The 144,179-nt window shown below is 37.9% G+C and overlaps 2 protein-coding genes and 3 long non-coding RNA genes across 13 annotated transcripts; 3 read left to right on the plus strand and 2 right to left on the minus strand.

The window, feature by feature from the left end:
* Positions 1–2,541: 2,541 nt before the first annotated feature.
* Positions 2,542–3,454, plus strand: LOC148692976 (uncharacterized). The gene is made up of 4 exons (XR_015953680.1): positions 2,542–2,708; positions 3,007–3,156; positions 3,243–3,298; positions 3,387–3,454. It is a non-coding gene; the product is annotated as an uncharacterized LOC148692976 (long non-coding RNA).
* An 80-nt stretch (positions 3,455–3,534) lies between these two features.
* On the plus strand, positions 3,535–4,536 carry LOC148692977 (uncharacterized). Its single transcript, XR_015953744.1, has 3 exons — positions 3,535–3,743; positions 3,839–3,891; positions 4,115–4,536. It is a non-coding gene; the product is annotated as an uncharacterized LOC148692977 (long non-coding RNA).
* Positions 4,537–35,155: 30,619 nt separating this feature from the next.
* Positions 35,156–48,674, plus strand: LOC148692978 (Leucine-rich repeat protein kinase family protein). 8 transcript variants are annotated; one of them, XM_088679658.1, is made up of 7 exons: positions 35,156–36,045; positions 41,298–41,367; positions 41,592–41,688; positions 43,694–43,958; positions 44,314–45,268; positions 45,839–47,413; positions 47,928–48,674. In XM_088679658.1, the coding sequence occupies exons 5-7, from the start codon at positions 44,326–44,328 to the stop codon at positions 48,515–48,517; spliced, it is 3,108 nt and encodes a 1,035-aa protein (XP_088535784.1). In that variant the 5' UTR covers positions 35,156–36,045; positions 41,298–41,367; positions 41,592–41,688; positions 43,694–43,958; positions 44,314–44,325; the 3' UTR covers positions 48,518–48,674. The 8 variants fall into 8 exon arrangements, with proteins under 8 accessions (XP_088535784.1, XP_088535781.1, XP_088535782.1 ...); XM_088679655.1 differs by having other exon boundaries at positions 43,694–43,887; XM_088679656.1 differs by lacking the exon at positions 41,298–41,367 and having other exon boundaries at positions 35,165–35,592; positions 35,685–36,045; positions 43,694–43,887.
* Positions 48,675–48,987: 313 nt separating this feature from the next.
* LOC148692979 (uncharacterized) lies at positions 48,988–50,565 on the minus strand. Of its 2 annotated transcripts, XR_015953309.1 has the most exons (5): positions 50,373–50,565; positions 49,909–50,044; positions 49,607–49,748; positions 49,285–49,515; positions 48,988–49,117 (listed from the first exon to the last, which is right to left on the minus strand). It is a non-coding gene; the product is annotated as an uncharacterized LOC148692979 (long non-coding RNA). The 2 variants fall into 2 exon arrangements; XR_015953308.1 differs by having other exon boundaries at positions 49,909–50,565.
* Positions 50,566–65,688: 15,123 nt separating this feature from the next.
* LOC148692980 (uncharacterized) lies at positions 65,689–68,457 on the minus strand. The gene has a single exon (XM_088680278.1). It carries the CDS (start codon positions 68,455–68,457, stop codon positions 65,689–65,691), a length of 2,769 nt encoding a protein of 922 aa, XP_088536404.1.
* Positions 68,458–144,179: the final 75,722 nt, after the last annotated feature.

A 144,179-nucleotide genomic window follows, 5' to 3' on the forward strand; every position in this document is an offset into this window, starting at 1 on the left:
GCTAATTAATCCTATTTTGAAAAGAATAAATGGGGATTACCTCATGGGGAGGATTTGATGAGGATTGATGAAATAGGTTTTGAATAAATACCTATTTTGATCACCTTTGACCTTGATTAGGCCATTATTGTCCACTGCTTGCGTGTGGGAGTTCTGGAGTTCCTCGAAGGTAATTTTGTCTTTTTCACCCAAGAATCCACGTGTCGCCTCCATATTTTTCTTGATTATTTTTGGCTCCATAAATGCCCCTACACTTGTTGGGCTGCTCGCAAGAAAGGGCAGCAGGTGTAGAGATCTTCTTGCATTAGGAAACATATGATTGTTTCCCATTTTGATGTAGATTCCCTCTTTACTTGGAAATTAGATCGTTCTAGGAAAAGGAAATAAATTACTTCTAAAGTTTATTTAAGTATACCTTAAGTAGATTGTTAAATCAACTTTAGAAGGCAATTTATCATTCCCTAAAAGAAAGAGAAAGCTAGAGGATATTTGTTCCCCTTCCGCTAGCAATCTTCTACACTTGCCTATGCAAAGGACCATTTTTCGTTGCTTTCTTTGTCTTCTCCGTGCCGCACCGAGGTATGAAAAATTTAATTTTCCTTGTCTTATTCTTGGATACTATTGTAGCGGCGTGGCCGTCGAGGTGGTGTGGCACGTTGACTGGCAGGGGCCAGAAGTCTGCTCAGCATGGGCCTATGAGTGTTGTGGCAAGGACCAGTGCTTTGGCTGCTCAGCTTGGCTAAAGCCCAGGGTAGCTATGCGGTTGGGGTCACGGATTGTGACGTTGGGGCGCAGTGCTAGGTGAGTCGCACGACTCATGTCTTTTGGGCTATTGGACCTAACGCGAGGTAGGCTGGCGATTGAAAGAAATGAGAAGGTCGTGGGCCTCATAGATGATGTGATAAATAATAGCACTCAAATTAAACCCTCTTTTTGACAATTGTAGTATAGATATAAGTAGGGATCGTTCTAGGCCGGGAATTAGGAGGGATTGCTAATCTAATGAAAATTGACTCAAAGATACAAAAATATGCTTAAAAACACTTAAACAAACTCAAAGACTCTTAACTAAACTTATATGACTCAAAACAAACTTAAAAGATTCAAAACAACACAAAACAATAAAAAAGACTCAATCTAGACTCTAGGACTCAATTTGGACGAACATAGAATTGGTTTTGACTCAAAATACTCTAAAACACACTTAAGGACAGATTTGAAACAAGTAAGTAAAGGGGATTGGGTTTTTGAAGAAATTAGAGTAAAAACAAGTAACTAAAAGACTTAAATGAGATTAGGACGAATTTGGGAAAAACTATGGATGATTAGATAGCTAGAGGATTCTTTTCCACACATGATACATTCAAACACAAATTGATTTCCAATCGCTTTTTCGATAAACCATGAACCTCAACACCCCAGATTAACCGTGACATCACTAACTAACCCTCAGATTTTCCTTTAGTTATTGGATTGGATGACATCATACGACAACCCAAAGCATTCTTCAAAAGCTCCCTACATGACATGATAATAGAGATACAATCAAATATCATTACGTTCAATGAAAATCATAAGTATTGACAAAGCACTTGTAACTATGACATCACGATACTCATGCTAGGAACTTACTTAACATGATTGTGAAAACAACCTTAACTACTTGTGAATATAAGTTTGTGACGATTATGTGAAACTCCCTTATACTCTAGCACCAAATTCAAGCATGCAAATTAAGTAGTAGGGGTGGGTTCAAAAAACCGAAAACCGAAAAAAACCGACAACTGAACCGGACCGAGGCCGAAAAAAACCGAACAGCAAAAAAACCGAACCGAAATTGTCAAACCGAACCGAACCGAATCTGACCAGTTTGGTTTCGGTTTTTGAGGCTCGGAAACCGAACCGAACCGATATATATATATATAATTTTTTTGAATATTTATAAATAGTTTAGTCATACAATCATAACAAAACAGAACCTGTTGCCAAGTTGGTTTCAGGGAAACTTTACAAGCTGGAGGCATGGGTTCGAACCCTCATGCCTCCAGGATTTGTGAGATTATTTTTAATTTTTTTAATCTTTTTAACAAAACCCTTAACTGTAACCCTAACCCTCCTCCTCCTTATTTTTCATTCCGCCTGGCCTCTTCTCTCTAGACTCTCGTTCCCTCCCTTCCCTGCCTTCAGTTCAGAGTTCGTTCGCAGTCTCGCGCAGCCTGAGGCCCTGAGCCTCGTCTCTCTCTCGCTCTGTCTCTCAGGCGACTCGCGTCGTCAGTCTCTCTCTCTCATCTCGCCGTCAGATTTTTCTTGCCGTTTTCAAGTCTCGACAGTCGACAGCAAAAGGTTAGCCTCGTCTCTCTCTCTCTCTCGGTCTTCAAGACTTCAACTTCAATCACTCTCTGTCTCTCTCAAACTCTCTGTCTCTCTCAGTCTTGAATAGTTGAATCCCAGGCGAGAGAGACTGGCTATCTTCCATTCATTACATAGACTAATTGTAGCTCATTATAGCTCCGATTGGGGAGATGGAGACACCAAGATGCTGACATGATTCTCCCTTGTTTGTCAGGGATAGAAGAGCAGAATTGCTTGCAAAGTGGAGAAGGAAGGGTGGTGTTTTTTTAATTGGCTACTCGGCTTTTAGAAACTTATCCTTTGGAAAGAATGTGAAGGATAGGCAGATAGCTACAGAAATTTGTCATGCCTTGCAGGTTGGTTGACGTTAATTGTTAACCTCTATATTTGTCTTTAATGTTATGCTTTTCAACTATGCATTACAATGTGAATTATTTCTTCTTCAATTTGTTGGTCTTAAACCAAACGTTTAGGATTAATCTTATTCTTGTCTAGTTGTTACATAGGTGCTCTGGTGTAAGTTATGAAATCACTTACTTCGTAAGCTGTTAAACAAATAATGTCATATTGTCATTAGCACACATCGATACTTTAGCACGATCCAATTGAATTTTTTTAAAGCTTCTTTCCTATTGTTACATTTCCAACTGTCAGGATGGAACGGATATACTTGTTTGTGATGAGGCCCATGTTATTAAGAATACCAGGGCTGATGTAACCCATGCCTTAAAACAAGTGAAATGCCAGAGAAGGATAGCATTAACTGGATCACCACTTCAGAACAATCTCATGGAATATTACTGTGTGAGTTACTCGAAAGCTATTCATTTTGCTGTTTCTTACGCACCTACCTACTGCCTTGATTCATTTGAAATTTTAATCTTTTACAGATGGTTGATTTTGTAAGGGAAGGTTTTCTTGGAAGCAGCCATGAGTTTCGGAATCGGTAAAACTTCATCATTTAAACCCCGTTTTCTGTCTAATTTCTTTTTGTTGTTTTCATGTATCTTAAAATTGCCTCCTGTTGCATGCAGATTTCAAAATCCCATAGAGTATGGTCAACATACTAATTCAACTGTGGATGATGTGAAAATCATGAACCTTTATTGAACCTACACAAAAGGATCCACTCCTAAGCGTTTCATTAACCTTTATTGACATTATATTTAGTGACAAGGATCGTCTTCTAGTCTATTGTGCGTCTATCTCTGTCTTTCGTGATAGTTGTAATAGATGAGCTTTTTGTTGGTAGTAGATATGGAACCATCCTGGGATCTTGCAACTAAGAAAAGATGACAACGACTATGAGAGACGTGGAGATGCCATTGAGAATTTTCTTGCAGATGACAGCTCTAGTGACGAAAACATTGATTATAATTTGGGTTTTGGAGGTATTATATACAATGTCAATTTGGGTGTGTATATTCACGTGTTTGGCAGCAGTTCTTATAAGTATCTAACAAGGGTAACATATCGTGCTTTGCAGAGAAAAATGTGAATGAAATTTTGCCAGGAAAAAAAGATGACATTTTTCGAAAGGTATGGATATGAACAAACTATAATGTTGGTTTGTAACCTTGTATTCATTTTTCACTTCTTTACTAATTCTTTTACGGTCTATTTGGCTTAATTTGAAATGCTCCATTTTTTTGTATTTTAGTAGGAAAACTAATAAGAATAAAGGCTTTACTTTGTAGTTTGTGTTACTATTGTTGTTTTCGTGGAGCGTAATGCTGACTAGTGACCATTTATCACTTTTCAGGATTGGTGGAATGATCTTCTCCATGAAAATGGCTATAAAGAGCTTGATTACAGTGGTAAAATGGTACTCCTGCTTGACATTCTAGCTATGAGTTCTGATGTGGGGGATAAGGCATTGGTATTTAGCCAGAGCATACCAACCCTTGACCTCATCGAACTTTATCTTTCAAGGCTACCTCGACATGGGAACAAAGGGAAGTTTTGGAAGAAGGGAAAAGATTGGTACAGGTTGGTACATATTACCGAGAACAATTTACAGTTTGACAGACAGCTTAGCTTTTCTTCTCAGCTTCGGTGTTGCCCCAAACCATATATCTTTCCTTTTATGTCAAATGTAGATGTGTAAAATTGATTTCATACTTGTAGGTTTTCATGTGGATGACTTTGAAGAAGTGGCTTTGAATGTGAACTTTCATATTTCCATTTTTTTTTTTTAATAATTTTGGAGGGAGAAAAAAAAAAAAAAAAAAAAAAAAACCGAAACCGAACCGAAAAAAAAACCGAACCGAAAAAAAACCGAAATAAAATTGAACCGAACCGATTAGAACCGAACCCAGCCCTATTAAGTAGGCCTCCCTAATCAACATACAAGAATAAGTTATCCATCAAAAGGTTAAGTCAATTGCATTCACAATTTATGAAATCACAACTGGAATTAATCAATTCATATCATAAACATAATCATGGTTTCAAAGCCTCCCCTAGCTAAAACGAGTTTAGCCTCTCATGTTCACAACAAAACAAAAGAAAATTGATTTAAACATTGAAAACAAAAGATAGATTACACCTAAAAATGTTCCAACACTCCAACTTGAATGCACAAACGTCCAAGGCTTCTTTTTTGCAAAGCTGCAGCACAAGAGTCTAGGGTTGATTTTGGATGGATTTCTGGGTTATGAATGGATTTAGGTTGGTAGGGTGGTGCGGCAGAGGTTGGGGATGGTGTATGGGTGTTTGGGTGAAGGTATGAAAGTAGGAGAATGGTGGAAAGATGGATGAAGGCTGCGACAAAGGATTAAGTGTTTGTGAATGATGGCAGATTGTATAGATGAGTGATTAGGGTTGAATAAGGGTGCGGCTTTAGGTATTTATTTGAAGGAAGGAATCCTAACTTTGTTACATAGTTTAGGAAAGGATTAGACCCCAAATCCACAAGGAAAATGAGACATAAAATCAGAAATCCTAAGGGAAAAGGAAAAACACTTGAGGCATTAAATTATAAGAAAGGGAATGTGATTTAAGGCTGAAATTAGGCAAGGATTTAGGATAGAAAAGGTATGCAAGGTGCGGCTGAGAATGGGGTGAAAGAAGAATGTGATTTTGTGACACAAATTAAGGAATAACCCCTCCCCTTGCACGGCAAGGAAAGGGCAAGTATAGGCAATGCACGACAAGGACAATAAGGGTGCAAGGAAGGCTTATTTTGTGTCCTAAAATGCATAGGAGTCTTCAATTTTGCTAGAACATAAGGTCTTTTAGGATTAGGAAAGATCAAACCAAAATAGGAAACATTGGCTTAACTTTCCTACTTCAAGTAGGAAACCTTTTTTGACTAGGATTCCTCTTTTAATTAGGAATTTGATTAGGAATCTTGCTTTGATTAGGAATCCTAACATCTTTAGGTCTTCAATTTCGTCCATTCCTTTTGCTCCAAGCATATGCTATCCATTCCAAGTCCAATTTTGCTCCAAAAGGCTCCAAAATGCACCTTCTTGCTTCCTTAGCCAAATGAACCTATAAACACACGAAAATAGCTTAAAATACTAAAATAACTATGAACTAACAACATAAATGTAAGAAAACAAGCTAACTAAGTCGCCTAAATATGCTCCTATCAATAGGCTATTAGAATGCTGGATATGCAGGCCTCCTACTTGATGAGGGAAATGAAGGAAGATTTGTGAAAAACAAGTTCATTTGAGCAACATCAACAACATGCAATTAACAATTAAAAGGCGGAATCATGTTTATATGCACTCAAAAAACAAAACTTAACCCATGAACTTCAAAGCCTAGTAGATAGGTGAACCAAGACTCAACTCAAAACAAAGTGAGTTGAGAAATCAATACCTTTGTAGATTCCTCTTTGCATAAGCAAAGGCTAATCACCCAAAGAGAGGGCCTTCATTCCTTGCATCTTAGATCCATGGATTTGGATGGATGAAAAGGTTTCTCCAAGTTCCCAAAATTGAGAACCTCTAAGTCTCCACACCAAGGTAAGATTGGAGAAGAAATGAGTGACCTTGAGGAAGTAAGATTGCTAGATGTTTTCCTCAAGGGTGGCCGGCCATTTCTAGAGAGAAAGGAGAGTTTGTATTTCTCCAATTTCCCCAAAAACAATCCTAAATGAATTTTGGCTATAAAGTCACACTTATACCTTAATTCATTTGAGTGGCAAACTTGTAAATAAGTCCAAAACCCACTCTTTCTCTAAATGGTCGGCCTTAGGGTATTCATTGGGCTATTTGGGCCTTTGTGAATCATTATTCATTAAGTTGTCACACAACTTAAGTCAATGGACTTGACGTTCGAAGCCCATTGGGCCTTAAGGTCCAAAACTATCCCGAGGTCTTTTAACGAACTTATTCGTTTGATTAATAATCATATTAATTAATCCTTGCCATAAATAATTAAACCATTTAATTATTCTTACTCATCTCCGTTGAATCTTCAATCTCTACCTTACACGGTGTACGATCCATTAGGTTCCTTTTAGCGAGGCAGTGGGCGATTCAAACTCTTTCAAATCGATTGTGAATTGAAACTTACTTTCAATTCTCCCGTTAGTGATAATACACTTTTAGGGCTTCCACAAACCATGGTTGACGCCTAGCAGCATGTCATGGTTACCCAAGCTAATCAGAAGAGGTGGAGAACCTATTCAGTTTTAGGATTACAAATGCAATACGGTCTTTCTCTAATACAATACTCTTGACCACATTGTTTGGTTTGATAGTTTATTCATGTCTACTATCCAATGTGAGTCTTGTGCTTATATGATTACCTTGAATGTGATTTGGAACACATTCCTAAATCTCATTCATACTTTGGCCAAAGATTCTTAATCATATCATAGAGTATTCTCCCTCAAACAGTTTGAAGGTTAGAGATCCCTTGTTGCGCATTCACTTGCCTCCATGGCTAAGTGGCTTAACCCCAACGATGCCGTGGACACCCTCCTGATGGAGTGACTTTGACATAATCAAAGATTAAGGACCTAACCACAAGACAACTGTGATGCCTCAGGTCAAAAGACTAATTTGCATTATCCCAACCATGAGTTCTCATGTGACATGAATATGAGAACTCTTCGTTGATCGTGTTCAGTGAACTCATTCTCTATTGAGCACCTACGTACTTGTCTTGATGTCACACATACCAATGACTCGAGACTAGTCACTTTCCCTGAGAGAAGACATAGCACGTACTGATCTTAACGGACTGTCAATGCCCAATTGACAATCCTATGATCAGGAACGTTTAGGATGTGTCAACGAAAGAATGGTCTCATGAATCTAACTTCTTTAGATCGCATTCTTCCAATCATATATTCCTTGGACTTATTGTTTAAGCATATAACATTTATATGGGACGGCTCAAACAATAATCTTTGCCCTTTACATTTAAACTACATTAGTTTAACTTTGTGAAATGTCCGTAAAGTATCATCATATGATTGGTTTTAGGGCACATTTCCAACAGGAAAAGCCAGCTTAAGTTGAGCTCCCTTACTGAGTATCGTGAATGGCATTGACTGCTTAGTCTTCTTCGCCCGGAGAAAAGTGAGCTGCTTCTGAGAGAGGAGATAAGGAGGATAAAGGCGGATGCATTGGATCGTTCGATTGTTGTCGTGGAGCCTACTATGAATGAAGGTGGAAAGAAGAGATCTTCCCCGCCTGCCAAAGAGATGCTGATTGAGAAAAAATTGAAGACTTCTTACGCTGCTCTTAAGGGTCCGCCAGCTGCCCCAGGCTTATGATTAACTTGACTTCTTCCAAGGGGACGAAAGATGAAAATGCTAATTCTGAGCTATTGACGTTTGCCATGCCAATGATGACTAGTTCAATTATCAATAGGATTGCTCAGCATAGAGATTCCATCTTGCCCCCAGTGTCGAAATCAGTGCCAAGGCGTCCGTTGGGAGCTAAGTCTAGTTCATATTTGGAGAGGCTTGCTACTATGAAGAGTGTTAAGGTGGACTTTGCTGCTAAAGTGGCGCCAAGGCCTACTTCCTTTGCTGCTAAGATTTGTGCGATCTTGAAACTAGATCTGCTTGAAGGCATGGGTGTGTGTGCCAAGTTTATTGATGGCATTAAAGATGTTGTTGGTCCAAGGTCTTTTCCGAAACATATGACTGAGTATAGGAGGACTGCTCTGTTGGCTATGATGCAGAAAACAACGATTCTAGCAGTTGAGTTTATGCTTATTAATTAAGAAGACACCACGGCTGCTAAAGGGATGACAATGATTGTCGTAGCCGAAGCGTACTCATTGGTCGAGAAAGAAAGAAGTTGGAATCTGAGCTTACCGCTTTGAAGGGCTCTAATATCTTTGCCCTTACTTCTCTGCAGCTTTAGACCTTGATGCGATCCAAGTTAAGTATGAAAATGTAGAGAATGACTGATCACACCGTCTTTGAGCTCTGCTCTGCTGCTTACGCAAAGGATGAAGAACTGATCGCTGCTTATAACAAAGTGATCCATTTTAAGAAGGTCATTGATAGGCTTGAACCTCAAGTGTTGGAACTCCAGGGTGCTTTGAAGATCAAAGATAGTCTAAAGAACCAAGTGGATGAGTTGTAGCGCGTCAACGCTAGTTTACTCGATGATAATGAGCAGTTGAAGGGTGACAAGGCTAGGTTTGAGGCTTCACTTACTTAGAGTCAAGCCGATTTCTACAAGCTGAGTTATGTAGGCCATTTCTTTGGGCAGCCATCTGACTTTGAGTTTTCTGGTAAAGAATTCGAGACCTTTTTTATTTCTCAGGAAGACTTGCTCATCTTTACTTTTAAGGCTACCATTGGTGAAGTAGTCGGAGAAGTTGATGCCTAGGTTGAAGCAGCTAGGGATGAAGCGCTGGACGGTGCCGCTGCAGAATGTCGCAGCTACTAAAGGTGTGGCGACCGTGTAATTGTGAAATGTCCAAGCTGTTGAAGTGTAGTCTTCTAAGTAGCCTTTAGGATTTTCTTTGTTATCCTTGTTGTTTTTTTGCTTCGTTTGAACCCCTTCGGTCTTTGCTAGTTGTCTATCAATTTTGCTTAGAAAATTTAATAAACTTGTTTCCTTGCTTTTCTTCATCTTCGCTTCTTTAGTCTGTGCCTTAACCTTAGACTTTATAGACCAGTGGCAGGCGTGCTACTTTTCTATAAGTAGACAAGCCCACGTAGCCTATGCAACCGTAGGTGTTAGCGTAGAACTTTGCAAAGTTGTTAGCCATAGGATCAGCAGCCAGATGTCTTACCTACAGAACCAGACAAATCCGCAGGGCCATTAGGCTGTTAACTTTGGCTTTCTCCAATTCCGTAGGTTGTGTAGCAAATATCACAACATTTTAGGACTTGGTGTAGGTCATTTCACGCTATAGGAATAGTGAACCTTATGGATTGCGTAACATGTCGGCAATGGATGAAGCTCCATATATGCACACTAACTTGTTTAACCTTTCACAGAAACATATGGTTGTATAAGTTTAACGCAGTTTACTGCTCGACCTTATGGCTAACAACTTTGTAAAGTTCTACGCCAACACCTACGGTAGCATAGATTTGTGCGCTCTTGAAACCAGATCTGCTTAAAGACATGGGTGTGTGTGCCAAGTTTGTTGATGGCGTTAAAGGGGTTGTTGGCCCAAGTTCCTTTGCGAAGCATAAGACTAAGTATAAGAAGATTACTTTGATAGCTATGATGCAGAAAACGATGATCAAGAGGACACCACGGCTGCTAAGGAGGTGGCAATGATTGTGGTAGCCAAAGCTTACTCATTGGTCAAGAAAGCAAGAAGTTGGAATCTGAGCTTGGCGCTTTAAAGGGCTCTAATATCTTTGCCCCTACTTCTCTGCAGCTTGAGACCGCTCACCAAGGGATCGTAGATTTGAAGACTAAGCTTGATGTGATCCAAGTTAAGTATGAAAGTGCAGAGAAGGAGATCGGGTGTTACATACCATATATTCAAGACTTGAGCATGCCATCTCCGAGCTCTGCTCTGTTGCTTATGCAAAGGATGAAGAACTGATCGCTGCTTATAACCAAGTGATCCATTTCAAGAAAGTCATTGATAGCTTGAACCTCAAGTGTTGGAACTCCAGGGTGTTTTGAAGATCAAAGATAGTCTAAAGAACCAAGTGGATGAGTTGTAGCGCATCCACGCTAGTCTGCTCAAGGAGAATGAGCAGTTGAAGGGTTCGAGGCTAGGTTCGAGGCTTCACTTACTCAAAGTCAAGCCGATTTCTACAAGCTGAGTTATGTAAACCATTTCTTTGGGCGGCTAACTGACTTTAAGTTTTCTGGTAAAGAATTCAAAACCTTCTCTATTTCTTTGGAAGACTTGCTCGTCTTTACTTTCAAGGCTACCATTAGTGAATTAGTCGAAGAAGTTGATGCCTAGGCTGGAGCAACCAGGGATGAAGCGCTGGATGGTGCCGTAGCTGTTGAAGGTGTGGCGACCGGGTAGTCATGGAATGTCTAAGCTGTTGAAGTGTAGTCTTCTAGGTAGCCTTTAGGATTTTCTTTGTTTTCCTTGTTGCTTTTTTGCTTTACTTGAACCCCTTCGGTCTTTGCTAGTTGTCTATCAATTTTGCTTAGAAAATTTAATAAACTTGTTTCCTTCACTTTTCTTCATCTTTGCTTCTTTAGTCTGTGCCTTAACCTTAGACTTTATAGACCAGCGGCAGGCGTGCTACTTTTCTATAAGTAGATAGGCCCACGTAGCCTATGCAACCGTAGGTGTTGGCGTAGAATTTTGCAAAGTTGTTAGCCATAGGGTCGGCAGCTGGACGTTTTACTTACAGAAGCAGACAAGTTCGCGCAACCACTAAGCTATTAGCTTTGGCTTTCTCCAATTCCATAGGTTGTGTAGCAAATATCATAACACTTTAGAACTTGGTGTAGGTCATTTCACGCTTTGGAAGAAGTGAAGCTCATCGATTGTGTAAGATGTCGGCAATGGATGAAGCTTCATATATGCGCGCTAACTTGTTTAACCTTTCATAGAAACATGCGATTGTATAAGTTTAACACGGCTTACTACTCGAAAGGTAAGCCATAGGCAGTCTTTTGGTAACCGTAGGTTACCTTAGTGCACTCGGTAGTAGCTTTAGGGTTCCAGGGCAGCTGTCAGTAGGGCGTCCTGCGTAATGTGGCCCCTCCGTCTCTGGGGCCCGGTTCCCCATGGATTACGCCAAGAGACCAAAATTCTTCAGCTAGCTAAGTGATAGGAGCATATTTATGCGACTTTGGTATCTTATTTCTTTGCATTTACTTAGTTAATTTCCATTTATTATCGTAGTTTAAGTTATTTTCGTATTATTGTAGGTCCAATTGGTAAAGATGACAATAAATGGCTAAATGGAGCAATTTGGAGCAGTTTTGGACTTGGATTGGATAGCATGCGTGTGGAGTAGTGGGGCTAGACGTTTTTGGTGTTTAACATGTGCTAAATATGTGCTAAAATATGGAGGAATCAAATTTGGAAGCTTGGAAGACAAGGAAAGACATAATCTTATCCAACCTTATCCAAACTTATCTTCTCTTATCCAAACATTATTGCACTTTATCCAACATTATCTCATATTATCTTCAGCTGCAAAAGGAGTCCTTATCCTATTCTAAATACTTCCCATATGATTCTAGGAGTCATAATCCATTCAAATACCCTAATCCTTTTCCTCCTTGGTTTCTGCCGAACCCTACCCTATATATATATATATTTTTGCCGCAACAATTGTGGGGGAGAAAACTTGGTGCCGCATGTTCTATTCCAAATTGGTGCCGTAACTTGCAAGAGCCAAAGGAGGGAGAGATTGTGCCGCAACCTGCCATTCAACCATTGGAGTTTTTAGAGTTCTTTCTATCCTTGTTTAGTTTTAATGTTTATTTTAGATTGTTTTTCAGTTATGTTGAACATGTGTAACAAAATTTCATTTTAGCTAGGGGTGAATTCAAAGCCATGATCATATGTTTTATATAAATTGATTACCTCCAGTTATTGTTTCATAAAACATGAATGCGATTTACTTATCTGCTTTATAGAAAACTTATTCTTGTATGTTTGTTAAGGATGTATACTTAGTTTGCATGCAGGGATTTGATGCTAGAATATAAGGGAATTTCACCTAATCCTTATGAACTTATACTTGCAAGTAGTAAAAATCACTAGTCATGATTGAGTTAAGTAAATTCTTGGTAGAAGTATCATGTTTTTCATAGTTACGAATGCTTTGTCAATGCTTATGATTTTCATAGAACTTAATGATCTTTGAGATGTATCTCTATATGCTTTTCATAGTTAGGGAACTTAAGAAGAATAATTTGGTTGCGTTGCTGAGTCCAATTCATTGAACTTAGGAAAATTTGAAATTAATTAGTGTTGTTCACAGTTAATTTGGGGCATTGTCATTCATGGTTTATAGAAATAATAATGGAAATCGATTTGTATGCATATGTTTCACGTGTGGAGAACAATCATCTAGCTAGCCTTTCAACTATATCTCGTACAAGACCTAATTTGTTTGCTGCAGTTTACTTTATTTTTGTTAAAATTCGTCCAAAAATCCGCTCAGTTCTTATTTTGTGTTAGTCTAGCTTAGTTTTTGGTTTTTAAGTTTAATTTGTGTTGATTAATCCTCGGCCTAGAACGATCCCTACTTGCTCATACTACAATTGTCTAAATGATAGGGTTTAATTTCTGTGCTAGTTTCTACCACATTACCTTAGTGCACTCGGTAGCAGCTTTAGGGTTCCAAGGTAGCTGTTAGTAGGGCGTACTGCGTAATGTTCCCCCTCCGTCTCTAGGGCTCAGTTCCCTATGGATTAGGCCAAGAGACCAAAATTCTTCAGCTAGCTAAGCCTTGAAAAAGACCATTATGGCTACTTCTAGGAATCTCGGCGCAAGCCATTGTGCACCTAGTTATACTAGGGCAACCCGGTTGATCCACGTCTGGATATTCGGAGTGTAAATTTTACCTCCCGCCTTGGAGAGCAAACCCATATGGGTGTTGGGGAATTGGTTTACCTTATCACACTGGAGAGCAATGATAACTCATATATTTCATGCATTTATACCATCCATTTCTAGTCTCTTTATGATGTTTTTAAGTTAAACTGGTTGCATTTTACCTTATTTTGTGTTAATGTGTAGTTACATGTACTTTAGGATCAATTTGAAGACAAAAGAAGTGAAAACATGTCGTTTTGGGGTTGATTGATAGGAGCATATTTAGGCGACTTAGTTTGCTTGTTTTCGTACATTTATATTGTTAGTTTATAGTTATTTTAGTAGTTTAAGCTATTTTCGTGTGTTTTTAGGTTCATATGACTAAGGAAGCAAAAAGGTGCATTTTGGAGCATTTTAGAGCAAAATTGGACTTGGAATGAATAGCATATGCTTGGAGCAAAAGGATTGGACGAAATTGAAGACCTAAAGGTGTTAGGATTCCTAATCATAAGAGGATTCCTAATCACAAGAGGAATCCTAGTCAAAGAAGGTTTCCTACTTGAAGTGGGAAAGTTAAGCCAAGGTTTCCTATTTTGGTTTAACCTTTCCTAATCCCAAAAGACCTTATGTTTCAGCAACATTGAAGACTCCTATGCCTTTTAGGACACAAACCAAGCCTTCCTTGCAACCTAACAATCCTTGCCGTGCACCGCATTAACTTTTTTTCCCTTGCCGTGCAAGGGAGGTCCTTGTTTCCTATTCTATGTCATAAAACCACATTCCTTTTCACCCCAATCTCAGCCACACCTCACATACCTTTTCCATCCCAAATCCTTGCCAGCATTAAATCACATTCTTTTTCATTCAAACCTTTGCCGCAAGTAACCTTTCCTTTCTTCCCTTTTATTTCTGATTTCATATCTCCTTTTCCTTATGGATTTGGGGTTAAATCCTTTCCTAAACTATGTAATAAACCTTAGGATTCTTTCTCTCAAATAAATACCAAAGCCGCACCTCTCATTCAACCCTAATCACTCACCCACACAATCTGCCATCATTCACACAAACAAAGTTCTTTGCCACAGCCTTCCAACCCTTCTTCCACCATTCATACACTTCCATACCTTCACCCAAACATCCTAGCAACCTAAATCCATTCACAGCCCAGAAATTCATCCAAAATCACCCTAGACTTCTTGTGCCGCAACCTTGTAAGGAAGAATAGAAGAAGAAGAGAAGAAGAAGAAGCCTTGGACGTTTGTGCATTCAAGTTGGAGTGTTGAAGCATTGTTAGGTGTAATCTATCTTTTGTTTTCAATGTTTAATTCAATTTTCCTTTGGTTTGTTGTGAACATGAGAGGCTAAACTCGTTTTAGCTAGGGGAGGCTTTGAAACCATGATTACGTTTATGATATGAGTTGATTAATTCCAGTTGTGATTTCATAAATTGTGAATGCAATTTACTTAACCGTTTGATGGATAACTTATTTTTGTATGTTGATTAGGGAGGCCTACTTAATTTGCATGCTTGAATTTGGTGCTAGAATATAAGGGAGTTTCACATAATCGTCACAAACTTATATTCACAAGTAGTTAAGGTTGTTTTCACAATCATATTAAGTAAACTCCTAGCATGAGTATCATGATGTCATAGTTACGAGTGTTTTGTCAATACTTATGATTTTCATTGAACGTAATGATCTTTGATTGTATCTCTATTATGATGTCATGTAGGGAACTTTTGAAGAATGCTTTGGGTTGTCGTATGATGTCATCCAATCCAATAACTTAAGGAAAATCTGAGGGTTAATTAGTGATGCCACGGTTAATCTGGGGTGTTGAGGTTCATGGTTTATTGGAAAAGCAACTGGAAATCAACTTGTGTTTGAATGTATCATGTGTGGAAAAGTATCCTCTAGCTATCTAATCATCCATTGGTTTTCTCAAATTCGTCCAAATCTCTTCTAAGTTTTTTAGTTACTTGTTTTTCTCTTAAATTCGTCCAAAACCCAATACCCTTTACTTACTTGTTTCAAATATGTCCAAAAGTGTGTTTTTGAGTCTTTTGAGTCAAAACTAATTCTTTTTTCGTCCAAATTAAGTCCTAGAGTTCAAATTGAGTCTTTTTGATTGTTTTGAGTTGTTTTGAGTCTTTTAAGTTTGTTTTGAGTCATATAAGTTTAGTTAAGAGTCTTTGAGTTTGTTTAAGTGTTTTTAAGCATATTTTTGTATCTTTGAGTCAGTTTCCATTAGATTAGTAATCCCTCCTAATCCCCGGCCTAGAACGATCCCTACTTATATCTATACTACAATTGTCAAAAAAGAGGGTTTAATTTGAGTGCTATTATTTATCACATCAAATTTTTGGCGCCGTTGCCGGGGATTTGCAACTTTGCTAATCCCCCGTTGTTTCTTTTCGTTTCTTTTTCATATATCTTTGTTTTAGCTACTGACCTTATTTCTATTCTTGTTTGTAGGTATTAGTTTATGACTTGTAGTTCTCAACCTATTCGTGCAAACATCTTGGATTTTGACGACGATTTTGGGCGCACTTTGAGAAGAAAGAAGAAGGACCAAGAACTTCACCCATCAGGTTCTAGTTCGGCGTCTAATTTTGAGGAGGAAGAGGAGCTCACGGCAAGGGAGGAAAAAGAGGTCCAAGTCATGGCAGCGGACAACCGTACAATCAAGGAGCTTTCTGCCTCGGGAATGGACAATGCCGCACCATTATGCATCCAATACTTAAGGGCAGCTTAAGATAAAACTGATGAATTTAAATTGAAGTCAAGTTTATTGCACCACATTCCAAAGTTCCATGGACTGTCCATGGAGGATCCCAACAAACATTTAAAGGAGTTTGAGATGATGTGTTCAAGCATGACTCCAATCAATGTTGATAGCAATATTTTGAAGATGCAGGCCTTTCCATTCTCACTATTGGAAAAAGCCAAGGATTGGTTATACGAGCTAGCACCCGGAATGGTCACTTGTTGGGAGAGCATGAAGAGGGCGTTTCTTGAGAAGTTCTTTCCTACTTCAAGAGTCATTCTCTTGAGGAAGAAAATTAGCGGAATCCAACAAAGTCAAGGGGAGTCTTTTCCGACGTACTATGAGCGTTTTAAAGCCCTTGTTGCATCATATCCTCAACATCAAATGAAGGAGGAGCTTCTACTTCAATACTTCTATGAAGGCCTTCTTCCCATTGAAAGGCAAATGCTCGATGCCTCGGCGGGAGGTGCGTTGGTGGACAAAACTCCCATGGCAGCCAAGAACCTAATTGCGAACCGTGCTCTCAATGCACAACAATATGAAGGAATTGGGCAAAAGGACACCCCACGGCAACAAGTGCATGAGGTAAGTTCTCAATCCGACATTTAAACTCAATTAGCTAATCTTACTTCTATTGTGTCTCAGATGGCCGAAGGAATGAAGATACAAGGACCAATTGTATGTGGTGTATGTTCGATCCAAGGACACCCTTCGGAAAAGTGCCCTCAATTGATTGAGAATGGGGGATGGGAGAGTGCAAATGCCATTGGATTTCCAAGCCAAAATCAGCCAAGGAATGATCCCTTTTCTAACACATACAACCCGGGTTAGAGAGACTATCCAAACTTTAAGTGGAGGGAGCCCCAACAACCTCAACAACAAGGAGGCTTTAGGCAACAACCCCCGAGGTTTTACACCAAACCCAACCGCACTAATCCAAACCAATCCCAATCTGCCCAAAACAATCAAGGTACGTCTTTGGACAATGCTACACTTCTTAAGTTACTTACCAATTTGTTTCAGGTGCAAGAGAATCAAAACAAAGCATTGCAAAATCAAGAAAAAGCAATGCAAAACCAAGACAAAAGGGTGGACCACTTGGAGAAGCAAATTGGGCAGATTGCGGAGTTTGTAGGGCAATTCCGAGACCAAGGCAAGCTCCCAAGCTCAACCATTATCAATCCGAATGGAGGGTTTAAATCTGCCAAAGCAATCACCTTGAGAAGTGGAAAAGAAGTTGGCACTACATCCACACCATCCAAAACAGGTCCTAATGAAGAGGGGCAGCTGCAATTGGAGGAGGATGAGTCAAGCAAGGCCATGGCAAGGGTAGAAACACCCTTGCCGCAACTACCTAGGGACCCTAATGCATCCAATTCATCCAATTCGGCCACTAAAGGTAAGTTGAGTTCAAATTCGATTAGTTTTAACCCCGTTCCACCCAATGTTCCTTTTCCTCACAGATTTTTGCAAACAAAGAAGGAGGAGCATGAGAAAGACATTCTTGAGACGTTTAGGAAAGTTCAAGTCAATATCCCGCTCTTAGATGCCATCAGGCAAGTGCCCAAATATGCCAAATTCTTGAAGGAACTTTGCACCACAAGGAAGAGGGCTTCAAATAAAGAGGTGGCTAGGGTAAGTGAAAACGTTTCTGCTGTTTTACAAAGAAAGTTACCACCAAAGTGCAAAGATCCAGGTAGCTTTACAATTCCTTGTATTATTGGCCAAACTAAGTTCGAACATGCTATGTTAGACTTAGGAGCTTCAATTAACGTCATGCCATACTCTATTTATGCATCCATGAACCTTGGTGAATTGAAAAATGATGGTGTGATTATTCAATTGGCCGATAGATCTAATACCTATCCAAAGGGAGTAGTGGAAGATGTCTTAGTGCAGGTGAATAATTTGATCTTTCCGGCGGATTTCTATGTTCTTGATATGGAAGAAACCACCCATGCTCCATCCTTGCCGCTCTGTCTTGGGAGGCCATTCATGAAGACAGCCCGAATTAAGATCGACGTGTTTAAAGGCACTTTAACAATGGAATTTGATGGGGAAGTGATTGATTTTAATATTTCTCAAACCATGAGATTTCCTAATGATGATCACTCATGTTTCTCTATTGATATTCTTGATTCTTTGGCTCAGGCACACCTTGATCAATTACATAAAGATGCACTTGAAACGGTCCTTACAAGTGGCATAGAAGTGATGGATCAAGTGGCAGCACCCACGGCACCCCACGACACCAATATGCAATACCATGTCGTGCCCTTTGATGATGAGGTGATTGAGACCGTGGCTGCCCTAGAGTCCTTGCCATGGCTCAATGGTAAGTCCCCTATTCCAATGTCAATTCCAATTTCAACTAACAAGTTGCGTCATTCTATAGAACAACCACCTACCCTTGAGCTTAAATCGTTGCCAAACCACTTGAAGTATGTGTTCTTGGGCGAGCAAGACACATTGCCCGTCATTGTGGCATCCTCACTCACGGCACAAGAAGAGGAGAAATTGGTGCGGGTTCTCAAAGAGCACAAAACGGCCATTGGGTGGACTTTGGCCGATATCAAAGGCATAAGCCTTACCACATGCATGCACCGAATTCTTATCGAAGAAGGAGCCAAACCATCATGGGAAGCACAACGCCGACTCAACCCGCCAATGATGGAAGTCGTGAAGAAAAAAATCATCAAACTACTTGATTGTGGCGTCATCTATCCTATCTCGGATAGTTGTTGGGTTTCACCGGTCCAAGTAGTTCCAACGAAGTCCAGAGTCACGGTGGTGAAGAATGAAGAGAATGAACTTGTGCCCACATGCATTCAAACCGGTTGGCGAGTTTGCATTGACTATAGGAAGCTAAATGCCGTAACAAGGAAAGATCACTTTCCTTTGCCATTCATTGATCAAATGCCTGAAAGGTTAGCCGGTCATTCTTTTTATTGCTTTCTTGATGGTTATTCAGGTTATAATCAAATTGTCATAGCGCCGGATGATCGAGAAAAGACCACTTTTACTTGTCTATTTGGTACTTTTGCTTATCGTCGTATGCCATTTGGTTTATGCAATGCACCGGCCATTTTCCAACGATGCATGGTAAGTATATTCTCGGATTATGTTGAAAAAATTATTGAGGTGTTTATGGACGATTTTAGTGTGTTTGGGGACTCATTTGATGATTGTTTGCATAATCTCACTTTAATCTTGAAAAGATGCATGGAAACTAACCTTGTTTTAAATTGGGAAAAATGTCATTTTATGGTGAAATAAGGCATAGTTTTGGGTCATATCATCTCTGAGAAAGGAATTGAAGTGGATAAGTCTAAAATAGATCTTGTACGTTACTTACCCTCTCCTACTTCGGTTAGAGAGGTTCGTTCTTTTCTTTGGCATATAGGATTCTATAGGCGATTTATCAAGGATTTTTCCCAAGATTGCACAACCCCTATGCCGTCTCTTACAAAAAGAAGTGGCTTTTGAGTTCAACGAGTATGAGAAGGCATTCAAGCATCTCAAGGACATGCTTACCACGGCACCAATTATCATCCCACCAGATTGGACTTTGCCTTTTGAGCTAATGTGTGATGCATCCGATTATGCAATAGGGGCTGTTTTGGGCCAAAGGAAGAACAAGCAACCACATGTCATATATTATGCATCCCGGACATTGAATGATGCTTAATTAAACTACTCTACCACTGAAAAAGAACTTCTTGCCGTTGTGTTTGCTTTAGATAAGTTTCGTTCATATTTACTTGGTACTAAAGTGATTGTATATTCTGACCATGAAGCTTTGAAGTACTTATTCACTAAAAAGGAGGCCAAACCAAGGCTAATTCGATGGATGCTTCTTCTCAAGGAGTTTGACATTGAAATTAGAGACAAGAAAGAAAGTGAAAATGTGGTTGCTGACCATCTAAGTCGTTTGGTATGCAATCAGGACTCCTTACCCATCCAAGAGACATTCCCTGATGAGCAATTGTTGTCCATTAAGGTAAGTGAACCTTGGTATGCCGATTTGGTGAACTTTTTGGTGTCAAAACGTGTTCCAAACACCATAACCAAGCACCAACGTGATAAACTTAAGAAAGAGGCACGATTTTATGTATGGGATGACCCATATTTGTGGAAATTTTGTGTGGATCAGATTGTTCATCGTTGTGTGCATGATTGTGAATTTAATTTAATTCTAACCTTTTGTCACACTTATGCATGTTGAGGGCACTTTGGCACACAACGCACTGCCCTTAAGGTGTTAGAATGTGGTTTTTATTGGCCTACAATCTTTAAAGATGCTAGAACTTTTTGTTTAACTTGTGATCGTTGTCAACGCATGGGAAATATAGGTGCAAGGGACCAAATGCCGCAAACACCCATCTTTAATGTTGAAATTTTTGATGTTTGGGGCATTGATTTCATGGGTCCTTTCCCTTCTTCATTTGGTTTCACTATTATTTTGCTTGCGGTTGATTATGTCTCCAAATGGGTGGAAGCCAAGGCCACCCGTACTAATGATTCAAAAGTTGTTGCAAATTTTATCAAAACTAACATCTTTGCTAGATTTGGGATGCCTAGAGTGCTTATTAGTGATGGAGGGTCTCATTTTTGCAATCGTACCATCGAGGCATTGCTCAAGAAGTATCAAGTCACACATAAGGTTTCAACACCTTATCATCCTCAAACCAATGGCCAAGCCGAGGTATCTAATAGAGAAATCAACCAAATCTTGGAGAAAACCGTTGGGCCATCAAGAAAAGATTGGAGCTTGCGTTTGGAGAATGCATTGTGGGCTTATCGAACGGCTTACAAAACACCCATAGGGATGTCACCTTTTCGGCTAGTCTATGGCAAGCCATGCCATCTCCCCGTGGAGTTAGAACACAAGGCTCATTGGGCGATCAAGACATTCAACATGGACATAGATGCGACTGGAATTCATAGGAAGTTGCAGTTGAATGAACTTGAGGAGATTAGGCTTGAAGCATATGAGAATGCTTGCATTTACAAGGAAAAGACCAAGGTTTTCCATGACAAGATGATTCGAAGAAAAACATTCTCCATAGGGCAAACAGTTTTACTTTTTAATCTCACCTTCGTTTATTTCTTGATAAGTTACGTTCTAAGTGGATTGGGCCATTTGTTGTTACTCATATTTTTCCATATGGTGCAGTTCAAATCCAAAGCTTGAGGAATGGCCAAGACTTCAAGGTGAATGGGCATCGTTTGAAGCCATATTATGCAAGTGTAGAAGGGTAGGTTGTGGAGGATGTCACCCTCCATGCCGTGGGGTCCAATTGATGCTAAGAAGAATGTTCGTCCGGCTGCACGACGTTAAAGCACACGCTTCTTGGGAGGCAACCCATGCATTCAACTAGAGAGGATTTGGGCAATTCAACAATTCATTCCAAACAATCAGATTTGCGTTCCTAACTCTCTCTTTCTCTTTAATGCTTTTATTTCGTCATGCTAGTTAGTTTATGTTGTTTGAATGTGAGTCTTTGTTTGAAACATTGAGGACAATGTTGGATTTAAGTGTGGGGGGGGGGGGGTAAACAAGTTGTTTTTGCATGATTTTCGTGGGATTTTATCACCTATCACTTCTAATGTTGTTTCTCACTGTTTTTAAGTGTTTCTAGAGTGTTTTGAAGTGTTTTCATGTCTTTTGATCAGAAAATCCGAAAATTTACAAAAAGATTGCAACATAGTTTTGAAAAGCCCAAAAAGAGTTGTTTTAAAGTTGTTTTTGTGTGTTTGTTTGTGTCTTAGGGTACCTTCCAACATAATGATGAGGATTTGGTTTTTAATTGCATGACTATTAAAGAATGTTGTAAACATGGATGGAAGTTTGATTTACACTTTGGTTTATGCTTGGTTATGGTTATAGTTTACGAATTCACATGTAATCACAAAGAGAAAATCAGTTTTTGTAACATGCTTGAAGGAAGGAACTCAAACTAACGCTACATCCTTGAGAGACTTGAGCCTATAACGTTCTTTGAAGAGTATAAATCTGTGATTTCTTGTTTTCTAAAGTCGTTGCATGATCTCATCATTCTTTGCTTGGTTGCTACTTGGAATGCATTTCATTATAGTTCCAATTACTAGAACTCATGCCCATTTCATTCAAAGCATGATATTGATTGCATAACACACAATAAGGTGAAGTTGTTAGTTAAGCCAAAGCCAAAAAGCCTAACCCTTTTTGCATATGTATTGTAGGATTACCCCTTTTGAGCCTTTTCAAGCCTATTTTCTTTGTTAACCACATCATCCTTACCTAGCCTAGATTAGGACTTTCCATACCCTTGTTCTTAAAGGATAGTGAAGCATGACTTAGAATGAATTCCTTTTGATCAACATATTGCAGAAAACAAGTGTGGGGGAAGATAATAGGGCACGGCAAGGAAGAAAATAAAAAAAAAAAAATTCGTGGAAAAATAAAAAGAAAATAGAAAAGTGGTGAAAAGAAAGAAAAAGAGTTGAAAAATAAGTGAGAATGATCTCACAAGTGTTGGGTATTGAAGGAAGGGTCCAAAAGTTTGAATTTGACCCTAAATGTTGCATGAATCTTCCCTTGTGTTTAAAAGTTAATTTCTGCCATCAAAAGTGAGTTTAAGTGTCAATTTCATTACTTTGCTTCCTATTGCTTTAAGAACCTTTGTTTATCCTTTACCTTTCTTTGTTAGCCAATACCCTTAGCCCCGTTGCAATCCCTTAACTTCTATCTTGATGTTATGTGTTCAATATGTGGAGTTTGAATTTGGTATGAGCATATGGTGAAGGATTATTTTGGAAGATGACATGTTCATTTAAGCAACATCATTAGCATGCAATTAACAAATTAAAGGCGGAATCATGCTAGCATGCCCTTAAAAACAAAACATTACCCATGAATGTTCAAAGCCTAGTAAAATGGTGAACCAATAATCAACTCAAAACAAAGTGAGTTGAAATATATATACCTTTGTAGATTCCTCTTTGTATTTAAACAAAGGCTAATCACCCAAAGAGAGGGCCTTCATTCCTTGCATCTTAGATCTATGGATTTGGATGGATGAAAAAGGTTTCTCCAAAGTTCCCAATATTAAGAACCTCTAATGATTCATCACCAAGGCATAATGAAGAAGAAATGAGTGACCTTGGAGGAGTTTGATTGCTAGATGATCCCTCCAAGGTGGCCGAAATTTTAGAGAGAAAGGAGAGCTTGTGTTCTCATCCTTTCCCCAAAAACAACCCTTAATGAATTTTAGGCTATAAAGTCCTTTATATAGTCCCTTCAAATAAGTGACCTAATGGACCAAAAGCCCTATTCTTCTAACATGGCCGGCCTATAGGGTTTATTGGGCTTTCAAGCCCTTTGTTTATTCAAGTTGTCATACAACTTGAGTTAATGGGTTTGACATTCAAATCCCATTGGGCCTTGCGGCCCAAAACTAACCCGAGGTCTTTAACGAACTTATTCGTTTGATTAATTAACATATTAATTAATGCTAGCCTTAGATAAATAATTAAACCATTTAATTATTCTTACTCATCTCCGTTGTTTCTTCAAACTCTACCTTACTCGGTGAACGATCCATTAGGTTCCTTTTAGCGAGGCAGTGGGCGATTAAAACTCTTTCTAATCGATTGTGAATTGAAACTTACTTTCAATTCTCCCGTTAGTGATAATACACTTTTAGGGCTTCCACAAACTATGGTTGACGCCTAGCAGCATGTCATGGTTACCCAAGCTAATCAGAAGAGGTGGAGAACCTATTCAGTTTTAGGATTACAAATGCAATACGGTCTTTCTCTAATACAATACTCTTGACCACATTGTTTGGTTTGATAGTTTATTCATGTCTACTATCCAATGTGAGTCTTGTGCTTATATGATTACCTTGAATGTGATTTGGAACACATTCCTAAATCTCATTCATACTTTGGCCAAAGATTCTTAATCATATCATAGAGTATTCTCCCTCAAACAGTTTGAAGGTTAGAGATCCCTTGTTGCGCATTCACTTGCCTCCATGGCTAAGTGGCTTAACCCCAACGATGTCGTGGACGCCCTCCTGATGGAGTGACTTTGACATAATCAAAGATTAAGGACCTAACCACAAGACAACTGTGATGCCTCAGGTCAAAAGACTAATTTGCATTATCCCAACCATGAGTTCTCATGTGACATGAATATGAGAACTCTTCGTTGATCGTGTTCAGTGAACTCATTCTCTATTAAGCACCTACGTACTTGTCTTGATGTCACACACACCAATGACTCGAGACTAGTCACTCTCCCTGAGAGAAGACATAGCACGTACTGATCTTAACGGACTGTCAATGCCCAATTGACAATCCTATGATCAGGAACGTTTTGGATGTGTCAACGAAAGAATGGTCTCATGAATCTAACTTCTTTAGATTGCATTCTTCCAATCACATATTCCTTGGACTTATCGTTTAAACATATAACATTTATATGAGACGGCTCAAATAATAATCTTTGCCCTTTACATTTAAACTACATTAGTTTAACTTTGTGAAATGTCCGTAAAGTATCATCATATGATTGGTTTTAGGGCACATTTCCAACATATGGAATCATTGGTTCTCGTTCTAAGTAGAAGCATTCCATTCATGAGATCATATCCATGTCATTGTCATAAATCCAGAAAATCCTTTCTTTGTTATAACATATATGAGTGTTAGTCTTCATGTTTAAATCAATCTTCTCACATATACCAAGTGTAGGATGTGTAGTTAGAAAATCTGTGTGAAAATAGAGAGTATTCTAGTGAGGACTTGAGGGAATTCTCTAAGGCATGTTACTACATTCAAAACGTTGTTTTAATTGATTAAATGTGAACTAGTAAGTGGTAACTATGGTTAAGTGTTTGCTAAAGTGTAAAGAAAGCCAAAAACCGTGGGAATGATGTTCTTTAATGGGTCATGTTCATTGGAAATCCCTGAGGTACATGTTGGAAGGTTTAGAATGTGTTTGGTTTTGGTTGTTGTTTCTTTTATGTTGTTTTGCTCGAGGACTAGCAAAAGCTAAGTGTGGGGGAATTTGATAGGAGCATATTTTGGCGACTTAGTTAGCTTGTTTTCGTACATTTATGTTGTTAGTTCATTGTTAATTTTAGTAGTTTAAGCTATTTTCGTGTGTTTTTAGGTTCATATGACTAAGGAAGCAAAAAGGTGCATTTTGGAGCATTTTAGAGCAAAATTGGACTTGGAATGAATAACATATGCTTGGAGCAAAAGGAATGGACAAAATTGAAGACCTAAAGGTGTTAGGATTCCTAATCACAAGAGGATTCCTAATCAAAAGAGGAATCCTAGTCAAAGAAGGTTTCCTACTTGAAGTGGGAAAGTTAAGCCAAGGTTTCCTATTTTGGTTTAACCTTTCCTAATCCTAAAAGACCTCATGTTTCAGCAACATTGAAGACTCCTATGCCTTTTAGGACACAAACCAAGCCTTCCTTGCAACCTAACAATCCTTGTCGTGCACCCCATTGACTTTCCATCCCTTGCCGTGCAAGGGAGGTCCTTGTTTCCTATTCTATGTCATAAAACAACATTCCTTTTCACCCCAATCTCAGCCACACCTCACATACCTTTTCCATCCCAAATCCTTGCCTAAATTCAGCATTAAATCACATTCTTTTTCATTCAAACCTTTGCCGCAAGTAACCTTTCCTTTCTTCCCTTTTATTTCTGATTTCATATCTCCTTTTCCTTATGGATTTGGGGTTAAATCCTTTCCTAAACTATGTAATAAACCTTAGGATTCTTTCTCTCAAATAAATACCAAAGCCGCACCCTTCATTCAACCCTAATCACTCACCCACACAATCTGCCATCATTCACACAAACAAAGTTCTTTGCCGCAGCCTTCCAACCCTTCTTCCACCATTCATACACTTCCATACCTTCACCCAAACATCCATACACCATCCCCAACCTTTGCCGCACCACCCTACCAACCTAAATCCATTCACAACCCAGAAATTCATCCAAAATCACCCTAGACCTCTTGTGCCACAACCTTGCAAGGAAGAAGAGAAGAAGAAGAAGCCTTGGACGTTTGCGCATTCAAGTTGGAGTGTTGAAGCGTTTTTAGGTGTAATCTATCTTTTGTTTTCAATGTTTAATTCAATTTTCCTTTGTTTTGTTGTGAACATGAGAGGCTGGGAGGCTTTGAAACCATGATTACGTTTATGATATGGGTTGATTAATTCCAGTTGTGATTTCATAAATTGTGAATGCAATTTACTTAACCGTTTGATGGATAACTTATTCTTGTATGTTGATTAGGGAGGCCTACTTAATTTGCATGCTTGAATTTGGTGCTAGAATATAAGGGAGTTTCACATAATCGTCACAAACTTATATTCACAAGTAGTTAAGGTTGTTTTCACAATCATGTTAAGTAAATTCCTAGCATGAGTATCATAATGTCATAGTTACGAGTGCTTTGTCAATACTTATGATTTTCATTGAACGTAATGATCTTTGATTGTTTCTCTATTATGATGTCATGTAGGGAACTTTTGAAGAATGCTTTGGGTTGTCGTATGATGTCATCCAATCCAATAACTTAAGGAAAATCTGAGGGTTAATTAGTGATGTCACGGTTAATCTAGGGTGTTGAGGTTCATGGTTTATCAGAAAAGCAACTGGAAATCAACTTGTGTTTGAATGTATCATGTGTGGAAAAGTATCCTCTAGCTATCTAATCATCCATTGGTTTTCTCAAATTCGTCCAAATCTCTTTTAAGTCTTTTAGTTACTTGTTGTTCTCTTAAATTCGTCCAAAACCCAATCCCCTTTACTTACTTGTTTCAAATCTGTCCAAAAGTGTGTTTTTAAGTCTTTTGAGTCAAAACTAATTCTATTTTCGTCCAAATTAAGTCCTAGAGTTCAAATTGAGTTTTTTTTTTTTTTATTGTTTTGAGTCTTTTAAGTTTGTTTTGAGTCATATAAGTTTAGTTAAGAGTCTTTGAGTTTGTTTAAGTGTTTTTAAGCATATTTTTGTATCTTTGAGTCAGTTTCCATTAGATTAGCAATCCATCCTAATCCCCCGCCTAGAACGATCCCTACTTATATCTATACTACAATTGTCAAAAAGGGGGTTTAATTTGAGTGCTATTATTTATCACATCATTGACCCTTATTCAAACGTGAAAAGAAGTTTAACGACCTGTTTCGAAGCCTAAATAAAGAATCCAAGATGAATCTGGCTTGTTAGAAGACCAAGAGCAGAATGGGAAAGGAATTGGAATATCTAGCCTGATTTGGAGGAGCCGAATAAGGAAAACATTTAAAACTTTGGCTTTGCAATTAGCTACAGCCCCATTTAGCATATAAATACTAGGGTTGCAGATCACTTTTACACAAGTTCCCCCTTGGGGTCTCCCATAACCTCTCTCTCTTCTCTTTCTTTGACCTTTCTTCGAGAAACAAAATCCTTTCTCCATTCACCATCTATAGCCACCAAAGAAACCACGCAGCCGCGCTGTTCTTGGAGAAGTTCAACATCAGAGTTGCTTCAAGGGGGTTTCTTCTAGGAACTTTAATTTCACTTAGGTTGTTCTTGATATTTATATATTATGTAATCATGTTGTGTAATTAAGTTCATAGCTGGGGATTTCGATGTAGCCTTGCAAACGTACTATGTGTTATTAAGTTAAAGTATTTAAATTACCAATCTGTTTTCTTGTTTCATTCACTAATTTTATAGTATAATTTATTTGTTAATCTTAATGTTTGATCACCATTAGGGCTGCTTATGAATTATTTGATCAAGGTTATAGTACACATCATGCTTAATCTTGGTGGACATTTGAATGAATGAAGAAACTGCTATGCATACATCCTGCCATGTGATTTCTTTGGTTTTTTGAAGTTTTCTTGTTCTTAATGGATTCTTAATTGGTAATGTAAGTTGAACATCACAACTAGGTTGCAGATTAGGAGTACTTGATCATAACCACACATCAAATGGATGATCATAAATAAGTGAAACAAGTCCTAGTTGTAGATTGGAGAGTTGAATGCGTTTTTACTTAAATTTCATGGAATTAGCTTGTAATGGTGAAATCGGTATCCCTAGTTCCATTCCCAATGTTTCTGAATCAATCTATCATTCAACTTTATCTTGTCTTGCATTTTAAGTTACTTTAGCTTCCAAAACAAAAATCTAAATTTAGTTTTCATTTTCATTGTTAGTGAGGGTTCACATAAAGCTAGTAATTTGTAGAGTTTTAATTAGTCCCTGTGGTTCGACACCCTTACTTGTGCCATTATACTATCTTTATATTCACACTTGAAAGAAACACAACAAGCAATTAGTTTATCCTCTCGCACTCGAGAGCAGACCCAGTTGGGTGTTGAGGAATTGGTTTACCCTCTCGAATTAGAGAGTAAGGTTGGTCCCTCTGGGGGTATAATTCCTGCGATGAGTCCCTAAGTAGGACGTTGTCTTCATTTGAAGTGCAGGAGTGATCAATTGTTGTAAGCATGCAGTCGAGCCAAGTTATAGATTACTTTTGAATTCCTTATTGAAAAACAAGTGAAATGAACAAGAACTTAGTTGTAAGGTAGGAATTGCATAACAACTGGATAGTCCTTGGTTTATGAGGTGGTTCTCGTCGAGCTGCTTGAGTTTTCAGGCCTTAATGTAGTGGGAGGTCACACATGGTACTTCCTCATATTGTAGGCGTTCCACCGTTTTTTCATCTCTTTGTCGTTCATGATGGCGATGGTGTAATTACCCTGCCGCCTACTCTGTTGATCTTATACGGACCTTCCAGATGGGATCCATCTTTTTGGAGCATTATCTGTGAGTAGTGATGAAGGTTTTTCTTAGGACTATATCTTCGGGCTGGAACTGTTGGATCTTGCCCCTTTTGTTGTAGTTGGAGAGGAGCTGCTGTTGGTAAGCTGAGATGCAGGTGATGGTCTGTTCGCGCTTCTCCTCTGCCAGACCTAAGCTTGTGATCATCTCTTTACTGTTCTGCTTAATGCTTAGCAATAGAGTGTGAATACTTGGTCGACTGGGGTCGTGTGACGCATAGTAAGAGATGGCGTTCAACTGCCGGTACATGTTGCTCATATGTAGAATCTTTTAGGGTGACGAGGACAAAACTTGTTTCCAAGTGTGTCATTCTAGTGTTCGTCTGCCCTTGGCACGCCTTTTGGACTGAGTTGTTGCATTCGTCAGATAACTTTGCATCCGCCAGTGTCTATGCCTTTATCATCGTGCGTTTGGATTATGCGGAATAATGCGTCATAAGGATGACTGCGTGCGTCTGAAGGTATAACTTGAGCTTCGAGGTTATAACAACTATTGCCAAAGTTAGCCTTTGAATTTCTGGTAGCTGGTTTTCGTATCGATGAAAGCTTTTAAACTGTGGAATACAGGTAGTCAGGCCTCTAACTCTTCTTGTATAATGGTAGAGCTTATTGCTACTTCAGATATTGTCAAACATGCAAATAGGTCCTCTGCTGCTTCCGGTTTGGGTAGTAGGGATGTGATGTTAGGTTTTCTTTCAAGTCCTTGCATTTTGATCGGCGAGCCTTGTCCCAAAGTGCATGTTTCTTTGTAAGAGCGAAAGAGTCTGCTAGAGTTAGATCTTCTTTCATGATCAATTTTTCGAACAGCGGGTAGTCTGCTGTAAGTCATTTTTGGAAGGCTGCTTTAGCTATTGAGTCGTTGCATCTAATTGTTTTTACCTTCTCTGCTTTGAACCTCTTCGCATAGTTGCGAAGTAACTCATTTGGGTTCTTCTTGACTTTGAACAAGTGGTCGGACTTCTTCTTGATCGAGCAATAAGATGAATAATCTTTGGTGAAAACCAAAGAAAGTTCATTGAAACTCCAGATAGATTGTGGTAGCAGGGTGTATAACCAATTTTGTGCCTAACCTTGTAGAATGGTAGTGAATATCTTCCATATGAGATCGCCGTTGTTTCGATAGAGGATCATTGCACTTTAGTAGTGCTTCAAGTGCCTTTCCTTTGAAGGATGTGAAATGTGGCATGGGAAACTCGCTTAGAGGCTCTGCCTGCTTGATCTCGTCAGTGAAGGGTGACCTACTTATGTTGGTCATGTCTCGTAGTAGTGCCTCGTCGATGACCTCGTTGCATTAGAAATCACACAATTGCTCGGTCAAGAGTCACTTTATGCTACCCGCAGTCATGACCTGCTAGTCTAGGCTGTTCTTCCATGTGTTTGACTTATCTATTACCGTGGCTGCAGTCCATATGGTACGTTCCTAGCGGGCGAGCGAGTTCTTCACAAACTGCCGGTTGAACTTGAGCTGGATTGAGTGACTACTTCTCTTCATTCGTTGTGCTGCCTACTGTGATGTGAGGTAGATGATGCTCTTTGCAAGCCTAGCCACGAATGAACACTTCACCTGGAAGGTTACTCATGTTGATTATCGGAGTGTGACCCCAACTGTGAGTGTATGCTCGTCTGTGGCCCTAACTGAGAAAGCACGTTCCTCTGTGTGCTAAGACGATAATATAAGCTATTTCGGAGGCCTAGTCGGGAATGTACACCGACGTAACGGTCGATTCGTGGCTGCAATAGTTGATTCACCAAGATCGTTTACTGTGCAAGGGCGTTCGTCAACTCTATGACTTGTCAGGACAAATGTTATTCTCCATTTGGGTTGGAAGAGCTTAGAAGGAATGCATCTCCTTGAGTAATGGAAGTGTAGTAAACTCCGAGCGTGAGATTTGAGTTGGGAAATGTCAAATCCACGGAGAAATGGGGTGAAAATGCCCCCGGTTTAATCGTTGATGTAGAAATTTGGAGTCGGGACGGTTGAACCAGCCTTGGACCGGTTTGGGCAGCTTAGAAGGCCACAGAAGTGGGCTAGACTTCGAGTTGAACCACGGGAGAGGGTCGGGTCATGGGCTCGGTTTGGGCCACTGAAGTGCGTGGGTGTTGGGCTTCTTTTGGCTCAGATTGGGCTTGGGCATGGCTTGATATGTCTTGGGCTTGGGCTTGTGAAGCTTGGAACGGTGTGGTTGGGCCTTGGGATGCTTGGGCTTGTGCTAGCCTTGGGCCTGCGAGACTTGGGTTGTTGCTTTAGCAACTACAGCTACGATCTGGGCCTCATCGCGCTGGGCTGTGCCCTGTGCTTGGGCTCGTGCAGCTGGGGTGGTAGCTTGAGCTGCTTTTGGCGCCTGGGCTTGTTGCTCCCCATGGGCTGGAGACTTGCCAAATTTTGCCATGGTGGTGGCTGCTGTGGTGGTGCCATGTGGTAGTGCCACTCCACTTGTTGCTGTGTTGAGCCTTGTAGATCGTTGTGGTCCAAATCCTTGAACATAGGAAGTTTCGTTCATCGTGGTTTCCAAGTTTCTAGTCATTGTACTTTTTCTTTTATGTTTTATCAAAGAATTTTTATAAATAAAAATTCCAAGAATAAGAACGTACGAAAAATCTACAAATGAACAAGAAAACAAAAAACCTTGAATGCGACAGTCTTTTACAAGCGTGTGAATGAAGGTTCTCAATGAAAACACCAATTTGTGGATGCAAATTTCTGCCTTCTTCTTCTTGGACGAAAATGCACCTGTAAAACAATTAACACCTTAGATCAAGGCCAAGAGTCTCACGTGCTCACGATGAATTTGGAAGGAGGGCTTTGGTTGAAGAACCTTCGATGCCAAAGTTAGAATTTGAGGGAAAAATGTTTAGAGAAATTTGGAGAGTTTTGAAAGAGAGTTGGAATTAGGTTTTTGGGAGAAATGGGAGCTGTTTATAGGGGTGTGGCCGGTCCCTATTTGGAGAAAAAGGGGTCCGACCACTTATGGTGACATAGGTGTAATTGTGATTAATTAGGCAATTAATCAATTAATTGGGTAATTAATCAAGTAATTAGCTGATTAATCCTATTTTGAAAAGAATAAATGGGGATTACCTTATGGGAAGGATTTGATGAGGATTGATGAAATAGGTTTTGAATAAATACCTATTTTGATCACCTTTGACCCTGATTGGGCCGTTATTGTCTGCTACTTGTGCGTGGGAGTTCTAGTGTGCCTCGAGGGTAATATAGTCTTTTTCACCCAAGAATCCACATGTCGCCTCCATATTTTTCTTGATTATTTTTGGCTCCACATAGATAGTTTTGGACTTTTGTTGTAAAAAACAAGTCGAGAAAATGTTTGTTGCTTTCTTTCCTTGTAAAATACTACGTAAATTACTTTGTTTGATAAAATGTGTTCATTCAAAAGTATTAATTGTTATTAGTTAAGTTTAAGTTATCCTTTTAAATATTACACCTTATGTGACAAGTTGGTATTAGAGCAATAGGTTTCCAATCCTTGGATCAGGAGTTGAATTTTAAGTTGTCTTAGTATTAAGAAGAAAGATTTATTAGGGTTAATGTTTTGACACAATTATTGTATTTTAGATGTCTAACATTTTGGTCTTGATAGATACTATGGAGTCAAATATAAGTGATGGTTGTGCCAAGAATTCCATCTCTACAACAAAGAAGTATCTCAACAAATGTTTTCAAATATCAAAACTTTGTTCATGATTGCACCAGGGATTTTGTTAAGGAAACAGTTAAAAGAAAAACAATTGGAAAGTGCAACTACACTTTTTGAGCCCTAAAATGTATTGAAAAGCATAGCCTTAGGACGCGAAGAATAATTGTTGACATTGCTGATGGTGAAATACGTGATGGACGATATTTATAAATTCTGTCGTAGCACATGAGAGAATGGAAACATATGGCGGCCAATAGATATAGAAAACCCATGGCTAGAACCACCCAATGAGCCAGTAGACGAAGAAGACTTGAGGAAGATTAGGAAAAAAAATGAGGTAGCATTGTGACTAGTTTGTCATAGAATAGTGTAAGATAAGGTAGTGTATAGGATTTTTTGCTGTAAAATAGTGTAAGATATGTAAATTAGTGTGAAATTATGTAAGCTAGTTTGAAATGGTGTAAAATAGTGTGAAATACATCAAATAAGTGTTTTCTTAATTCTGTATATTTTGTTAGTTATGTTCTACTTTATAACTTTATGAAGTTATAGTTTTGAGACTTTCTCTTTTGTCTTAAGATGTTGAACAACTGAAACAACGTCAATGTTAATAATTTTAGCCATTGAAGAGATGTCCATATCAATTAGATATAGTAATAACCAAGACCGACATCATGAAACTGAAGAAGGTTGAGTTATGAGGATACAAGTAGAATTTTGGAAGGCAAAACCAACTATATTTATAGGTGAACCAAACCATGAAAACTAAGGATGGTCGACGCAAATGAAGAGAAAAATGAACTACCAAAAGGTTCATACTAAAGTGAATATTTGATATGATTAATTCAACAACCATAAAAACATTTGAATCGCATAAGTAATAATACGTAGTCTAAAGTCGGATTAACCAATTCTTGAATATGAAAAATTTAAGAAAATGGCTGCCAACTGTAGTGCCAGTTTTTGTGTAATAACATAAGTTGCAGTCTTTGTTTATTTTAAATGCATTGATGACCACAAAATCTGATTGATGTATTTATAATTAGTATAGATATTGTAAACATATATCTATTAATTAATGAAATCATTTTTGTCAATCAAAAGATGGTGAAGACTATTTAGTCCTTTATCACACAAAAAAAAAAAAAAAAAAATTGATGGGCAATAATGTAATTTCATAGGTCCAAATTTTACTGTTTTTTATTGAAGATTCATCTACATGTGATGTTAAAATACCTCTAATATATATATATATATAAAAGAAAAGAAAAGAAAAACCTCTTACTCCCCCACGTTCTCTTTCTCTTCCTCTCTCCTTCTCATTTAAAAAAAAAATGTGTTCATACATATAGAGTGTGTAGGCAAATGTTAATATATATTAATAATGTAATATTTTATTTATTTAAAACAAAATCACCCACATTTTTTAACTTCAAAAAGTTAAAAAAAAAAACAAAAAAAAAAAAAAAAACGTTAAAAAGGGCATGATCCAGAGTGAGATGGAGGCCCAACTCCACATTGTTAGCTGCAACTCTGTAACTTAAAAAAGTGAAGAGGCTTTCCGTCTCTTGATCTTGTCTCTGTCTGGGTTTCCTCGCCTCTGCATCTACATTATTCAAAAATTTGGAAAAATAAATAAAATTCAGATCTATGTAGAATAATAGCCATCATTTTAAATTTATTGCAATTATAACCAAAATTTGATGTGAAGGTACTAATATATCCTTAATGCAATCATCCTCCTTCTATAATTTGACGTTAAAAATATAATGTGCCTCCGGAAGCTTTTGCAACGCTATTACCGCGCGATGCTCCCATACCCATCATGTACAAAACACCTCCAGTGGCACCTCTCAATTTTGTTAGAAACCATGTCCATAACATCATTCTCTGAGTCACCCATGCCATATTAAAATTTACAATGAAGAGAGAGAGAGAGAGAGAGAGAGAGAGAGAGAGAGAGAAGAGGGGTTTATGGGGAGGGAGGGGTTAGGTGTTAATATATAGGCAGGTACAGGGTAGAATGAAAGGAATGCAGGAATAAATGGAGACAATGGGATCAGTGCATAATTCATATTTGTCTGTAGTGATTACAAAACCTGTTGCAGCTGGGGCAGGAGGAAGAACGGAAGGATATGAAACCATATCCTGAATCTATGTCCTGTAACAAAGTCGCCCTAGAAAAGGAAACTTTTGAATGATGTTGACGAATTTGGGTTGGGTTTGATTTTCTAGGGTTCTGTTTGATTTGTTTCGAATTTGTGCTATCAGTCTAATCTGCAGTGCAATTCAATTCAACCATAAATTCGCAGCGGAATTTAAGGTTCAAGTTCCATTGGGATCAGTATGTGAGAGAGGGCGGGATGTCGACAATGATGATCAAGTTTTTTTTCACTTTCTGAAGGCTTTTAGTAATTAAGGGTATATTAGTACTTCTATATAGTTTTGATTATAATTATAATAAACTTAAAAGGATGATTATAATTATATATTGAATCTAGATTTTAGTTATTTTTTCAAATTTCCCAATAATTTGTGACTTAATCAGATTTTGACATGTGTCCACAACTAACTTAATTCTAACCGCCGTTTTAACTCTAAAAAATACAAAATACAAAATGAAAAAAAAAAACCAACGAAGAATCACACAGAACTCTCTCTCTCTCCCTCCCTCTCCCCTGATGTCGTTGAGGCGCCTCCTCCTCACAGCCTCTTTCATCCACCCACCGCCGCAATTTCCAATATTTAAGGCGCCAAGCCGCTATTTCAGCATCCGGCTCGACCAATCAAGCCGGTCGAACCGCTGAGCCGCCTCCGCCTTCATGTGGTTGACGTTAGCCAAGATGTGGGCCTGCAGCTTGCAACTGGCCCTGAAGAAATCTGGACACCGTCTTCTCAAACGACTCCATATTTTCCGTGAATTGTATGGTCTCGTACAAGTTCCAGCGCGGCGTCGCGAGGACTTTTCGGGCCAGCTGAAGGCTGTTCTGTAGAACTTCGGAGAAGGCGATTTATTGGATTATGGGGCGGAGTTCCTCGATTGAGGAGATGAGCTGTAGGCGGTTCCTCTTCTGTGGCATGATCTTCCTTCTTTTTTTTTTTTTTTTCTACTTGATTTTATTTTGTGTTGTATGTTTACTCTGATAGGTAAAGCCGGCTAGAGTTGAAGTTCGTTGTGGACACGTGTCAAAATCTGATTAAGTCACAGAGAGGCCTTAGGTAAAATTGGGTGTAGAAGATTTTGAAGTCATAATAATAACAAGGATAGCATCGAGTGAGTGAGTCCACCTACTCCTCCGCTCTCTGGCAAATAATTTCCTCCTACTCCTTTGACTATGGAGAAGAAGAGTTTCTTGGAGAGAGAAGGGAGAGTGCAGCTTCTGGTTTTGCTCTTTTGCTTCCAAATTTCCAATGCTTATGATTTAGGCAGCAGCACAGGTCCATTCTGAGTTTCCCATTTCACGGCGAAGCTTGGAAGGAGCTTCATTTCGTTCACTCTCCCTTTTCGGTTTGTTTCTTCTTCGTCTTCTTCTTAAGACCGCATTTAGTCATAAGATAGTTTATATAAGCCTTTTCTTTGCTCTCTCTCTCTCTCTCTTTTTTCCCTTCTTTTTCCACTTAGTTCTAATTGTTTATGTGCAAATGGGTTGTATGTATTAATGAGTGGTGGGATTTGGAAAAAAATGCGCCATATTTAGGGTTTAGCTGTGGTGTTGTTTACAGCAGAAGTTGTAATTCGTTGTCCATGTGGTCAAAATTTTGACAGAGGGAAAGAGACAGAAGGAAAGAGGCAGAGGGGTAGCCTTCAAAGTAGGCCTGGCAATTTCTGACACGACCCAATAACCCGACACGACACGACACGAAATTAACAGGTGTTTGGGTCGACACGATAACGAATCGGGTCTTATCGGGTAACCCGATAAGCACCTGTTAAGATAACGGGTTGGGTCGGGTATACACGTGGGTAAACACGATACACGATAAGCAGAATATTATTTTTATAATTTTATAACCCTAAAAAAATACTGTAATAATTATATACATTAATTTTACAATTTTATACCCCTAAAAATTATAATAAATATATATATATATATATTAAATTAACTATAAAATTTATAATAATTATAATTATTATATATACTATAATAATTATACCCCCAAAATATTAAGTCTATCTATACTAATTATATATATATATATATATATATTAAATTTTATAAAAACTATAATGCATATTAATTAATAATTTAATATGCATGAATCATGATCATGCATTTGCCAACTTGCCGCCCTTTTTGAAAAAAAAAATGGAGGGAAAATGAAAATGTTAAGAAAAGTTGAAAATAAAACAAAAAAGTGAGGGAATTAGGGAAAGATGTTGGAGGGAAAAGTGAAAATGATAAGAAAAAGTTGAAAATAAAACAAAAAAGTGAGGGAATTAGGGAAAGATGTTGGAGGGAAAAGTGAAAATGATAAGAAAAAGTTGAAAAGGAAACAAAAAAAAGAGGGAAAAATGAAAATTAATAGAAGTGGTGAGAAATTTTTTTTTTTTTTTAAGTTATTAATTTTTTATCACACACATGACTGTCATGACATATCTCACTATTTTTATAATGACACACGTGACACGTGATGTATGTACTATTCCGTGTACCAGTCAATTATAATTTATACGTACAAAATAAATAGATTTAAATCTACTTAATAAATATATATATACACACACACACACACACGGAACTTGATTGATGGCATACGAATTCTCCAAAACTAATTTCAACGATCCCAACCGTCAAACTTGTTTGTATATGCTTTGAGATCACATCAACAAAAAATCATAAAAAATAAACATTCAAAGATCAAGTAACGGGACAAAGCTTTTCAACGGTTATAAACGAAAAATCACGATTTAACGGTTATTTTAACTCTGATTTTGATGATTTTTTATAACTACACTCCTTGACCCTATATGAATACAATGAATAAATTCGATCTTCAATTTAAAATATTTACACAAGTGGATACCACAAAATCTTTTGTTATACTTAATGAAAATATAAATAAACTCTAAGTGTTAGTCAATCTATCGTTTTACGAATTCTCCAAAACTAATTTCAACGATCCAAACCGTCAAAATTGTTTGTATATGCTTGGAGATCACATCAGCAAAAAATCACAAAAAAAAAACATTCAGAGATCAAGTAACGGGACAAAGCTTTTCAACGGTTATAAACGAAAAATCACGATTTAACGGTTATTTTAACTCCGATTTTGATGATTTTTTATAACTACACTCCTTGACCCTATATGAATACAATGAATGAATTCGATCTTCAATTTAAAATATTTACACAAGTGGATACCACAAAATCTTATGTTATACTTAATAAAATTATAAATAAACTCTAAGTGTTAGTCAATCTATCGTTTTACGAATTCTCCAAAACTAATTTCAACGATCCAAACCGTCAAAATTGTTTGTATATGCTTGGAGATCACATCAGCAAAAAATCACAAAAAAAAAACATTCAAAGATCAAGTAACGGGACAAAGCTTTTCAACGGTTATAAACGAAAAATCACGATTTAACGGTTATTTTAACTCCGATTTTGATGATTTTTTATAACTACACTCTTTGACCCTATATGAATACAATGAATGAATTCGATCTTCAATTTAAAATATTTACACAAGTGGATACCACAAAATCTTATGTTATACTTAATGAAAGTATAAATAAACTCTAAGTGTTAGTCAATCTATCGTTTTACGAATTCTCCAAAACTAATTTCAACGATCCAAGCCGTCAAAATTGTTTGTATATGCTTGGAGATCACATCAGCAAAAAATCACAAAAAAAAAACATTCAGAGATCAAGTAACGGGACAAAGCTTTTCAATGGTTATAAACGAAAAATCACGATTTAACGGTTATTTTAACTCCGATTTTGATGATTTTTTATACCTACACTCCTTGACCCTATATGAATACAATAAATGAATTCGATCTTCAATTTAAAATATTTACACAAGTGGATACCACAAAATCTTTTGTTATACTTAATAAAAGTATAAATAAACTCTAAGTGCTAGTCAATCTATCGTTTTACGAATTCTCCAAAACTAATTTCAACGATCCAAACCGTCAAAATTGTTTGTATATGCTTGGAGATCACATCAGCAAAAAATCACAAAAAAAAAACATTCAAAGATCAAGTAACAGGACAAAGCTTTTCAACGGTTATAAACGAAAAATCACGATTTAACGGTTATTTTAACTCCGATTTTGATGATTTTTTATAACTACACTCCTTGACCCTATATGAATACAATGAATGAATTCGATCTTCAGTTTAAAATATTTACACAAGTGGATACCAAAAAATCTTATGTTATACTTAATGAAAGTATAAATAAACTCTAAGTGTTAGTCAATCTATCGTTTTACGAATTCTCCAAAACTAATTTCAACGATCCAAACCGTCAAAATTGTTTGTATATGCTTGGAGATCACATCAGCAAAAAATCACAAAAAAAAAAAATTCAGAGATCAAGTAACGGGACAAAGCTTTTCAACGGTTATAAACGAAAAATCACGATTTAACGGTTATTTTAACTCCGATTTTGATGATTTTTTATAACTACACTCCTTAACCCTATATGAATACAATGAATGAATTCGATCTTCAATTTAAAATATTTACACAAGTGGATACCACAAAATCTTATGTTATACTTAATAAAAGTATAAATAAACTCTAAGTGTTAGTCAATCTATCGTTTTACGAATTCTCCAAAACTAATTTCAACGATCCAAACCGTCAAAATTGTTTGTATATGCTTGGAGATCACATCAGCAAAAAATCACAAAAAAAAAACATTCAAAGATCAAGTAACGGGACAAAGCTTTTCAACGGTTATAAACGAAAAATCACGATTTAACGGTTATTTTAACTCCGATTTTGATGATTTTTTATAACTACACTCCTTGACCCTATATGAATACAATGAATGAATTCGATCTTCAATTTAAAATATTTACACAAGTGGATACCACAAAATCTTATGTTATACTTAATGAAAGTATAAATAAACTCTAAGTGTTAGTCAATCTATCGTTTTACGAATTCTCCAAAACTAATTTCAACGATCCAAACCGTCAAAATTGTTTGTATATGCTTGGAGATCACATCAGCAAAAAATCACAAAAAAAAAACATTCAGAGATCAAGTAACGGGACAAAGCTTTTCAACGGTTATAAACGAAAAATCACGATTTAACGGTTATTTTAACTCCGATTTTGATGATTTTTTATACCTACACTCCTTGACCCTATATGAATACAATGAATGAATTCGATCTTCAATTTAAAATATTTACACAAGTGGATACCACAAAATCTTTTGTTATACTTAATAAAAGTATAAATAAACTCTAAGTGTTAGTCAATCTATCGTTTTACGAATTCTCCAAAACTAATTTCAACGATCCAAACCGTCAAAATTGTTTGTATATGCTTGGAGATCACATCAGCAAAAAATCACAAAAAAAAAACATTCAAAGATCAAGTAACGGGACAAAGCTTTTCAACGGTTATAAACGAAAAATCACGATTTAACGGTTATTTTAACTCCGATTTTGATGATTTTTTATAACTACACTCCTTGACCCTATATGAATACAATGAATGAATTCGATCTTCAGTTTAAAATATTTACACAAGTGGATACCAAAAAATCTTATGTTATACTTAATGAAAGTATAAATAAACTCTAAGTGTTAGTCAATCTATCGTTTTACGAATTCTCCAAAACTAATTTCAACAATCCAAACCATCAAAATTGTTTGTATATGCTTGGAGATCACATCAGCAAAAAATCACAAAAAAAAAACATTCAGAGATCAAGTAACGGGACAAAGCTTTTCAACGGTTATAAACGAAAAATCACGATTTAACGGTTGTTTTAACTCCGATTTTGATGATTTTTTATAACTACACTCCTTGACCCTATATGAATACAATGAATGAATTCGATCTTCAATTTAAAATATTTACACTAGTGCAATTTATATACTTAATAAAAGTATGAATCAACTATAATATTAATAATTATATACATTTAATATTTGTAATAGATTAGTAGTGTATGTATTATTTTTTTTATTAGGCTTTCATTTTCGAGTGTAGATATAGTACTTGAACGAGAAATGTTTTAATGTTTTCAAGTAATATTTATGTCGCAATGTGTGGTATGTGCAAATTGTAAAAAAATATATTTTTTTCTTAACGGGTCATAACGGGTCGGGTCACTTTACCCGTTGGGTAAAGTGACACGACCTGTTAAGGACCCGTTAAGATAACGGGTGTGACACGACACGACCCGTTAAGATAACAGGTGTTACACGAAAACGACACGAACACGATAGACACGACCCGTTTGCCAGGCCTACTTCAAAGCCCTCATTGCCTGCTATCCCACATTCAACATCGAAGAAGTAGACTGTTGGATGGGTGTGGATTTTCGCGTGAGAATCGTGGATTGTTGTGGTTATTCATTGTTGCCATGGTCAACAAATACCATCTGCTTTTTAAACTGAACAGAGCGAAATTGGAATTTCCTTTTTGGTAGATTTGTGGCATTTAACCTAGTTCATGGTTTTGAATTATAATTCGTTTCGAGTAAAGCTGACATCTTTGCTGCTCTAGTTTTTACTTGCTATATGTATCCCAACATCCAACTCTGGTTTTTGTTTGCAGAAAGAGTGGGTCAAAGTGGATATCCAACTCTGTTATATATCCCATCATCCAACTCTGGTCTTGCTAAGTTGTATGTTATATTGGTTTTACCTTTTTCGCCAAGCTTTGTATTTTCTCTGTTTCCCCAATCCTTCAAGCAACAAAAATATTACATAGTTTTCCAATATCATTAAAACGCGTCTCACACTATTTTATGTGCTATTATGCCAAGGTACATAGTGGATTTGTGACGAAGAGTCAAAGACATTTCACAGATGTGTGTATCTCATAGAAATTTCATTACCTATTTTGCAGGAAAACATAAATTCTACATCGGAGAAAGAGAAGATACGGGCTTTGGTCAATATGGGGTACACAATGGAGGAGGCCTCAATAGCAATTGAAAGATGTGGTATAACTTTTGTTTTATATATATGCATAATGTTGATTTTAGGTTGCTTTTAGCATTTTCCCATCCACATCTCCAGTTAATTACCTTTGCTTTGGTTCTTTTTGCATGATTATGTTGAAATCCTGGAAAATGCTATATATTTAGTTTTGGTATAACTTTAGATTCCAGAAAAAGAGATAAAAGTACGCTCATTTAATGTCTAACATCTCACCTTCAATGTTGAAAAATTTATTGCTTCCTTTGTGGGTAGCTGGGGTCACAGTCATGTGCCCACAAATGCATGTTCACATCTCCAGTTAGTTGGTTTTGCTTTGATTTGGATGATTAAGTTGATCACCTGTAAAATGCTGTTTATTTACTTTTGGTATAATTTTAGCACCGAACCAAATGCATATTCAGGAGGGTTTCTGGGATAATTTTGATTAGAATGTCTTTCATATATGATTGGGGGCCAAAGAAACATCATTCCTAGGTAAATGAAATTTTTATGAGACACACACATGTTAAATGTCTTTGACTCTGTCATTAATCCACTATCACGTGTACATTGGCATATTAGCACATAAAATAGTGCGAGACGCGTTTTAATGATATTGGAAAACTGTGTAATATTTTTTTTTTATATTTGAAACACTGAAAATACAAAGCTTGGCCAAAAAAGGGAAAAACCAATATAACATACAACTTATTAGCAAGGCCAATAAACTACCTCGGTATCAGAACAGCTACCCAAGTCCGAAAATACAAAGTTTGATGAGTGCAATTCAACCCTCTTTGCTCAAAATAGGGCTAACTTAAATATCCTTTACTATAAAATGCCAATTGTCATGGCATTTGTGTTTGTTTTCGGTTAAATTTTATAATAGACATAAAACATGTTTCTTTCTATATGTCAAGAGTGCCAAATCTGTCTTTCGCTTTGGATATGGGGTTCTTGGTGTGTCAAGAGGTTCTTGGGTTTGGTTTAAGGTGAACTCCATTTTCCTTTGCCACTATATCTGAGGTGTTTGCTTTTATTTGTCTAATATTAGACATAGTATATTTTGTTTTAGAAGTTAGAACTTATTGCTAGAAGTTTAATCTGAGAATCAAGTTCATATTCATCTTAACTGATCGTGTCACATACTTCAGTTCAGTTGACTTAAAAACATATTACATTGTTTAACTTTCAGGTTATATTTGATTTCACTTTGTTGTTAAAGAAAGAAAATCTTCAGTTCAATCATGGAGCAAGAAAAGTGATTATGTTAGATGTCTATACAATGACATGTAAACTTTCCTATGTTTGATTCTTTTTGCAGATTAATGAGGCAAATATGTACAAGGAAACTTATTGATTCCATATGTAATATGCATAAACCAATCAAATTGTGAAACTACATCGAGTCTTTTTAGTATGTAGGTTTATGTAAATTCCCATGTTCTGTTATTTTTCCCATTTGTTGTTATTAGCAATTTCTTTATCATGTTAGTTTGATAGTGTTTGGCTACCCAGAAAATTTTGGAATTTAAAATATCATGGGATTGGGGTTTTAAGAAACACCCAAGTTCTGTAATTTAGCCTTGTTGTTCTTATTAGGATTTTCTTTGTTCATTTTGGTTGGAGCTTCATATAGAGTTTGGCTGCTACGAAATTTGGAATACAAAATATAGTGGTTTTAAGAAAACACAAGTTTTGTAGTTTTACCCTGCTGAGTTTATGGTCTTCAAATTAAACAATGCTTAATCCAATTCGAGTTGTTCACCCTAGTGCGAAGATTTTATATCATTTCATAGAAAGATGCCCTTGACAACTGATGTATTGGGTTCTATTTCTTTTGTATGTAAATAGGTCTATCTACCAAATCTTTTGTATGTAAATAGTATGTCTGTACACATCAAGTATTATCTTTAGTAAATAAATAGTACTATATACTAAGTTTTCTTATGGTTTTCAATCCCGCAGCATCCCGCGGGCATCCCTTGCTAGTTTGCTCTTATTCCTCTGAATTTCTCACTCTCACAGATGTCTATGAAGAAGAAAAGTTCTTGGAGAGAGAGAGAATGGAGAGTGCAGCTTCTGGTTTTGCTCTTTTGCTTCCAAATTTCCAATGCTTATGATTTAGACAGCAGCACAGATCCATTCTGAATTTCCCATTTCACGACGAAGCTTGGAAGGAGCTGGAGTTGGAGCTTCATTTCATTCACTCTCCCTTTTTGGTTTGTTTCTTCTTCTTCTTCTCACTTAGTGCTGCCTGCTAAGTGCTTGGAGTTGGCATTACCAAGGAAAAGTATTACATTATTCTCTTGCTATTTTATTACTCATGTGACTGTCACTGATTGACTGTTGAGTACAAATTTTGTGTTTTGTTGTATTTTGAACATACAATGATGACTTGATGTGTTTTGGATTTGTGACAAACGAACAATGGCATTGGCATTGGCTTCATTCTTTGATTATATATCATGGCCATGGGTACCCTTTGTGGTTGTGGAATCATTCTTTCAGTCATTTTTCAATATTTACTTTACTCTCATTTCATTCATTCCTAGAAAATTAACTAGCAGGATGGGTTCTTTGTTTTGTAACATCTTCCTTTGTTTCCTGCTAACTCAATTACGTTGTCACTCTTTCTTTCCCTCAAGTTTGGCTGCTGGATGCTGGCTGCTCAAGGAGTAATGCAGACAATCTGTTTGAGTTCGATGCTATTGTTGTTGGTACTAGCAGTAACTTCATCGGGAGGAGGAGGACAGTCAGATTTGGGAGCACTCTTAGACCTCCGGAAAGGCATTCACAAGGACCCTTCGGGGAAACTTCTTGTCTCGTGGGATTCTAACTCCTTGGACTCTGATGGATGCCCCTTGAATTGGTTTGGGGTAACATGTAGTAATGGTCGCGTCATCTCAATTGCTATCAATGATGTTGGTTTGGTCGGTGACTTCAGTTTTTCAGCCATTACTGGCCTTACAATGCTTCAAAACTTGTCGCTTTCAAACAACCAGCTCACAGGGACTATCTCAAAGGTTGCTTTATTTCAGTCTCTTGAATACTTGGATCTCTCAAGCAATTTGTTTCATGGGCTATTACCCTCCAATTTGGTCAACTTAAAGGGTCTAATGCTTTTGAATCTTTCTTCGAACCAATTTGAAGGCATTTTGCCCTCTAGTTTTGGCAAACTTGAACAGTTGAAGTTTATTGATTTTCGAGCTAATGGCTTTTCTGGAGACATTATGAATTTTCTATCCAAAATGGGTAGCGTGGTCCATCTTGATGTAAGCAGCAATCTGTTATCTGGTTCATTAGATTTGGGACTTGGTAACTCCTCTTTTGTTTCTTCTATTCGGTACTTGAACGTTAGCCACAATTACTTGGTCGGAGAGCTTTTTCCTCACGATGGAATGCCATATTTTGATAGTTTGGAGGTGTTTGATGCTAGTTATAATCAGTTAGTGGGTCCTATACCTTCCTTCAATTTTGTTGTCTCTCTACGAGTACTTCGGCTTGGAAACAACCAGCTATCAGGTTCTCTACCGGAAGCTCTATTGCAAGAGAGCTCAATGCTCTTGTCAGAACTGGATCTTAGTCATAACAAACTTGAAGGTATATTGCGTTTTCAACAGTTTTTTACACATGTTAGCTGTTGCTAAGAGATTTTACATACATATTTGTCCTTTTGTATTTCAAATTGAAAGTTTCATTAGACTTTCTTTTTTCGTACTTGTAGATTGAAAATAAACAAGTAAAATCACTTACGATGCAATGAAAGAAAGGCTTTGATTTAGTTATTTATTCTTCCACTATAAGCTTGAGTAAACTTTCTCACACTTATGAGAAAGTCCATTGCTTTAGGAAATTAATCTTTAACGTCTTGTCACTAAGAGAAATCAGACGGCTATGTTGTCATGATTGCATTAGCATCTTCGCATGAAACTATGTTGATGTAGATGGAATCATGGGTGGAGAAGCATATTAATTTAAGAAAGCAACTTTAGGGTAAAGGCTCCATTATTTCAGTACGAGGAAATCTTCTTTTGCGTGATTTCATGTTTATTGGTTGAAGTAGCCAGTTTTTAAAAGTGATTATATCATCTTGAATTTTTAATTACATTTGTTTACTGTTTTTCCCTCCCTTTCCTTCATACATGATCACACTGATTACCTTCATGGCAGGTCCGGTAGGAAGCATCACCTCTGCAACTCTGAAGAAGTTTAATATTTCTTCAAACAAACTGTCAGGCTCCTTACCTGCCATGGTTGGGCATTGTTCTGTCATAGATCTGAGTAATAATATGCTCACAGGTAACTTGTCCCGAATCCGAGGTTGGGGAAATTACATTGAAGTTATCGAGCTAAGTTCCAATTCATTGACAGGAAGTCTGCCTAATGAAACGTCTCAATTTTTTAGGCTAACTTCATTTAAGATATCCAAGAACTCATTAGAAGGCATTCTTCCGATAGTATTGGGAACATACCCAGAATTAAATGTGATTGATCTTAGCCTTAACCACCTACAAGGCTTACTTCTTCCAAGCCTCTTCTCTTCAACAAAATTGACTGATCTTAACTTATCGGGCAACAATCTATCTGGGTCAATACCCATCCAGGACATATCAAGTGATTCTTCAAGTGGTTCGGCTCAAAATTTGAGCCTGGTGTCTATAGATCTGTCAAACAACTCATTGGCTGGTCATTTGCCCCCAGAGATCAGTAAGTTCCATAACTTAATGTATCTCGATCTATCTATTAACAACTTTGAAGGTAGCATTCCTGAGGACCTTCCAGATGTCCTGAAAGAGTTCAATGTTTCTTTCAATCATCTTTCTGGCGTCATTACTGAAAACTTGCGGCAGTTCCCTGATTCCGCATTTTATCCAGGGAACTCATTGCTGATTTTTCCTCGTTCCGCATCTTCACCAAAGGATGTCCCAAACATGACTTTTAGGGAACACAGGCCCCTTATGAAAGCAGCTATTAGGATCTCCCTCATTGCAGGTTTGGTTGGTGGAGCTGCTGTTTTAGTTCTTTTATGCCTTATGATCCATTACAGGTCCCACTGGCAGAGATGTAGAAAGGGCAGTTCAAAAGCAAGTTCTGGAAAGAAAGATGCTGTGCAAGGAGGTTCTGCCCTTTCTCATCATCATCGATCAGCACCGGACAAAAATGTAGACTGCTCAAAATCTTCTTGTGATCTCCTTCCAAAGCTTTCACCATCAACCCAAATGGGGTCTGCTCATGATGCCCGTGACACTTTGTCAGTTGTAAAGAATCCTAAGAATTTGGGTCATCCTGAATCAAAAGAAAGGGGTGAAGGGACATCTTCTCCTATGTCTCTCTTATCATCGTCGAATCCATCACCCTCTAAAAAGCAACAGCCACCAGAGAGTCCTGCTGTGCTCACGGCTTATTCTCCAGATAAATTGGCTGGTGATTTGCATCTGTTTGATGGCTCCTTGGCCTTCACAGCAGAAGAACTTTCCTGTGCTCCAGCAGAAGCTATTGGAAGGAGTTGTCATGGGACAATGTACAAAGCAATGCTTGACTCCGGTCATGTATTGGCTGTCAAATGGCTACGGGAGGGAATAGCAAAAGGAAGGAAAGAATTTGCAAGAGAAGTGAAGAAACTAGGAAACATCAGGCACCCGAATCTTGTTTCTCTGCTGGGTTATTACTGGGGCCCTAAAGAACATGAGAAACTGATTATATCAACTTATATCAATGCACAATCGTTGGCATTCCATCTCCATGGTAAGATTCCGCTCTTTGTGCTTTATTGTACGATTGCAAATAAGCATCTCAAATATACTTGTACCATCTGTTAGAAAATATTAAATATGCGCCACTGGGTCTATCCATACATACTAAAACACTGAAAATTGTCCATAAAGAGAAGATTAGATCGTAGCCTACCTAGATTTTATTTGGCTGACATTGGTGACTTTTACGCTTTGATATTTTACTTAGGTTTATAAACTGTTAGATTAGAGTTCCCTTGAACGAAAGCAAAACTGTAGTGCACACTGAAAATTGTCAAGAGAGAAAAGAGTGTATCTTAGCGTACTTAGATTTTATTTGGCTGACATTGGTGACTTTTACGCTTTGATATTTTACTTTGGTTTATAAACTGTTAGGTTAGTTCCCTTCAATGAAAGCAAAACTGGAGTGCTACTGATGTTTGTTTATTATTTTGTCCGTTTTCGAATTTGTTTCTCTTTTTATCCCTGAATCTGACATTGGTTGCTGAATCTTTCTGACTCTACAGAGGCAGAGCGAACAAAACTCTCTCCCCTGTCACTTGAGGAACGGCTTAGGATTTCTGTAGATGTTGCCCGATGTCTGAACTTCCTGCATAATGAGAAGGCAATTCCCCATGGCAACCTCAAATCCACGAATATTTTATTAGAAACTCCTAGTCTGAATGCACTCCTTACAGATTATAGTCTCCACCGAATTTTGACTCCCGCTGGGACTACTGAGCAAGTCTTGAATGCAGGTGCTCTTGGCTATCGCCCCCCTGAATTTGCTAGCTCAAGTAAGCCCTGCCCATCGTTGAAAAGTGATGTCTATGCATTTGGGGTGATCTTGTTGGAGCTCCTGACTGGAAAGAGTTCTGGGGAGATTGTCTCTGGGATACCGGGTGTGGTTGATCTGACAGACTGGGTGAGACTGTTGGCAGAAGAAAACCGTTGTTTTGAATGCCTTGACAGACTGATTCTGGAAAGGCTGAGCGTAAAGAACTCCCCAACAGTTCTTGATGGTATGCTACAGGTAGCTCTAAGATGTATTCATCCAGCATCCGAAAGACCCGACATTAAAACTGTGTTCGAAGACATTTCAAGAATAGTGAACTAATGGGGCGCTCCGGCTGGATAAATGCTCTTAACTGTAGAGTTCTTGATACTAACACCGTATGTCGATTATTTCTTTCTTTATTTTCTAATTGTTTTTGTCAAAATGGTCCTGTAATTGACAATGCCTAGTTACAGTTTATAGAGAAATAAGTTCCTTATTGATGTGTTATGAATAAATTTCACAAAACCTACTCTTGGGTGTAACCGATAATTTATTCCCCGCTCTCTCTCACATTGATTCCAATATGTTTCAAGTACATTATATCCATATTCAGTATTGCCATAAATTTAGGGTGCATATGTAATTCACGTGGTGTTATGCATATGTAGTTCATATGAACATTTTGTTGAACTACCAGATGCTACAACACCACCAGATGCTACAACACCACGTGACATGCCGACATTTAAATAATCATGACAAGCAATCCGAATACCAGTTACATGTCTTATGTTTTCAATGCCACGAAATCAGCAGGTCCCCGATCAAATTTCTGATATGTAATTCATATGGTAAGCTAAACCTGTTTGATTTAGTCGAAAATCATAGTTTGTTCTCGCACTCTTTAATACCAGGCACAGCACATTTGAAATGAATCACCTATATCCAGAATATATCACACAAGAGACTCAGAAGAACAATACATAAAAATAAAAACACAATTCCGCATCATATTTGTTTCAGTTTATAGCAGGGAGAACAACGAAACTCATCTGAAATCAACCACCTTTTTAACAGGTTTTGTGTGTTGGATAGTAGCAGTATACCTTAACATCCAAGGGCATGCCGTGAAATTGACCTGCGCCTTCTGGTGGTGTTCAGTTGCAGACAGCACACGGTAAAAACAACACCGAAGCACCGCCAATATCCTCTATGAAAGCTTGGGCTGGGGTAAACTTCTTTGCATCAAACCATGGGTGTGATGTCACTACCCAGGCAATGTTTGCAGTATGTGAAATGTTAAAAATGGTCGCAAATAAACATTTCATCTCTGTTTTCTGGTAAACAATAACCGCAAAACAGATGACGTAACTATTAGTATTAAACAACATGCTTAACTCTGAGTACGCAGATAACGTGATAACGCACCTTAAAATTCCACCAGCAGTGCCCCTCACTGCTATAAATCCTGAATTTAGAGGTTGTGCTTTGTAGTTATGGAATGTCAGCGCCAGATGAAAATTTGGATATTCGCGAAATATGTGTCCTAGATCATCAACAACTGCTATATCTGCGTCGGTGAAGATGTAAACCTCAAGCAATTTCAGGAATTGACGATTTCAAACAAAATAATGAAGTAAACTAGGTAATGCCGGTGAGAAACATAGCTACTGATGAGCAAAGGATTTGTCTGCTCGTTATTTATATAATGTGCTCATACGATGTAAGACCTGATTCTTTGAAGCATCAACTTGTCTCGCGAATAATCGCCTTGAATTGGATACACAGTAACCTTGTTTCTGGGTAGTGAAAGATCAGATGCCTGGTCGGTTAAAATGACTACATTGCTCCGGGGCATATTGCCAGCTGCAGTGTATCAATAATATCACAGACCAAAGTGAGGAAGCTAAACGGAATTCTACACTACAACACCTGAATGACAGTCAAGATGGCCATGGATCTCTCGACTTTAGTATACGAAGCATTCCCAACTGTAACCGAGTTTGAGAATTGATCTTCGATGAGCCCATTGGCGGTGGAAGATTTGCATAGTGTGAAGACAGTGACAAGGGCAATGCTATCAACTGCGGTGGAGACCCGAGAAGAATGGGTGCGGTTGAGAGCCTTGATGCTATTGCCTTTGCCTGCCTATACCAAAAACAAAACATGAATCATAGACGAAACAAATCCTAACCTGGTAGTTAGGGCGTTCCTCGTCAACCTACTAGGTATCGGGTTTAAACCTTCCCCTCCCCGCCATCTGATTTAATTTGATTTGATTGAAATTAGATTACTACCACTGCATTGGAGGTGATTGCCTAAGCCTTGGCCCTTGACCAGCAGGACCAAGAAGTAAGCGGTTGGATTTGGTGCTTTCTTTCTTCCTAGGCAAATCTTCGTTGTAATGCAATTCCTTAACTAAGAGATGTAAATTACGAATTGTAACAAATAAGAAAATGTTGTAGGCCTAATTTACATTTACTGAACAATATTAAGGACAGGGAGAGAGGTGGCCAGCAGCTTATGTGGTAGAAACTAATATACAAATTAAACCCTATAAATTATGCAATCGTAGTACAAGTAAGTATGGATCATTCTATTCCGGGAATTAGAAGGGATGCTAATCAACACAAATTAAACTTATAAAACTGAAAACTAAGTTAAACTAACAACAAAACAATGACTGGGGGGATTTTGGACGAAGTTAACTAAAACAAAATTAAGGGGCAAATTAAGTTGTGAATGAAATATGGATGAAAGGATAGCTAAAAGATTCTTCTCCACACATGAATCATATGCATACAAATCGATTTCCAGTTATTTTTCCTATAAACCATGAATGACAATGCCCCAAATTAATTATGAACAACACTAATTAACTTTAGATTTTCCTAAGTTCATTGAATTGGACTCAGCGATGTAACCAAATTATCCTTCTCAAGTTCCCTAACTATGAAAAGCATGATAGAGATACATCTCAAAGATCATTAAGTTCTGTGAAAATCATAAGCATTGACATAACATTTGTAACCATGGAAAACATGATACTCCTGCCAAGAATTTACTTAGCTCAATCATGACTAGTGACTTTTACTACTTACAAATATAAATTCATAACAATTAGGTGAAATTCCTTTATATTCTAACATCAAATCCCTGCATGCAAACTAAGTGTGCACCCTTAATAAACATACAAGAATAAGTTCTCTATAAAGCAGATAAGTGAATCGCATTCATGTTTTATGAAACAATAATTAGATGTAATCAATTCATATAAAACATATGATCATGACTTCGAATTCACCTCTAACCAAAAAGAAACTTAGTTACACATGTTCATCATAACTGAAGAGTAATCTAAAATAAACATTGAAACTTAAAACAAATATAGAAAGAACTCTGAAAATTCCAACAACTACAATGGATGAATGGTAGGCATGGCACACCCTAAATCACTGCAGGAATTTCATATATATAGGGGGAATGGCTGAATCCAAGGAGGAAAAGGTTTTGGCATTTTGAATTATTTTAGAACTCTAAGAATCAGGAAGAAAGTGTTGGAATGTGATTAGGATTCTTCCTTGCAGCTAGAGATAAGATAAGATAATGTTGGATAAGATAGGATAAGATAATGTTCCTCTCCAATAAGGATTCCTCTTTCTTGTGTAATTCCTTGCCTTCCAAGCCTTAACTTTAATTTCTCCTGATTATAGCACATATCTAGCACCATTTAAACACCAAAAACGTCCAGTCCATATGCTATCCAATCCAAACCCAAAACTGCTTCAAATTGCTCCATTTAGCTATTTATATTTTCATCTTTACCAACTGGACCTACAATAATACAAAAATAACATAAATTACCAAAATAAATGGAAATTAACTAAGTAAATGCAAAGAAATAAGATAACAAAGTCATATAAATATGCTCTTATCAACGGCACAAGGAGAGAAGAGAGAGATATGTATTTGTGAGGTGTGTTATATCGACCCCATTGTGCCTTTATTTATAGTAGTAGGGAAGGTTAATTCATTACCCTAATAGGATTACAATTCTAATAAGATAATATATAACCCTAGAGAATCCTTTAAAGATATCCCAAATACCTTAGGATTTACACAATCACATTCCTAATCTAATAGGACTATAACACTCCCCCTTGAGTGTGTAAATACTCAATCAAAACATTGCATCAGGTCTTCAACAGATGAAGTAGATCAGTTGATGAAGTCATTGGCACAACGGACGAATGCAAGTGTCAAATTAAAGAAAGTATGCATTGGTAGTAAAACTCACAAAACTTCGCTATGGTAAAACCTAAGGCAGGTCAAAAACCATAAACTAAGGAGAAAAGTGAGAAGTATGCATAATGTCTAAAACAAATGTCATATATGATGAAAGTAATGAACCTCAATGGAGTATGATCATCTCAGGATGGGTGCCTCATTAAAACCTCGTTAGGTAGCAAAAACCAGTGGGAAAAATGCTCCTAATCAAATGAAAAAGAGTACATTAAGATCCAGTGAGTTTACTTCGGGATACTCCCCCTGAGTTAGATATAACTTCTAAACAAGAGAACTACAAGTAATTCAACTCAGATAGTTCACGCATATGATTCCTTGGACGAACTTTTGGAAAGTAGACTTGGGCAATGATGAAGAGATCGACTAAGTTGTCCTAGGAATGGATTTGCTTGACTTCGATGTTTTGATGTTGTTTTTGTTGGTGAGAATAAAAGAACTTCTGCACAATGTGTTTAGTGTTGTCTCCCTTGATGTATCCCTTTTTTAATTGCTCGATTCATGCTAGATTGTCTTCAAAGATCGTTGGAGGAAGGTCAACGGTGGTAGTAAGACCACTAGTGCTTTGAATGTGTTCCATGATTGCTCTCAACCAAAAGTATTCATGCGAGGCTTCATGCAAGGTGAGAATCTCAGCATCGTTCAAAAGAGTCGCAACTAGTGTTTTCTTGGTAGACCTGCAAGATATTGCGGTGTCTCTAATGGTAAAGACATAAACCATTCGAGAACGCACCCTATGTGGGTTCGACAGATAACCAGCATCTGCATAACTAATAAGGTGAGAATCAACTTGAGGACCAAGGGGGAAGGCGGCTTATCTCAAGGAATTGTGGATGTAGAACAAGCCCAAATAAAAAATCTCGTTCAAATTCCAAGTATTGTTTTTTTCATGGCCCAATATGACTCATCGTGAAAGTTGATGTCTCCTCCTGGCAATGCCATAACAGCATAGTATGATATATAGGCGGGTGGTGCTCCCTGCTTGTCAAGCCTTCCATGCATTTCAAGCAGCTTGCATCCATCGTTCTAGGGATGACATTCCCGCACATCATCACGTGTTACCTTGGTATATATGATGTGTCGGGTTTGGGACATTCCCGTCCATGGCACTGGCGACGGTGGCGGTCCTCCTCTGCAGTTGCTACCACCATAGGTGCCTTTTTTTATTTTATTTATTTTATTTTTATTTTTTAAAAATTAAATTGTTTTCAAACAAAACAAAATCTTTTTGTTTTCAAAATAAAAAGAGGGACAAAATGGTTTTAAGCGGAGTGGAAAAAACTTTAAAAAAAAATGGGGGTCGGAAAAAATCTTCTCTTTAAAAAAAGGGTAGGATTATTTGTTGCAAGTAGCGGGGGTGGGAAAATTTTGGGGTGGGTTTGTTTTCTTTTGCTTGGGAGTGGGTTTTTTTTTGACATGCATGTGAGGTCGTGGAAAATGTCTTTAACACCATTTTAGTGTATGCGTGTAGGCACATTGCTATATCTTGCCAAAAGATTAACAACTAAAGAGATGTCAAGTCTAGTGCATTGAGCCAAGTATAATAAAGCACCAATTGCACTTAGGTATTGAACTTCAGGCTCCAAAATCTCTTCCTCATCCACCTTGGGACAAAACGAATGTTGTTTAGCATCTAGGTCTAAACGACCATAGGAGTACTCGAAGGCTTCACTTTATCCTCATTAAAATGTTGCAGTACATTATGGGTGTAGTTCAATTGATGTACTAAGATTCCATCCGAACAGTGCTCGATCTCCAAGATGAGACAATATTGAGGTTTCCCAAGATCCTTCACCTCAAATTTCGATTTTAAGTGAACGACAATTTCCTCAAGCTTTGTGGGAGTTTCGATGAGGTTCATGTTGCTGACATAAATTGCAATGATTGCAAATCCAAAATGTGACTTCTTGATGAACGTGCATGGGCATAGATCATTGTTCACATAACCATGACTTGTCAAATATTCACTCAGACGGTTATACCACATCCACCTAGATTGTTTCAATCTGGAAAATGATCTCCTTAATTGAATCGAGAGGGTGTTCTGTGGTTTAGAACTATTCGAACTAGTCAATGGAAGTTCATCTAGAACTCTCATGTAGATTTCCATATCTAGATCCCCATAAAGATACATGTGTTGGAAATGTGCCCTAAAACCAATCATATAATGATACTTTACGGACATTTCACAAAGTTAAACTAATGTAGTTTAAATGTAAAGGGCAAAGATTATTGTTTGAGCCGTCTCATATAAATGTTATATGCTTAAACGATAAGTCCAAGGAATATGTGATTGGAAGAATGCGATCTAAAGAAGTTAGATTCATGAGACCATTCTTTCGTTGACACATCCTAAACGTTCCTGATCATAGGATTGTCAATTGGGCATTGACAGTCCGTTAAGATCAGTACGTGCTATGTCTTCTCTCAGGGAGAGTGACTAGTCTCGAGTCATTGGTGTGTGTGACATCAAGACAAGTACGTAGGTGCTCAATAGAGAATGAGTTCACTGAACACGATCAACGAAGAGTTCTCATATTCATGTCACATGAGAACTCATGGTTGGGATAATGCAAATTAGTCTTTTGACCTGAGGCATCACAGTTGTCTTGTGGTTAGGTCCTTAATCTTTGATTATGTCAAAGTCACTCCATCAGGAGGGTGTCCACGACATCGTTGGGGTTAAGCCACTTAGCCATGGAGGCAAGTGAATGCGCAACAAGGGATCTCTAACCTTCAAACTGTTTGAGGGAGAATACTCTATGATATGATTAAGAATCTTTGGCCAAAGTATGAATGAGATTTAGGAATGTGTTCCAAATCACATTCAAGGTAATTATATAAGCACAAGACTCACATTGGATAGTAGACATGAATAAACTATCAAACCAAACAATGTGGTCAAGAGTATTGTATTAGAGAAAGACCGTATTGCATTTGTAATCCTAAAACTGAATAGGTTCTCCACCTCTTCTGATTAGCTTGGGTAACCATGACATGCTGCTAGGCGTCAGCCATGGTTTGTGGAAGCCCTAAAAGTGTATTATCACTAACGGGAGAATTGAAAGTAAGTTCCAATTCACAATCGATTTGAAAGAGTTTGAATCGCCCACTGCCTCGCTAAAAGGAACCTAATGGATCGTACACCGTGTAAGGTAAAGATTGAAGATTCAACGGAGATGAGTAAGAATAATTAAATGGTTTAATTATTTATGGCAATGATTAATTAATATGTTAATTAATCAAACGAATAAGTTCGTTAAAGACCTCGGGATAGTTTTGGACCTTAAGGCCCAATGGGCTTCGAACGTCAAGTCCATTGACTTAAGTTGTGTGACAACTTAATGAATAATGATTCACAAAGGCCCAAATAGCCCAATGAATACCCTAAAGCCGGCCATTTAGAGAAAGAGTGGGTTTTGGACTTATTTACAAGTTTGCCACTCAAATGAATTAAGGTATAAGTGTGACTTTATAGCCAAAATTCATTTAAGGTTTTTTTGGGGAAATTGGAGAAACACAAACTCTCCTTTCTCTCTAGAAATGGCCGGCCACCCTTGAGGAAAACATCTAGCAATCTTACTTCCTCAAGGTCACTCATTTCTTCTCCAATCTTACCTTGGTGTGGAGACTTAGAGGTTCTCAATTTTGGGAACTTGGAGAAACCTTTTCATCCATCCAAATCCATGGATCTAAGATGCAAGGAATGAAGGCCCTCTCTTTGGGTGATTAGCCTTTGCTTATGCAAAGAGGAATCTACAAAGGTATTGATTTCTCAACTCACTTTGTTTTGAGTTGAGTCTTGGTTCACCTATCTACTAGGCTTTGAAGTTCATGGGTTAAGTTTTGTTTTTGAGTGCATATAAACATGATTCCGCCTTTTAATTGTTAATTGCATGTTGTTGATGTTGCTCAAATGAACTTGTTTTTCACAAATCTTCCTTCAACATGGTTACCATATCCATAAGCTGCATATTCAGCTTTTCGAAAACTACCAAACTAAAAAGCAATGTTCTAAAAAACGGCCTAGGCGGCTGATGCGAGAATTATACGCGCATAAATTAAACCCTCTTTTTGACAATTGTAGTATAAGTATAAGTAGGGATCGTTCTGGACCGGGGATTAGGAGAGATTGTTAATCACTTGGATTTGACTAAAAAACGTAAAATAAAGTTTAAAACACTATACTAGACTCAAAGAATGCAAAACTAAACTTTAAATCACTAAGACAAACCAAAGACTCAAAATGCTTTAAAACATAAACTAAATTGAACAATAAGGAAAAAGGGGGGAAGAGTTTTGATTTGACGAAAATTGAAATAACAAAACAAGTTAATAAACTAAGCAGAATGTAAATGTGAATATGGATGATGGAATAAATGGAATGAAGGCTAGCTAAGGGGTTCTTCTCCACACATGTTATACTTGCATACAAGATTGATTCTCAGTTGGTCTTTCGATAAATTATGAAACTCAATGCTCCAAGTTAATTAGGTCCGCTTAAATTAACTTTCAGATTTCCCTAAATTCATTGGATTGAATGGAATACGCATTACAACCAAATTATTCTTAATCAAAGTCCCTAACTATGGAATACGCATGATAGAGACATTCAACAAAGATCATTAAGTTCAATGAAAATTAGAAGTGTTGACGAGGCATTCGTTACTATGGAATACGCATGAAACTTATGCCAAGAATTCGTTTAACGCGATTGTTTATAAGCAACCTCCACTACTTGTGAATATAAGTTCATAACGATTAGGTGAAACTCACTTATATTCTAGCGTCATATTCATGCATGAAAATTAAGCTTGCAATCTCAATGAACATACATAAATAAGTTATCAATCAAACAGTTAAACGAATTGAATCCACAACTTATGAAATTCCAACCAAAAGTAATCAATTCATATTGCAAATATAAACATAGTTTCGAATCACCCCCTAGCTAAAGGGGGATTAGTTCCTCATTACTTTGAAATCAAAGAAACACCTAAACATTCCAACAACTCAAACTTGAATTGTATGAACGTTTAGGCACTCTTCTCTTCCATTCCTCATACGTACAAAACAAAGAGAATTGAATTTAAACTTTGAAATCAAAGAAACACCTAAACATTCCAACAACTCAAACTTGAATTGTATGAACGTTTAGGCCCTCTTATCTTCCTCGTTGTTGTAGCACAAGGTCTAAGGTGAGGTTTGGGGAATTATGGAAATGGATGAGGAATGGTGGAAATGGAAAGATGGTTTGGATTCTAAGGAAGTGTTTGAGGGGTGTTGTGTTGTGAAATGGAATGAGATGTGAATTGAATGAATGAATGCAAGGGTATTTATAGGAGTAGTGGAGGGAACATATGGCTATGTCATTTGTAGGTGAAGTAGGTGGATGTTGTAGGTGAAGTAGGTGGATGTTGTAGGTGAAGTGGATGTTGTAGGTGAAGTAGGTGGATGTTGTAGGTGAAGTGGGTGGATGTTGTAGGTGAAGTAGGTGGATGTTGTAGGTGAAGTGGATGTTGTAGGTGAAGTAGGTGGATGTTATGTTAAGTGATAAGTGATAAGTGATATGATATGTGGTTATGATATGATAAGTGGTTAAGTGGTGATGATAAGTGATAAGTGATTAACTGATATGATATGTGGTGATGATAAGTGATAAGTGCATGTGGGTTAACTAATGAAGGAAATGCATGTGCAATGACAATGTGTTAGAATGGATGTGTGTTATGCATGGCATGATTGGGATTAGGAAAGGTTTAAATGTCCTAAAACTAAAGAGAACAAGGTTCCAACACTTTGGCTCCAATTAGGTCTTCAATTTCGTCCAACACTTTGGCTTCAAGCATAAGCTATCCGTCCTTAGCCCAAAAGTGCTCCAAAAGTCTCCAAAATGCATCTTTTTGCTCCTTTAGCCATTTGGACCTACAAACACACGAAAATAGCTTAAAGTACTAAAATAACTAAAGAAACATAACGTAAATGTACGAGAACAAGCCATTTAAGTCGCATAAATATGCTCCTATCAAATACCCCCACACTTAGCTTTTGCTAGTCCTCGAGCAAAACAGAAAAACAAAACAAAAAGAACAAAACACAACCTACACCTTCCAACAATCGTATCAGGGACTTCCAATGCACATGACAAGTTAAAAATCATTATTCTCACAGATTTGAGCCATCTTTACACTTTACATTCTTAATCATAGTCACCACATACTAGTTCACAATTAAGCAATTAAAACACATTTCAAATGTAGTAACATGCCTTTAGAGAATTCCCTCAATTTCTTACTAGATGTACTCTCGTTTTTCACACAGATTTTCTGACTACACACCCTACACTAGGTATATGTGAGAAGATTGATGTAAACATGTAGACGAACACTCACATATGTTATAATAAGGAAAGCATTTTCTGGAGTTAATAAGCATGTTTAGATATGATCTCATGAATGGAATGCTACTACTTAGACGCGAGAACCAGTGACACCATAAGCTCATACCAAGTTCAAACTCCACAATTGAAATACATAACACTCAATATAGAAGTCAAAGGGTAGTAACGGGGCTAGGGTATTGGCTAACAATGAAAGGTTAAGGATAAACAAACATTCTTAAAGCAATAGTGAGCAAAGTATTGAATTAGACACTTAGAATTCCCTTAAGAACGCAGAAGTCAACTTTGAACACCCAAGGGAAAATCACACAAAACTTAGGGCCATATTCAACTTTTTGGACCATTTCTTCAACCATCAACGCTCGTGAGTTCATTCTTACTTATTTTCACTCCTCTTTTTTTTTTTTTTTTTTTTTTTTTTTTTTTTTTTTTTTTTTCTTCTTCTTTTTCTTTTGAATCTCAAAACATACATATAAACGTAAGAACAAACTTTTACTCCCCCACACTCATTTTCTTGCATAATGTAACTCAAAAGGAATTCATTTAAGTCATGCTCACTAAAATTTAAGAACAAGGGTATAGGAAAGTCCTACTCTAAGCTAGGTAAGGGGTGATGTGGGTAAACAAGGAATAAAGGCAAAACGAGGCTCAACGGGGTTAAAACTTACAACATATACGAAGTATGGGAAGTAAGGCTATTTGGCTATGGTGGTGGTCACTACACAACTTCTTCTTGAATATGTGTTATGCAAATCAATAACATGCTTTGAATGAAATGGGCATGAGTTCTAGCATTTGGAACTATATGATGAAACGCCTTCTAAGTAGTAACCAAGCAAAGAATAATGAGATCATGCAACGACTTTAGAAAACAAGAAATCACAGATTATACTCTCCAAAGAACGTTATAGGCTCAAGTCTCTCAGGGTTGTAGCGTTTGTTTGAGTTCCTTCCTTCAAGCATGTTACAAAAACGAATTTTTTTCTTTTATGATTGCATGTGAAGTCATACATTATAACCATAACCAAGCATATACCAAGAGTAAATCAAACTTTTCTCTATGTTTATAACTCTTTCAAACCGTCATGCAATTATAAACCAAATCCTTATCATTGTGTTGGAAGGTACCCTAAGACACAAACACACAAAAACGACTCAAAACACTCTTTTTAGGCTTTTCAAAACAATTTTTCAAATTTTTATGGTATTTTCGGAGTTATAAAAACAAAACATACTAAAACACTCTAAAACAACTTAAAAAACACCTTAAAACAGTAAGGAACAACATTTCAAATTATGGGCGATAAAATCCCACGAATTTGCATTAACAACATTAGTTACCCCCCCACACTTAAATCAAACATTGTCCTCAATGTTTTAAGCTTAAAATCATACAAAGCATAAGTAAACACACAAAAAGCATTTAAACATACTAAACATGGCAGAATGTAAATAACAAAGAGAAGAGTTTAGAGACGCAAATCTGGTTGTGGAATGTAAATTCCATCTTCTCCTTGTTGATTTCATTGAGGCTTGATGTTGTTGATTCCACAGGGGTTCCTCCCATCGTTGATTTTCCTTTGTGCTACTCTTGAACTGGGCAGCAGGATTCTTTTGGTCTCCCCCGAAGGTCTGAGCATACCCCTTTGGTCTGTTTCTTTGTTCAATCTTTCCAATTCGTATTGAAAAGGGTTGGAGTTCGGTTATGGCACTTACCTCATTGACTTGGTGTTGCCGTGGGGTACTCCTCTGTCCAACGCCTTCGTATTGTTGAGCGTTCAATGCTCGATTAGCAATCAAGGACTTTGCAGCCGTGGGGGTCTTGTCCACCAATGCTCCTCCCGCTGAGGCATCTAGCATTTGACGTTCAATAGGTAGAAGTCCCTCGTAAAAGTATTGTAGAAGTAGTTCCTCCTTCATTTGATGCTGTGGACATGAAGCAACAAGAGATTTAAAACGTTCATAATAAGTAGGAAAGGATTCACCTTCATCTTGTTGGATTCCACTTATCCTTTTTCGTAGGAGAATGACTCGAGAAGTTGGGAAAAACTTCTCCAAGTAAGCTCGTTTCATGCTCTCCCATGATGTGACCGTTCCGGGAGCCAACTCGTACAACCAATCTTTCGCTTTCTCTTGGAGAGAAAAGGGAAAGGCCTTCATCTTCAAGATGCTCTCATCCACGTTCACCGGAGTCATGCTTGAGCAAACGACTTCAAACTCCTTCAAGTGCTTGTTCGGATCTTCCATGGACAGCCCATGGTACTTCGGAATGTGATGTAACAGGCTTGACTTCAATTCGAACTCGGCAGTCTTGTCTTGAGCCGCCCTTGGGTATTGGATGCACAAGGGTGCGGCATTGGCCAATCCCGAAGCGGAAAGCTCCTTGATTGTTCGGTTGTCCGCTGCCATGTCTTCCACTTCCTCTTCAAATTCAGAAACGGACTCGGAACTTGCACTTGATTCACTAGGTTCCGGGTTCTTCCTCTTACGTCTCAACTCACGCTCAAAATCGTCGTCAAAGTTTAAAATATGTTCGTGAACCGGATTAGAACTCCGAGTCATAAACAAGTACCTAAAACAAGAAACAAAATAACATAAGAATCTGATCTAATAAGAAAAACGAAAATAACAATCCAAGGGATTAGCAAAGTTGCTAATCCCCGGCAACGGCGCCAAAATTTGATGTGAAAATTAGCTTAACACACAAATTAACCCTCTTTTGACAATTGTAGCATATAAATAAGTAGGGATCGTTCTTACACCGGGGATTAGGAGGGCTTGCTAAACACTCTAAACTGACTCAAATAAATAAACTTAATCTTGAAAACACTTAAACTCACTTAAAAAGACTCAAACACGTTCACAAAACTCAAAATAGGCTAAAAACACTCAAAACTGCCTTAAAAACACAATCTGGGCAGTTTTGAGCCTAAACACAATTTTGGACGAAAATTGGTTCTACTTTGACTCAAAACTCTTAAAAACACAATCTAAAACATATTTGGACCAGTTAGACACTCTAAGACAATTGGGGATTTGGTTTTTGACGAAAATCAAACAAACAAAACAAATATGTAAACTAGGCAGATTCTGACGAAATTGGTGAAATTAAGTGGATGGTGAGATGGCTAGGAGGTTTTTCTCCACACATGGCATACTTGCATACAAAATAATCTCCAGTTGCTTATTCGATGAATTTATGAACCTCAACACCCCAAGTTAATTAGGTACGCTTAAATTAACTCTCAGATTTCCCTTAGGTCATTGAATTGAATGGAATTAGCGCATTGCAATCAAATTATTCCTTAAAAGTTTTCTATATGAAAGCGCATGATAGAAAGACAATCAAAGATCATTAGGTTCTATGGAAATCATAGGTGTTGACGAGGCATTCGTAACTATGAAAGCGCATGATACTTATACCAAGAATTTACTTAATATAATTGCGACCAACAATCTTAACTACTCATGGATGTGAGTTCCCAACGATTAGGTGAAGTTCCCTCATATCCTAGCATCATGTTTATGCATGCAAATCAAGCGTGCACTCTCAATTCATATACATAAGCAAGTTTTAATTAAAATAGATAAGTAAATTGAATTCATCATTCATGAAATCACAACTGAAAGTAATCAAATCGTCATGCAAATACAACCATGGTTTCGAATTTCCCCCCTAGCCAAAGGGGGGATTAGTTCCTCATGCTTGCACAACAAAAAGTATTGAACTTAAACATGGAAATCATAAGAAAGAATACACCTAAATGCTCAGCAATTCCAATATGGATTCGATGCACAGATTGCTCCTCTTCCTCCTCCTTGCTGCGGCACAATGTTAGGGTGATGGAATTGGTGGTTTTGGATGGTGTTTTCTAGTATGGAGGGATGGAGGATGGTTGATTATGGTGGGAAGGGTGCAGCAGAGATGTATGGATGTGTAGGGAGGTCTATGGAGGCTTAGAATGGAGAATGGAGGTGCGGCACAAGGGTTTCTGAATAGCATAAGGGGGTGGTACGAATTTGTGGCTGAAAATATGTTTATATAGTCCTAGGGTTTATTAGATTAGGGTTTACTTAGCAGGTTTGGTGGATTAGGGCCCTAGAATTCGGCCATGGTGATTCAAATCCACTTAGGAGAAGGTTTTGGCCCACATAGTTCTATAAACTGATTTGTATACCCAAATCCACAAGGATTAGGCCTTGGAATTCAGAATCCCAAAGGGATTGGGCCTAGGAAGGTGCGGCTGATTTAGGGGAGAGGGTAGCTTGCCTTGCAAGGCAAGGTAAAGCCTTCTAGAAAGGTTTGGGCGCCACTTTTCTAGGGTTTCTAGAAAGAATAGGTTTTGTGGCAGATTTGGGCCTTCTAGACTAGGATGCTTCTAGAAATAGGTTCTAGAATGATCCATTTAGGTCCCCATGTAATTAGGAGTAAGACATGATAAGGTTTGGATAGGATAAGATGAGATAAGGTTTGGATAATGTTTTGGATAATTGGATAATGTTAGATAAGGTTTTGGATAAGGTTGGATAAGGTTTTGGATAATGTTTCCTCTTTTCTTGCACTTTCCTTATCCACTTTGTCCTTAGCTTAGTTCCTTCCTCTTCTTATCACATTTCCACCTTCTTGAAGTCCAAATTCGTCCATCCATGTTAGCCCATATGCAAGCTATCCCCATAGTGTCCAAAATAGCTCCAAAATGCACCAAAATGCACTTTCTTGATACTTTGACCCATAGGACCTACAAACACACGAAATTGAGTTGTAATACGACATTAACTAAGAAATAATAGCACAAATGCACAAGAATAAGGTAGTTAAGTCGCCTAAATATGCTCCTATCAAATTCCCCCACACTTATCTTTTGCTAGTCCTCGAGCAAAACAAGTAAACAAAAGAAACAAAACATATAATCTAAACCTTCCAACGTTCGTCTCAGGGATTTCCAATGAAACATGACATGTCAAAGATCACCATTCACATAGATTTAAGCAATCCTTACCCTCGAGCATACTTAATCATAGTCACAATTCACTAGCTCGCATTTAATCAATTAAAACAACATTTTGAATGTAGTAACATGCCTTAGAGAATTTCCTCAATTCCTCACCGGATATACTCTCTGTTTTCACTCAGATTTTCTGACTACACTCCCTACACTAGGTATATGTGAGAAGATTGATGTAAACATGTAGACGAACACTCACATATGTTAGAACAAGAAAAGCATTTTCTGGAATTATTAACATGTATGTATATGATCTCATGAATGGAATGCTACTACCTAGACATGAGAACCAGGGATACCATATGCTCAAACCAATTCTAAACTCCACATATTGAAATACATAACAATCAAGATAGAAGTCTAAGGGTTGTAACGGGGCTAAGGTATTGGTTTACAAGGAAAGGTAGAGGAAACAAACATTCTTAAAGCAATAGTGAGCAAAGTAATGAATTAGGCACTTAGAATTCCCTTTAGAATGCAGAGGTCAACTTTGAATACCCAAGGGGAAGTCACACAAAACTTAGGGCCATATTCAAACTTTTTGGACCCTTTCTTCAACAATCAACACTTGTGAGTTCATTCTCACTTATTTTCACTCTTTTTCTTTCTTTTCTTCTTCTTTTTTCTTCTTTTTCACAATTTTTTTTTTCGTTTCGTTTTTTTTTTTTTTTTTTTTTTTCTTTCTTTTCTCGTGCCCCTTTTAAGACATTGGCACACACACACTCACAAAATCCCTTCCCCCACACTCGTTTTCTGCACAAATGTCACTCAAAAGGAATTCCTTCTACATTATGCTCCACTATACTTTAAGAACAAAGGTATGGGAAGTCCTATTCTAGGCTAGGTAAGGATGATGTGGTTAACAAGAAAATAGGCTAAATAAGGCTCAAAGGGGTTTAAACCTACAATACAAGTGACAAGGGTGGATTCGGCTGTTTGGCTATGGTGGTGACTACTACACAACTTCATCTTGTTATTTGTTATGCTAATCAATTTCATGCTTTGAATGAAACGGGTATGAGTTCTAGTATTTGGAACTATAGTGATGAAACGCATTCTAAGTAGCAACCAAGCAAAGAATAATGAGATCATGCAACGACTTTTAGAAAACAAGAATGCACAGATTAATAACTCTCCAAATAAACGTTTAGGCTCAAGTCTCTCAGGGATGTAGCGTTTGTTTGAGTTCCTTCCTTCAAGCATGTTACAAAAACTGATTTTATCCTTTGTGATTACATGTGAATTCGTAAACTATAACTACAACCAAACATAAACCAAAGAGCAAATCAAACTTCCATCATTGTTTGTAACTCTCTTTAACAATCATGCATTAAAACCAAATCCTCATCATTGTGTTGGAAGGTACCCTAAGACACAAACAAACACACAAAAACAACTCTTTTTGGCTTTTTCACAACACTTTTTTCAATTTTTTTCAAATTTTCGGATTTTTACTTCAACACACACCAAAATAGCTCAAAATGCATTAAAAACACCTAAAAACAGTGAGAAACAACATTAGAAGTGATAGGTGATAGAATCCCACGAATTTTGCATAAAAAACACTTGTTTACCCCCCCACACTTAAATCAAACATTGTCCTCAATGTTTCACACAAAGACTCACATAAAAGCAAACAAATAATAAGCAACTAAGCATGAGAAAATAAACAGCAAGGAGAAGGGTTTAGAAACGCAAATCTGGGTTTGGAATGGAAGTTCCATCTTCTCCTTGTCGAATACATGGGTTGCCTCCCAAGAAGCGCTTGCTTTAACGTCTTCCAGCCGGACGAATACGCCGTGTTAAGCTTCACTAGTAGTACCCACGGCATGGAGGGATCTGTCCTCCACGGCATGCTTCCCAAAGTGTTCGTAGCATGGCTCAATGAAAGGAAGGGGATAGTGATCCTCCCGGATTGTGGTGTTTTGGTTCCTAAAGTCCATGTAAATGCTCCCACCACCTTGAAATCGATTGGGTACCTGCACCAAAGAAGGTAACACCGTATTAGTTGACATGAGAATTGGAATTGGGGTTGGAGACTTACAAACATATTGTGATGGAGGCTCAAAAGTGGCAGCCATATCAACAAAGTCACTATGGCTACTCTCGGCCAGATTGGATGGTTTTAGGGCAACCACTCCAATTCCCTCTTCAATGGTGGTTCTTGATGCATCCTTCTTGATAGGTGTGGATTGTTCCTGCCCTATATCCTTATGCACATCAATGGCAAAACAAGAACGAACATCATTAGGCTTCTTAATAGAGTCATAAACATTGAATTTAATTATATCACCACCAAACTCCATTGTTAATACTCCCTTGGCCACATCAATCTTCGTTTGAGCTGTTTTCATGAATGGTCTTCCAAGTAGGAGTGGCAAGGGTGGAGAATGAACCGAGTCTTCCATTTCAAGTACATAAAAATCAGCCGGAAAGATTAAATCATTAACCTGCACTAAAACATCTTCCAAAACACCCTTTGGATAGGCATTAGATCTATCGGCCAATTGAATAACCACACCATCATTTTTTAACTCACCTAGGTTCATAGATGCATAAATTGAGTAAGGCATAACATTAATAGATGCACCTAAGTCTAGCATGGCATGTTCAAAACGATTATTGCCAATAACACAAGGAATTGTAAAACTACCCGGATCTTTGCATTTAGGGGGCAATTTACGTTGCAAGATGGCTGAGACATTTTCACTTACCTTTACAACCTCTTTGTTCGAAATTTTCTTCCTAGTAGTGCAAAGTTCTTTTAAAAACTTAGCATACCTTGGAACTTGCTTAATTGCATCCAAAAGTGGTATATTGACTTGTACTTTCCTAAATGTCTCCAAGATGTCCTTTTCAGCTTCCTCCTTCTTTGTTTGCATGAATCTACGAGGAAATGGTGCATTTGGAGGAATAACATTAGAAATAATCGAACTTGGAACATTCTTACCCTTGGAAGCCGAATGGTGTAGGTTAGGTGGCTGGGGCATGGTACTTTCTACCCTTGCCGTGGCTTGTTCTTGCTCCCCCTCCTCAAATTGCAACTTTTCATCCTCCGTTGGGGCTGATTTAGAGGGTTGTGAGGTCGTTTCAACTTGTTTGCCACTTCTCAAGGTGATAGCCTTAGCGGTTTCAAAACCTCCTTTTGGATTGACCACTGTTGAGCTAGGCAACCTTCCTTGCTCACGAAATTGCCCCATGAATTCGGCAATCTGTCCCACTTGCTTCTCCAAGTTGTCCACCCTCTTGTCTTGGATTTGCCTCTCTTTGTTTTGAGTTTGGACTTCCTGCGTCAAGGTAGTAAGTAATTGAAAAATCTTATCATTTTCACTTGAATTACCTACATCGCTTTGGGCAGGTTGTGCTTGGGCTTGTGGTGGTGCCAACGGCTTTTGATAGAAACCCGGGGGTTGTTGCCTAAATCCGCTTTGTTGTTGACCTTGTTGGGGGTCTCGCCATTTGAAATTCGGATGATCACGCCAACCGGGATTGTAAGTATTAGAGAACGGATCACCACGTGATTGGTATTGGTTGCCATATCCCACGGCATTGAGTGTCTCCCACCCTCCATTCTCGATTAATTGTGGGCACTTGTCTGTAGGGTGTTCTTGCATGGAGCATACGCCACAAGAAGCTACGGTTTTGACTTTTGGACCTTCCACCACCTGAGAAAGCAACGTAGTAAGGTTAGCCATTTGATTTTGAAGTTCGGTTATGGCACTTACCTCATTGACTTGGTGTTGCCGTGGGGTACTCCTCTGTCCAACGCCTTCGTATTGTTGAGCGTTCAATGCTCGATTAGCAATCAAGGACTTTGCAGCCGTGGGGGTCTTGTCCACCAATGCTCCTCCCGCTGAGGCATCTAGCATTTGACGTTCAATAGGTAGAAGTCCCTCGTAAAAGTATTGTAGAAGTAGTTCCTCCTTCATTTGATGCTGTGGACATGAAGCAACAAGAGATTTAAAACGTTCATAATAAGTAGGAAAGGATTCACCTTCATCTTGTTGGATTCCACTTATCCTTTTTCGTAGGAGAATGACTCGAGAAGTTGGGAAAAACTTCTCCAAGTAAGCTCGTTTCATGCTCTCCCATGATGTGACCGTTCCGGGAGCCAACTCGTACAACCAATCTTTCGCTTTCTCTTGGAGAGAAAAGGGAAAGGCCTTCATCTTCAAGATGCTCTCATCCACGTTCACCGGAGTCATGCTTGAGCAAACGACTTCAAACTCCTTCAAGTGCTTGTTCGGATCTTCCATGGACAGCCCATGGTACTTCGGAATGTGATGTAACAGGCTTGACTTCAATTCGAACTCGGCAGTCTTGTCTTGAGCCGCCCTTGGGTATTGGATGCACAAGGGTGCGGCATTGGCCAATCCCGAAGCGGAAAGCTCCTTGATTGTTCGGTTGTCCGCTGCCATGTCTTCCACTTCCTCTTCAAATTCAGAAACGGACTCGGAACTTGCACTTGATTCACTAGGTTCCGGGTTCTTCCTCTTACGTCTCAACTCACGCTCAAAATCGTCGTCAAAGTTTAAAATATGTTCGTGAACCGGATTAGAACTCCGAGTCATAAACAAGTACCTAAAACAAGAAACAAAATAACATAAGAATCTGATCTAATAAGAAAAACGAAAATAACAATCCAAGGGATTAGCAAAGTTGCTAATCCCCGGCAACGGCGCCAAAATTTGATGTGAAAATTAGCTTAACACACAAATTAACCCTCTTTTGACAATTGTAGCATATAAATAAGTAGGGATCGTTCTTACACCGGGGATTAGGAGGGCTTGCTAAACACTCTAAACTGACTCAAATAAATAAACTTAATCTTGAAAACACTTAAACTCACTTAAAAAGACTCAAACACGTTCACAAAACTCAAAATAGGCTAAAAACACTCAAAACTGCCTTAAAAACACAATCTGGGCAGTTTTGAGCCTAAACACAATTTTGGACGAAAATTGGTTCTACTTTGACTCAAAACTCTTAAAAACACAATCTAAAACATATTTGGACCAGTTAGACACTCTAAGACAATTGGGGATTTGGTTTTTGACGAAAATCAAACAAACAAAACAAATATGTAAACTAGGCAGATTCTGACGAAATTGGTGAAATTAAGTGGATGGTGAGATGGCTAGGAGGTTTTTCTCCACACATGGCATACTTGCATACAAAATAATCTCCAGTTGCTTATTCGATGAATTTATGAACCTCAACACCCCAAGTTAATTAGGTACGCTTAAATTAACTCTCAGATTTCCCTTAGGTCATTGAATTGAATGGAATTAGCGCATTGCAATCAAATTATTCCTTAAAAGTTTTCTATATGAAAGCGCATGATAGAAAGACAATCAAAGATCATTAGGTTCTATGGAAATCATAGGTGTTGACGAGGCATTCGTAACTATGAAAGCGCATGATACTTATACCAAGAATTTACTTAATATAATTGCGACCAACAATCTTAACTACTCATGGATGTGAGTTCCCAACGATTAGGTGAAGTTCCCTCATATCCTAGCATCATGTTTATGCATGCAAATCAAGCGTGCACTCTCAATTCATATACATAAGCAAGTTTTAATTAAAATAGATAAGTAAATTGAATTCATCATTCATGAAATCACAACTGAAAGTAATCAAATCGTCATGCAAATACAACCATGGTTTCGAATTTCCCCCCTAGCCAAAGGGGGGATTAGTTCCTCATGCTTGCACAACAAAAAGTATTGAACTTAAACATGGAAATCATAAGAAAGAATACACCTAAATGCTCAGCAATTCCAATATGGATTCGATGCACAGATTGCTCCTCTTCCTCCTCCTTGCTGCGGCACAATGTTAGGGTGATGGAATTGGTGGTTTTGGATGGTGTTTTCTAGTATGGAGGGATGGAGGATGGTTGATTATGGTGGGAAGGGTGCAGCAGAGATGTATGGATGTGTAGGGAGGTCTATGGAGGCTTAGAATGGAGAATGGAGGTGCGGCACAAGGGTTTCTGAATAGCATAAGGGGGTGGTACGAATTTGTGGCTGAAAATATGTTTATATAGTCCTAGGGTTTATTAGATTAGGGTTTACTTAGCAGGTTTGGTGGATTAGGGCCCTAGAATTCGGCCATGGTGATTCAAATCCACTTAGGAGAAGGTTTTGGCCCACATAGTTCTATAAACTGATTTGTATACCCAAATCCACAAGGATTAGGCCTTGGAATTCAGAATCCCAAAGGGATTGGGCCTAGGAAGGTGCGGCTGATTTAGGGGAGAGGGTAGCTTGCCTTGCAAGGCAAGGTAAAGCCTTCTAGAAAGGTTTGGGCGCCACTTTTCTAGGGTTTCTAGAAAGAATAGGTTTTGTGGCAGATTTGGGCCTTCTAGACTAGGATGCTTCTAGAAATAGGTTCTAGAATGATCCATTTAGGTCCCCATGTAATTAGGAGTAAGACATGATAAGGTTTGGATAGGATAAGATGAGATAAGGTTTGGATAATGTTTTGGATAATTGGATAATGTTAGATAAGGTTTTGGATAAGGTTGGATAAGGTTTTGGATAATGTTTCCTCTTTTCTTGCACTTTCCTTATCCACTTTGTCCTTAGCTTAGTTCCTTCCTCTTCTTATCACATTTCCACCTTCTTGAAGTCCAAATTCGTCCATCCATGTTAGCCCATATGCAAGCTATCCCCATAGTGTCCAAAATAGCTCCAAAATGCACCAAAATGCACTTTCTTGATACTTTGACCCATAGGACCTACAAACACACGAAATTGAGTTGTAATACGACATTAACTAAGAAATAATAGCACAAATGCACAAGAATAAGGTAGTTAAGTCGCCTAAATATGCTCCTATCAATACCCCTTTGGTCTGTTTCTTTGTTCAATCTTTCCAATTCGTATTGAAAAGGGTTGGAGGATAACTCAGCCTATGTTTGTCTCCACATGCTTCAATGTATCATTTTCACTTGCCTTACTCGCGCCCCTTTGCAGAAGTGGTCCCTTCTCCGGAAGTGTATCAACCGTTGAAGATGACTACTCGAGAGCAATGCTAGGTAAGCAATCAGGAATAGATTCCAGGCAGTTGGCTCCAGATCGGAAGACTGACTCCAAGTGCTAGCTGATTGCTTCTTTTACTTTGCCATGCAAGTAAGAACAAGGACAAAGAAAAAGACAGGGAAAGAGCATGATATGAGATACTTTTGCTTTTGACCTTGATGATATGAGATACCTTTGCTTTGAAGAAGCGGTGAATGAATCAGCACATGCTTCAATCCGCCGTTTCCTCCTGGGTCATATGTACTCCAGGCATCTGGTATCATCTTTGGGGAAGAAGAAAGAATTGAGTATTTCGAAAGGCTTTGCTGGGAGTGCGCCCTCAGAGGTGAGGGAGAGTTGGGCATTTTCTTCAGGTTTGCCCTGCCATAAAAGACGAAGGTCGACATATATAGAGATAATATCAAGTGGTGGTACTTTTTACCCTTGTCGACAAACGTTTTGATCCCGCAAATCCGGCTTTTTGAAATAGTGGCGCCTCTTCGATCTTTGAATACGCCTCTTCGATTTCTGAGCAGGCGCCCCTTCGATTTCTGAACGACGCCCCTTCGCTTTCTGAACGACACGTGGTAGTGCAGATGCGGCTCCTTTTGACAAAGGTGCACACGTCTTCTGAAAAGCAGAGAAAGCGTCGCCGGATTTTGCGCTTGTCGGCTAAAGATGTGTAGTTGCGATGATGGCCTCCACGTGCTTTCAGCTTTGTCAGAAATCTTTTGACAAAGTTGAACGCGTTTTCTGAAAAGTCGAGAACGCGTCGCCTTGATTACGCCGGAAATTCCGGCTTTTTGAATTGGTGGACGCGTCGCCTTGGCTTCTTATAGAGCTATCGATCACCACAATAAACACACTCTGAAGAACTCCCATTCTTGAAAATCGACTCCGACCCTTTGAAAATTTACTCCATCAACCCCTTCTCTTTGAACACTTTTGAAAAATGGCAAACTCATCGAACCTTAGCTTGGAATTGAGCCTTAGCAGTGATGCGGCCGCGCCGCGTCAAGGTAACGTATGGCGCCCTTCTTTCTTTTCTTCTAACGGTCCTCTCACAAGTGAAGACTCCGTGATGCAGGACGCCACAACAGCTACAATAGTAGCTAGGAACCTCCTCACTTCAAAAGATAGTAGGCTGCTGTCAGGACGGTCCGATGAGTTGGCCGTTCAAGAGTCCCTCGCACTTAGTGTTCAGTGTGCGAGTTCTGTGTCCAACATGGGCCAACGCCTGCTTGCCCGCTCCCGTCAGGTGGAATCTTTGATGGCAGAGGTGGAAAGTCTCAAGCAGGAGATCAAACTGCTTAAGTACGAGAATAGAAGTTTGCACGTGCTTGCCAACAACTATTCGACGGGTATGAAGAGGAAGCTTGATGAGCTACAAGAATCCAATGGTCGGATGCAAAGTGACCGTCAAAGTGACCGTCAAAGGCTTGCGGCTTACTTCCAGAGGCACATTTTTCCGGGCTCATCCAGCGTTTGGCCAAGTATTGAGGCCTCTTCTTTGATGCCTCCCGCTCCGATACCTTCCGCCCCGATGCCTTCCGCCTCGATGCCTTCTGCTCCGATGCCTTCCGCATCTATGCCTCCTGCTTCTAGAGTTTTGCCCAGTAGTGGGGCTTCAAGTAAACGCCCTTTGTGAAGCTTCATCATTCTGCCATGTTTTTTTTTTTTTTTTTCATAAATAAAATCAAACAGCATGGAATTTATCTTTGAATGGGCGGTGATACTTGAAATGATCCGGTAATAGTTTAAATTCCAGATTGGGTGCCTGAATCATTAACCACATGTTAGTATAAAAGAAAATTGAAATTCGGGGAGGCGGCTTACCTGTGTGCTCCAAAATGAACTCCAGAATAAACACCCCTTCGAAAGTTATGACTTGTCCCGTGTCATAAAATCCAACTTCCTTGGGAATTGTGGTTTCAAATATGTCCTCTTTGATGCATTCTACATCTTCTCCAGCCACTACCTTCTCTTGAATCATTCTTCTTGGTGTACAAAGTCCTTTGAAGAATTCAACACCATCTAAAACTTGCTGTGTTGCACCAAGAATTTGAATAGCATTTTGCTCCTTTGGGAAGGCTTCCACGATGTCCTTTTTACTCTCTTCTTGGTTGGGAATCAAAAACCTGCTAGGAAAAGGGACATTGGGTGGAATAACATCAGAATAACATGGAATTGGGACGTCCTTACTGGTGGTGGGTGGTTTAGAGGGCTTAGGGATCTGCGGCAAGGGTTGTTCTACCCTTGCCGTGTGCATGTCTTCTTCCTCCTCCTCAATTAGCAGCTCTTCATCCACTTCTAGGCTATGTTTGGACATTTTTAGGTCAGCTCCAACCTCCATAGCACTTCCCAAAGTGATAGCATTATGGATTTCAAAATCTTCCTTCGAGTTTTCAATAGTTGAGTTGGAGAGTTCACTTTGCTCTTGAATTTGTTTCATGAACTCCATAATCTGCCCAAATTGCTCGTCCAATTTACCCAACTCCTTGGCTTGATTTTGTGACCCCTGCGCCAAAGAGGTTAGTAATTGAAAATTTTTATCATTATCCATGGACATACTTGAACTTGATTGGAATTGTTGTGGGGGAGGTTGTGGTGGCTGCATAGGTGTTGTATTGAACTCATCATATGGTTGCCAATATGCTTCTTGTTGAGCCTCCTTGGCTTGATTTTGTGACCCCTGCGCCAAAGAATTTATTTCATTAAGAATTTGATTATAATCTATTGGCAAACTTGAATTTAATTGAGCATATTGCATATGAAGTTGTGGTGGTTGCATAGGTCTTGAATAGAACTCCTCATATGGTTGCCAATATGCTTCACGTTGAACTTGTTGATCTTCCCACCATATAGAGTTTGAATGATCCCTCCAATCTCTTTGTGGACATTGATTGGCTTGAAATCCTTGCCTATATGAAGCACCAAATGTAGGGACACTCTGCATTGTGGTCCTTTCGGCATACGGCGACAATTTAGAAGTAAGATTTGCCAATTGAGCTTGAATGCTAGCAAAATCCATATCTTACTTCTCTAGTACCTAAAATCAAAGAAAAAGAACTAAATCAAATATCAAAAGTAACAACAAACAAAGAAAACAACATTAAGTTAGAAACTAAAACGAAAACAACTAAACCAAAAAAAAGAAAAGAACCAAGGGATTAGCAAAGTTGCTAATCCCCGGCAACGGCGCCAAAATTTGATGCGAGAATTATACGCGCATAAATTAAACCCTCTTTTTGACAATTGTAGTATAAGTATAAGTAGGGATCGTTCTGGACCGGGGATTAGGAGAGATTGTTAATCACTTGGATTTGACTAAAAAACGTAAAATAAAGTTTAAAACACTATACTAGACTCAAAGAATGCAAAACTAAACTTTAAATCACTAAGACAAACCAAAGACTCAAAATGCTTTAAAACATAAACTAAATTGAACAATAAGGAAAAAGGGGGGAAGAGTTTTGATTTGACGAAAATTGAAATAACAAAACAAGTTAATAAACTAAGCAGAATGTAAATGTGAATATGGATGATGGAATAAATGGAATGAAGGCTAGCTAAGGGGTTCTTCTCCACACATGTTATACTTGCATACAAGATTGATTCTCAGTTGGTCTTTCGATAAATTATGAAACTCAATGCTCCAAGTTAATTAGGTCCGCTTAAATTAACTTTCAGATTTCCCTAAATTCATTGGATTGAATGGAATACGCATTACAACCAAATTATTCTTAATCAAAGTCCCTAACTATGGAATACGCATGATAGAGACATTCAACAAAGATCATTAAGTTCAATGAAAATTAGAAGTGTTGACGAGGCATTCGTTACTATGGAATACGCATGAAACTTATGCCAAGAATTCGTTTAACGCGATTGTTTATAAGCAACCTCCACTACTTGTGAATATAAGTTCATAACGATTAGGTGAAACTCACTTATATTCTAGCGTCATATTCATGCATGAAAATTAAGCTTGCAATCTCAATGAACATACATAAATAAGTTATCAATCAAACAGTTAAACGAATTGAATCCACAACTTATGAAATTCCAACCAAAAGTAATCAATTCATATTGCAAATATAAACATAGTTTCGAATCACCCCCTAGCTAAAGGGGGATTAGTTCCTCATTACTTTGAAATCAAAGAAACACCTAAACATTCCAACAACTCAAACTTGAATTGTATGAACGTTTAGGCACTCTTCTCTTCCATTCCTCATACGTACAAAACAAAGAGAATTGAATTTAAACTTTGAAATCAAAGAAACACCTAAACATTCCAACAACTCAAACTTGAATTGTATGAACGTTTAGGCCCTCTTATCTTCCTCGTTGTTGTAGCACAAGGTCTAAGGTGAGGTTTGGGGAATTATGGAAATGGATGAGGAATGGTGGAAATGGAAAGATGGTTTGGATTCTAAGGAAGTGTTTGAGGGGTGTTGTGTTGTGAAATGGAATGAGATGTGAATTGAATGAATGAATGCAAGGGTATTTATAGGAGTAGTGGAGGGAACATATGGCTATGTCATTTGTAGGTGAAGTAGGTGGATGTTGTAGGTGAAGTAGGTGGATGTTGTAGGTGAAGTGGATGTTGTAGGTGAAGTAGGTGGATGTTGTAGGTGAAGTGGGTGGATGTTGTAGGTGAAGTAGGTGGATGTTGTAGGTGAAGTGGATGTTGTAGGTGAAGTAGGTGGATGTTATGTTAAGTGATAAGTGATAAGTGATATGATATGTGGTTATGATATGATAAGTGGTTAAGTGGTGATGATAAGTGATAAGTGATTAACTGATATGATATGTGGTGATGATAAGTGATAAGTGCATGTGGGTTAACTAATGAAGGAAATGCATGTGCAATGACAATGTGTTAGAATGGATGTGTGTTATGCATGGCATGATTGGGATTAGGAAAGGTTTAAATGTCCTAAAACTAAAGAGAACAAGGTTCCAACACTTTGGCTCCAATTAGGTCTTCAATTTCGTCCAACACTTTGGCTTCAAGCATAAGCTATCCGTCCTTAGCCCAAAAGTGCTCCAAAAGTCTCCAAAATGCATCTTTTTGCTCCTTTAGCCATTTGGACCTACAAACACACGAAAATAGCTTAAAGTACTAAAATAACTAAAGAAACATAACGTAAATGTACGAGAACAAGCCATTTAAGTCGCATAAATATGCTCCTATCAACGCCTAGGCGCTAGGTGGTGGTGATCGAAGACGTTTTCTTGCAAATCAGTTGGAAAAATCGGTTGGGGTCTAGGCGACGCGTAGGCGGTGCTAGGCAGCTAGGAGGCTAGGGGATATTTTTTTTTTTTAATTAAAAAAAAAAAATCCTATCTACATTACTATATTCCTTTACTTTCCTCCTATTTTACATTTTGTGTGGTTTAAAATTGGGAACTTATTGTACATGTGTCATCTTACAATACTCCTCACTATGGTTCTATGACATATTTGCTTAATGTGTTTTTAAATTTTGGACTTGTTGTGTGATATCCCACATCGCCCAGGGGAGTGATACTTATATGTATATTCCCATCTCTATCTAGCACGAGGCCTTTTGGGAGTTGACTGGCTTCGGGTTCCGTAAGAACTTCGAAGTTAAGCGAGTAACGCACGAGAGCACTCCCAGGATGGGTGACCCATTAGGAAGTTCTCGTGTGAGTTCCCAGAAACAAAACCGGGGTTCCGTAGGAACTTCGAAGTTAAGCGAGTAGCGCACGAGAGCACTCCCAGGATAGGTGACCCATTGGGAAGTTCTCATGTAAGTTCCTAGAAACAAAACCATGAGGGCGTGGTCGGGGCCCAAAGCGGACAATATCGTGCTATGGTGGTGGAGCGGGCCCGGGAAGTGGTTCTGCCTGGGCCGGGATGTGACAATTTCGTATCAAAGCCTAACCTTGGTCGTGGTGTGCCTACGAGGACGTCGAACCCTTAAGGGGGGGTGGATTGTGACATCCTACATCGCCCAAGGGAGTGATCCTTATATGTATATTCCCATCCCTACCTAGCACGAGGCCTTTTGGGAGCTCACTGGCTTCGGGTTTCGTAGGAACTTCGAAGTTAAGCGAGTAGCGCACGAGAGCACTCCTAGGATGGGTGACCAATTGGGAAGCTCTCGTGTGAGTTCCCAAAAACAAAACCATGAGGGCGTGGTCGGGGCCCAAATCGGACAATATCGTGCTATGGTGGTGGAGCGGGCCCGGGAAGTGGTCCCGCCCAGGCCGGGATGTAACATGTTGGATACTTTTTTTGTATTTTATTATTCTTTTATTATCTTATCCATGGATTTCATACAAGTTTAATTTTTTGTAAGTGTCAATATGCACTTATTTACAAGATATACAAGAAATTTACCTAAATCCGCCTAGGCCGCCTAGGTGCCCGCCTAGACCCCGCCTAGCCGCCTAGGCGCTAGGCGCTAGGCGCTAGCCCGCCGCCCGACTAGCGCCTACGCATTTTTTAGAACCTTGCTGAAAAGGTAGTGAAACGTTATGACGTCCATTAAGGGGGAATACGTCTCCTCATAATCAATATTAAGGTGTTGAGAGAAGCCTTGCGCTACGAGGTGTGCTTTGTACCATACTATTTCATTCTTCTCATTACTAGGGTTAGATTCAATTTTTTGCCAAAACCTAAACTGAACCAAAATTTCTGTTTGGTTTCGATTTTTCACTGATTTTTTTAAAATATTTTTAATTTTGAAATTGATCTGTGGGCGATTCTTGTTACATACTCAATTTAATTCATTTGGAAGAACACTAGCAATAACGTGATTGTCTTTTTTCCTTTGTTTTTGCTGCGAAAAAAAAATTATAGAAGACAATACAAAGATACAAATCAATTATTTTTACCTTCACATAGCTGCAAGTTAACAACAAACCAACAAAAAAAATATTGAAATCTAAGACCAAAACAAAAAAAAAAAAAAAAATTAAAAAACTCCATACAAAGAATTCTTAACTAGTACGAAGAATTAAAAAACCCAGGTACAATAAATTTAATAAATAAAACCAAATTTCACTCCAATTAGAGGCCTTAGAGGATGAAGGTGGAGGGCTGGTGTGCTCAATTTTGCACGCAATTACCTGCAAATACAAAACCAAAGCTATAGAGAATTCCTTTTTGTCCAACCCTTATCTTATTTCGACAAGCCTATCACAACATTCATTTAGAAAAAACTCACACCAATTCAAACAAAATATCTCTTACCCCTTTGAATGATGGACTCAGAAGAGTTGTTTTGACTGTTGGTGAGTATGGATTCTTAGCTAGCCTAGAAGAAGAAAGAGAGATCAGAAGATGCAATAGATGATTTAGGGGGGAGAAAGAGATACATGATTTGTCGTGGATGAGGGAGAGAGTAAAGATCCGGCTGGGGAGAAAAAAAAAAGAAAAAGAAGAGGGAAGAGGGAGTGAATGATGAAGATGGAGGACGAAGAAAGGAAAAAGAAAGAATAAGGAGAGAAGTGGTGCGATTGGGGTGAAAGAAAGAACAAAGTGAGAAAAGATATGTTAGGGTTTAGTTGTTAAAAGGCTTTTTCTAATAATTTATGGGCTTAAAAGTTTGGGAACATTGGGCTTAGAAATTAGGTTTTGAAGATAATACCCAAAACAGATTAAATAATAAAATAAAATAAATAAATATTAATTTAATATAATTATTCAGTTCGGTTCGGTTTTCTAACCACTGAAACCAAAATCGAACCAAAGAATTTTGGTTCGATTTTTTTTTGGATTTTTGGTTTTTTGAACCCACCCCTATTTATTTCGCTTCTTCACGAAAGCCCACTTATAGCCCATGGGCTTCACATGTGGTGGAGTAGGAGTTACGGGCCCAAACACCTTACGTTTCATAAGTGAATCGAGTTCGACCTGGATTGCTTGTTTCCAATTTGATCAATTAATTGTACGTCGACATTCATTAACGGGACGTGGTTTAATGTCATCGCTAAGCATGATGTCAGTAGCTACTATGTATGCAAATGCATTGTCGACGATCATCTCATTTCGATTCTAAACCTCATCTAATACTGCATAATAGACCGAAATTTTACGAATCTCGAGAGACCGGTTTGTCTCATCTAAGACATCACCGTAATCTAGAATAACCTCATGCGTGGGAATAGATGAGTACGCGATGGTCGGATTCATACTAGGTTCATTAGTTTGTGTCGTTTTCCTCTTCCTGGGTTGTGATTCCTTTGAACCAAGGGGTTTGCCATGCTTCAGGGTAGAAGCAGATGTTGGCTACCCACCAGTGTGTTAGGTCGTGTGAGAGGTTCAGCCAACCCTCATTCAGGGACCGTTCGTCTTTTTTGGAGTGACGTTATGGCATACGTTAGGTACATCGATCTTTGCAGGTGCGTTTGCAGCGGGTATATGTGAATGAGACAAAGAGTCAGTAATCCATGATAATATTCTACAGGAACGTTAGTAATCTTATCTCCTCTTAACGACGGAAAAGCTGTCTCATCAAAGTGGCAATCTGCAAAACGTGTGGTAACGAGATCCACTGTCAACGGCTCTAAGTAGTGAATAATTGGTGGCGAATGATAATTGACATAGATTCTCATTGTTCTCTAAGGACCCATTTTGGTACATAGTGGTGACGCTATTGGCTCATATCCAGTAACCAATTGTAACGATGAATGAGGTTGGGTAACGGTGGGCCTCAGGCGGACCAACATAGCTGCATGCAATATTGCATGGCTCCAGGCAGGTATCGGCAATTTGGTTCACATAACCAAAGTCCGAGTTATCGTTTGAAGGCACTTTATGAAAGCTTCTACCATGCCGTTTTGGGTGTGAACATGGGGTACATGGTGTTCAACTTCAATCCCAATTAACATGCAATAATCATCAAAAGTCTGTGATGTAAACTCTCCAGCATTATCCAGTCAAATCGACTTAATGAGATAATCAGGGTGGTGAGCCCTAAGCTTAATGATTTGAGTTAGGAGTTTCGCAAATGCAGTATTGCGTGTGGACAATAAGCAGACATGTGACAATGCAACGATGCATCAACCAACACCATGAATTATCTAAATGGTTTGCATGTTGGTTGGATAGGCCCACAAATATCCCTTTGAATCCTCTGAAGAAATTTAGGGGGGTCATGAATAATCTTTGTAGATGGGGGTTGAGTATTTAACTTCCCCAAGGAGCATGCTTTACAAGGCAGATAGCCAAGATAAGATGTTAGGTGATGCCTATGTAATACTTTGAGGGTACATGGCATTGTATCTTATCTAGGATGTCTCATTCAGTCATGCCAAGGCAACAGGGTGCTCTGAAACCCAGGCATAAGGTTGGCCACATGGTGGCTCTCCACAGATCGAATGGTTGTGATGTACAACCTACTCGAGAGACATTCCAGCTTCTCATGAATACATTCTTTGCCATATTCGTAAGAAGTGATACAAAGAAAGTCAAAACCATTCTCTTTAGTGGTTTCAATATGATATTTATTATCTCGAATATCTCTAAAACTCAGCAACGTTCTTCCAGAATGAGGATAATATAGGGCTTCTTAAATGGTTAATTTAGTACCATTAGACAACATTATATGGGCCTTGCCGTATCCTTCAATCAGGTTGGATGAGCTTGAGAGGTTGTTAGAGGTGCATTTTTTTGGTACGAAGTTAGTAAGATAGTGTTGCTCACGCAAGATGGTGTGTGTGGTAGCACTATTGGCTAGACAACTAACTTCCCTAGTAGTCATACCTAGAAATAAATTAATTGAATCGGTCAATGATGCGGGATTTATACGCGCACAAATTAAACCCTCTTTTCGTCAAATTATAGTATATGTATAAGTAGGGATCGTTCTGGACCGGGGATTAGGAGGGATTGTTAATCACTTGGATTTGACTCAAAAACGTAAAAACACAATATAAAACACTAAACTAGACTCAAAGAATGTAAAACTAAACTTTAAAACACTAAGACAAACCAAAGACTCAAAATGCTTTTAAAAACACAAACTAAAATGATTTCTAACTAAATTGACATTAAAATAAAGGGGGATTTAAGTTTATACGAAAATTGAAATAACGAAACAAGTTAAATAAACTAGACAGAATGTAAATATGAAATTGATGAAATGGAATGAATGGATGATAGAATAGCTAAGGGGGTCATCTCCACATATGTTACACTTGCATAATAAAAAGATTTCCAATTGCATTTCAATAAATTATGAATTCTCATCACCCCAAGTTAATTAGGTCCGCTTAAATTAACCGTCAAGTTTTCCTTAAGTTAATGAATTGGATGGGTTAGCGCAACGCAATTCACAACATTCTCCAAAAGTCCTTTACGTGAACAGCACAATAAAGATACAATCAAAGATCATTAAGCATTATGAAAACTATAAGTGTTGACGAGGCATTCGTTACTATGATGAGCATGAAACTCGTGCCAAGAATTCATTTAACGCGATTGTTTATAAGCAACCTCCACTACTTGTGAATATAAGTTCATAACGATTAGGTGAAAATCACTTATATTCTAGCGTCATATTCATGCATGAAAATTAAGCGCGCATTCTTAATAAACATACATAAATAAGTTATCAATCAAACGGTTAAACAAATTGAATCAACAACTTATGAAATGCAATTAGAAGTAATCAAATCAAAATGCAAGCATAAACATATATTTCGAATCACCCCCTAGCTAAGGGGGGGTTTAGTTCCTCATACAAAACAAAGAGAATTAAAATTAAACATTGAAATCAAAGAAACACCTAAACATTCCAACAACTCAAACTTGAATTGTATGAACGTTTAGGCCCTCTTCTCTTCCTCTTTATTGTAGCATAAGGTCTAATGATAGTTGGTTTGGGGGAATGGAAGTGTGGAATGGAGTGAGGAGTGATGGAAATGGAAAGATGGTTTTTGGATTCTAAGGGAGACTCACGGCTAAGAGAGAAAGGGATGTGTTTGTGGTGTGTTGTGTATGAAATGAGATGTTTTTGAATGAATGAATGCAAGGGTATTTATAGGAGTAGTGGAGGGAACATATGGCTATGTCATTTGTAGGTGAAGTAGGTGGATGTTGTAGGTGAAGTAGGTGGATGTTGTAGGTGAAGTGGATGTTGTAGGTGAAGTAGGTGGATGTTGTAGGTGAAGTGGGTGGATGTTGTAGGTGAAGTAGGTGGATGTTGTAGGTGAAGTGGGTGGATGTTGTAGGTGAAGTGGGTGGATGTTGTAGGTGAAGTAGGTGGATGTTGTAGGTGAAGTGGATGTTGTAGGTGAAGTAGGTGGATGTTATGTTAAGTGATAAGTGATAAGTGATATGATATGTGGTTATGATATGATAAGTGGTTAAGTGGTGATGATAAGTGATAAGTGATTAAGTGATATGATATGTGGTGATGATAAGTGATAAGTGCATGTGGGTTAACTAATGAAGGAAATGCATGTTCAATGACAATGTGTTAGAATGGATGTGTGTTATGCATGGCATGATTGGGATTAGGAAAGGTTTAAATGTCCTAAAACTAAAGAGAACAAGGTTCCAACACTTTGGCTCCAATTAGGTCTTCAATTTCGTCCAACACTTTGGCTTCAAGCATAAGCTATCCGTCCTTAGCCCAAAAGTGCTCCAAAAGTCTCCAAAATGCATCTTTTTGCTCCTTTAGCCCTTTGGACCTACAAACACACGAAAATAGCTTAAAGTACTAAAATAACTAAAGAAACATAACGTAAATGTACGAGAACAAGCTATTTAAGTTGCATGAATATGCTCCTATCAAATACCCCCACACTTATCTTTTGCTAGTCCTCGAGCAAAACAAAACAAAAGAACACGAAACTAGACAAAACGAACAAAACACAACCTACACCTTCCAACAATCGTCTCACGGATTTCCAATGCACAAGACAAGTTAAAAATCATTATTCCCACAGATTTTAGCCATCTTGACACTTAAGTACATTCTTAATCATAGTCACCACATACTAATTCACAATTAAGCATTTAAAACTATATTTTGAATGTAGTAACATGCCTTAGAGAATTTGCTCAATTCCTTATAAGATATGCTCTCGTTTTTCACACAGATTTTCTGACTACACACCCTAAACTAGTTATATGTGAGAAGATTGATGTAATCATAAAAACGAACACTCACATATATGTATTTCAAAGGAAGCAATTTCTGGAGTTAATAAGCATGTTTAGATATGATCTCATGAATGGAATGCTACTACTTAGACGCGAGAACCAGTGACACCATAAGCTCATACCAAGTTCAAACTCCACAATTGAAATACATAACACTCAATATAGAAGTCAAAGGGTAGTAACGGGGCTAGGGTATTGGCTAACAATGAAAGGTGAAGGATAAACAAACATTCTTAAAGCAATAGTGAGCAAAGTATTGAATTAGGCACTTAGAATTCCCTTAAGAATGCAGAAGTCAACTTTGAACACCCAAGGGAAAATCACACAAAACTTAGGGCCATATTCAACTTTTTGGACCCTTTCTTCAACCATCAACGCTCGTGAGTTCATTCTTACTTATTTTCACTCCTTTTTTTTTTTTTTTTTTTTTTTTTTTTTTTTTCTTTTGAATCTCAAAACATACATATAAACGTAAGAACAAACTTTTACTCCCCCACACTCATTTTCTTGCATAATGTAACTCAAAAGGAATTCATTTAAGTCATGCTCACTAAACTTTAAGAACAAGGGTATAGGAAAGTCCTACTCTAAGCTAGGTAAGGGGTGATGTGGGTAAACAAGGAATAAAGGCAAAACGAGGCTCAACGGGGTTAAAACTTACAACATATACGAAGTATGGGAAGTAAGGCTATTTGGCTATGGTGGTGGTCACTACACAACTTCTTCTTGAATATGTGTTATGCAAATCAATAACATGCTTTGAATGAAATGGGCATGAGTTCTAGCATTTAGAACTATATGATGAAACGCCTTCTAAGTAGTAACCAAGCAAAGAATAATGAGATCATGCAACGACTTTAGAAAACAAGAAATCACAGATTATACTCTCCAAAGAACGTTATAGGCTCAAGTCTCTTAGGGTTGTAGCGTTTGTTTGAGTTTCTTCCTTCAAGCATGTTACAAAAACGAATTTTTTTCTTTTATGATTGCATGTGAAGTCATACATTATAACCATAACCAAGCATATACCAAGAGTAAATCAAACTTTTCTCTATGTTTATAACTCTTTCTAACCGTCATGCAATTATAAACCAAATCCTTATCATTGTGTTGGAAGGTACCCTAAGACACAAACACACAAAAACGACTCTTAAAAAAACTCTTTTTGGGTTTTTCAAAACAATTTTTCAAATTTTTATGGGATTTTCGAATTATAAAACAAAACACACTAAAACACTCTAAAACAACTTAAAAACACCTTAAAACAGCAAGGAACAACATTAGAAGTTATGGTGGATAAAACCCTACGAATTTGCATCAAAATACTTTAGTTACCCCCCCACACTTAAATCAAACATTGTCCTCAATGTTTTAAGCATAGATTCACACAAAACATAAGTAAACACATAAAAAGCAACTAAAACATATTAAACATGGCATAATGTAATTAACAAAGAGAAGAGTTTAGGGACGCAAATCTGGTTATGGAGTGTAAATTCCCTCTTCTCCTTGGTGATTGCATTGAGGCTTTGATCTTTGTGATTCCACAGGCTTACTCTTGAACTGGTTTCTGCCCATCGTTGATTTTCCTTTGTGCTACTTCTTGAACTGGGCAGCAGGATGGTTCTTTTGGTTTCCCCCGAAGGTCTGAGCTTATCCCTTTTATCTGTTTCTTTGTTCAATCTGTGCAGGAGTGGTCCCTTCTCTGGAAGTGTATCAACCGTTGAAGATGACTACTCGAGAGCAACGCTAGGTAAGCAATCAGGAATAGGTTCCAGGCAGTTGGCTCCAGATCGGAAGACTGACTCCAAGTGCCGGCTGATTGCTTCTTTTACTTTGCTATGCGAGTAAGAACAAGGACAAAGAAAAAGACAGGGAAAGAGCATGATATGAGATACTTTTGCTTTTGACCTTGATGATATGAGATACCTTTGCTTTTGAAGAAGCGGTGAATGAATCAGCACATGTATTTGTTGTGCTGTTTCCTCCTGGGTCATCTGTACTCCAGACATCTGGTATCATCTTTGGGGAAGAAGAAAGAATTTAGTATTTTGAAAGGCTTTGCTGGGAGTGCACCCTCAGAGGTGAGGGAGAGTTGGACATTTTCTTCAGGTTTGCCCTGCCATAAAAGACGAAGGTCGACATATATAGAGATAATAGCAAGTGGTGGTACTTTTTACCTTTGTCGACAAACGTTTTGATCCCGCAACTCTGGCTTTTTTGAAATAGTGGCGCCTCTTCGTTTTTTGAATACGCCTCTTCGATTTCTGAGCAGGCGCCCCTTCGATTTCTGAGCGACACGTGGTAGTGCAGATGCGGCTCCTTTTGACAAAGCTGCACGCGTCTTCTGAAAAGCAGAGAAAGCTTCGCCGAACTTTGCGCTTGTCGGCTAAAGATGTGTAGTTGTGATGATGGCCGCCACGTGTTGTCTGAAAAGAAGAAATCTTTTGACAAAGTTGAACGCGCCTTCCGAAAAGCCGAGAAAGCGTTGCCTAAATTACGCCGGAAATTCCGGCTTTTTGAATTGGTGGACGCGTCGCCTTGGCTTTTTTATTGAGCTATCGATCACCACAACAAACACACACTCTGAAGATTTCCCATTCCTGAAACTCGACTCCGGCCCTTTGTGAAATTTTAACTCCATCCACCCCTTCTCTTTGAACACTTTTGAAAAAAATGGCAAACTCATCGAACCTTAGCTTAGATTTGAGTCTCAGCAGCGATCCGGTTGCGCCCCGTCAAGGTAATGTATGGCGCCCTTCTTTTTTATCTTCTAACGGTCCTCTTTCAGGTGAAGACTCTGTGATGCAGGACGCCACAACAGCTACAATAGTAGCTAAAAACCTCCTCACTCCAAAAGATAGTAGGCTGCTGTCAGGACGGTCCGATGAGTTGGCCGTTCAAGAGTCCCTCGCACTTAGTGTTCAGTGTGCGAGTTCTGTGTCCAACATGGGCCAACGCCTGCTTGCTCGGTCCCGCCAAGTGGAATCGTTGATGGCAGAGGTGGAAAGACTTAAGCAAGAGATCCAGCAGCTTAAGTACGAGAATAGAAGTTTGCATGTGCTTGCAAATAACTATTCGTCGGGGATGAAGAGGAAGCTTGATGAGCTGCAAGAATCTGAGGGTCGAATTCACAGTGACCGTCAAAGGCTTGCGTCTTATCTCCAGAGGCACCTTTTTCCTGGGTCATCCAGCGCTTGGCCAAGTATTGAGGCCTGGAATGCTCTAGCTCCGATGCCTCCCGCTCCGATGGCTTCCGCTCCGATGCCTCCCGCTTCTATGCCTTCCGCTTCTGCGCCTCGTAGTGGGGCTTCACGCAAACAACCTTTGTGAAGCTCCACCTTTCTCCATGTTTAGTATCTTTCTTTCTTTTTTTTATTTTTTATTTTTTATTTTTTATTTTTTATTAACATAAATAAAATCAAACGGCATGGAATTGGTCCTTGAATGGAAGGTGATACTTGAAGTGAACCGGCAATGGTTTGAATTCTAGTGTAGGTGCCTGATTCATAAAAAACAGCAAGTTAGTATAAAATGTAAAGGAATTTGAAAAAAACTTACTTGTTTTGTCCGACAAGAACTCAATGACAAACACCACTCCTTTGAAAGTTTCAGGGATATTGGACTTGGCCAGATTGCAAGTGATGGTTATGACTTGTCCAATGTCATCAAATTTAACTTCTTTGGATTTTGTGGTTTCAAGAACGTCCTCTTTGATGAATTCATGACATTCCCTACTTGTCACCTTTGAAAGGGCTTCCAAGATGTCTTTTTCACCTTCTTCTTCCTTGGAAGTCATGAATCTGCAAGGAATAGGGATACTTGTTGGAACGGGGTTAAAAATAATGAAATTTGGAACAACCATACCTGTATTAGATGGCATAGGAGCAATAGGTGCCTCCGGTAAAGGTGTTTCCACCCTTTCCGTGGGTTGGGTGTATTCCTCTTCCTTGTGATTTGATTTTGATGGTTGAGGGTCCGTTCCAACCTCCTTGTCACTTCTCAACATGATAGCATTGGTGTTTTCAAATTCTCCCTTCTGATTTGCAATGGTTGAACTAGGGAGTTCGCCTTGGTCTCGAAACTGTCCTACGAACTCCGCGATCTGCCCAATTTGCTTATCCAAGTGGTCCAACCTTTGTGGTGGCTGCATAGGCGTTGAATAGAACTCCTCATATGGCTGCCAATATCCTTCTTGTTGAGCCTCATTGTCTTGATTTTGTGAGCCCTGCACCAAACAAATTAATTCATTAAGCTTTTGATTATAATCTATTGACGAACTTGAGTTTGGTTGGGCATATTGAATATGAGGTTGTGGTGGCTGCCAATATCCTCCTTGTTGAGCATTTTGAGGTTCCCACCACATAGAGTTTGAATGATCACTCCAATCCGAATTGTAAGTATTGGAAAACATGTTATTCCTTGATTGAAGATTAGATATATCAACTCTTTGCATTTGGGACCTTTCCATGAGCTGTGACAAAAGAGAAGCGTTATCAAGTGCCATGTTGTTCTTAACAAACAAAACACAAATAAAAACTAAATCTAAAAGACAATACAGAAACAAACAATCCAAGGGATTAGCAAATTTTCTAATCCCCGGCAACGGCGCCAAAATTTGATGCGGGATTTATACGCGCACAAATTAAACCCTCTTTTCGTCAAATTATAGTATATGTATAAGTAGGGATCGTTCTGGACCGGGGATTAGGAGGGATTGTTAATCACTTGGATTTGACTCAAAAACGTAAAAACACAATATAAAACACTAAACTAGACTCAAAGAATGTAAAACTAAACTTTAAAACACTAAGACAAACCAAAGACTCAAAATGCTTTTAAAAACACAAACTAAAATGATTTCTAACTAAATTGACATTAAAGTAAAGGGGGATTTAAGTTTATACGAAAATTGAAATAACGAAACAAGTTAAATAAACTAGACAGAATGTAAATATGAAATTGATGAAATGGAATGAATGGATGATAGAATAGCTAAGGGGGTCATCTCCACATATGTTACACTTGCATAATAAAAAGATTTCCAATTGCATTTCAATAAATTATGAATTCTCATCACCCCAAGTTAATTAGGTCCGCTTAAATTAACCGTCAAGTTTTCCTTAAGTTAATGAATTGGATGGGTTAGCGCAACGCAATTCACAACATTCTCCAAAAGTCCTTTACGTGAACAGCACAATAAAGATACAATCAAAGATCATTAAGCATTATGAAAACTATAAGTGTTGACGAGGCATTCGTTACTATGATGAGCATGAAACTCGTGCCAAGAATTCATTTAACGCGATTGTTTATAAGCAACCTCCACTACTTGTGAATATAAGTTCATAACGATTAGGTGAAAATCACTTATATTCTAGCGTCATATTCATGCATGAAAATTAAGCGCGCATTCTTAATAAACATACATAAATAAGTTATCAATCAAACGGTTAAACAAATTGAATCAACAACTTATGAAATGCAATTAGAAGTAATCAAATCAAAATGCAAGCATAAACATATATTTCGAATCACCCCCTAGCTAAGGGGGGGTTTAGTTCCTCATACAAAACAAAGAGAATTAAAATTAAACATTGAAATCAAAGAAACACCTAAACATTCCAACAACTCAAACTTGAATTGTATGAACGTTTAGGCCCTCTTCTCTTCCTCTTTATTGTAGCATAAGGTCTAAGGATAGTTGGTTTGGGGGAATGGAAGTGTGGAATGGAGTGAGGAGTGATGGAAATGGAAAGATGGTTTTTGGATTCTAAGGGAGACTCACGGCTAAGAGAGAAAGGGATGTGTTTGTGGTGTGTTGTGTATGAAATGAGATGTTTTTGAATGAATGAATGCAAGGGTATTTATAGGAGTAGTGGAGGGAACATATGGCTATGTCATTTGTAGGTGAAGTAGGTGGATGTTGTAGGTGAAGTAGGTGGATGTTGTAGGTGAAGTGGATGTTGTAGGTGAAGTAGGTGGATGTTGTAGGTGAAGTGGGTGGATGTTGTAGGTGAAGTAGGTGGATGTTGTAGGTGAAGTGGGTGGATGTTGTAGGTGAAGTGGGTGGATGTTGTAGGTGAAGTAGGTGGATGTTGTAGGTGAAGTGGATGTTGTAGGTGAAGTAGGTGGATGTTATGTTAAGTGATAAGTGATAAGTGATATGATATGTGGTTATGATATGATAAGTGGTTAAGTGGTGATGATAAGTGATAAGTGATTAAGTGATATGATATGTGGTGATGATAAGTGATAAGTGCATGTGGGTTAACTAATGAAGGAAATGCATGTTCAATGACAATGTGTTAGAATGGATGTGTGTTATGCATGGCATGATTGGGATTAGGAAAGGTTTAAATGTCCTAAAACTAAAGAGAACAAGGTTCCAACACTTTGGCTCCAATTAGGTCTTCAATTTCGTCCAACACTTTGGCTTCAAGCATAAGCTATCCGTCCTTAGCCCAAAAGTGCTCCAAAAGTCTCCAAAATGCATCTTTTTGCTCCTTTAGCCCTTTGGACCTACAAACACACGAAAATAGCTTAAAGTACTAAAATAACTAAAGAAACATAACGTAAATGTACGAGAACAAGCTATTTAAGTTCATGAATATGCTCCTATCAGTCAAATGCATAAATATAATTCCATTCATTCATTAATCAATTGAGAAATAATATCCATAAAATGATTATCCATAATTCAAAACAAACCAATCCAAACAAATTATTCCAAAGACTTAGAAAAATTGTCCGAAAAAATTAAATGATGAAAACCACCGTAACATGTCTTAGAAAAATAAAAATGTATTCTTCCATGGGAGCGGATGCCTCCTAAAAATATGAAACCTCCATAGTTGTGGTTATATCATCGGAATGTTCCACATTGCAAAGTTAGACTCACGGCGAGAATGATATTTGGTAATAGCCTTGGAAGTAGCTCGACATGCTTGAATAGTTGAAGCCAATTGAACGGTAGCTTTTCCTTTGTTCTTGAAGTTTGGGGCCTTAAGGGCAAAGGAATTGCGCGTCTAGGTCAAATTTTCTCCCTTGGCAGGGGCTTTGCTGTGTTGACCTGGGGCCTGTGGCCCATTTCCACGGTCACAACAGGGTTTCCATCAGTTGTGACTGCTAGAATTAGCCACTTGTGCTTCAAGAATAGCGTTAAAGCCAGTGGGTCGAGCTTAATGATTCTTCATCAAAAGCTAGTTCTACTTTTCAGCGAGAAGTAAAACTAAGATCAAATCCAAAAGTTAGTGAACTTATGTGCCCTATATTGTTACTGTAGGACAATTATGGTGGCATTGAAGGTCGAATAGGTTTTCTCTGGGAGGTCCTGTTCGGTTAAGTCTCCTTATAGAACTTAAGTAGTGATTGGATTCTACAAACTTCGGACTTAAAGTCTTGGAAGTGAAGATGCTGCTAGTCATGTCTTGCTTCAGACAAATAAATGATTTTCTGGTGATCAAAACAATCGGCCAGAGTGAGCCAAATGGTGCGTGGGTCCTCCTCAATGAGGTACTCGGTCTATAGTGCATCATGGATGTGTCTTCGAATGAAGATCATAGTAGTAGCTTTATGAGCTTCGTTAACTAGGACATTCGTAGCTTCTTCGATGGTGGCTCATACACTCTTTGCATCATGATAGAGCTTCATATCTTGAAAACACTTCAAGTATTTCTTCTGGATACTTTCAAAGCGGTGAAATCGAGCTTGTTCAAGTTTCACATGTTTCTAAAACAAAGGGTACAAAAAGAATGTGGTTAGTCATATGGAAAGCCATAGACATATAGTTTAGAACACTCGGGTTCTGTAGACATGTATAAGTTTAATTTAAACATGAGAGCAACTCCACCCTTAAAGACTTTGCGCCAGCACCCAGCCCATTTATCCACTTCAGTGAACAGTAATACACCCAATGAACAGTAATAGGCCAAAGCATCTCCACCCCAAAAAAAATGTGCTGGCACCCAGTCTAAAAATGAGCTGGCACAAACGATCTCCACCCCTACAAAATGCACTGGCACCCAGTCCATTTAAAATATTAAATATTTTTTTTATAAAATAATAAATAAAAAAAATAGTTTTAATTTCGGATAGGATTTTTAACCTATCTCGTCACGCCACGTGTCATTATCCGAACGTACTATTTTTTGAATAGATTTCCGCTAAGATTTTCAACCAATCCCGACAACCCACGTGTCACTTCCTGTTTACAATAATTTAGGCAAGATTTCGATAAGATTTTTAACCAATCTTGTCACGCCACGTGTCATTATCCGAACATACTATTTTGTAGATAGATTTCTGATAAGATTTTCAACCAATCCCGATACACCACGTGTCACTTCCTATTTACAATAATTTGGCCAAGATTTCGATAAGATTTTCAACCAATCACGCAGTGCCACGTGGCATTGTCCAGAACCTCATCTTTTCTTTTTTTGTCCATATAAACCCTACATCCCTACATCCATCCTCACACTAAACTCAATCCTTTTTTTTAGCTCAGAATTCTTCTTTATCGTTTTCAAATCTTGAGTTCTTACAATGTCTTCTTCAAGGAGAGCGTATAAACAGTTGCAAGAGCAGCAAAAAAGGTTGTTGGCACAATAGGAAGAATTGTTCAATCTTGACCAAGGTGGAGGTGGAGATGAGGCCTTCGCAATGGAGGAGGATGAGGATGATCACCATAGAAGGCGGAGGGCCTCACATTCCCGCCGTATCATGGAAGCTATGGGTCAGATAGCCAAACCCAGACGTGCGGCAAACATCGATAGAAGAAGGGAAATACGAGGTAAAGATCTATTGGAAGATTATTTTATTCCCAACAGCGTTTTCCCTTATCATGTTTTTAGACGTCGTTTTAGAATGCAACGAAGTTTGTTCGATAAAATCATGAGTGATGTTTGCAACCATGATCCATATTTTGTGCAAAAAGATGATGCTTTTCATGTTCTAGGTCTTATTCCTGAGCAAAAAATTACGGCTGCCTTGCGAATGCTTGCATATGGAGCATCTGCAGATCAAGTGGATGAGATCGCAAGGATGGGAAAAACAAGAGTTGTGGAGTCCCTGATGCGGTTTTGCTCTGCAATTGAAGCCCTCTACACCAATGAGTACCTTCGGCAACCCACGCTAAGGGACATGCGAAGGCTTCTGAGGAAGGGTGAGATGCGAGGCTTCCCTGGCATGATTGAAAGCATCGACTGCATGCACTGGACATGGAAAAACTGTCCAAGTGCGTGGTAAGGAGCTTATGGCGACAGAAAATGAGCCAAAAACATCATTTTGGAAGCGGTGGCTTCTTTTGATACATGGATTTGGCATGCTTTTTTTGGTGTTCCAGGAGCTCAGAATGACCTAAATGTCCTTGCCCAATCTCCAATGTTTGACGAACTGCTACAAGGAAATGGGCCAAGATGCACATATTGGGTTAATGGTAATAAATACGAGGGACGATACTACCTTGCAGATGGTATTTACCCAAGGTGGTCAACATTTGTCAAAACAGTGCCACATCCGCAGAGTGAAAAATAGAAACACTTCGCAAAGTGTCAAGAAGGGTGTAAGAAGGATGTTGAGCGTTGTTTTGGTATCCTGCAAGCTCGTTGGGCCATTGTCAGGGCTGCAGCTAGAATGTTTGATGTCGAGGCTCTTTGATCCATCATGATGATGTGTATTATTCTCCACAACATGATTGTTGAAGACGAGTATGATTATGATGCCGTCGATGAATACAAGCCGGATCCGATGAACAACTCAAGAACACAAATCTACTATGAACACAAATCTTCTCCAAAATCTGCTTGATTTCCCGATTAGAAACCTCGACTTGCCCACTTGTTTGAGGATGATAAGGTGTTGCCAACTTATGCGTGACGTTATATTTCTTGAGCAACGCCTCAATGGTTCTATTGCAAAAATGGGAACCTCCATCACTTATTAGAACTCTTGGCATTCCAAATCTAGCAAATATGTTAGATTTCACAAAATCTGCAACCACTTTGGAATCATAAGTATGGGTGGTTTTTGCTTCCACCCATTTCGAAACATAATCAACCGCAAGTAAAATATAAAGGAAACCACGAGATGAAGGAAAAGGACCCATAAAATCAATGCCCCAAATATCAAAAATTTTGACACCATAGATAGGTGTCTGTGGCATTTGGTCTTTTGGACCTATATTTCCAGTTCTTTGACAACGATCACATGTTATGCAAAACGTTCTAGCATCCTTAAAGATAGTAGGCCAATAAAAACCACATTCAAGTACTTTACGTGTATTCCTTTGAGTGACAAAGTGACCTCTACATAAAATTGAATTAAACTCCGATTCATGCACACACCTTCGAATGATTTGATCAGTGTAGTATTTCCACAAATAAGGATCAACCCACACATAAAAACGAGCCTCCTTTTTATGTCTATCACGTTGGTGCTTATTTAGGTTGCTTGGAACTTGTTTAGACATCAAATAATTCATTAAATCAGCATACCATGGCTCACTTACCTCAATGGACAGCAGCTGCTCATTTAAGAATGTCTCTGGGATAGGTTTATGCACCATACGGCTCAAGTGGTTAGCCACCATGTTTTCACTTCCTTTCTTATCCCGGATTTCGATATCGAACTCTTGAAGGAGAAGCATCTAGCGAATAAGCCTTGGTTTGGCCTCCTTCTTTGTGAATAAGTACTTCAACGCTGCATGATCAGTGTAAATTATAACTTTAGTGCCAAGTAAATAAGAATGAAACTTATCTAAAGCAAATACAACAACAAGAAGTTCTTTTTCAGTGGTAGAATAGTTCAATTGAGCATCATTCAATGTCCGAGATGCATAATAGATGACATGTGGCTACTTGTTCTTCCTTTGGCCTAAAATAACTCCTAATGCATAATCTGAGGCATCGTACATAAGCTCAAAAGGAAGGCTCCAATATGGTGGAACAATGATGAGGGCCAAAGTGAGCATTTCTTTGAGGTGTTTGAAGGCCTTCTCACATTCTTCATCGAACACAAAGGGCACATCTTTTTGGAGAAGTCGGCATAGGGTTTGGGATATCTTCGAAAAATCCTTGATAAAGCGTCTATTGAATCCTGCATGTCCAAGAAAAGGACGAACCTCTCTAACCGAAGTAGGAGAGGGTAAGTAGCGTACAAGATCTATTTTTGATTTATCAACTTCCATACGCTTGGCCGAAACAATGTGACCTAAAACTATGCCTTGTTTTACCATAAGTGACATTTTTCCCAATTTAAAACAAGGTTAGTTTCAATGCATCGTTTCAAGATTAATGTGAGATTATCTAAACAATCATCAAACGAATCACCAAACATGCTAAAATCATCCATGAAAACTTGAATAATTTTCTCTACAAAATCTGAAAAGATACTTACCATGCATCTTTGAAAGGTGGCTGGTGCATTACATAAACCAAATAGCATTCGACGATAAGCAAAAGTACCAAATGGACAAGTAAAAGTAGTCTTGTCTTGATCATCTGGAGCTATAACAATTTGATTATATCCCGAATAACCATCAAGGAAACAATAAAAAGAATGACCAGCTAACCTTTCAAGCATTTGATCAATGAACGGCAAAGGGAAGTGATCTTTCCTTGTGGTGTCATTGACCTTCTTATAATCAATGCAAACTCTCCAACCTGTTTGGATACGGGTTGGCACAAGCTCATTCTCGACATTCTTCACCACAGTCACTCCGGATTTCTTGGGCACAACTTGAAAGGATGAAATCCAACGGCTATCCGAGATAGGATAAATTACTTCACAATCAAGTAACTTGATAATCTCTTTCTTCACAACTTCCATCATTGAAGGGTTGAGTCGGCGTTGAGCCTTTCGAGTTGGTTTAGCCCCCTCCTCTAGAAGTATGTGATGCATGTATGTTGTGGGGCTAATTCCCTTAACGTTGGCCAAGGTCCATCCTATGGCTGTTTTGTGCTCTTTCAACACCCGAATCAGTTTCTCCTCCTCTAGGCCCGTGAGAAGTGAAGAGACTGATCAGTAACGTCTCTTCATCTCCCAAAAAGACGTACTTCAAATGATTCGGCAACGGTTTAAGTTCAAGAGTAGAGGCCTGAATCACTGAAGGTAACACTTATTAGTAGAAATGGGAATTGAAATTGGGATTGGGGGCTTACCTTGATGTTGTGGCAATGCCTCAAGGGCAGCCACCATCTCGCCAACTTCATCATTAGGCACGACCAGATTGGGTTTTAAGCCCAATCCCTCGGCAATTGTTGTTTCAAGGGGATCTTTGTCCAACGAATCTAGATAATCCTGTGCCAAAGAATAAAATACATTAATAGAAAAACAAGAATGATCATCTTTAGGATATTTTATAGTTTCAGAAAGATTGAAATCAATAACTTCCCCATCAAATTCCATCGTTAAAGTCCTTTTGAACACATCGATCTTAGTGTGGGCTGTTTTCATGAAAGGTCTCCCAAGGAGGATCGGCAATGGGGTAGAATGGGCTAAATCTTCCATGTCAAGCACGTAAAAATCTGCTGGAAATATCAAGTTATTCACCTACACCAAAACATCTTCCAAAACTCTTTTCGGATATGCATTAGAACGATCAGCCAATTGAATAATCACGCCATCATTTTTAAGCTTTCCTAAGTTCATTGATGCATAAATTGAATAAGGCATGACATTAATTGAAGCTCATAAGTCTAACATAGCATGTTCAAACTTAGTATTGCCAATAACACAAGGAATTGTAAAACTACCCGAATCTTTGCATTTAGGTGGTAGTTTCCTTTGTAACACCTAAGAAACATTCTCACTTACTTGGACCACCTCCTTGTTCGAAATCCTCTTCCTTGTTGTGTAAAGCTCTTTAAAAAATTTGGCATACTTAGGAACTTGCTTGATTGCATCAAGGAGCGGAATATTAACTTGTACCTTCCTAAATGTCTCTAGAATGTCTTTTTCAGCTTCTTCTTTCCTAGATTGCATAAACCTGTGAGGATATGATACATTTGGTGGAATAGGGTTAAAAATACTTGAAATTGGACCAACTTTACCTGATTTGCATGGCATAGAGGCACTAGGGGGCTGCGGCATGGGTGGTTGTACTTTTGCCATGGCTTTTGAACTTTCCTCTTCCTCGAGCAGTAACTTGTCGTCCTCCTTTTGGCTTGGTTTGGACAGTATTGGGTTGGTTCTAACCTTCTTACCACCTCTCAACATGATTGCCTTGGCGGTTTCAAAACCTCCCTTCGGATTGACAATTGTTGAACTAGGCAATTTACCTTCCTCTCTGAATTGGCCTATGAATTCCGCCATTTGCCCCTCTTGCTTCTTCAATTCTTCCATCTCCTTGGCTTCATTTTGAAAGCCCTGCGACAAAGTAGTTAGTAATTGAAGAACATTATCATTATTCATTGACAAACCTGAATTTGGTTTATATGCATATATCATGTGTAGAGAAGGACCCTCTAACTAGCCTTTCACCCATTTAAATTCACCAAATTCGTTTTTACAAAGTATTTTCTACAAAGTTTTTGTTTTAAGTTTTAAATTCGTCAAAAACAATCCCCCTTTCATTTAGTCTTGTTATTTGAGTCAAAATCTGTTTTCTTTGAGTCTTTTGAGTCAAGTTAAGTTTTATTTTCGTCAAAATCACTTGTTAGGTCTAGAATTGAGTCTTTTTGATTATTTGTTGCTGTTTTGAGTGTTTTAAGTTAGTTTTGAGTCTATAGTGTCTAGTTTAGTGTTTTTGAGTCTTATTTGTGTTGATTAGCATCCCTTCTAATCCTCGGCCTAAAATGATCCCTACTTTCATATACTACAATCATAGGGTTTTAATTTGAGTGTTAGAATATTTCACATCAAATTTTGGGGCCGTTGCCGGGGATTAGTAAAATTGTTAATCCTTCTGTTTGTTTGTTTATTTTTTTCTTTTGATATTTGATTTAGTTTTATTTCTTTGATTTAAGGTACTAGAGAAGCAAGACATGGCAATTGCTAATCTTCAAGCTCAAATAGCGAATCTTAATTCTCAATTGTCACAGTATGCCGAAGGGTCCACAATGCAAAGTGTCCCTAGATTTGGTGCTTCTTATAGGCAAGAATATCAAGCAAATCAATGTCCACAAAGAGGTTGGAAGAATGTCAATACCTGGGATTATCAAGATCATAATCAATCAGGGAACAATTTGTTTTCCAACGTGTACAATTCAGATTGGAGTGATCAGTCAAACTCTATGTGGTGGGAATCTCAACAAGTTCAACACGAAGGATATTGGCAGCCATATGAGGAGTTCTATTCAAGACCTATGCAGCCACCACAACCTCATATACAATATGCCCAACTAAACTCAGGTTCGTCAATAGATTATGAGCAAATTCTTGATGAATTAATTTCTTTGGTGTAGGGCTCACAAAACCAAGCCAAGGAGGCTCAATGATGCGTTATTTATGCGCACACAAATTAAACCCTATTTGTGACAATTGTAGTAATGATGTAAGTAGGGATCGTTCTAACCGGGGATTAACTAGGGGTGCTAATCTAATTTGAATTGACTTGAAAACACAAAAAAAACTAAATGTAAATACTCTTAACAAGACTACTATGACTCAGAATGGCTTTGAAAAACTCAAACTGCCTAAAACAATCAAACTGACTCAAATAGAAACTAGAACTTGATTTAGACGAATTTGAAACTGTTTATGACTCCAAAAGCTTAAAGATACAAAAATAAAACAAATACGAATGATTAAGACTCAACGAAATATGGGGGAAATGTGTTTGGACGATATTAAATTAAATGGACAGAATATAATTAAAGGCAAAATGTAAATATGAATGTGATGAAAATATGGATGATGGAATAGCCAAGGGGTTCTTCTCCACACATGTTACACTTGCATACAATATTGATTCTCAGTTGGTCTTTCGATAAGTTGTGAAACTCAACACCCCGGGTTAATTAGGTCCGCTTAAATTAACCGTCAAGTTCTCCTTAAGTCAATGAATTGGATGGGTTAGCGCAACGCAATTCACCACATTCTCCAAAAGTCCTTTACGTGAAAAGCACAATAAAGATACAATCAAAGATCATTAAGCATTATGAAAGCTATAAGTATTGACGAGGCATTCGTTACTATGGAATACGCATGAAACTTATGCCAAGAATTCGTTTCACACGATTGTTTATAAGCAACCTCCACTACTTGTGAATATAAGTTCATAACGATTAGGTGAAATTCACTTATATTCTAGCGTCATATTTATGCATGAAAATTAAGCGCGCATTCTTAATAAACATTCATAAATAAGTTATCAATCAAACGGTTAAACAAATTGAATCCACAACTTATGAAATTCCAACGAAAGTTAATCAATTCATATTGCAAATATAAACATAGTTTCGAATCACCCCCTAGCTAAAGGGGGTTTAGTTCCTCATAACTTTGAAATCAAAGAAACACCTAAACATTCCAACAACTCAAACTTGAATTGTATGAACGTTTAGGCACTCTTATCTTCCATTCCTCATACGTACAAAACAAAGAGAATTAAATTATAACTTTGAAATCAAAGAAACACCCAAACATTCCAACAACTCAAACTTTGAATTGTATGAACGTTTAGGCACTCTTCTCTTCCTCTTCGTTGTGGCACAAGGTCTAAGGAGATGTTAAGGGCTTTAGGTGTATGTGGAATGGAGTAGGGAGTGGTTGGAGATGGAAGAATGAAGAGAAAATATGCAGAAAATGAAGGGATATGCACGGCAAGAATGGAGGATTTTGTGTTGTGTGTTGTGTATGAAAAAAATGAGATCCTTGAATGATGGGAATGCAAGGGTATTTATAGGAGGAGTGGAGGTGTATATGGCTGTTTGTTTAAGGTGTTTGTGTGGAGGAATGATGGAAAAACAGCTAGGACAACATGTGAAAGCTGGAAAGCATAAGGATCCCACGGCATGGCTTGTTGTTGGTGCTGGAATTGCATGTGTGTGCATGTGTTTGGGAAGTTTTTGATGATTTTCTGGCTGCAATGATGAAGAGTTTAATAAATAATGCATGTAGGTGGCTGCAATGATGAAGAATGAGAGCTAGAAATGAAAGGGAAAGCTGGAATTTCAAAGGGGGAGCCACGGCATGGATGTTGTTTGAATGTGTAAAGTGTGTGTGAATGCATGTGAAGATGCTAATAAATAATGTATGTAGGGTTAGGAAATAAAATCATAACTTAAAGGGGGATGATTAAAGGGTGTTGAAAGGTTTGAAATGCATGTGTAATGGCTGAAATTGTAAGGGGAATGCATGTGGAAATGTTGGAATGTGAAGGAGTAATGCACGGCTTTGAAGTGATTGTGCTGAAAATGAATTAAAGGGTGCATGTGGTTACAATGTTGTGCAATGATGGAGGAATAAGGGCATGTGGTTGATTTGTGGTGAAATGATGAAGTGGGAAGGTGGAAATGCAAAAGGGGAAATGCTGAAATGAAAGGGAAGTGCTCGGCAAAGGTAAGTGTTTGGTGATGGGTGCATGTGTTGGTGTTTTTGCATGGCTTTGATGGATTGTTTGATTGGGCTAAAGGTTTTCCATGGCTCGAAGGATTTGTTTGATTGGGCTAGGCCCTTTGTTTTATGTCCAAAAGAGCATACAAGGCTTCAATTTCGTCCATCCTCTTTGCTCCATGATTAAGCTATCCAATCCATGCCCAAAAATGCTCCAAATAGCCTCAAAATGCACTTTCTTGCTCCCTTTGCCATATGAACCTAAAAACACACGAAAATGGCTTAAACTACTAAAACAACTATGAATTAACAACATAGATGCACGAAAACAAGCTAAGTAAGTCGCCTAAATATGCTCCTATCACTCAACAAGTAGAATATAGGCAGCTATATGAGGAGTTCTATACAACGCCTATGCAGCCACCACAACCTCCCCCACAACAATACCAACCAAATTTAGGTTCGTCATTGGATTATGATAAAATTCTTCCAATACTAATTTCTTTGGCACAAGAAGTAGAAAATCAAACCAAGAAATTACAAAATCAAGCCCAACTGATGAGCGAATTGAAGAATCAAATGGGAGAGATCGCGGAATTCATGGGGCAAATGCAAGAACAAAGTGAACTATCTGACTCAACTGTTGAAATTGTTGAAGCTATCACCTTGGAAAGTGGCATGGAGGTTGGAGATGAACCCAAGACGTCTAAACCAAGCGAAAAGATGGATGAGCAGCTCCTGCTCGATGAAGAGGAGGATAACAAGGCCACATCAAGGGAAGAACCACCCTTGATAGGAGCATATTTAGGCGACTTACTTAGCTTGTTTTCGTGCATCTATGTTGTTAATTCATAGTTGTTTTAGTAGTTTAAGCCATTTTCGTGTGTTTTTAGGTTCATATGGCTAAGGAAGCAAAAAGATGCATTTTGGAGCATTTTTGAGCAAAATTGGGCTTGGAGTGGATAGCATATGCTTGGAGCCAAAGTGTTGGACGAATTTGAAAGCCTTGTATGCACTTTGGACATAAAACAAAAGGCCTAGCCCAATCAAACAATCCTTTGAGCCATGCAAAACCTCTAGCCCAATCAACAACCCTTAGCCACATGCATTCATACACACATGCACTTACTCTTTCATCATTGCACCACCATTCACACACACATGCACTTACTCTTTCATCATTGCACCACCAATTCAACACATGCATTTCCACCTTCCTACTTCATCATTTCAACCACATATTCACCCACATGCACTCTAATCATTCAACACATGCATTCACACACCAACAACCTAGCTCTTTTTCCATCATTATTTCATCCACATGCACTCTCAATCATAACAACCACATTCACTCTTAAACAATCACCCACTTATTCTCCCATTCCCCCTATAAAAACCCATGCATTCATACACAAAAAACACATCTCATTTTCATACACAACACATCACAAACACATCCAATCTTCCCTCATTGCCGTGAGCTACCATTCCCTTATAATCCAAACACCACTCCTCATCCATTTCCATAATTCCCCAATCCATTCAACACACCAACAACATCCCTTAGACCTTGTGCTACGACGAAGAGGAAGATAAGAGGGCCTAAACGTTCATACAATTCAAGTTTGAGTTGTTGGAATGTTTAGGTGTTTCTTTGATTCTCTTTGTTTTGGTACCATGAGGAACTTCCTCTCGGCTTCATTCCATTAGATACACTCTCCCATTTCTTAAAGGATTTCGACATCAGTTTTGCTTCAAGGTTTCTTTCTTCTTAATCCTATGTTCACTCATGTTATATATTTTTATGTCAAACCTTTTGTAAACATGAAGTGTAACTAATCTCTCTCTAGGGATTCGATGTAGCCTTGCAAGATTGCCATGTAGTTAATTCGGAATTCTCATTTAATCTATCTATTTCTTGTTTCATTCTCCGATTTAATTGTGACTTAGTGTGTTGATTTTAATGCTTGATCATCATTTGAATTAACCACAGGTTGTTTAGCCAAGATTAGAGCACACATCATGCATAATCTTGGTAGATATGTGAATGAATGAAGGGAATGTTTTGCAAACATCCTGCCGAGTGTTCCCTTTGGTTTTGTGAAAGTTTCTTGTGCACTACATAGTCTTGATTAGGAACCAAAGTTGCACATCACAATTAGGCTCATGATTAGAGACATTTGATCAAATCCACACATCATATGGCTGATCATATCTAAGTGAAACAAACCCAAGAAATAAGTAGAGGGATGAGTATAATCTGACTTAACAAGCATGGACTTGGCTTAGCAATGGTGAAATCGAATCTCTAACTTCATCTCCATTTGTGCTATCTCTTTTTATTAGCTGTTGATTCATTCATTGTGTGTTTACTTCATTTCCTTATGCTTTAATTTACAATCTGTCATTTAGTTTAATCAAAACCTAAATCCCCCTTTACCTTATTGTTCAATTTAGTTAGAAATCAATTTAGTTTATGCTTTAAAGCATTTTGAGTATTTGGTTTGTCTTAGTGTTTTAAAGTTTAGTTTTGCATTCTTTGAGTCTAGTATAGTGTTTTAGATTGTGTTTTTAGCGTTTTTGAGTCAAATCCAAGTGATTAACAATCCCTCCTAATCCCCGGTCCAGAACGATCCCTACTTACATACTTACTACAATTGTCAAAAAGAGGGTTTAATTTGTGTGCGTATAAGTCTCGCATCAACCCTTGCCATAACCATATATGCCCTCTATGCCATCCACTACAACAAAGGTAAGGCCAAATTCAATTTGTCTTGACCCCATTCCACCAAATGTCCCTATTCCTTACAGGATCATACAATCCAAGGAAGAAGAGGGTGAGAAAGGCATCTTCAAAACCTTTCCAAAGAATCAAGAGCAAGATGTGGCTGGGGAATGTCTAGAATTCATTAAAGAGGATATACTTGAGACAACAATTCCCAAAGAAGTTGGATTTTATGACACAAGACAAGTCATAACTCTCAAAACACCAAATCTGGCTGAATTTTCTGGTCCTACAACTTTCGAATGGGTGTTTATTTTTTAGTTCATGTCGGAGCACACAGGTAAGCCACCTCCCCGAATTTCAATTTTGTTTTATACTAATATGTTGGTAATGATTCAGGCACCCACTCTAGAATTTAAACCATTACCGGATCATCTCAAGTATCATCTCCCATTCAAAGATCAATTCCATGCCATGGGACCTAGGGGACTTTAAAAGCAGGTATCGTCCATCTGGAAGACGTTAAAGCAAGAGCTTCTTAGGAGGCAACCCATGCATTCAAATAAAGAAGACCTAGGAATCTCCGGCACCACAAGCAGATGTGCATTCCTAAATCCTACTCTTTATTACTTTTACTTTGCCATGATTGTCATGTTTGTTAGTTGTGTTGTTTCATTGTTTGCGTGTGAGTCTTTGTTTGAAACATTGAGGACAATGTTTGGTTTAATTGTGGGGGGCGGGGGGGTAAACAAGCTGTTTTTGCATGATTTTCGTGGGATTTTATCACCTATCACTTCTAAAGTTGTTATTCACTGTTTTTAAGTGTTTTTAGTGTGTTTTGAAGTGTTTTTATGTGTCTTAAACAGAAAATCCGAAAATTTGAAAAAAAAAATTCGAAAAAGAGTGTTTTAAAAACCCAAAAAAGAGTTGTTTTTAGAGTTGTTTTTGTTTTTATGTTTGTTTGTGTCTTAGGATACCTTCCAACACAATGATGAGGATTTGGTTTTTAATTGCATGACTATTAAAGAAAGTTACAAACATGGATGGAAGTTTGATATGCTCTTTGGTTTATGCTTAGTTGTAGTTGACATTTACGAATTCATATGTAATCACAAAGGAAAAAAAATCAGTTTTTGTAACATGTTTGAAGGAAGAAACTCAAACTAACGCTACAACCCTGAGAGACTTAAGCCTAAACTTTATTTGGAGAGTATTAATCTTGATGTTCTTGTTTTCTAAAGTCTTTGCATGATCTCATCATTATTTGCTTGGTTGCTGCTTAGAATGCGTTTCATCACTATAGTTCCAAACAAGATGAAGTTGTTTAGTTAAAATCAGAGCCAAAAAGCCTTACCCTTTGCATATGTATTGTACGTTAACCCCTTTAAGCCTTTGTTAGCCTATTGTCTTTGTTAGCCCACATTACCCTTACCTAGCCTAGAATACGACTATCCATACCCTTATTCTTAAAGTATAGTAAAGCATGACTTAGAGGGAATTCCTTTTGTTCTACAATTTGCAGAAAAACAAGTGTGGGGGAAGGTATTTTTCATGGAAATCTAGGAGGATGCATGTTTTAATGTGCCAAAGAAAAAGAAAAGGGAACAAAAGAAAAATAAAAAAAAACGTGAAAAAGACGAAAAATAAGAGAAAAGAAAGAAAAAGGTGTTGAAAATAAGTGAGAATGAACTCACAAGTGTTGATTGTTGAAGAAATGGTCCAAAAGTTTGAATTTGACCCTAAGTTTTGTGTGAAGTTTCCCTTGGTGTTCAAAGTTGATTTCTACATTCAAAAGTGAATTCTAAGTGTTTATTTCATTACTTTGCTTACTATTGCTTTAAGAACTTTTGTTTATCCTTACCTTTCTTTGTTAGCCAATACCTTAGCCCCGTTACAACCCTTAGACTTCGATCTTGGTTGTTATGTGTTTCAATATGTGGAGTTTAAAATTGGTTTGAGCATATGGTATCCCTGGTTCTCGCGTCTAAGTAGTGGCATTCCATTGATGAGATCATATACATATACATGTTAATAATTCCAGAAATTGCCTTCTTTGATTATAACTTATGTGAGTATTAGTCTACATATTTACATCAATCTTCTCACATATATCTAGTGTAGGGAGTGTAGTTAGAAAATCTGTGTGAAAATAGAGTGTATCCATTGAGGAATTGAGGGATTCTCTAAGGCATGTTACTACATTCAAAATCAAGTTTTAAATTGATTAAATGCAAGCTAGTAAGTGGTGACTATGGTTAAGTGTATGCTTGATGTGATAAAAGATAGCACACAAATTAAACCTTCTTTTTAACAATTGTAGTATAGATATAAGTAGGGATCGTTCTAGGCCAGGGATTAGGAGGGATTGCTAATCTAATGAAAATCGACTCAAAGATGTGAAAATATGCTTTAAAACACTTAAATAAACTCAAAAGACTCTTAACTAACTTTTATGACTCAAAATAAACTTTAAAGACTCAAAATAACTCAAAACAACCAAAAAGACTCAATTTAGACTTTAGGACTCAGATTGGACGAAAATATAACTAGTTTTGACTCAAAAGACTCTAAAACACACTTTTGGACAGATTTGGAACAAGTAAGAAAAGGGGGTTTGATTTTTGACGAATTTAAGAGAAAAACAAGTAACTTAAAACTTTAAAACAGATTTTGGACGAATTTAAGAAAAACCAATGGATGATGGATAGCCAAGGGATACTTCTCCACACATGATACATTCAAACATAAATTGATTTCCAGTTGCTTTTCCGATAAACCATGAACCTCAACACCCCAGATTAACCGTGACATCACTAATTAACCCTCAGATTCCCCTTAAGTTATTGGATTGGATGACATCATACGACAACCCAAAGCATTCTTCAAAAGTCCCCTACATGACATCATAATAGAGATACAATCAAAGATCATTACATTCAATGGAAATCATAAGTATTGACAAAGCACTTGTAACTATGACATCATGATACTCATGCTAGGAATTTACTTAACATGATTGTGAAAACAACCATAACTACTTGTGAATATAAGTTTGTAACGATTATGTGAAACACCCTTATATCCTAGCACCAAATTCAAGCATGCAAATTAAGTAGGCCTCCCTAATCAACATACAAGAATAAGTTATCCATCAAACGGTTAAGTAAATTGCATTCACAATTTATGAAATCACAACTGGAATTTATCAACTCATATTATAAACTTAATCATGGTTTCAAAGCATCCCTAGGCTAAAACGAGTTTAGCCTCTCATGTTCATAACAAAACAAAGGAGAATAGAATTAAACATTGAAAATAAAAGATAGATTACACCTAAAAATGTTCCAACACTCCAACTCGAATGCACAAACGTCCAAGGCTTCGTCTTCTTTCTCCTCTTCCTTGCTTAGTCACGGCACAAGAGTCTAGGGTGGTTTTGTGAATGATTTTCTGGGTTTTGAATGGATTTAGGAAGGTAGGGTGGTGCGGCAAGGGTTATGAGTGATGTATGGAGGATTGGATGAATGTTTGGAAGTAGGGGAATAGTGGGAAGTTGAGTGGAAGGCTGCGGCAAAAGAAGGTTTTCTCAGTGAATGAAAGCAGGTTGTGTGGAAGGGTGATTAGGGTCAATAAGGGTGCGGCATAAGGGTTTTTATACGGAAGAAAGAATCCTAAGGCTTTATTACTTGGTTTAGGAAAGGAATTAACTCCAAATCCTTAAAGAAAAGGAAACACAAAGTCAGAAATTGAAGGAAAAGGTAAGGGAACCTGCGGCATTCAATTGTGAGAAGGGAAATGTCATTTATTTCTGAAATTAGGCAAGAACTTTGGAATAGAAAAGGGTATGTGAGTTACGGCTGAGTTTGATATGAAAAAGGAATGTGTTTGAATGCTTTAAAATAGGAAAGAAGGCCCTCCCTTGCACGACAAGGAAGGGAAACACTAAGGGGATACACGGCAAGGATTTTGGGTTGCAAGGGAACATTGCTTTGTGTCTTAGAATAGGTAGAAGCCCTTGATATTGCTGAAACATGGAGTCTTTAAGGATTAGGAAAGATTAAACCAAAATAGGAAACCTTGGCTTAACTTTCCTACTTCAAGTAGGAAACCTTCTTTGACTAGGATTCCTCATTTGATTAGGAATCCTCTTGTGATTAGGAATCCTCACTCCTTTAGGTCTTCAATTTCGTCCATTCCTTTTGCTCCAAACACAAGCTATCCATTCCAAGCCCAATTTTGCTCCAAAATGCACCTTTTTGGTTCTTTAGCCATATGAACCTAAAAACACACGAAAATGGCTTAAACTACTAAAACAACTATGAATTAACAACATAAGTGCACGAAAACAAGCTAAGTAAGTCGCCTAAATATGCTCCTATCAATTCTTAAGAGTAAGGATAGCTAAAATCTATGTGAGTGGTGATCTTTAATATGTCATGTTGCATTGGAAATCCCTGAGACAATTGTTGGAAGGTTTAGGTTATGTTTTGTTTGTTTTGTTTTGCTTGGGGATTAGCAAAAGCTAAGTATGGGGGAATTTGATAGGAGCATATTTATGCGACTTAGTTAGCTTGTTTTCTTGCATTTACATAGCTAATTTCTACTTGTTAGAGTGTTTTAAGCTATTTTCGTGTGTTTTTAGGTTCAATTGACAAGGTTGGCAAGAAAGTGCAATTTGGAGCATTTTAGAGCTGTTTTGGGCTTGGAATGGATTGCACATGCATGGAGCAAGGTGGATGGACGAATTTGAAGATCAAGAGAGGCTAGGAATGTGATTAAGATCTAGAAGAATTAAATTGAGGACTTTGAAGATAAGGATTCAGCTACAAAGAAGGAATTTTATCCAAATTTCCTTATCTTATCCAAACCTTATCCAACCTTATCTTATCTTATCCTATCCTAATCTTTTCCTACCTTAATTCCAACTTCAAAGAGGACTTATTTTGACATTAAATCACCTAAATATCAAGTTCTAGAAACCTTATTTTCGTGCATTAAGTTTATGCCACATGTAACCCTTCTAGAAGTTCTAGAATCTGCCATAAGGACCATTCCTTGTCTTCCTTGGAATCTGATTGAAAGTGTTCTTCTTCTTTGGTGATTTGGAGTCCTAATTCCTCTCCTTTTCAGTCCAATTTCGTGCCTCCCCTTCACCCTATAAATACATGATGCCACAACACTCAAAACCACCACCCTCTACCACAAATTCACACCACACCATCCACCACACCTCAAGAGCCTAAATTCACACAAATCCACATTGTTGGCAGCAAGGAAGGAAGGAGGAGCCACCTGGAGTGTTTCTAGGTGTATTCTATCTTTGTTTTTAATGTTTAAGTTTAATTATCTTTGTTTTGTGAACATGTGGAACTAATTTATTTTTAGTTGGAGGTGAATTCGAAGCCATGATTATAACATGTGGAACTAATTTATTTTTAGTTGGAGGTGAATTCGAAGCCATGATTATATGTTTTATATGAATTGATTCCATCCAGTTATTGTTTTTTAAGGCATGAATGTGATTTGCTTATCTAAGTTATTAAAACTTGTTTATGTATGTGGGTTGGGGGTCGACACTTAATTTGCATGCATGAATTTGATGCTAGAGTATAAGGAGGTCTCACGTAATAGTTATTCACTTATATTCACAAGTAGTGGAGGTTGCTAGTCACAATTGTGTTAAGTAAATCCTTGGTATGAGTCTCATGCGTTTCATAGTGATGAATGCCTTGTCAATGCTTATGATTTTCATAGAACTTAATGACTTTTGACATTTATCTCTATCATGCGTTTCATATAGGGAACTTGAGAAAGATAATTTGGTTTAGATGCGTATTCCATCTAATTCAATGAAATAAGGAAAATCTGATGGTTAGTTGTGCGATGCAACTAACTTGTGGTGTTGTCATTCATAGTCTAAAGGAAAAATAACTCGAAATTGATTTTATGCATATATCATGTGTAGAGAAGGACCCTCTAACTAGCCTTTCACCCATTTAAATTCACCAAATTCATTTTTACAAAGTTTTTGTTTTAAGTTTTAAATTCGTCAAAAACAATCCTCTTTTCATTTAGTCTTGTTATTTGAGTCAAAATCTGTTTTCTTTGAGTCATTGGAGTCAAGTTAAGTTTTATTTTCGTCAAAATCACTTGTTAGGTCTAGAATTGAGTCTTTTTTTACTATTTGTTGCTGTTTTGAGTGTTTTAAGTTAGTTTTGAGTCTATAGAGTCTAGTTTAGTGTTTTTGAGTCTTAGGAAAGGGGAGGCACGAAAACGATCCCTACTAATCCCAGGCCTAAAACGATCCCTACTTTCATATACTACAATCATAGGGTTTTAATTTGAGTGTTAGAATATTTCACATCATGCCCTTGCATAGAGCACATGCCATAAATCTTTGGTCCTTGCACCTTGTTTGCTTCAACAACCTGTGACATAAGGAGAGTAAGATTAGCCAATTATGATTGAATTTCGAACATGGAACGTACCTCATTCACTTGGTGTTGCCGTGGGGGGTCCCTTTGTCCAACCCCTTCATATTGTTGTGCATTCAATGCTCGATTTGCAATTAGAATCTTTGCAGCAACTAGGGTTTTGTCAACTAAAGCTCCACCCGCCAAGGCATCTAGCATTTGTCTTTCAATTGGAAGTAGTCCTTCGTAAAAGTATTGAATTAGAAGCTCTTCCTTCATTTGGTGTTCTGGGCAGGATGCAACAAGGGGTTTGAAATGCTCATAATATGCAGGAAATGATTCTCCTTGGTTTTGTTGAATTCCACTAATCTTCTTCCTCAAAAGAATTACTCTTGAAGTTGGGAAGAATTTCTCCAAGAACGCTCATTTCATACTTTCCCAAGAAGTAACGGTTTCGGGTGCCAATTCGTAAAGCCGATCCTTAGCCTTTTCCAAAAGAGAGAATGGAAAGGCTTTCATCTTCAAAATATTCCCATCCACATTAATGGGTGTCATACTCGAGCATACTACTTCAAATTCCTTCAAATGCTTGTTTGGATCTTCCTTGGACAGCCCATGGTATTTGGGAATATGATGCAACAAGCTTGACTTCAATTCAAACTCATCGGTCTTGTTTGGAGCTACCCTAGGATATTGAATGCAAATCGGCACGGCATTGTCCAACCCCGAGGCTGAAAGTTCTTTAATTGTTCGATTGTTCGCAGCCATGCCTTCTTCTTCTTCAAATTCAGATTCGGACTCTAAACTTGAACTAGGTGGATTAGGTTTTGGTTGCTTCTTTTTTCTTCTCAAAGTTCGTTCAAAATCGTCGTCAAACTCCAAGATGTTTGCATGAATAGGTTGAGAACTACGAGTCATAAACTAGTACCTGAAACAAAGAAACAAAACAAATCAGCAACCACTCTTAAAGGGCACGACAAACACAAACAGAAAGACACAAAGAAACACATGACACACTTGACCTTAAGACACCTTGACATGACACAAACAAAAGTTTGCTAATCCCGGCAACGGCACCAAAATTTGATGTGAAAATTAACTTGACACACAAATTAAACCCTATTTGTGACAATTGTAGTATATATGCAAGTATGGATCGTTCTAGATCGAGGATTAACTAGGGATGCTAATCAACACAAATAAGACTTAAAAACACTAAACTAGACTCTATAGACTCAAAACCAACTCAAAACACTCAAAACAACAATAAACAATAAAAAAAGACTCAATTCTAGACCTAACAAGTGATTTTGACGAAAATAAGACTTAACTTGACTCAAAAGACTAAAGGAAAACAGAATTTGACTCAAATAACAAGACTAAATGAAAGGGGGAATGTTTTTGACGAATTTAAAACTTAAAACAGAAACTTTGCATAAAACACTTGATAAAAACGAATTTGGTGAATTAAAAGGGTGAAAGGCTAGTTAGAGGGTCCTTCTCCACACATGATATATGCATACAAACCAATTTCCAGTTATTATTTCTTTAGACTATGAATGACAACGCCCCAAGTTAATTGCATCGCACAACCAACCATCAGATTTTCCTTATTTCATTGAATTGAATGAATACACATTACAATCAAATTATCTTTCTCAGGTTCTCTATATGAAACACATGATAGAGATACATATCAAAAGTCATTAAGTTTTATGAAAATCATAAGCATTGACAAGACATTCATCACTATGAAACACATGAGACTCCTACCAAGGATTCACTTAACACAATCATGACTAGTGACTTCCACTGCTTATGAATATAAGCAAATAACTATTATGTGAAATTCCCTTATATTCTAGCATCAAATTCATGCATGCAAACCAAGTATCGATCCTCAATCAACATACATAAAGAAGTTTTAATTACTTAGATAAGCAAATCACATTCAAGACTCAAGAAACAATAACTGGATGTAATCAATTCATAAAACATATAATCATGGCTTCGAATTCACCTCCAACTATAAAGAAATTAGTTCCACATGTCTCTTAAAACTGAAAACAACATTAAAACCAACATTGAAACAAATCTAAAGATAGAAAGAACCAGGTACGTCCCAACAACTCCAATGGTAGATTTCGAACCTCCCTTGGAATGCAAAACACGGCCAAGAATCTTTCTTTTTTTACCTTCCTTGCAAGCACGTACAAATCTCCAAGACTTCTCCAAGGGACCTGCAGCACTTACTCTCAATTTCTCTGAATATAGGGTGTGTTACCCTGAAATTGGTGCATAAAAAGCATATATACAGGTTAGCACGACAAGGAAAGGGAATATGGAAAGGATTTTACAACCAAAACCTAAGTGGAATGGGTTAAAACAACCAGAAACCAAAGGGAATTAAGCTCGGCCAGAAATCAAGCTTCTAGAAAGAATGTGTTTAGACAGATTTTTGGACCTAAAGGGACAAGGACACACGGCATAGTTGTAAAACAGGAATTACAACTCCTAAACCACCAAGGGAAAGGCATATATGCGGCACATAAGGGATAAGATTTTCTAAAACTAGATGTTTATGTATTTAAATGCTTAATTATCCCTTCTAAATAGCTGAAATTAGGGCACAAACTGATTTGGATAAGATAAGGTTTGTTTGGATAATGTTTTGGATAACATAGGATAAGGTTCCTTCATTGTAGCTAATTCCTTATCTTCAAAACTTCCAATTTTGCTTCTCCAACTCTTTAGCACATTCCTAGACACCTTTGGTCTTCAAATTCGTCCCATCCACCTTGCTCCACTCATAAGCTATCAAATAAATGCCCAAAATTGCTCTAAAAGGCTCAAAATTGCCTTTTCTTGCCAACTTTGTCATTAGGATCTACAAACACACGAAAATAGCTTAAAACACTATAATAAGTAGTAATTAGCTAACTAAATGCAAGGAAACAACATAACTAAGTAGCATAAATATGCTCCTATCATATTGTTGTGCATTTAAGGCTCGGTTTGCAATTAAGATCTTGGCAGCAACTGGGGTTTTATCAACTAAAGCACCACTTGCCGAGGCATCTAGCATTTATCTCTCAATGGGACGAAGTCCTTCATAGAAATATTGAATTATAAGCTCTTCTTTCATTTGATGTTGAGGGCATGATGCAACTAGAGTCTTGAAATGCTCATAATATGCTGGAAAAGACTCCCCTTGGTTTTGTTGAATTCCGCTAATCCTCTTCCTCAAAAGAAAGACTCTCGAAGTTGGGAAGAATTTCTCTAAGAATCCTTTTTTCATGCTTTCCCAAGAAGCGACGGTTACAGGTGCTAATTCAGAGAGCCAATCCTTAGCCTTTTCCAAAATGGAGAATGGAAAGGCTTTCATCTTCAAAATATTGCCATCCACATTAATTGGTGTCATGCTTGAACATACTACTTCAAATTCCTTCAAATGCTTGTTTGGATCTTCTATGGATAGCCCATGATATTTGGGAATGTGATGCAGCAAGCTAGACTTCAATTCAAACTCATCGATTTTGTCCAGAGCTGCCCTAGGGTATTGAACACAAATAGCCACGACATTGTCCAACCCCGAGGCTGAAAGTTCCTTGATTGTTCGATTGTCCATTGCCATGTCTTGTTCTCCTTTTCTTCTTGAAATTCGGATTCATGCAGCAAGCTAGACTTCAATTCAAACTCATCGGTTTTGTCCAGAGCTGCCCTAGGGTATTGAATGCAAATAGCCACGACATTGTCCAACCCCGAGGCTGAAAGTTCCTTGATTGTTCAATTGTCCATTGCCATGTCTTGTTCTCCTTTTCTTCTTGAAATTCGGATTCAGAGTTAGAACTAGGTGGATTTGGTTGTGGTTGCTTCCTCTTCCTTCTCAAAGTTAGTTCAAAATAGTCGTCAAACTCCAATATATGTGCATGAATAGGTTGAGAACGTCGAGTCATACACGAGTACCTAAAACAAAGAAAACAAAACAAAATTAGAAAACAAAGAAGCGCAAAACAGAAACAAAGGGGAGATTAGCAATTTTGCTAATCCCCGGCAACGGCGCCAAAATTTGGTGTGATATATAATAGCACACAAATTAAACCCTATAATTGTAGTATGTGTAAGTAGGGATGGTTCTAGGCTGGGGATTAAAAGGGATGCTAATCTACACAATTTAAACTCTAAAACACTAAACTAGACTCAAAAACAGAAAACTAGACTCTCATAACTCAAAACAAGCTAAATAGACTCAAAACACACAAACTAAGTTAAATTGACTCAAAACAGGTACTAGAAAGTGATTTGGACGAAAATTGAACTAAAAAGACTCAAAATACTAAATAGGGACAGATTTAAACATGTTTCTAACTAATCTAACACACTTAATTAAAGGGGGGATTGACTTTGACAGAATTAAAGTAAAAACAAACAGATTTAAAGACTCTTAACAATTTGAACGAAATTGGGTGTTAAAATGGGTGAATAGCTAGCTAGAGGGTCCTTCTCCACACATGACACATATGCATATAAATTGATTTCCAGTTATTATTCCTTTAAACCATGAATGACAATGCCCTAAATTAATCGTGAAAAGCACAAATTAACTTTCATATTTTCCTAAATTCATTGAACTGGATGGAATACGCATCGGCAACCAAATTATTCTTATCAAGTTCCCTACATGAACAACATAATAGAGATACAGTCAAAGATCATTAAGCTTTGTGAAAATCATAAGCATTGACATGACATTCGTAACTATGAATTGCATGATAGTCCTACCATGGATTTACTTAACACGATTATGACTAGCAACCTCCACTACTTATAAATATAAGTTCATAACGATTAGGTGAAATTCCCTTATATTCTAGCATCAAATTCATGCATGCAAACTAAGTGTGCACCCTTAATCAACATACAAGAATAAGTTATCAATCAAACAGATAAGTAAATCGCATTCATGTTTTACGAAACAATAACTGGAGGAAATCAATTCATATCACATATATATTCATGGCTTTGAATTCACCTCTAGCTAAAAAGAAATTAGTTCCTCAAGTTCGTAAAACAAAGATAATTAAATTTAAACATTGAAAACAAAGAATAGAATACACCTAGAAACGCTCCAACAATCCAACGTCTTGAAAGGCAAACACGGCCCTAGGTGGCTCCTCCTTCCTTGCTTGCTGTGGCACAATGGGGATTTGTGTGTATGATGGATGTGTGTTATGAATTGTGGTGAATGATGGGTGGTTGAATGAATGAATGCTTGAATGAGTGAATGGATGGTAGAGGGTGGTGGTTTTTGTGGCAGATAATATGCACATATATATATATATATATATAGGCTTAGGTGTGGCACAAAAGCAGCTTAGGAAAAGGATTTTACCACCACAAATCCATAATGAAAAGGTCAGCTGTATGGCAGAAACCAAAGAGGAAAAGGAGAAAGAGGTGTGGCAGTTTCTTAGGCTTCTAGAAAGGGGTTTTGTGACAAGTTTCTAGAAGGAAAAGGGATAAGATATGTGGCACAAACTTAGGGCACGAAAATAGGGCTTCTAGATGATGATTTAATGTGAAAATGAGTCCTCTTTGCAGCTTGAATTAAGGTAGGAAAAGATTAGGATAGGATAAGATAAGATAAGGTTGGATAAGGTTTGGATAAGGTTAGGTAATTTGGATAATGTTCCTTCTTTATAGCTGATTCCTTATCTTCCAAGTCTTTGATTTAATTCTTCCAGATGTTAAGCACATTCCTAACCTCTCTTGAACTTCAAATTCGTCCATCCACCTTGCTCCATATGCAAGCTATACATTCCAAACCCAAAACTGCTCTAAAATGCTCCAAATTGCACTTTCTTGCCTCTTTTGCTATTTAAAGCTACAAACACACGAAAATAGCTCAAATCACTATAATAAATAGAAACTAGCTATGTAAATGCAAGAAAACAAGCTAACTAAGTCGCATAAATGTGCTCCTATCACTTTGTAAAAACACAAAAGTCCATTACTTCATGTAATTACAACTAGAACCCAAAAATTTCTACAATTACAAAAACTTCATTAAAAGATCAAAACAATTTTTCCTTTAGTGATTTTGGGCCATTACGTAAAATCGTAAACTTTTGGGTCAAAGTGCAAATACACAAAAATATCAAAACTTTAATTGCATAAAAACCTTAAAAGTACCCCATTAAAGGGTGGCTTGTTTTGGTGAGTAGTGATGGTGTGTGTGAGTTGATTTGTGTGTTTGAAAAAGTGATTGGTATGGTGTGTATAGTAAAATTGATTAGTATGGGTTTGATAGGAAAGTACCAATTGTGCATGTACCCCAACCATGGCTAACAAAAATTTTAAATAAACAACCAAACACTTTTGAATCAAAACAACAAACTTTTTGTTCTTGGTATGAACATCGAGAACAAAGTAAGAACATTGAAGAACATCCATGAAAACCCATAAGAGCTCCATGAATGTTTTCACTCAATAAAACTATAAAAAAAATAACACTTCTCAAAAGAGGGTTAACATATAGGTACTTAGGGGTTCCTAATGTCACTCTAAAACTCTTTTAACAAGATAAACATGAACCCAAAAATCCATCCCATTGATTTGGCAGAATTTTCCCATACACATGGCACCAAATTTTAGCTCCAAAATTCATGGTTAAATGAACTACATCTACAACTTTTGAGATGGCAAATTTTCAAACAAAATTTACATTCAAAGAAGCAAGAACATGCTTGTAACTATCACAACATTCAAACCCAAAGAGTTCACCAACTACTAGACCTAGGCTCTTGATACCACTTGAAGGAAACTATTTGATTTTACTAAGTTCATTTGAGCAACATCTACACATGCAATTGTCAATTAAAGGTGGAATCATGCTTGTATGTACTCAAATCAAAACTTTACCCATTAAATTCAAATCCTAGTAGTTGTGGTGAACCAAGACTCAACTCCAATCAAAGAGAAAGGAGTTGAGATTTCTTATTCCTTTCTACTATCCAATGTGAAAGTGAAGGATATGATCAGGGTGGGAACCAAAAATGACGCTGAAAGTGAAAGTGAAGGATTTGATCAGGAAGATAAGGTAAGTGATTCTCATAAAAGATTGGGTTTAGGAGCACTTCAAACCGTATCAGGTTTGAAGAGGTAAAACTTAGAGCTAAATGTACCTATTGCCCAAAAGATAAGAAACTTTGGTGACTATACGGCCTATCCAATTGTAAATGGGATGTACGACATGATAGCACATCTTAAAAGACAAAGTAAATATTATTATCCCACAAACATGAAAAAAAAAAAAAAAATCTTTGCGGGGATAAGAAAGGGGTAAAATTTTTGTTGCTAGGGTGTGTAAACAATCTAATTGTTTGCAAGCATGTGTAGAGATAATTATTATTGATGAGAAGCCCTTTAGTACCATTGATAAAATGGGGTTCAATGATGCGAGATTTATACGCACACAAATTAAACCCTCTTTTCGTCAAATTGTAGTATATGTATAAGTAGGGATCGTTCTGGACCGGGGATTAGGAGGGATTGCAAATCTCTTGGAAACTGACTCAAAAACGTAAAATAAAGTTTAAAACACTAAACTAGACTCAAAGAATGCAAAATTAAAGTTTAAAACACTAAGACAAACCAAAAACAAAAAAAAAATATTTTTAAAACATAAACTAAACAGATTCTAAGCACTAAAGAACAAGAAAGTAAAGGGGGGTTTGATTTGACGAAATTAGCTAAATTGCACAAATTGTAATTAAAGGCAAAACGTAAATATAAATGTGATGAAAATATGGATGATGGAATAGCCAAGGGGTTCTTCTTCACACATGTTACACTTGCATACAAGATTGATTCTCAGTTGGTCTTTCGATAAGTTGTGAAACTCAATGCTCCAAGTTAATTAGGTCCGCTTAAATTAACTTTCAGATTTCCCTAAATTCATTGGATTGAATGGAATACGCATTACAACCAAATTATTCTTAATCAAAGTCCCTAACTATGGAATACGCATGATAGAGACATTCAACAAAGATCATTAAGTTCAATGAAAATTAGAAGTGTTGACGAGGCATTCGTTACTATGGAATACGCATGAAACTTATGCCAAGAATTCGTTTAACGCGATTGTTTATAAGCAACCTCCACTACTTGTGAATATAAGTTCATAACGATTAGGTGAAACTCACTTATATTCTAGCGTCATATTCATGCATGAAAATTAAGCTTGCAATCTCAATGAACATACATAAATAAGTTATCAATCAAACAGTTAAACGAATTGAATCCACAACTTATGAAATTCCAACCAAAAGTAATCAATTCATATTGCAAATATAAACATAGTTTCGAATCACCCCCTAGCTAAAGGGGGTTTAGTTCCTCATAACTTTGAAATCAAAGAAACACCTAAACATTCCAACAACTCAAACTTGAATTGTATGAACGTTTAGGCACTCTTCTCTTCCATTCCTCATACGTACAAAACAAAGAGAATTGAATTTAAACTTTGAAATCAAAGAAACACCTAAACATTCCAACAACTCAAACTTGAATTGTATGAACGTTTAGGCCCTCTTATCTTCCTCGTTGTTGTAGCACAAGGTCTAAGGTGAGGTTTGGGGAATTATGGAAATGGATGAGGAATGGTGGAAGGGGGACTCACGGTTTGGATTCTAAGGGAGACTCACGGCTAAGAGAGAAAGGGATGTGTTTGTGGTGTGTTGTGTATGAAAATGAGATGTTCTTGAATGAATGAATGCAAGGGTATTTATAGGAGTAGTGGAGGGAACATATGGCTATGTCATTTGTAGGTGAAGTAGGTGGATGTTGTAGGTGAAGTAGGTGGATGTTGTAGGTGATTATGAGTGATAAGTGATAAGTGTATGATATGTTAAGTGATAAGTGAATGATTATGATAAGTGATAAATGAATGTATGATATGATAAGTGGTGAATGATATGTGGTGAATGATAAGTGGTAAGTGATATGTGGTGTGTGATAAGTGATATGTGATAAGTGATTGAGTGTATGATATGATAAGTGGTGAATGATATGTGATAAGTGATATGTGGTGTATGATATGTGATAGTGTGGAATGTTGGAATGTTATGCACGGCTAAGGATAAAGGAAAGGTTTAAATGTCCTAAAACTAAAGGGAACAAGGTTCCAACACTTTGGTCTTTAATTAGGTCTTCAATTTCGTCCAACACTTTGGCTTCAAGCATAAGCTATCCGTCCTTAGCCCAAAAGTGCTCCAAAAGTCTCCAAAATGCATCTTTTTGCTCCTTTAGCCCTTTGGACCTACAAACACACGAAAATAGCTTAAAGTACTAAAATAACTAAAGAAACATAACGTAAATGCACGAGAACAAGCTATTTAAGTCGCATGAATATGCTCCTATCAAATACCCCCACACTTATCTTTTGCTAGTCCTCGAGCAAAACAAAACAAAAGAACACGAAACTAGACAAAACGAACAAAACACAACCTACACCTTCCAACAATCGTCTCACGGATTTCCAATGCACAAGACAAGTTAAAAATAATTATTCCCATAGATTTTAGTCATCTTCACACTTGAATACATTCTTAATCATAGTCACCACATACTATTTCACAATTAAGCATTTAAAACCATGTTTTGAATGTAGTAACATGCCTTAGAGAATTTGCTCAAATCCTTACAAGATATGCTCTCGTTTTTCACACAGATTTTCTGACTACACACCCTAAACTAGTTATATGTGAGAAGATTGATGTAATCATAAAAACAAACACTCACATATATGTATTTCAAAGGAAGCAATTTCTGGAGTTAATAAGCATGTTTAGATATGATCTCATGAATGGAATGCTACTATTTAGACGCGAGAACCAGTGATACCATAAGCTCATACCAAGTTCAAACTCCACAAATTGAAATACACAACACTCAAGATAGAAGTCAAGGGTTGTAACGGGGCTTGGGGTATGTGGATAACAAAGAAGGGATATGGAAAACAAAGGTTTTTAAAGAAATAGTGAGCAAAGCATTTGAATCAACTTAGAATTCACTTTTGAATGAAAACTCAACTTTTGAACAAAAAAGGGAGAATTTAGACAATTTACACCCAGAATTGGTGTTTTGGAACCTTTCTTCAATCACTTATTCTTTCATTTTTTTTCTTTTCTCTTTTTTTTTTTTTTTTTTTTTTTTTTTTTTTTTGAATCTCAAAACATCAACACTTAAACATTCTCTCCCCCACACTTATTTTCTTTCATAATGTAACTCAAAAGGAATTCAATTAAGTCATGCTCACTATCTTTTAAGAACAAGGGTGGGGATTGTCCTAAACTAGGCTAGGTGAGGAAAATGTGGGTAAACAAAGAATAAAGGCTAAACAAGGCTCAACGGGGTTAAAACTTACAACATATACGAAGTATGGGAAGTAAGGCTATTTGGCTATGGTGGTGGTCACTACACAACTTCTTCTTGAATATGTGTTATGCAAATCAATAACATGCTTTGAATGAAATGGGCATGAGTTCTAGCATTTGGAACTATATGATAAAACGCCTTCTAGGTAGTAACCAAGCAAAGAATAATGAGATCATGCAACGACTTTAGAAAACAAGAAATCACAGATTATACTCTCCAAAGAACGTTATAGGCTCAAGTCTCTCAGGGTTGTAGCGTTTGTTTGAGTTCCTTCCTTCAAGCATGTTACAAAAACGATTTTTTTTTTCTTTTATGATTGCATGTGAAGTCATACATTATAACCATAACCAAGCATATACCAAGAGTAAATCAAACTTTTCTCTATGTTTATAACTCTTTCTAACCGTCATGCAATTATAAACCAAATCCTTATCATTGTGTTGGAAGGTACCCTAAGACACAAACACACAAAAACGACTTTTAAAACAACTCTTTTTGGGTTTTTCAAAACAATTTTTCAAATTTTTATGGGATTTTCGAATTATAAAACAAAACACTCTAAAACAACTTAAAAACACCTTAAAACAGCAAGGAACAACATTAGAAGTTATGGTGGATAAAACCCTACGAATTTGCATCAAAACACTTTAGTTTAGTTACCCCCCCACACTTAAATCAAACATTGTCCTCAATGTTTTAAGCATAGGTTCACACAAAACATAAGTAAACACACAAAAAGCAACTAAACATATTAAACATGGCATAATGTAATTAACAAAGAGAAGAGTTTAGAGACGCAAATCTGGTTATAGAGTGTAAATTCCATCTTCTCCTTGGTAATTGCATTGAGGCTTTGATCTTTGTGATTCCACAGGCTTACTCTTGAACTGGTTTCTGCCCATCGTTGATTTTCCTTTGTGCTACTTCTTGAACTGGGCAGCAGGATGGTTCTTTTGGTCTCCTCCGAAGGTCTAAGCTTACTCCTTTGGTCTGTTTCTTTGTTCAATCTTTCCAATTCGTATTGAAAAGGGTTGGAGGATAACTCAGCCTAAGTTTGTCTCCACATGCTTCAATGTATCATTTTCACTTGCCTTACTCGCTCCCCTTTGCAGAAGTGGTCCCTTCTCTGGAAGTGTATCAACCGTTGAAGATGACTACTCGAGAGCAACGGTAGGTAAGCAATCAGGAATAGATTCCAGACAGTTGGCTCCAGATCGGAAGACTGACTCCAAGTGCCGGCTGATTGCTTCTTTTACTTTGCCATGCGAGTAAGAACAAGGACAAAGAAAAAGACAGGGAAAGAGCATGATATGAGATACTTTTGCTTTTGACCTTGATGATATGAGATACCTTTGCTTTTGAAGAAGCGGTGAATGAATCAGCACATGTATTTGTTGTGCTGTTTCCTCCTGGGTCATCTGTACTCCAGGCATCTGGTATCATCTTTGGGGAAGAAGAAAGAATTGAGTATTTCGAAAGGCTTTGCTGGGAGTGCGCCCTCAGAGGTGAGGGAGAGTTGGGCATTTTCTTCAAGTTTGCCCTGCCATAAAAGACGAAGGTCGACATATATAGAGATAATATCAAGTGGTGGTACTTTTTACCCTTGTCGACAAACGTTTTGATCCCGCAAATCCGGCTCTTTGAAATAGTGGCGCCTCTTCGATCTTTGAATACACCTCTTCGATTTCTGAGCAGGCGCCCCTTCGATTTCTGAACGACGCCCCTTCGCTTTCTGAACGACACGTGGTAGTGCAGATGCGGCTCCTTTTGACAAAGCTGCACGCGTCTTCTGAAAAGCTGAGAAAGCGTCGCCGAACTTTGCGCTTGCCGGCTAAAGATGTGTAGTTGCGATGATGGCCTCCACGTGTTGTCTGAAAAGAAGAACTCTTTTGACAAAGTTGAACACGTCTTCTGAAAAGCTGAGAAAGCGTCGCCTAAATTACGCCGGAAATTCCGGCTTTTTGAATCGGTGGACGCGTCGCCTTGGCTTCTTATTGAGGTATCGATCACCGCCACAAACACACTCTGAAGAATTCCCATTCTTGAAAATCGTCTCCGGCCCTTCGAAATTTAACTCCATCCACCCATTCTCTTTGAACACTTTTGAAAAAAATGGCAAACTCATCGAACCTTAGCTTAGATTTGAGTCTCAGCAGCGATCCGGTTGCGCCCCGTCAAGGTAATGTATGGCGCCCTTCTTTTTTTTCTTCTAACGGTCCTCTTTCAGGTGAATCCTCTGTGATGCAGGACGCCACAACAGCTACAATAGTAGCTAGGAACCTCCTCACTCCAAAAGATAGTAGGCTGCTGTCAGGACGGTCCGATGAGTTGGCCGTTCAAGAGTCCCTCGCACTTAGTGTTCAGTGTGCGAGTTCTGTGTCCAACATGGGCCAACGCCTGCTTGCCCGCTCCCGTCAGGTGGAATCATTGATGGCAGAGGTGGAAAGTCTCAAGCAGGAGATCCAGCAGCTTAAGTATGAGAATAGAAGTTTGCATGTGCTTGCAAATAACTATTCGTCGGGCATGAAGAGGAAGCTTGATGAGCTGCAAGAATCTGAGGGTTGAATTCACAATGACCGTCAAAGGTTTGCGTCTTATCTCCAAAGGCACCTTTTTCCTGGGTCATCCAGCGCTTGGCCAAGTATTGAGGCCTGGAATGCTCTAGCTCCGATGCCTCCCGCTCCGATGGCTTCTGCTCCGATGCCTCCCGCTTCTATGCCTCCCGCTTCTGCGCCTTCCGCTTCTGCGCCTCGTAGTGGGGCTTCACGTAAACAACCTTTGTGAAGCTCTACCTTTCTCCATGTTTAGTATCTTTTTTTTTTTTTTTTTTTTTTTTTTTTTTTTTTTTTACATAAATAAAATCAAACGGCATGGAATTTATCTTTGAATGGGCGGTGATACTTGAAATGATCCGGTAATAGTTTAAATTCCAGATTGGGTGCCTGAATCATTAACTACATGTTAGTATAAAAGAAAATTGAAATTCGGGGAGGCGGCTTACCTGTGTGCTCCAAAATGAACTCCAGAATAAACACCCCTTCGAAAGTTATGACTTGTCCCGTGTCATAAAATCCAACTTCCTTGGGAATTGTGATTTCAAATATGTCCTTTTTGATGCCTTCTACATCTTCTCCAGCCACTACCTTCTCTTGAATCATTCTTCTTGGTGTACAAAGTCCTTTGAAGAATTCAACACCATCTAAAACTTGCTGTGTTGCACCAAGAATTTGAATAGCATTTTGCTCCTTTGGGAAGGCTTCCACGATGTCCTTTTTACTCTCCTCTTGGTTGGGAATCAAAAACCTGCTAGGAAAAGGGACATTGGGTGGAATAACATCAGAATAACATGGAATTGGGACGTCCTTATTGGTGGTGGGTGGTTTAGAGGGCTTAGGGGGCTGCGGCAAGGGTTGTTCTACCCTTGCCGTGTGCATGTCTTCTTCCTCCTCCTCAATTAGCAGCTCTTCATCTACTTCTAGGCTATGTTTGGACATTTTTAGGTCAGCTCCAACCTCCATAGCACTTCCCAAAGTGATAGCATTATGGATTTCAAAATCTTCCTTCGAGTTTTCAATAGTTGAGTTGGAAAGTTCACTTTGCTCTTGAATTTGTTTCATGAACTCCATAATCTGCCCAAATTGCTCGTCCAATTTACCCAACTTCTTGTCTTGATTTTGTTCGTCCTGCGTCAAAGAGGTTAGTAATTGAAAATTTTTATCATTATCCATGGACATACTTGAACTTGATTGGAATTGTTGTGGGGGAGGTTGTGGTGGCTGCATAGGTGTTGTATTGAACTCCTCATATGGTTGCCAATATGCTTCTTGTTGAGCCTCCTTGGCTTGATTTTGTGACCCCTGCGCCAAAGAATTTATTTCATTAAGAATTTGAATATAATCTATTGGCGAACTTGAATTTAATTGAGCATATTGCATATGAAGTTGTGGTGGCTGCATAGGTCTTGAATAGAACTCCTCATATGGTTGCCAATATGCTTCACGTTGAACTTGTTGATCTTCCCACCATATAGAGTTTGAATGATCCCTCCAATCTCTTTGTGGACATTGATTGGCTTGAAATCCTTGCCTATATGAAGCACCAAATGTAGGGACACTCTGCATTGTGGTCCTTTCGGCATACGGCAACAATTTAGAAGTAAGATTTGCCAATTGAGCTTGAATGCTAGCAAAATCCATATCTTACTTCTCTAGTACCTAAAATCAAAGAAAGAGAACTAAATCAAATATCAAAAGTAACAACAAACAAAGAAAACAACACTAAGTTAGAAACTAAAACGAAAACAACTAAACCAAAAAAAAAAAAAAAGAAAAGAACCAAGGGATTAGCAAAGTTGCTAATCCCCGGCAACGGCGCCAAAATTTGATGCGAGATTTATACGCACACAAATTAAACCCTCTTTTCGTCAAATTGTAGTATATGTATAAGTAGGGATCGTTCTGGACCGGGGATTAGGAGGGATTGCAAATCTCTTGGAAACTGACTCAAAAACGTAAAATAAAGTTTAAAACACTAAACTAGACTCAAAGAATGCAAAATTAAAGTTTAAAACACTAAGACAAACCAAAAACAAAAAAAAATATTTTTAAAACATAAACTAAACAGATTCTAAGCACTAAAGAACAAGAAAGTAAAGGGGGGTTTGATTTGACGAAATTAGCTAAATTGCACAAATTGTAATTAAAGGCAAAACGTAAATATAAATGTGATGAAAATATGGATGATGGAATAGCCAAGGGGTTCTTCTTCACACATGTTACACTTCATACAAGATTGATTCTCAGTTGGTCTTTCGATAAGTTGTGAAACTCAATGCTCCAAGTTAATTAGGTCCGCTTAAATTAACTTTTAGATTTCCCTAAATTCATTGGATTGAATGGAATACGCATTACAACCAAATTATTCTTAATCAAAGTCCCTAACTATGGAATACGCATGATAGAGACATTCAACAAAGATCATTAAGTTCAATGAAAATTAGAAGTGTTGACGAGGCATTCGTTACTATGGAATACGCATGAAACTTATGCCAAGAATTCGTTTAACGCGATTGTTTATAAGCAACCTCCACTACTTGTGAATATAAGTTCATAACGATTAGGTGAAACTCACTTATATTCTAGCGTCATATTCATGCATGAAAATTAAGCTTGCAATCTCAATGAACATACATAAATAAGTTATCAATCAAACAGTTAAACGAATTGAATCCACAACTTATGAAATTCCAACCAAAAGTAATCAATTCATATTGCAAATATAAACATAGTTTCGAATCACCCCCTAGCTAAAGGGGGTTTAGTTCCTCATAACTTTGAAATCAAAGAAACACCTAAACATTCCAACAACTCAAACTTGAATTGTATGAACGTTTAGGCACTCTTCTCTTCCATTCCTCATACGTACAAAACAAAGAGAATTGAATTTAAACTTTGAAATCAAAGAAACACCTAAACATTCCAACAACTCAAACTTGAATTGTATGAACGTTTAGGCCCTCTTATCTTCCTCGTTGTTGTAGCACAAGGTCTAAGGTGAGGTTTGGGGAATTATGGAAATGGATGAGGAATGGTGGAAGGGGGACTCATGGTTTGGATTCTAAGGGAGACTCACGGCTAAGAGAGAAAGGGATGTGTTTGTGGTGTGTTGTGTATGAAAATGAGATGTTCTTGAATGAATGAATGCAAGGGTATTTATAGGAGTAGTGGAGGGAACATATGGCTATGTCATTTGTAGGTGAAGTAGGTGGATGTTGTAGGTGAAGTAGGTGGATGTTGTTGGTGAAGTAGGTGGATGTTGTAGGTGAAGTAGGTGGATGTTGTAGGTGATTATGAGTGATAAGTGATAAGTGTATGATATGTTAAGTGATAAGTGAATGATTATGATAAGTGATAAATGAATGTATGATATGATAAGTGGTGAATGATATGTGGTGAATGATAAGTGGTAAGTGATATGTGGTGTGTGATAAGTGATATGTGATAAGTGATTGAGTGTATGATATGATAAGTGGTGAATGATATGTGATAAGTGATATGTGGTGTATGATATGTGATAGTGTGGAATGTTGGAATGTTATGCACGGCTAAGGATAAAGGAAAGGTTTAAATGTCCTAAAACTAAAGGGAACAAGGTTCCAACACTTTGGTCTTTAATTAGGTCTTCAATTTCGTCCAACACTTTGGCTTCAAGCATAAGCTATCCGTCCTTAGCCCAAAAGTGCTCCAAAAGTCTCCAAAATGCATCTTTTTGCTCCTTTAGCCCTTTGGACCTACAAACACACGAAAATAGCTTAAAGTACTAAAATAACTAAAGAAACATAACGTAAATGCACGAGAACAAGCTATTTAAGTCGCATGAATATGCTCCTATCATTCAATAGGTTTTGTAGTGTTGCAATTCCATTTTTTTGTATGCCTTCTAGGAGGACTCTTGTTAGAACTTTTCTTAGAATGTATGACAGATCCAAGGCTAATTTGAAGAAAAAATTGAATGCACACCAAATTTCTCTTATCACCGACACTTGCAGAAGCACTCAAAGCATGAATTATATGGTCTTTACTGCACACTTTATTAATGATGAATGGAATATGCAGAAGAGGATCATTAATTATTGTGTTAATCCTAACAACTTCGAAACCATAATAGCTAAGTTGATTGAAACTCATTTATTGGAATGCGGCATAAGTAAACTACTCACCATCACAGTGGACAATGCTTCCGCAAATAAAGTTGCATTGGATCAACTTAGGTCGAAGATGAATATGTGGGAAAATTCACAGGCCATTTTGAGTGAGGAATATTTACATGTGAGATGTGTCGCTCACAAAACCAACTAAATTGTGCATCAAGGGAAGAAGAGGCTAACCAAAGGTCTTTTAGCCATAAGAAGTTGTGTGACGTTTATAAGGAGCTCGCCACAAAGATTATTAGAGTATTTCAACAAGCCATGCATATGGAGAAATTAACAAGCAAAGAAAGGTGGAATTCAACATTTATTATGTTGGAAGTAGCCATAAAGTTTAAGAAGGCCTATCATAGGATTGTTGATGTAGATCAGTTGGCCAGCACATTTATTGAATCATTGGGATAAAATGAATTACTATAACCAGTCAGAAGAACTTAATAACAACCATTAGTAGATCCTGATAATAGACAGGGCATTTTGGACATTTTTTGGCTGATTGGATTACTTTGTTTATGTAGTTTTCAGTTTTCGGTGTTTTTATGTTTATTGCCTTTTAAATGTCTGAATGTATGTTACAAAATGGTTATAAAAACCATTTCTTTTTGTAAGATGAGGGAGTTGAATGTTTTTTTTTTTGGTAATGAAATATTCAGAGAGATTTCTAACTTATATTTATGTCTTTCTCTTTATAAGAGTATGCTGCTTTGTTCTTTCTAGTGTTAACGTTCTAGGCTGGTACTAGAACCAAAGTTTATAGGATTTTCAAGCCTCTCCTCGCACTAGGAGATAGTGGACCCTACCTATCAATCATACATATCATTTTATTTCGTTTATATCTGATGTGCCCTGTATCGATTGTAGAGGAGGATGATAGTCTCTTTTTGGCATGCTTTAATGAAATTGAATAAGAAAATGATGAAGATGGAGTGGTAATTGCTTATCATACTAGAGGGAAGAAAAGGGTTGGACCATCAACCAAAGAAGATTGGGCAAAGGCATAGGTGTTTATGAGGGTTTTACAAGTTTTCTATGAGGTGACATTGCGGATGAGTCATTCTTTGGTCTCCACATTTCATGCTACCTTTTATGCTATCATCAAGATAGAGACCGTAATCAAGAATTGGGTTCCCCCTGGTTCACCAGTGGAGGTATTATTGAAGCAAATGACAATCAACATGAGAGCAAAATATGACAAATATTTTGATTCTTACGTTCAATTGAACCTATTACTAATGATTGCCCTTATTTTCGATCCAAGGTTCAAGTTAAGGCATGCCACTCATCTCCTTAGAAAGCAAGCATCAGAAGTTGAGGCCCAAATGAAAACTAAGAAAATAAGAGATGTGTTGGACGCCCTTTATGAAGAATACCCCCCAAGGGTTGATAGGGGCAAACACATGAAGAGGTATGCACCTCCCCCAATACCTTCTTCTATTTCGTCAATTGTTGAATTGTTGAATTGTTGAAAGATCATTGTGGAGATGATTGAATTGATTATGTGCAAGAGAATGAGGAGCAAGTGGTGGGAGATGAGTTGGATTCATATTTGTTGGATTTTTTGGAGAAAGTCGAAACAAAAACCAAGGGCAATTTTAAAATTCTCTCATGGTGGAATATTAATGGTAGCAAGTATCCTATATTGGCAGGCATTGCAAAAGACATACCTGTGATTCAAGTCTCTATAATGGCATCAGAGAGTGCTTTTAGCACCGAAAAGAGAGTAATTTCAGATTTTCGAAGTCCTTTAACTAATAAGTTGGTGGAGGCATTAATTTGCATGAAAAATTGGTGGAGGGGTGATGATATAATTACTTTAGATGCTGATGCACCTTCATTGGATCACTTAAAGTTCTATGAAAGTATTGAATTGAATAAGTTTTTTATTTCTCTTGTTATTAGTTATAATTTTTTTTTAGGGAAGTGTTATTGGCACTCCAAAAATTTCATTCTATACTCCTCACAAGTGTATTTTTCTTTCCTAATATAGAAAGTTTGGAGTGTAGAATGAGATTCCCTTTTTTGATTTATACATTGTTTATACTTTTGTATGATGTAGAGTTGTTCAATCCAGGTTCAAGCTTCCCTTCTCTTTCTATTAATCAACAACCACAACAAGAAGCATCGACTTCACAAGCTTCTACCTAGACTTCTCAAGCATCGATGCAACACAACTATCTGAAGATTACACTCAACTCTAATAATACCATAGTAACTGATTTAGGCAAACTGCACGTATTGCAAACGGGAGCACCATTCTAAAAATCCCCACCTAGGCGCTAGACGACTGGCCACCACCTCGATTAATGCCTAGGCTTTTGAAAATTAAGAAAGGGCGCCTAGACTTGATGAGGCACCCACCTATACCACCTAGGCACCCACCTAGCCCGCTTAGGTTGCGACTCACTCAGATAAAAAATAGATAACTTTCATTTTGTATTTTATTTATTTCAATAAATTGTAAGAGACTTGCTGAATAGTTAAATGAACAAACATTATATGCTTGTTCCTCATGTTTTCATTATGTTCCAATACTTCATAATATATATGTCATTCTATTTTGTAGTTTATGATGAAATTATATATATTTTAAGTATAAACAGACACTTATTTACATGAAATATAATAGATTTACTTAAATCCAGCTAGTATACCTAGGCACCTGCCTAGACCCCGCTTAGTCGCCTAGGCGCTAGGCCCTAGCCCGCCACCCGACTAGCACCTAGCGTCTTTTAGAACCTTGAGCGGGAGTAACTGCTGCATTAAAACATGATAATCGTGGCTTTTCAACCCATGTATTTTTCGTCTATTCCCGTGCACACATCATGACAAATTTGATGAATATCCATCAGGGACCCAAATAGCAAACAACACTTTGCCAAATGCAGTTTTTTCTTCTCTTTTCAATGTGAACAATGCTAGAGGTCGAAATGTTTCATTTCCTTCCTTACGTAGGTGTTGACTATGTCTTATGTTCATGATTCAAGATCTAAACGTACAACCAATCCATCTTTAGACTTTTTATCTATATCTAGCAATGTTCACACCACATTGTCACATACATTGTTCTCGATATGCATAGCATCAAGATTGTGTCTAATCAACAGATGCCTCCAATAAGGTAGCTCATAAAAAATAAATTTCTTCTTCCACTGACTTTTACTACTTCTACTTGAAATTGGTACCAAGTGGAATAACCTACAATTTAAAATCTATATATGTGCTTGTCTGATTAGTCAGCAACACTCATCAACTAAGATCAGATATGTTAGTTTACTCATAGCGGAAGTAGTTAAATTAAAGCTCAGTTTACTAAAGTGTTTCTAGTTAACTAAGATCCATTTTAGTGCACATTTTAACTCTGCCAATCTCAATTTCATGTGTTGGAAATGTGCCCTAAAGCCAATCATATGATGATACTTTACGAACATTTCACATGTTAAACTAATCTAGTTTAATATAAAGGGCAAACATTATTGTTTGAAGCCTATAAATGTTATATGCTTAAACAATAAGTCCAAGGAATATGCAATTGGGAGAATGTGATCTAAAGAAGTTAGATTCATGAGACCATTCTCTTTCGTATACATATCCTAACGTTCTTGATCATAGGATTGCCTATTGGGCATTGACAATTCGTTAAGATCAGTACGTGTTATGTCTTCTCTTAGGGAAAGTGACTGGTCTCGAGTCATTGGTGTGACTAATGATTGATGTTTTCCTTCTTCATGCTAGAATATGTTTAGTATAATGGCACAAGTAAGGGTGTCGAATCCACAGGGACTAATTGGACCTATATAATCACTTGTTTTGCAAGAACTCTTTACTAGAGAAATAAAACTAATCAATGTAGGCAGATTTGTTGTTGTACCTTGAAAGCATAAAGAAATGAAGTAAACACAAAATGAATGAATCAACAGCTAATAAAATGAGATAGTACCAATGGAGATGAAGCTAGGGATTCGATTTTACCATTGCTAACCCAAGGCCATGCTTGTTGAATCAGATTATACTCATCCATCTACCTATTTCTTGAGTTTGTTTCACTTAGATATGATCAACCATATGATGTGTGGATTTGATCAAATGTCTCTAATCATGAGCCTAATTGTGATGTGCAACTTTGGTTCCTAATCAAGAATATGTAGTGCACAAGAAACTTTCACAAAACCAAAGGGAACACTCGGCAGGATGTTTGCAAAACATTCCCTTCATTCATTCACATATCCACCAAGATTATGCGTGATGTGTGCTTTAATCTTGGCTAAACAACCTGTGGTTAATTCAAATGATGATCAAGCATTAAAATCAACACACTAAGTCACAATTAAATCGGAGAATGAAACAAGAAATAGATAGATTAAATGAGAATTCTGAATTAACTACATGGCAATCTTGCAAAGCTACATCGAATCCCTAGAGAGAGATTAGTTACACTTCATGTTTACAAAAGGTTTGACATAAAAATATATAACATGAGTGAACATAGGATTAAGAAGAAAGAACCCTTGAAGCAAAACTGATGTCGAAATCCCTTAAGAGTTGCCTTCGGTGTTGGTGCTCCAAGTGTGTTGTAAATGAAGGTGGAGCGGCTAAGGTTGAATGGTTTCTGCGAATGGGAGAGTGTATGGAATGGAATGAAGCCGAGAAGAGATTGTGTAGAAATGGAAGGGGATTTGCGGCAAAAGGGAAAGATTGGATGTGTTTGTGGTGTCTTGTGTATGAAAATGAGATGTGATTTTTTTTTGTGTATGAATGCATGGGTTTTTATAGGGGGAATGGGAGAATAAGTGGGTGATTGTTTAAGAGTGAATGTGGTTGTTATGATTGAGAGTGCATGTGGATGAAATAATGATGGAAAAAGAGCTAGGTTGTTGGTGTGTGAATGCATGTGTTGAATGATTAGAGTGCATGTGGGTGAATATGTGGTTGAAATGATGAAGTAGGAAGGTGGAAATCCCACAAAAAGCACTTAAAACACTCTTTTTAGGCTTTTCAAAACATTTTTTTCAAATTTTTATGTGATTTTCGGAGTTATAAAACAAAACACACTAAAACACTCTAAAACAATTTAAAAACACCTTAAAACAGCAAGGAACAACATTTGAAGTTATGGGTGATAAAATCCCACGAATTTGCATTAACAACATTAGTTACCCCCCCCCCCCCCCCACACTTAAATCAAACATTGTCCTCAATGTTTTAAGCATAGATTCACACAAAACATAAGTAAACACACAAAAAGCACTTAAACATACTAAACATGGCAAAATATAATTAACAAAGAGAAGAGTTTAGGGACGCAAATCTGGTTATGGAGTGTGATGCGAGTTTTATACGCGCACAAATTAAACCCTCTTTTCGTCAAATTGTAGTATAGGTGCAAGTAGGGATCGTTCTGGACCGGGGATTAGGAGGGATTGTTAATCACTTGGATTTGACTCAAAAACGTAAAAACACAATATAAAACACTAAACTAGACTCAAAGAATGTAAAACTAAACTTTAAAACACTAAGACAAACCAAAGACTCAAAATGCTTTTAAAAACACAAACTAAAATGATTTCTAACTAAATTGACATTAAAGTAAAGGGGGATTTAAGTTTATACGAAAATTGAAATAACGAAACAAGTTAAATAAACTAGACAGAATGTAAATATGAATATGATGAAAGTATGGATGAATGGATGCTAGCCAAGGGGTTCATCTCCGATTGAGGTTTGGACGAAAATAAACTAAATGGACAGATTCTAATTAAAACAGATTATAAAAACGAAATTGACGAAATGGAATGAATGGATGATAGAATAGCTAAGGGGTTCATCTCCATACATGTTACACTTGCATAATAAAAAGATTTCCAATTGCATTTTAATAAATTATGAAACTCATCACCCCGGGTCAATTAGGTCCGCTTAAATTAACCGTCAAGTTTTCCTTAAGTTAATGAATTGGATGGGTTAGCGCAACGCAATTCACTACATTCTCCAAAAGTCCTTTACGTGAACAGCACAATAAAGATACAATCAAAGATCATTAAGTATTATGAAAACTATAAGTGTTGACGAGGCATTCGTTACTATGATGAGCATGAAACTCGTGCCAAGAATTCTTTTAACGCGATTGTTTATAAGCAACCTCCACTACTTGTGAATATAAGTTCATAACGATTAGGTGAAACTCACTTATATTCTAGCGTCATATTCATGCATGAAAATTAAGCGCGCATTCTCAATAACATACATAAATAAGTTATCAATCAAACGGTTAAACAAATTGAATTCACAACTTATGAAACGCAATTAGAAGTAATCAAATCAAAATGCAAGCATAAACATTTATTTCGAATCACCCCCTAGCTAAAGGGGGTTTTAGTTCCTCATTACGTTGAAATCAAAGAAACACCTAAACATTCCAACAACTCAAACTTGAATTGTATGAACGTTTAGGCACTCTTCTCTTCCATTCCTCATACGTACAAAACAAAGAGAATTGAATTTAAACTTTGAAATCAAAGAAACACCTAAACATTCCAACAACTCAAACTTGAATTGTATGAACGTTTAGGCCCTCTTATCTTCCTCGTTGTTGTAGCACAAGGTCTAAGGTGAGGTTTGGGGGATTATGGAAATGGTAGAGGAGTGGTGTTTGGATTATAAGGGAAGGGGGACTCACGGCTAAAGAAGGTGGAGAGTGAATGTGGTGTGTTGTGTATGAAAATGAGATGTTGTAGGTGAAGTAGGTGGATCTTGTAGGTGAAGTAGGTGGATGATATGTTAAGTGATAAGTGATATGATATGTGGTTATGATATGATAAGTGGTTAAGTGGTGATGATAAGTGATAAGTGATTAAGTGATATGATATGTGGTGATGATAAGTGATAAGTGCATGTGGGTTAACTAATGAAGGAAATGCATGTGCAATGACAATGTGTTAGAATGGATGTGTGTTATGCATGGCATGATTGGGATTAGGAAAGGTTTAAATGTCCTAAAACTAAAGAGAACAAGGTTCCAACACTTTGGCTCCAATTAGGTCTTCAATTTCGTCCAACACTTTGGCTTCAAGCATAAGCTATCCGTCCTTAGCCCAAAAGTGCTCCAAAAGTCTCCAAAATGCATCTTTTTGCTCCTTTAGCCTTTTGGACCTACAAACACACGAAAATAGCTTAAAGTACAAAAATAACTAAAGAAACATAACGTAAATGTACGAGAACAAGCCATTTAAGTCGCATAAATATGCTCCTATCAAATACCCCCACACTTAGCTTTTGCTAGTCCTCGAGCAAAACAGAAAAACAAAACAAAAAGAACAAAACACAACCTACACCTTCCAACAATCGTATCAGGGACTTGCAATGCACATGATAAGTTAAAAATCATTATTCTCACAGATTTGAGCCATCTTTACACTTAAGTACATTCTTAATCATAGTCACCACATACTAGTTCACAATTAAGCAATTAAAACACATTTCAAATGTAGTAACATGCCTTTAGAGAATTCCCTCAATTTCTTACTAGATGTACTCTCGTTTTTCACACAGATTTTCTGACTACACACCCTACACTAGGTATATGTGAGAAGATTGATGTAAACATGTAGACGAACACTCACATATGTTATAATAAGGAAAGCATTTTCTGGAGTTAATAAGCATGTTTAGATATGATCTCATGAATGGAATGCTACTACTTAGACGCGAGAACCAGTGACACCATAAGCTCATACCAAGTTCAAACTCCACAATTGAAATACATAACACTCAATATAGAAGTCAAAGGGTAGTAACGGGGCTAGGGTATTGGCTAACAATGAAAGGTGAAGGATAAACAAACATTCTTAAAGCAATAGTGAGCAAAGTATTGAATTAGGCACTTAGAATTCCCTTAAGAACGCAGAAGTCAACTTTGAACACCCAAGGGAAAATCACACAAAACTTAGGGCCATATTCAACTTTTTGGACCCTTTCTTCAACCATCAACGCTCGTGAGTTCATTCTTACTTATTTTCACTCCTTTTTTTTTTTTTTTTTTTTTTTTTTGTTTTTTTCTTTTCTTCTTCTTTTTCTTTTGAATCTCAAAACATACATATAAACGTAAGAACAAACTTTTACTCCCCCACACTCATTTTCTTGCATAATTGATAGGAGCATATTTATGCGACTTAAATGGCTTGTTCTCGTACATTTACGTTATGTTTCTTTAGTTATTTTAGTACTTTAAGCTATTTTCGTGTGTTTGTAGGTCCAAAGGGCTAAAGGAGCAAAAAGATGCATTTTGGAGACTTTTGGAGCACTTTTGGGCTAAGGACGGATAGCTTATGCTTGAAGCCAAAGTGTTGGACGAAATTGAAGACCTAATTGGAGCCAAAGTGTTGGAACCTTGTTCTCTTTAGTTTTAGGACATTTAAACCTTTCCTAATCCCAATCATGCCATGCATAACACACATCCATTCTAACACATTGTCATTGCACATGCATTTCCTTCATTAGTTAACCCACATGCACTTATCACTTATCATCACCACATATCATATCACTTAATCACTTATCACTTATCATCACCACTTAACCACTTATCATATCATAACCACATATCATATCACTTATCACTTATCACTTAACACATCATCCACCTACTTCACCTACAACATCCACCTACTTCACCTACAACATCCACCTACTTCACCTAGAACATCCACTTCACCTACAACATCCACCTACTTCACCTACAACATCCACCTACTTCACCTACAACATCCACTTCACCTACAACATCCACCTACTTCACCTACAACATCCACTTCACCTACAACATCCACCTACTTCACCTACAACATCCACCTACTTCACCTACAACCTCCACTTACTTCACCAACCTCACACACTTACTTCACCTACAAATGACATAGCCATATGTTCCCTCCACTACTCCTATAATACCCTTGCATTCATTCATTCATAAACATCTCATTTCATACACAACACATTACAAACACTCTCCACCTTCTTTAGCCGTGAGCTTCCCATCTCTCCCTTATAATCCAAACACCACTCCTCATCCATTTCCATAATTCCCCACTCCATTCCACATACACCTAAAGCCCTAAACATCTCCTTAGACCTTGTGCTACAACAACGAGGAAGAGAAGAGTGCCTAAACGTTCATACAATTCAAGTTTGAGTTGTTGGAATGTTTAGGTGGAATGTTTAGGTGTTTCTTTGATTTCAATGTTTAATTTTAATTCTCTTTTTTTGTATGAGGAACTAAACCCCCCTTTAGCTAGGGGGTGATTCGAAACTATGTTTATATTTGCAATATGAATTGATTAACTTTCGTTGGAATTTCATAAGTTGTGGATTCAATTTGTTTAACCGTTTGATTGATAACTTATTTATGAATGTTTATTAAGAATGCGCGCTTAATTTTCATGCATAAATATGACGCTAGAATATAAGTGAATTTCACCTAATCGTTATGAACTTATATTCACAAGTAGTGGAGGTTGCTTATAAACAATCGCGTTAAATGAATTCTTGGCACTAGTTTCATGCTTTTCATAGTAACGAATGCCTCGTCAACACTTATAGTTTTCATGATACTTAATGATCTTTGATTGTATCTTTATTGTGCTTTTCACGTAAAGGACTTTTGGAGAATGTGGTGAATTGCGTTGCGCTAACCCATCCAATTCATTAACTTAAGGAGAACTTGACGGTTAATTTAAGCGGACCTAATTAACCCGGGGTGTTGAGTTTCATAATTTATCGAAAGACCAACTGAGAATCAATATTGTATGCAAGTGTAACATGTGTGGAGAAGAACCCCTTGGCTATTCCATCATCCATTCAAATCCATCACATTCATATTTACATTCTGTTTTAATTGCAATTTGTTCATTTAGTTTAATTTTGTCAAAACCTAAATCCCCCTTTACTTTAATGTCAAATTAGTTAGAAATCAATTTAGTTTGTGTTTTTAAGAGTTTTGAGTCTTTTGAACTTGTTTGAATCTTTTGGTTTGTTTTAGTGTTTTAAGCATTTAGTTTTGTATTCTTTGAGTCTAGTTTAGTGTTTTAAACTTTATTTTACGTTTTTGAGTCAAATCCAAGTAATTAACAATCCCTCCTAATCCCCGGTCCAGAACGATCCCTACTTATACTTATACTACAATTTGACAAAAAGAGGGTTTAATTTGTGCGCGTATAAATCTCGCATCAATAATGTAACTCAAAAGGAATTCATTTAAGTCATGCTCACTAAACTTTAAGAACAAGGGTATAGGAAAGTCCTACTCTAAGCTAGGTAAGGGGTGATGTGGGTAAACAAGGAATAAAGGCAAAACGAGGCTCAACGGGGTTAAAACTTACAACATATACGAAGTATGGGAAGTAAGGCTATTTGGCTATGGTGGTGGTCACTACACAACTTCTTCTTGAATATGTGTTATGCAAATCAATAACATGCTTTGAATGAATTGGGCATGAGTTCTAGCATTTGGAACTATATGATGAAACGCCTTCTAAGTAGTAACCAAGCAAAGAATAATGAGATCATGCAACGACTTTAGAAAACAAGAAATCACAGATTATACTCTCCAAAGAACGTTATAGGCTCAAGTCTCTCAGGGTTGTAGCGTTTGTTTGAGTTCCTTCCTTCAAGCATGTTACAAAAACGAATTTTTTTCTTTTATGATTGCATGTGAAGTCATACATTATAACCATAACCAAGCATATACCAAGAGTAAATCAAACTTTTCTCTATGTTTATAACTCTTTCTAACCGTCATGCAATTATAAACCAAATCCTTATCATTGTGTTGGAAGGTACCCTATGACACAAACACACAAAAACGATTCTTAAAACAACTCTTTTTGGGTTTTTCAAAACAATTTTTCAAATTTTTATGGGATTTTCGAATTATAAAACAAAACACACTAAAACACTCTAAAACAACTTAAAAACACCTTAAAACAGCAAGGAACAACATTTGAAGTTATGGGTGATAAAATCCCACGAATTTGCATTAAATATACTTAGTTACCCCCCCCCCCCCCATACTTAAATCAAACATTGTCCTCAATGTTTTAAGCATATGGTTCACACAAAACATAAGTAAACACACAAAAAGCAACTAAACATACTAAACATGGCAGAATGTAATTAACAAAGAGAAGAGTTTAGGGACGCAAATCTGGTTATGGAGTGTAAATTCCCTCTTCTCCTTGGTGATTGTATTGAGGCATGATCTTGGTGTTTCCACAGGCTTACTCTTGAACTGGTTTCCGCCCATCATTGATTTTCCTTTGTGCTACTCTTGAACTGGGCAGCAGGATTCCCTTTAGTGTCTCCCCCGAAGGTCTGAGCTTCCTCCTGCTATCTGTTTCTTTGTTCAATCTTTGCAGGAGTGGTCCCTTCTCTGGAAGTGTATCAACCGTTGAAGATGACTACTCGAGAGCAACGCTAGGTAAGCAATCAGGAATAGATTCCAGGCAGTTGGCTCCAGATCGGTAGACTGACTCCAAGTGCCGGCTGATTGCTTCTTTTACTTTGCCATGCAAGTAAGAACAAGAACAAAGAAAAAGACAGGGATAGAGCATGATATGAGATATTTTTGCTTTTGACCTTGATGATATGAGATACCTTTGCTTTGAAAAAGCGGTGAATGAATCAGCACATGCTTCAATCCGCCGTTTTCTCCTGGGTCATATGTACTCCAGGCATCTGGTATCATCTTTGGGGAAGAAGAAAGAATTGAGTATTTCGAAAGGCTTTGCTGGGAGTGCGCCCTCAAAGGTGAGGGAGAGTTGGGCATTTTCTTCAGGTTTGCCCTGCCATAAAAGACGAAGGTCAACATATATAGAGATAATATCAAGTGGTGGTACTTTTTACCCTTGTCGACAAACGTTTTGATCCCGCAAATCCGGCTCTTTGAAATAGTGGCGCCTCTTCGATCTTTGAATACGCCTCTTCGATTTCTGAGCAGGCGCCCCTTCGATTTCTGAACGACGCCCCTTCGCTTTCTGAACGACACGTGGTAGTGCAGATGCGGCTCCTTTTGACAAAGCTGCACGCGTCTTCTGAAAAGCAGAGAAAGCGTCGCCGAACTTTGCGCTTGTCGGCTAAAGATGTGTAGATGCGATGATGGCCTCCACGTGTTTTCAGCTTTGTCAGAAATCTTTTGACAAAGTTGAACGCGTTTTCTTGAAAAGCCGAGGGGGCGTCGCGTAAATTACGCCGGAAAATCCGGCTCTTTGAATCGGTGGACGCGTCGTCTTGGCTTTTTATAGAGCTATCAATCACCCCAACACACACACTCTGAAGATTTCCCATTCCTGAAACTCGACTTCGGCCCTTTGTGAAATTTTAACTCCATCCACCCCTTCTCTTTGAACATCGTTGAAAAAAAATGGCGAACTCATCGAACCTTAGCTTAGATTTGAGTCTCAGCAGCGATCCGGTTGCGCCCCGTCAAGGTAATGTATGGCGCCCTTCTTTTTTATCTTCTAACGGTCCTCTTTCAGGTGAAGACTCTGTGATGCAGGACGCCACAACAGCTACAATAGTAGCTAAAAACCTCCTCACTCCAAAAGATAGTAGGCTGCTGTCAGGACGGTCCGATGAGTTGGCCATTCAAGAGTCCCTCACACTTAGTGTTCAGTGTGCGAGTTCTGTGTCCAACATGGGCCAACGCCTGCTTGCTCGGTCCCGCCAAGTGGAATCGTTGATGGCAGAGGTGGAAAGACTTAAGCAAGAGATCCAGCAGCTTAAGTACGAGAATAGAAGTTTGCATGTGCTTGCAAATAACTATTCGTCGGGGATGAAGAGGAAGCTTGATGAGCTGCAAGAATCTGAGGGTCGAATTCACAGTGACCGTCAAAGGCTTGCGTCTTATCTCCAGAGGCACCTTTTTCCTGGGTCATCCAGCGCTTGGCCAAGTATTGAGGCCTGGAATGCTCTAGCTCCGATGCCTCCCGCTCCGATGGCTTCCGCTCCGATGCCTCCCGCTTCTATGCCTCCCGCTTCTATGCCTTCCGCTTCTATGCCTTCCGCTTCTGCGCCTCGTAGTGGGGCTTCACGCAAACAACCTTTGTGAAGCTCCACCTTTCTCCATGTTTAGTATCTTTCTTTTTTTTTTTTTTTTTTTTTATTTTTTTTATTTTTATTAACATAAATAAAATCAAACGGCATGGAATTGGTCCTTGAATGGAAGGTGATACTTGAAGTGAACCGGCAGTGGTTTGAATTCTAGTGTAGGTGCCTGATTCAAAAAAAATAGCAAGTTAGTATAAAATCTAATGGAATTTGGAAAAAAAAACTTACTTGTTTTGTCCGATAAGAACTCAATGACAAACACCACTCCTTTGAAAGTTTCAGGGATATTGGATTTGGCCAGATTGCAAGTGATGGTTATGACTTGTCCAATGTCATCAAATTTAACTTCTTTGGATTTTGTGGTTTCAAGAACGTCCTCTTTGATGAATTCATGACATTCCCTACTTGTCACATTTGAAAGGGCTTCCAAGATGTCTTTTTCACCTTCTTCTTCCTTGGAAGTCATGAATCTGCAAGGAATAGGGATACTTGTTGGAACGGGGTTAAAAATAATGAAATTTGGAACAACCATACCTGTATTAGATGGCATAGGAGCAATAGGTGCCTCCGGTAAAGGTGTTTCCACCCTTTCCGTGGGTTGGGTGTATTCCTCTTCCTTGTGATTTGATTTTGATGGTTGAGGGTCCGTTCCAACCTCCTTGTCACTTCTCAACATGATTTCCTTGGCAGTTTCAAATTCTCCCTTCGGATTTGCAATGGTTGAACTAGGGAGTTCGCCTTGGTCTCGAAACTGTCCTACGAACTCCGCGATCTGCCCAATTTGCTTATCCAAGTGGTCCAACCTTTGTGGTGGCTGCATAGGCGTTGAATAGAACTTCTCATATGGCTGCCAATATCCTTCTTGTTGAGCCTCATTGTCTTGAATTTGTGAGCCCTGCACCAAACAAATTAATTCATTAAGCTTTTGATTATAATCTATTGACGAACTTGAGTTTGGTTGGGCATATTGAATATGAGGTTGTGGTGGCTGCCAATATCCTCCTTGTTGAGCATTTTGAGGTTCCCACCACATAGAGTTTGAATGATCACTCCAATCCGAATTGTAAGTATTGGAAAACACGTTATTCCTTGATTGAAGATTAAATATATCAACTCTTTGCATTTGGGACCTTTCCATGAGTTGTGACAAAAGAGAAGCATTATCAAGTGCCATCTTGTTCTTAACAAACAAAACACAAATAAAAACTAAATCTAAAAGACAATACAGAAACAAACAATCCAAGGGATTAGCAAATTTTCTAATCCCCGGCAACGGCGCCAAAATTTGATGCGAGTTTTATACGCGCACAAATTAAACCCTCTTTTCGTCAAATTGTAGTATAGGTGCAAGTAGGGATCGTTCTGGACCGGGGATTAGGAGGGATTGTTAATCACTTGGATTTGACTCAAAAACGTAAAAACACAATATAAAACACTAAACTAGACTCAAAGAATGTAAAACTAAACTTTAAAACACTAAGACAAACCAAAGACTCAAAATGCTTTTAAAAACACAAACTAAAATGATTTCTAACTAAATTGACATTAAAGTAAAGGGGGATTTAAGTTTATACGAAAATTGAAATAACGAAACAAGTTAAATAAACTAGACAGAATGTAAATATGAATATGATGAAAGTATGGATGAATGGATGCTAGCCAAGGGGTTCATCTCCGATTGAGGTTTGGACGAAAATAAACTAAATGGACAGATTCTAATTAAAACAGATTATAAAAACGAAATTGACGAAATGGAATGAATGGATGATAGAATAGCTAAGGGGTTCATCTCCATACATGTTACACTTGCATAATAAAAAGATTTCCAATTGCATTTTAATAAATTATGAAACTCATCACCCCGGGTCAATTAGGTCCGCTTAAATTAACCGTCAAGTTTTCCTTAAGTTAATGAATTGGATGGGTTAGCGCAACGCAATTCACTACATTCTCCAAAAGTCCTTTACGTGAACAGCACAATAAAGATACAATCAAAGATCATTAAGTATTATGAAAACTATAAGTGTTGACGAGGCATTCGTTACTATGATGAGCATGAAACTCGTGCCAAGAATTCTTTTAACGCGATTGTTTATAAGCAACCTCCACTACTTGTGAATATAAGTTCATAACGATTAGGTGAAACTCACTTATATTCTAGCGTCATATTCATGCATGAAAATTAAGCGCGCATTCTCAATAACATACATAAATAAGTTATCAATCAAACGGTTAAACAAATTGAATTCACAACTTATGAAACGCAATTAGAAGTAATCAAATCAAAATGCAAGCATAAACATTTATTTCGAATCACCCCCTAGCTAAAGGGGGTTTTAGTTCCTCATTACGTTGAAATCAAAGAAACACCTAAACATTCCAACAACTCAAACTTGAATTGTATGAACGTTTAGGCACTCTTCTCTTCCATTCCTCATACGTACAAAACAAAGAGAATTGAATTTAAACTTTGAAATCAAAGAAACACCTAAACATTCCAACAACTCAAACTTGAATTGTATGAACGTTTAGGCCCTCTTATCTTCCTCGTTGTTGTAGCACAAGGTCTAAGGTGAGGTTTGGGGGATTATGGAAATGGTAGAGGAGTGGTGTTTGGATTATAAGGGAAGGGGGACTCACGGCTAAAGAAGGTGGAGAGTGAATGTGGTGTGTTGTGTATGAAAATGAGATGTTGTAGGTGAAGTAGGTGGATGTTGTAGGTGAAGTAGGTGGATGATATGTTAAGTGATAAGTGATATGATATGTGGTTATGATATGATAAGTGGTTAAGTGGTGATGATAAGTGATAAGTGATTAAGTGATATGATATGTGGTGATGATAAGTGATAAGTGCATGTGGGTTAACTAATGAAGGAAATGCATGTGCAATGACAATGTGTTAGAATGGATGTGTGTTATGCATGGCATGATTGGGATTAGGAAAGGTTTAAATGTCCTAAAACTAAAGAGAACAAGGTTCCAACACTTTGGCTCCAATTAGGTCTTCAATTTCGTCCAACACTTTGGCTTCAAGCATAAGCTATCCGTCCTTAGCCCAAAAGTGCTCCAAAAGTCTCCAAAATGCATCTTTTTGCTCCTTTAGCCTTTTGGACCTACAAACACACGAAAATAGCTTAAAGTACAAAAATAACTAAAGAAACATAACGTAAATGTACGAGAACAAGCCATTTAAGTCGCATAAATATGCTCCTATCAGAGTGTAAATTCCCTCTTCTCCTTGGTGATTGCATTGAGGCTTTTATCTTTGTGATTCCACAGGCTTACTCTTGAACTGGTTTCCGCCCATCGTTGATTTTCCGTTGTGCTACATAATCTTGAACTGGGCAGCAGGATTCTTTTGGTCTTCCCCGAAGGTCTGAGCTTACCCCTTTTATTTGTTTCTTTGTTCAATCTTTGCAGGAGTGGTCCCTTCTCTGGAAGTGTATCAACCGTTGAAGATGACTACTCGAGAGCAATGCTAGGTAAGCAATCAGGAATAGATTCCAGGCAGTTGGCTCCAGAACAGAAGACTGACTCCACGTGCTGGCTGATTGCTTCTTTCACTTTGCCATGCGAGTAAGAACAAGGACAAAGAAAAAGACAGGGAAAGAGCATGATATGAGATACTTTTGTTTTTGACCTTGATGATATGAGATACCTTTGCTTTTGAAGAAGCGGTGAATGAATCAGCACACTTCAATCCGTCGTTTCCTCCTGGGTCATCTGTACTCCAGGCATCTGGTATCATCTTTGGGGAAGAAGAAAGAATTGAGTATTTCGAAAGGCTTTGCTGGGAGTGCGCCCTCAGAGGTGAGGGAGAGTTGGGCATTTTCTTCAGGTTTTCCTTGCCATAAAAGATGAAGGTCGACATATATAGAGATAATAACAAGTGGTGGTACCATTCTTTTACCCTTGTCGACAGACGTTTTGATCCCGCAAATCCGGCTTTTTGAAATATTGGCACCTCTTCGATCTTTGAAGACGCCTCTTCGATTTCTGAACGACGCCCCTTCGCTTTCTGAATGACACGTGGTAGTGCAGATGCGGCTCCTTTTGACAAAGCTGCACGCGTCTTCTGAAAAGCAGAGAAAGCGTCGCCGAACTTTGCGCTTGTCGGCTAAAGATGTGTAGTTGCGATGATGGCCTCCACGTGTTTTCATCTTTGTCAGAAATCTTTTGACAAAGTTGAACGCGTTTTCTGAAAAGCTGAGGGAGCGTCACCTAACTTACGCCGGAAAATCCGGCTCTTTGAATCGGTGGACGCGTCGCTTTGGCTTTTTATAGAGCTATCGATCACTGCCAACATACACACTCTGAAGATTTCCCATTCTTGAAAATTGTCTCCGGCCCTTCGAAATTTAACTTCATCCACCCCTTCTCATTGAACACTTTTGAAAAATGACTAACTCATCGAACCTTAGCTTAGATTTGAGTCTCAGCAGCGATCCGGTTGGGCCCCGTCAAGGTAATGTATGGCGCCCTTCTTTTTTATCTTCTAATGGTCCTCTTTCAGGTGAAGACTCCATGATGACCGATGCAACAACAGCTACGATAGTAGCTAGGAACCTCCTTACTCCTAAGGACAGTAGGCTGCTTTCAGGACGGTCCGATGAGTTGGCCGTTCAAGAGTCTCTCGCTCTCAGCGTTCAATGTGCAGGCTCTGTGTCCAACATGGGCCAACGCCTGCTTGCTCGGTCCCGCCAAGTGGAATCGTTGATGGCAGAGGTGGAAAGTCTTAAGCAGGAGATCAAACAGCTTAAGTACGAGAATAGAAGTTTGCATGTGCTTGCAAATAACTATTCGTCGGGCATAAAGAGGAAGCTTGATGAACTGCAAGAATCTGAGGGTCGAATTCACAGTGACCATCAAAGGCTTGCGGCTTATCTCCAGAGGCACCTTTTTCCTGGGTCATCCAGCATTTGGCCAAGTATTGAGGCCTGGAATGCTCCCGCTCCGATGCCTCCCGCTTCGATGCCTTCTGCTCCGACGCCTTCTGCTCCGACGCCTCGTAGTGGGGCTTCACGTAAATATCTTTTGTGAAGGCTCATCTTTCTGCCATGTTTATTTATTTATTTATTTTTTTTTTATTTTTATTTTTTTTTAATCAAATCAACCAGCATGGAAGCAAAAACACACTTAACCAAAACTAACACAACTAACACAAAAAAACAGAAACCTTCAATCCCACACCCAAACCTAACCAAAGCATTGTCCTCGATGCTTAAAATTGTATGTAAT

The sequence above is a fragment of the Pyrus communis genome, chromosome 11 (assembly GCF_041283825.1).
Source record: "Pyrus communis isolate YQ-2024b chromosome 11, ASM4128382v1, whole genome shotgun sequence".
Lineage (NCBI taxonomy): Eukaryota > Viridiplantae > Streptophyta > Magnoliopsida > Rosales > Rosaceae > Pyrus > Pyrus communis.

Coding starts and splice junctions, on each gene's coding strand:
- LOC148692978 (XM_088679658.1), top strand. CDS start 44,326: ATGCTGGCTGCTCAAGGAGTAATGCAGACAATCTGTTTGAGTTCGATG. Junction 45,269..45,838: donor TAGTCATAACAAACTTGAAG/GTATATTGCGTT, acceptor CCTTCATGGCAG/GTCCGGTAGGAAGCATCACC. Junction 47,414..47,927: donor GTTGGCATTCCATCTCCATG/GTAAGATTCCGC, acceptor CTGACTCTACAG/AGGCAGAGCGAACAAAACTC.
- LOC148692980 (XM_088680278.1), bottom strand. CDS start 68,457: ATGACTCGGAGTTCTAATCCGGTTCACGAACATATTTTAAACTTTGAC.